At 41.4% G+C, this 138,832-nt stretch overlaps 7 protein-coding genes across 11 annotated transcripts; 6 read left to right on the forward strand and 1 right to left on the reverse strand.

Moving 5' to 3' along the window:
* The first annotated feature begins 386 nt into the window (after positions 1-386).
* Positions 387-7,902, forward strand: LOC307262385 (granulocyte colony-stimulating factor receptor-like). Of its 2 annotated transcripts, none has more exons than XM_080043250.1 (15): positions 387-507; positions 833-931; positions 2,677-2,824; positions 2,935-3,089; positions 3,180-3,319; positions 3,468-3,609; positions 3,873-3,949; positions 4,068-4,299; positions 4,451-4,660; positions 4,798-4,902; positions 5,016-5,150; positions 5,790-5,951; positions 6,116-6,182; positions 6,486-6,591; positions 6,995-7,902. In XM_080043250.1, exons 2-15 carry the CDS (start codon positions 859-861, stop codon positions 7,382-7,384), a joined length of 2,142 nt encoding a protein of 713 aa, XP_079899376.1. In that variant the 5' UTR covers positions 387-507; positions 833-858; the 3' UTR covers positions 7,385-7,902. The 2 variants fall into 2 exon arrangements, with proteins under 2 accessions (XP_079899376.1, XP_079899377.1); XM_080043251.1 differs by having other exon boundaries at positions 4,454-4,660.
* Positions 7,903-8,728: 826 nt separating this feature from the next.
* LOC307263054 (transportin-2-like) lies at positions 8,729-25,275 on the forward strand. Its single transcript, XM_080044075.1, has 25 exons — positions 8,729-8,800; positions 10,096-10,195; positions 11,036-11,111; positions 11,457-11,606; positions 11,832-11,938; positions 12,647-12,780; positions 13,087-13,168; positions 13,296-13,418; positions 13,667-13,785; positions 13,920-13,980; positions 14,146-14,320; positions 18,271-18,423; positions 18,647-18,872; positions 19,064-19,235; positions 19,430-19,516; positions 19,750-19,857; positions 19,953-20,111; positions 20,205-20,292; positions 20,447-20,545; positions 20,771-20,866; positions 20,963-21,038; positions 21,232-21,331; positions 21,418-21,492; positions 22,069-22,212; positions 22,447-25,275. Exons 2-24 carry the CDS (start codon positions 10,097-10,099, stop codon positions 22,174-22,176), a joined length of 2,673 nt encoding a protein of 890 aa, XP_079900201.1. The 5' UTR covers positions 8,729-8,800; position 10,096; the 3' UTR covers positions 22,177-22,212; positions 22,447-25,275.
* A 442-nt stretch (positions 25,276-25,717) lies between these two features.
* LOC307262612 (transportin-2-like) lies at positions 25,718-27,694 on the forward strand. Its single transcript, XM_080043559.1, has 5 exons — positions 25,718-25,723; positions 26,042-26,174; positions 26,794-27,019; positions 27,207-27,347; positions 27,607-27,694. The coding sequence occupies exons 2-4, from the start codon at positions 26,060-26,062 to the stop codon at positions 27,226-27,228; spliced, it is 363 nt and encodes a 120-aa protein (XP_079899685.1). The 5' UTR covers positions 25,718-25,723; positions 26,042-26,059; the 3' UTR covers positions 27,229-27,347; positions 27,607-27,694.
* Positions 27,695-27,963: 269 nt separating this feature from the next.
* Positions 27,964-39,416, forward strand: LOC307262611 (transportin-2-like). 3 transcript variants are annotated; one of them, XM_080043556.1, is made up of 10 exons: positions 31,615-31,712; positions 32,012-32,237; positions 32,444-32,596; positions 32,825-32,923; positions 33,181-33,260; positions 33,706-33,797; positions 34,046-34,142; positions 34,456-34,552; positions 36,855-37,009; positions 37,228-39,416. In XM_080043556.1, exons 3-8 carry the CDS (start codon positions 32,452-32,454, stop codon positions 34,486-34,488), a joined length of 546 nt encoding a protein of 181 aa, XP_079899682.1. In that variant the 5' UTR covers positions 31,615-31,712; positions 32,012-32,237; positions 32,444-32,451; the 3' UTR covers positions 34,489-34,552; positions 36,855-37,009; positions 37,228-39,416. The 3 variants fall into 3 exon arrangements, with proteins under 3 accessions (XP_079899684.1, XP_079899682.1, XP_079899683.1); XM_080043558.1 differs by lacking the exons at positions 32,444-32,596; positions 32,825-32,923; positions 33,181-33,260; ... (3 more) ...; positions 36,855-37,009; positions 37,228-39,416 and adding exons at positions 27,964-28,044; positions 28,798-28,929; positions 29,184-29,280; ... (2 more) ...; positions 30,413-30,492; positions 31,231-31,361 and having other exon boundaries at positions 31,616-31,712; positions 32,012-32,230; XM_080043557.1 differs by lacking the exons at positions 31,615-31,712; positions 32,012-32,237 and having other exon boundaries at positions 32,349-32,596.
* A 568-nt stretch (positions 39,417-39,984) lies between these two features.
* Positions 39,985-46,274, forward strand: fbxw9 (F-box and WD repeat domain containing 9). Of its 2 annotated transcripts, XM_080044377.1 has the most exons (7): positions 39,985-40,564; positions 40,952-41,099; positions 43,085-44,093; positions 44,654-44,802; positions 44,913-45,116; positions 45,211-45,276; positions 45,540-46,274. In XM_080044377.1, the coding sequence occupies exons 1-7, from the start codon at positions 40,428-40,430 to the stop codon at positions 45,612-45,614; spliced, it is 1,788 nt and encodes a 595-aa protein (XP_079900503.1). In that variant the 5' UTR covers positions 39,985-40,427; the 3' UTR covers positions 45,615-46,274. The 2 variants fall into 2 exon arrangements, with proteins under 2 accessions (XP_079900503.1, XP_079900504.1); XM_080044378.1 differs by lacking the exons at positions 45,211-45,276; positions 45,540-46,274 and having other exon boundaries at positions 44,654-44,824; positions 44,913-45,065.
* A 5,908-nt stretch (positions 46,275-52,182) lies between these two features.
* dhps (deoxyhypusine synthase) lies at positions 52,183-64,259 on the forward strand. The gene is made up of 10 exons (XM_080043601.1): positions 52,183-52,319; positions 53,126-53,325; positions 53,967-54,131; positions 55,571-55,692; positions 57,659-57,755; positions 59,162-59,248; positions 59,377-59,482; positions 59,593-59,696; positions 60,336-60,461; positions 63,540-64,259. The coding sequence occupies exons 2-10, from the start codon at positions 53,131-53,133 to the stop codon at positions 63,648-63,650; spliced, it is 1,113 nt and encodes a 370-aa protein (XP_079899727.1). The 5' UTR covers positions 52,183-52,319; positions 53,126-53,130; the 3' UTR covers positions 63,651-64,259.
* Positions 64,260-85,987: 21,728 nt separating this feature from the next.
* Positions 85,988-121,297, reverse strand: LOC307262703 (Na(+)/H(+) exchange regulatory cofactor NHE-RF2). The gene is made up of 6 exons (XM_080043659.1): positions 120,625-121,297; positions 118,891-119,184; positions 94,127-94,342; positions 88,966-89,119; positions 88,402-88,520; positions 85,988-87,849 (listed from the first exon to the last, which is right to left on the reverse strand). The coding sequence occupies exons 1-6, from the start codon at positions 120,829-120,831 to the stop codon at positions 87,691-87,693; spliced, it is 1,149 nt and encodes a 382-aa protein (XP_079899785.1). The 5' UTR covers positions 120,832-121,297; the 3' UTR covers positions 85,988-87,690.
* Positions 121,298-138,832: the final 17,535 nt, after the last annotated feature.

Genomic DNA, 138,832 nt, shown 5'->3' on the forward strand with positions numbered 1-138,832 from the left:
TGTGTAATGTAAGACCGCCTTTCAGGGGACCCATAAGGACTTTTTGTATAGGGGCCCAGAATTTGGTGCTACGCCCCTGCCTAGAGATAAACGCGATGTTTGCGCGTGGAACTTGCACGAGCACAACATTAAACTCGAGCTTTCCAGCTGGAGCCAGTGTGACCAGAAAAGATGGTAGGTTACATACATAGTATGGTAGAAAGTAGGCTAGCCTAGGAAGTCAACGGATAGGCTGTGTGTGGTTAGAGTTAAAGCAATGCGCACGTGAACACTATTTTGTTTTTGTGTCATCATCCATAGATGGTAAATAACCGTGTCATCATGTGTAGGCGGTGTGTGTTTCGGGTTGCGCGCGCATGTTTCTACGTCAATGGTATTTCCGAAAAATGGGCGGCGATGCAAGGTTAACTGGACACACATTAAACTTTTCAACAAACTTTCCATTGTCAACCGTGTGTTATGTCGCGGCGGGATGCTCATAGGAACCTCAGCGTTTCTCCCAATGAGGTAGGCTAAATAATTATTCTGTTAATATTAATATAGGCTATTATAAGGGTACAACCGCTTGTTATGAGACATAACAAAAGATAGCCTATACAGACTGTTGGCATGTAGCCTGTTTATGCTGCACAGTAGTCTATCCTAAAGGGCAGGCTATAGCCTACTTCTGACCCACATGTTGGTGACTCACAGTTGACTAAATGATCCTGTCTTAAAAAAACAAAGAAACAAAGTGCTTGGGTTTTGAGTAGGCTACTGTAGCATACCTGTAATAGGCTGTAGTTCCGTGGTTTGTAAATGCTGTGTATTTCTGTGTGCTTGTTTTCCACAGGCATTAAAGGCCTGGGTCCAAATGTAATGGCCACATTTACGACCAGCTGGCTTCTGTCCATCTTGCTGGTCAACCTGCCAAACCATGTTGCTCCTGCAGGTAGGCATATAGGCTTATGCACATGTTACTCAGTTACTGTATGTTACATTTTCCCCTATTATTCTGTGCTAGTCTAATTTTTTGCTTGCATTTTGTATTTTTATTTTTTTCTGTCACTTTCACATACTTTTACTCTCACCTGCCTTCAAAGGGAAATGCTGCCCTTTTCACTCAATTGATTCCACAGTGAATTGATTCATGATTCATTAAGGATCCCCCATTAGCAACACACCAGAGTGTCAGCTAATATTCCTGGGGTCCAGACATACAACATACAACGTACAACAATCAATCACCTCTTTGACATTCAGTCAAAGCAAATAGACAAACAATAAACAACAATACAATGAATATAAAAACATCTGAATAAATCTAGGTAAAAATAATAGTACATGCTCCACTGATATGTTACATACAAAACACATAATCTGTTTACGAGAAATGTTGTAAGCTATTATTAAAAAAAATAAACCTTCCCAGGGTAGTAGTAGTAGGCTATGTCAGATCAATTAGCTCAGTTTCAACCGAATAGATTCCTACAAGTTAATGTTAGTGATGTAACCGTTAAAAAGTTTGTCTAACTCTGTTATCAATATTGAATTAAAAGTTCAATACAACACTTCTCTCCAATATGATCCAAAACCTTTTTTAGTGATCATATGAAGGCAAGGCATACGCTTAAAATGATGTGATAAAATGTCTCTGTGCTGAAATATGCAGGTCTATAAGTTTGTCATATGTAGCCCCAGCCTCTATTGTTTGGCATTACTGTCTGTATTGAAGAGGAAGTGGTTACATGTGCAGGGTGTAGATTCAGACTGATACTTTCCTGTTACTGTTAGTGGGGTTCTTCCCACTAACAGTAAAAAAACATTTGCACAGGCACCGCCTTGATCGCCACTTTAAATGTTCAAGCGTATGAGAAATTGGTGAAGGTGACAGCCCTTGAAAGGAATAGAGAAAAAAAAGGTGTGAATCTTTGCAGCGATCGGCAGATGTGTTTATGAGTGTAAAGGACTCTGTCTTTGTCTTTTCTTGTGCCAAGCTGAGTCTTCTACTGCTTTCGGGCTCTTTCTTTTCACACACTAATGGAAATAAATTATACAATTCGATTTAATATGCAAAAATATTACTTGATGGAAGTAATAATATATAGAAGTTATTGGGGTATGTGCTTTGGAGTGATTTTAACTGCAGATACTAGTGTTTATTTTGACTTCTTCAGGCCACTGACATTAATCTGTTTTTATTTTAGTTCTATGTTTCGTTCCTTTTATTAGTTTTTTGTGACTCCTAAAAGCTTGAAAGTTTGCTACAGTGGATCACTGCCGTTGCTTGTTTAGACTCATGGTGGTGGATATAACATGTTGGTGCAGTATGTGTGACAGTAACTTCACTCCTTTCTCCGCACTAAGTGATCTGCATGTAGCCTAATTGTTTCGGACAGCAGGGCAAGACATTTGAAAAGCTGTTCAAGGTGTTCAGTGGTATTTTAAAAAATCCAAACTCCCTTAGTCTGCATGTCATGGGGAGAATGCTACGTTGTCAGTTTGTTCACACTATCTAAAACTAACATAGCCTAATTCAACAGCCCTGCAATAAAGTAAAGGATCCTATGTGAAGGATAAAATGTTCAGTTTTCAGGTGAAACTTTTTTTTTGTTATGAGATAATGTCTCATGTTTTAATGGGTTTTGAATGACTATGAACAAATGACGTCTGCATTTATTCCTTTTGTTTCTCCAGGTCTCCCTGCTGCCCCCTCTCCTCCTGAGTGCTATATCCCATGTGACGAGAATGACTGTTGGGTAGATATCCATTGTACTTGGGACCCGAGGCCGGACCCTCAGATCCATGCTAACTACAGTCTGCACTGGGAACAAGCAAATAGAGAGTAAACACAACCTCTTATATTTCTTGTTTTAGTCATCTGGCAACTTTTAAGAGTATATGCCAATAATCTGCGAACGCTGTCTTGTCCTCTTGTCTTGTCCTGTCTTCTAGGGAGGGGCATGTGCTCATCAGTACGTCCAGTTCCAGTGAAGTGATCCACCGTGAGAAGTTTTCTAACCACGGTGAACTTCGTGTTTGGGTCCAGGCCAAGAACCAGCACGGTTTTGTCAAATCTCCGGAGGCTGTGTTCAACACAACAGATATCAGTGAGTTGGCTCTTTTTGCTCTCGTTCATGAACAGACACCACAGATAACAACAACAACAACAACAATAACAATTAGAATCTGTTTTCTAGACAAGCCGCCACCTCCTAATGTCATATCTAACCATCATGACCCAGAGATTAACTGGAAATCCCCCTGTGATCAGCTGCATCTCACTTTTGGACATTGTTATGTCCGACACCGGACTGAGGCTGAAGATATCTGGACTGAGGTGCCTGCCTTTAGGTTTTGAATGCCACAGTTTTCTTTTTCTCAGTGCTATTGAATTACTAAATGCCCTGTATAAAAAAGTCAAAGATAAGCTCACTTTTTCAATTGGGTGCATGTTCCCCCTTGACTCTTTTTCCCCTACCACACAGGAGTTGGGCGGAGTCCATGAAGAGCATACGTTGGACAGTCTTGAGCCCTGCATAGTCTATGAATTTCAAGTTCGCTGTGCCTGTGACACGGGCTTAAAGAGTGACTGGAGTGAAATTCACAGGATACAAAACAAAGAGGTCGGTAAGTTGTGATGTGGTTCCCAAGATCGACATTGACTAAGAGAACTTGGAAAAGGTTAACAAATGTTTATGGTTTTGTTTCTGTTTTTTTTTTGTTTTTTTTACTGTTAAATTAAATAATGAGTTTTGGAAATTAAATTAAATCATATGGTTAAACTTCTCAGGCCAGCAGCTGATTAGCCTAGACTCCAGGAGGCTACCATTCCTGGCCTTACGCCCCCCGTAAAAGGGTGAATTGTCATTTTGTACAATTTTCTTGTTCAGCACCCGTTGGAGAGCTGGATTTATGGAGGGACTGTAGCATATCAATTGCAAGCTTTGACTGTCTTCTGACCTGGAAGGTAGGTTAACACATCATCACCCACAATCATGACTCTGTTGTTGAATTAATAGTTTAAAAAGACTTAATCCCAGACTCACCCCTCTCTGTCCTCTTCCTGTCTTCGTCCAATCCATAAGCTTTCGTCATCCCAGGCTTGCGTGATTCTGGGCTATGAAGTCAGACTGTCTTACAGTAATGGCACTGCAGTGTTGCTGAACGTGTCCACAGCTGAGTCACTGGGCCAGTTGGTGTGTGAAATGAAGCAATGTCGCTTCACTTTTCCTCTGAACGATGTGTCAACAGTCAATGTGTTAGCCTACAACGCCCATGGTGCCGCAGTGCTTTCCTACCTCTCCATGCCAATACCAGGTAACAATTGCGTAATATGTAAAGCTATGAGTTAAAAGTAAGCTAAAGTTTGGTCACTGTTTAAAAGGGACCTTTATCTCAGGAGAATGCTGCACAAATTATACATTTGTATGATCTATAATTGATGTTTTCCTCTTTCCCGGTGGCTCAGTAGAGCTAAGAAAGAACAAAGATAGGAATGAGTTTGCTCTCGACCTCAAGATGAATGAAGAGAACCTCACCGTGTCCTGGGACCGGCCCTTTTGGCTTTCTGACAACTTGAAGGAATATGTGGTGCAATACAAACAGGCAGCAAGTCCTCCAGGCCAAGAATTTGATTGGATCAAAGTGGACAAAAACCAAACAACAGGATTTTTTAAAGGTCTGTATGATTTGGATACTTTCATAGCAATACCAGAGGTTCACATATTACAATTGTAACTCTAACTTAACTTTTCCTTTATGTTTGGGCTGTTTTCAAAATGGCTTTCTTACGCTGATTTGTGTCTCCACCTACAGGCCCATTCAAGAAGTGCACACCTTACCGAGTGTCCCTGTTCACAGTATCACACAGCAATGAAGTCAATCACCTATCATCAGTTGTTGAATATTCTCTTCATGGAAGTATGTGTTCATGAATTGTAGTGTTAAACTGTTTTTAGCTAGTTCTTACATTTCATCTCTAGAAGATACACTTGTAACTGTCCATTTTCCCTTTTCTCAATCACTTTTTTCAGCCCCCTCTAAAGTGCTGTCATTTAAGGTGTTTTCCATTGCTGCCACTCGTGTGACCCTGCTATGGGACCCAGTTCCCCTCGCCAAGGAGACTGGGTTGATCCTGTACTACCAAATAGGAGTAGACAGACAAAAAGGTACATAGCAACAATATACATGACAGTTGTGCTGATTAATAATGGAAACCTAACAAAACCCAAGCAACTTATGCAGAGCCATAGCCGTGGAGCGAATAAATTTGTAATTAGAGCATTTTTAGGATATGGCTCTATGGCACTGTCAATCTATCCACCACTTAAGCCCAGACTGAACTTCAGTAAAATCATCATTATGTCAACTGTTTGATTTGTCTAATACTTCTAGCTAAACAAAAAGCAGCTGTGCTGTGCATTTAATGATGATCAGCATATGTTAGTAAGCTAACATGGCAAACTTCATGATAAACATTCTTAATATTATATATTTTAAACATCACAACATTATCATTTTCATTGTGTGCATGTAGTATTTTGATGATAGCATTTAGCTCGAAGCACCACCGTGTCTAATAATAGCCACAGACAGCTGCTAGCGTGGCTATATTTTGACTTAAAATCAAAATGCTTGTTTAAAATAATTACAAATATATAAAAGAAAGATGGAAAATAGTGATAATGCCAACAAATGCATTTGTATACTAAGTAAATATAATCAAAATAAAGTAATTTAGTTATGTGTGTCTTTTTCATGAAATTCTCAGATTACCAAACCTCACTGCAAACAATATGTCTCTATAGTGTACAATGTGAGCGCATCCCCGCAGCATGAAAAAAAGACCTTTGAGCTGCTGAATCTCAGTCCAGAACAGGAGTATGAGGTGTGGATGCGAGCTGTGACAGTAACCGGGCCCGGAGCAAATGCCACCGTCACGTTCAAAACAAAGCACAGTGAAAATTTTGGTATTGCATTCCATCTTTACTTTTTTTCTTTCCTAATGTGATAACTTTAGAATAAGCTTTATAATAAAAGTTTAGATAAAAGGTGTAATTTTAATGTTTTCTTACAACATCACTGGTGGGTGGATCCTATTATCGCTTAATTAGTTCATTTCTCTCTTTTTCAGGATACATACATATCCTGCTCGGATTGCTTCTTCTGTTGTCTTTATGCGTGGCTGGTGTTTTAGTCAGGTGAGAGAATCATCTCAAACAACTTGTCTTTGCCTTGCTTTCTTCCCTCAAATATCTTTCAAATATCTTTCTGTTTATCTTTTTGTTCGAAAATACTTTGACCAAAGGACAACCATTTTATACTATTTAATCTCATCTAATCTTGAATAATACTGGAAGTTATTTTACAAGCAAAAAAAAAGATTATTCAGTACTGTGCATTAACACAATGTTTTCTTCGTGATCTTCAAGATTTTGCGGGGAGTTTGTGTGACTGTAAGTGGTTTCTTATGTTTGTTTTTTTTACTTGTATGACTCTGTCAGTGCGTGTCGAGGAGAAAAAAGTGGGTGTCCGCTGGTGCCAAAGTGTTTCTATGACAAAGTGCCAGATCCCAGCAATAGCCACATTTTCAAACAGATGAAACACCAGGTGAGAGACTGATGGAAATGATATGCCTTGTGTTTTTCGAGGTTTGAAATGTGCTTGAAATCTGAACAAATTACTGGAAAATGCTGGATTTACGCCACATTTGACTAGTCTGAGTTAGATTTTTTCCATACCTTCATGCTGACTTGATCATATTAACAATTATATAATAAAAAATGTATCTAACGTGCGCTCATGTAGCGTACTCAATTTAATTCATTATGTGGAATTCATTCATTTTCAACAATTATTTTAATAAAAAAGAAGACTGGATTTTTTTTTTCAATATCTTCCACATTATGTGACCCAGTGACCTTGAATTTTACCCTTTGAAAAGCTGTATCAACCGAACCCTGGTATTACCTAATCCAAAAAAGAGTATTCTCTCTGTGTGATCTCCCTCTAGATGAATGACTCCTTGACCTGGATCTGCTTTCCCGTCTATGAGCCATATCCCAAGGTCTCCCTATTGGAGGTTGTGGAAAGCGACCCCTTGGATTTCAAGTCCTCCGTGCAGAAACCCTCAGACCCTGACGGTTTGACTAGGCCAGTGGTTGGAGATAGGTGCTCATGGACGGACTGCCAAGACGAACAGAGAGAGGACGCCATCACAGAGGAGTGTCATAGGACAGGCAGCAGACCTGTAAGAGAGGCGTACAGCAAAATGGTTGACTCTGAAGGGGAGGACAGGAAGGATTGTGGGAGCTCTTCCTCAGAAGAAGAAGAAGAACAGGACGCGTCAGGTTACGAAAAGCACTTCATGCCCACTGTTTTGGAAATTCAGAGGGTTTGTTAAAGCCGCTACGAGTAACATTTAAATATCTTTTAAACAGCCTCATGTTTCCTCTGATAATCATAAATGACCTTTAACAGTAAACGAGACCATCAGTGCAAAGAAAGACGTTTTTATTACTGCTTTTGGTCTGGTCGCACACCTAGTCCGATTTTCGGTTCGCTCGTGCAGGCTCTATGGTCACATATCATATCCATATTGGTCGCAGATTTCAGTGTGGTGCTGCAACGCGATTTGAGAAGCCTATCCCTCCAGGTGAGGGAAGGGGAGCGGGAGCCTTGTTTGAGACAGTTATTTGTCGTCATATTGACTGATAACGGGGCTGAACCATCAAAGAAAAAAAAGAGAATGCAATGAAGAAAAGCTAAAAGGGAGAGTGATGTTATGACCGTATATGTTTTAACATTGTACATTTGACATATGTTCAACTGTCGTGTGTCATTGAATAAACCATGTAAATAAGGGTCTAGCTGCAAAGTTTGTTCCATATTCAATAAAGTTATTTTAAGTGTCAAAACAGCCATTCGGGACAGCACAACAATATTTATCTGATTTCACCTTATCCAAAAGCAGGTCACATATACAGAAAAGTGTGTCATACAGTGAAGGTGCATATTATATTCTAAAGCATTTGAAGTAATTACAAGACCAATTGTATATCATTACCTAGTAATGATGTAGGACCAAGGGCATAACTTCGGGTTCAACATTGGGGTGGATGAGCTATTACCCATCTAGGTCCAGGGACATGTTTTCCCTAGTCTTGCAAAGCCAGACTAAACTACAGCTAGTAGTATGTTTGCCCCAAAACGGCTGTTTCATATTCTTTAAAAAAATATATATTACTGGGGGGGTTGCAACCCCTCCGTCCCCCCATAAATTACGCCCTTGTGTTGGCCTAATCATTTGAACCTTTTAAGCTGATAAATAGCCTACATTTAGGCTATAATATCATGATTATATAATGATAATTTCATTAAACCATAATAATACCATTATAATTATTATTACAATAATTTATTTCATTATCATTGTTACTGAAACAATACAATTTCCCATCAGGGATTAATAATACTTAAATCTCTAAAATGTCCAATTCTAACAAATTAAGATAAATAAAAAACGCATTGACATTTTTTTTCTTTTTTTTTAATCCTGAGAACTTTTAGGATGAATGTTTCATTGTATCTTTGATTAACTAAAAATAAAACATGAAAACAGCTGGGGAACCAAACGTGAAAAAAATATAGGAAAAAAAAAACGAAAAGCTGTGATCTCGCGTAGTTAGCGAAATGGGTATTCAACGGAAGCCGCCATAGGTCGATTTCAGTCGGCGTGCTCATTTGAACAAGAAGAACCGCTACGAAGCACGGGAGAGGAGCGGCCCAGTACTGATTGTTCAAATATCAATTCGATATTGTACGTACACCTCTTGTTACGCTCGTATTTTGACAAACAGTAGTAACATATTACAACGGTTAGACCGCCTAGCTGGGTAAGATTTTTTTTCCCGATAAAACGAATATCACAGCGTTTTGTAGCATTAGCGTTGTCATAGGGCTTAGCGGGCTAACGCTAGCATGTGAAACGTGTTCACCGAGTTTGCACCTATAATTGACTGCTAACGTTTTTGTTAAGTGCGTTGCCTTAGATGTCCAGTCAAAGTATTGCTTTTTCCATAAGGATGTGTCGGTAAATGGCTTCTTGTGGATAGCGGATGGCGGTAATGTCCTAATTATTTTTCATATGCCGGGCACATTGTGGCCACATAGCCAGGAGTTGCCCTGTCGACTAGGCCTGAACTGGAAGGGCAACTTCGGTAACGTTAGCATCGGGTCAACCGCGTTTAAACGAGTCTAATTACCGACCGTGAATCTAATTTATTAATTGACGTTATTAAGCGAGTGAAATAGCCAGTGGGGTCCCAATTTAAACAACTAAATCATACGGGCTGCTATGAGCCTGATAAGGCGGCCTTGCTACATGCTGTAGCTAACTAGTTCAACCTGACAACTTTTCTCACGCGCTTATCAAACAGTCAAATGCAACTCTACGGCTAAAACTGGGTCTGGGGGCCCACGTTGTGTAACACACGATGATCAATTTAACCGAAAAAAATTAAAACGAAATGTGTTTAATTTTTACTTTTTCCGACCGGGTGGGGGTTGGGTAGGATTAACTTCCGAGTGGATAAGCCGAGTCACAGAGATTTTTAGCCACACATGTTGTCTAACTGCTCGTTTTTGAGCCGCGGGGCCCATTCCCAACTACAATGATTTTGGAGGGGGGAATGATGGGACTTCGAGCTGAACCGCTCCTTCCCCTCACAATACCCAACTCAATTGGGCCTCCTGCTCCTAGTCCGGCCTGAGCCTTCACATGTGCATTTTTTTAAAACTACACTGGTTTAGTAGATATAGAAAATAACAGGGTAAATCTGCAGGGCAGTATGTAACTTTTCAGCTTGTCACTGTTTGTTGCTTTGCTAAAATATGCCCTTTCCTATTCGTGTGTATGCATGTGGACTTTGGAGATGATGCATTAAAAAAAACATCTGACTTCCAGTGATGGTGTTTGTATTCATACTGTCTGATCCAGAGACCACTTGATTTGCCTATTTACTTAAGAATATATTAATAAATAAAGGAAATACACTGGAAAGCATGTACAATATACCTTTTTATTAACTGGATTTGTTTTTGTTTGTTTTTCAGGATGGAGTGGCAGCCAGATGAGCAGGGACTTCAGCAGGTCCTCCAACTGCTCAAAGACTCGCAGTCGCCCAACACAGTCACACAGAGAGCTGTCCAACAAGTATCCTACTTTAAACCAAGGGCAGGATTTGTAAAGCTAGATAATGGTATATTACTGAAGTGCAAATGATTGTTTACCTGTAGCATGTTATTTAATTGTTACTACTGCCATATTATAAAGCCAAAAGTTGTGTTCCATATGTTGAGGGTTTCTCTATGGTCGCCCAAAATGGAGGAAGTCAGATCCGACCAATTTTATTGGAGTATGTGTGTTTTGAGGCAGAAAAGGGAAGATGGTTTGAAAATAAATGTGATGGGTAAATGGACAAAATCAAATTGAAATTCATAGATTTATTGTAAACGACTCTCCCATCCCCCTACCTCCAAATACACTTAATTTTTATCAGGTTTTTATAATTGTTATGATTATTTTGTATTTGTTTAAGATAGGATTAGCACCTCCTCCAGTCAATAATGTTAATAAATGACTTTATTGTCATTACTGCCATATTATCAAGCTGAAAAGTTGACTGCTCTCCACGTGTCCCTCAGAGTGGAGGGAGTGAGCAGCTGTTGATGGCAGCAGTTATCTGACACTTGAGTCTGCAGCAAAGCCGGGGGGGGGGGGTTGTCCCCACCCAAACACACATTTCACATAAATGCATTTCACTGTAGGGATTTAAATTTCTTTACACCTTTTTGTTATTGTATGTATGCACACAATTATTATAAAAAAGCAAACTTCAAAAGTATTTCTTAAAAATCTGTTTTGCTTTCTCAAAAATTTACATATGGAAAACACTGGGAATTCCACTAAACACATTATTTTGCATAGGGTTTATGCAAAGTTAGCTACCGAGTTTGGAAGTTCAAGTGAAATGGACCTTAACTGCATTGTCAGAAACTTGAACAACTCAACCAGTTTCCCGACTTCAACAACTATCTCATCTTTGTCCTGACACGACTGAAAACTGAAGGTTAGTAGCCAGATGGGTTTTTTTTAGCACCATCTTTAAAAAAATCCTTGTTTTAAAAATTAAAATGTTGAGTTGTGAGAATTATCCCGATCAGTTACACACAGAATTTAAATTGAAAAAGTGGAGTGCACTGACATTCATTCAGTTCTGTTGATATTGGTCTTTACTTTGAGTTTTGGTAGAACATGTAGCTTAACAGGGGAATGTTGGATTGCTCTTCTCTGCTTGTACTCAGGACACAATAGAATTGTGTAAATTGAAATATGTTTTTTTTTTATCCAATAAAACTGGCTTCAAATACACCCTGAACATTATGTACTGATGGTGATTCTCTCTTCATGTCAGACGAGCCGACTCGCTCTCTGAGCGGTCTGATACTGAAGAACAATGTTAAGGCCCACTACCAGAACTTCCCCCCAACTGTCGCAGAATTCATCAAACAGGAATGTCTCAACAACATCGGCGACCCTTCGCCGCTCATCCGTGCCACCATTGGTGAGTTTGTGGACGTTGAAGCTGTTCTGTCACCAGTTATTTCTAGAGGCAGACTTAATTACTTAGCTGTTCCCCTCTTGATATGATGCATAAATCCACCTTGAGTGTCTGTGAAAGTTTTATTCATACTGTCTGATCCAGAGCTGCTGCAGAAGCTCATGCAGCGGTTAATGATAGAACATTATCTCAAGTCTTTTATCATCTCTCCCCCTGTTGCTCATCTAGGCATCCTGATCACTACTATCGCCTCCAAAGGAGAGCTGCAAACATGGCCTGAGCTGCTGCCCCAGCTCTGCAACTTGCTCAACTCGGACGACTACAACACCTGCGAGGTCTGCACTTAGAACACTCTGCCCTTTTTAATGTTGGAAAAAAGCCCTACAAACGTGTGTTCTTGATGTTAAGCTATATATCTATATTTATTTGAGGCTGTAGAACACCATGTATAAATTGACATGATATAGTTCATGTCATATTTTTTTACTCTTGCTGAGAAAAATGCTAATCATGCAAAGTCAGTGAAAACACCTGTATGGGTGGGGCGGCTACTTAAAAAGAAATGTCAGACGCTCAATTTAGATTTTTTAAAATCATTCTATAACATGGAAGTTGCCCTGAATGAAAGTATTTTAATTGTTTTTCAAACACTGGAGTGCAGCAGTCCTCTTGACAGAGTATCTTCAGCATAAAGTTAATATTATGTTTGTCTAAAAAAGTAGGGAAGGCACAGGTGTACCTTTTTTATAATATTAATAAATGTTCTTGTTCTATCTAGCTGTCTACATGGATGAGCCCTAGAAATGGCACACCTGAATGGAGTATAGGCAGATTAGTGAAAGCGTCTGAAGAACCACTGCAATTGTTTTGCATTTGTGACTCGCTTAAATTGTATTATTGTTTGTTATGGGAAGGCTGCACAGTGTGTTCAGCAACTTTTGCCTCAGTTGTAGTGTCTGATGCAGTCTCATTCTCTCCCCTGTGTCCTTGTGCGTTTTTGCGTTTTTGATTTGACAGCTTCTCTATGTATGTCCGTGTCTCAGGGCTCGTTTGGAGCACTGCAGAAGATATGCGAGGACTCGTCGGAGCTGCTGGACAGCGACGCGCTGAATAGACCCCTCAACATCATGATACCAAAATTCCTTCAGTTCTTCAAGCACTGCAGTCCCAAGATTAGGTACAAGACGGAAGGGCATGCATACTTTACGGAGGTTGTCTGTCACTAGCAACTCGATGTGATGCAAAGATTAAAGAGAAACATGAATTGCAAACCAAATTTAAGTTAGACATATTTGTACACTCTTATGTGGCATTGAATTAGTTCTACCTGGCACAGAAAGAAGTTTGGGGGTGCCTCAGTGTTGCCAGTGTGAATTTTGGGAACTGATACTAGTTCAACCCAAAATAAGCATTGTGCAACATAAGTTTTAGCTTTTGAAATCCCATAGGTTTGTCAGTAGTAATACATCTGTCGTCCCTGCAGGTCCCATGCCATAGCTTGTGTAAACCAGTTCATCATTGGCCGAGCCCAGGCCCTAATGGACAACATTGACACATTCATAGAGGTGGGTTTTTAAATAGAAAACTGGAGTAAAGTTGTCTCAATCTTTCAAATTTGCTTGTTCATCTCAATCATGTTTTTTTAATTGGATATAAAACATCCATTCATTTCCCATGGAATTCCCCTTCCAGAGCCTGTTTGCGCTGGCAACAGATGAGGACTCTGAGGTTCGAAAGAACGTGTGCCGAGCCTTGGTCATGTTACTGGAGGTCCGCGTTGACCGCCTCATCCCCCACATGCACAGCATCATACAGGTAAGTGTTATACTACTGCCCAATCAGCTTAGCACCTCCTGAACGTTAGATCATGTCCACATTTAACTCCAGTCTAAATTAAGTCCATTTTGCATGAGCATGATGACACACCCAGCTCATTGATTTACAGTGATACCTAATGTTCCTATTCTTTATGATCCAGATTGTCAATGAACAGAGTTAGTGTTTCCCTTTATGTTGCATCAGCTCACTGTCTCACACACATGTACTTGTCTATTCTCCTACAGTACATGCTGCAGAGAACCCAAGACCCTGATGAGAACGTGTCTCTGGAGGCTTGTGAGTTTTGGCTTACTTTAGCAGAGCAACCCATCTGTAAGGAGAGTCTATCTGGCCACTTGGCGCAGTGAGTAACATTTTAACAGTTTGTGTAATGTATGTTCAATGTTGATGTTCCAATATGATACAAATCACGGTAAAAGTTTAACTTAATCATTTCCTACTTCACAAGTCTCATCATTATCTTCCCCTTTAAAATAGGCTGACACCTATCTTGGTTAATGGGATGAAGTATTCAGAGATAGACATCATATTATTAAAGGTGAGCCTTTTTTTGTACTGTCAAAAATGCCCTTCATATGCACATACCGTATATAAATCTTCATATGCACATACCGTATATAAATCTTCATATGCACATACCGTATATAAATCTTCATATGCATATACATTATATGTTAAATGGAAAATGTGTGCGTTTGTCTAGGGTGATGTGGAGGAAGACGAGGCAGTACCAGATAGCGATCAGGACATCAAGCCGCGGTTCCACAAGTCGCGCACTGTCACCTTGCAGCACGAAGGAGGAGAAGCAGAGGAGGGCCAAGACGATGATGACGATGATGAAGATGACGATGATGACACGCTGTCTGACTGGAACCTACGTAAGTGTTGGAAGGAAGCCGGATAAGGCTTTGGGTCTGATTCCATTTTGTGTCCCTTTGCAAGTAATTTCTACTCCTTTGCCTCTATGCAAACATAGTTTGGATTTAATTTGAAGTGTACAAAGCATAACAGATATTTAAAATTCCCAAATGTACAATAGGTTTAACCTGGAGTGGCAACTTATAGGTTCAGTGTGTAGAATTTATTGGCATTTTTCAGAACAGAATTGGTAGAAATGGAATATAATATACATAAGTATAGTATAAGTAGTTTTAATTAGTGTATAATCGCTTCAAATGAAAAGTCTTTCTTTTATTTCCTTGAAATGAGCATTTATAATAGATCCATGGGGTCACCCCTACACGGAGGCTGCCATTTTGCACGGGCATGATTCTACAGTAGCACATAATGGATAAACTTATTTTTATGGATGTGTGTGGATGTCCTGGGGAAATGCACCTGTTGGAAGACAAAGATGCTATCTTTACTAACTGGCTTCTTGTCTTCGAAGGCCACTGTAACTTCTGTTATTATTTGAATGGTAGGGGTTACCAAGGGACTGTTGCTTTCTAAAACCTTCACCACTAGACACTAGTGCTCGTGCCGGGCGTGCGAGATTCAAATGATCAGGAAGCAATATAGTGCATGTCCGTGTGTTGAAAGTGTGAGGGCACCGGACTCTTTTCGGCTCCGTGAGAGTGGTTAGTGACACAGCATCAACTAATGCCAGTCAGTGCTACACACACCTGATTGCAATGAGTTGATGCAGTGTCACCTCTCACGGAGCTGAAAGATTACGTGTCCTCACAGAAAGCAAATGAACGAGAGACGGCAGTTAGTATGGATCACAATGAGGTAATGTGTTTATGTTGTTGTAAATAATGACTATTTCAGATGAATAATGGTCATCTGATGATGCTGGTGAGGCAAAGTAAACTTTGTTTTAGTAGGCTACCGCTCATTCATTTAGGAGTAAACACTGCAGTCTTGGTTCGCTCCATGCTCCCGTGAAATTGTGTATACGGTGCTTGGTAACGCCCTCCCGCCCGTCTATCACGCTCCCTTTTAGCTTTTCTTCATTGCATTTTCTTTTTCTTTGATGGTTCAGCCCCGTTATCATTATGATGACAAATAACTGTCTCAAACAAGGCTCTCGTTCCCCTTCCCTCACCTGGAGGGATAGGCTTCTCAAATCGCGTTGCTGCAATACAATGAAATCTGCGACCAATACCAATATGTGACCATAGAGCCTGCACGAGCGAACCGAAAATCGGACTGGGTGTGCGACCAGACCAAACGCAGTAATAAAAACTATATAAAAACGTATTTCTTTGCATTGATGGTCTCGTTTGCTGTTAAAGGTAATTTATGATTATGAGAGGAAACATGAGGCTGTTTAAAAGATATTTAAATGTTACTCGGAGCTGCTTTAATGTCTGAGTTTAAAAATGCGTCATGTCACTTTAGACATATTTGTAACACTTTATTTTTTTTAGATAATTCATATTTCAATAAATAAAAAGTTCCTTTACCCCTATTGACAGAAACAAGTATTTATATATATTTAAGGGTTTAAAAAAGTAAATTTTTTCAATATATATTTATGGGATTAAATAAAATCGGACGATTTAATCGTTATCGTAATTTCTCAGAAAATAATCGGCATCGGCACCCAAAAATCCATATCGGTCGGGCCCTACTAGACGCCACTAAATATTCTCAAATGAAGTATTAGTGTATTTTGTATTAGAATGTATAGCGCAGGGGTTTTTAAAGAGTGAGTGAGCCCCCCCTCAGAACAAATTTCACCTGAGCCCCCCCCCCCCCAAAAAGTTCTTAATCCGTGTGTTTTGAAAGATCTTTTAATTATTTTACACATTTAAAATGTTTTTGAAACATTCTAAACATCTTTGTGCGTTTAAAAAAATAAATAAAAAATTTTAACATCTTTATCTAAGTATGTTTTTGTTTTTTAAAATACATTTGAACATCTTAATCCAGTGGTTTAATCCTGTTTCCTTTAACCCTTTAGGCGCCAAAGTCGCAAAATTGCGACATGACGCTGTACTGAATAAAACAGCAATTTTCTCTTAATAGAGTGTTATATGTCGTTCATACTCCCCTCCACTAGTTGGCAGACATCCCGAACTTAGACCTTAGTTCAGAAAAATGTCATACTTCAATGCAAAATGTTCGAGCAAAATCCCATCCAAAAAACATAAAAATTATTATTATTTTTTGTCATATCCTCCTAGCGACTTTTTCTGGTGTTATTTGAGACTTTTGTGGTGTTTAGAGACTGACGGGAAAGCACGTATCACTCTGTTTACTCTGCTGTTTCTGTGCTCAACGAGCAGCGGGTGCTCACGGAGCCCCTACCCCGTCCAAAAGCACTCGCGGGCGGTCAGTCTCGCAGAAGCTCAGCGCAGCGGTCCCAGCCAGCAGAGAGGACACACACCAGCTCCTCCTAGCGACCCTTTCTGGTGTTATTGGAGACTTTTGTGGTGTTTGGAGACTCTGATGTGAAAGCACGTATCACTCTGCTTTTACTGTGCTCAACGAGCAGCTCCCGGAGCCCCTGAGCCCCGCGCAGCAGTCAGGGCAGAGCGGGTGTGTTTCTCCTCTCTGCTCCGCTGACACCTCCGCGTCCAGGCTGCAAATGAATCGCGCATGCGTTGCCATTCCTGCCCAGCCTGTGTGCTGTGCCATGCAATGAGAGGTTCCACACTGTGACAAACTATAAACAGTGTCATCTGGATAGATAGGCACAGATTAGGCCTCTGCAGCAAAAAGACGCCTACTGTTATTATTATTATTATCATTATTATTATTATATTATAATGATATAATGATAATTACAATAATGAATAATAATAATAATAATGGAGAATAGAAGAAGAAAAGTACTGTAAAAGTTGTGGTGTGTAAAAAAAAAAAAAAGAAAAAAAAACGCCTGCTGTTTACATGCGTTTTGTGTTTTAGTTCTAGTTTACAAATGTTGGCTTACAACAAAGTGGGCATCATTACAAATAGATGGAGGGGGTGAATCTGATGAAATAAGTTCAACTCTTTCAAAATATCAGGTATTTCATGGAAATTACATAATCCAATATGGCCGCCGCCATATGACGTCATAATATGCAAATTAGATGAAACAATTTATTCCCTAGATAAACTTCAGGACATTCTCAATATTTGTCTCATTAACTTTTTGTCTCTATCTCAAACCACTTTCAATCCAGAGCCTTCTGAAATTTAGGTGTCAAAATAAAGTATTTTTCAAAATTAAACCCGGCGCCTAAAGGGTTAAGCATGGATAGTAGTGACTGAGTGTGCAGCGGAGTGAGAAAGATACGCAGACAGACTTTCCCAAATATATTTATTATTGTTAAATGTCCTTCACACACCCAGTGTTTTTCGCTAGTGCCTCCAATGTCCTGCTGGGTGAAAATAGTAGCCATCCGAGGTCCCGACCCTCCTAGGGGGATCCGGGGGTATGCCCCCCGGGAGATTTTTTTTTATACCTTTTTTTTTAAGTGAAATGCATGAATCTGGTGCATTTTGAGAGGAAAATTAAGAGGCTAAATATGAGGAATTTTGTGAGAACAAATAATTTGGAGACACTGGGTCGGATGAATTAGAAGCTATTGAAGAAAGACACATGAATTTTCCATAAAAATATTAATTTAAAATTAAATATTATGCAGGGTCCTCTGGGTTGGGCAGATGATCTAATTAAATTATTAGGCTATTAACTATCTAGACCAAAACATTGTATTCCCTTTTTTGTATGATAACTTACATTTGCTTAATATGATTTGTTAATATCAAACTAAAAAAAGAAGAAAAAAAAACATTCATCCGCGCGCTCCCTGCCATAACTCCGCCCCACAGTTTGAAAAACCACTGGTATAGCGTATTTATAACTGGACTTGTCTTTTGGTTGCAGGAAAGTGTTCAGCTGCTGCACTGGACGTCTTAGCCAATGTGTTCCGTGATGATCTTCTGCCCCACCTCCTGCCGCTCCTGAAAGGCCTGCTCTTCCACCCCGACTGGGTCGTCAAGGAGTCTGGCATCCTGGTGTTGGGGGCCATAGCTGAGGGTGAGCCTTGCAGGACTAGTGTTCTCATAGAAACTACACTTGTTATCCAAGTCCATCTGGCATCTGAAAATGATGACACAATGTCAATGATACATGATGATAGTTTTTGTTTTAATTTCTGATCCAGATTTGCCAAGACTGTGACATTAACTGCAGTCTCTAAGGTTTAAATCTTTATTATTGTTCATTTGTAACTTGTTTTTTAATTTGATCCATGCTTCAGGCTGCATGCAGGGCATGGTGCCCTATCTGCCCGAGCTGATGCCCCACCTCATCCAGTGTCTATGTGACAAAAAGGCCCTGGTTCGATCCATCGCCTGCTGGACCCTGAGTCGCTATGCCCATTGGGTGGTGTCCCAGCCCCCAGACTCCTACCTCAAACCCCTCATGACGGAGCTTCTCAAACGCATCCTGGACGGCAACAAGAGAGTGCAGGAGGCCGCCTGCAGGTGAGCACCGTTATGCTGTTCCTCTACTTCCTAGGTGGACATGATGAAACACCCAGCTCATTGATATACAATGATACTTTATGTTCCTATTATTTCTGATCCACTCCTTGCCACGTCATTCCCATACCAGAAAAAACGAAGAAAATATAAAAAAATAAATTCTCCTCCCATCTTTGTTAATTTTTTTTTAGTGCATTTGCTACATTGGAGGAAGAGGCATGCACAGAGCTGGTGCCCTACCTGAGCTTCATTCTGGACACACTGGTTTTTGCTTTTGGGAAGTACCAGCACAAGAATCTACTCATTCTCTACGACGCCATAGGAACTCTGGCAGACTCCGTGGGTCACCACCTCAATCAGCCTGTAAGTGCCTTAGAACTTTCCAGTCCATCTCGCATCTGGAAATGATGACACACCCAGCTCATTGATATACAATGATACTTTATGTTCCTATTATTTCTGACCCAGATTTGCCAAGACTCTGTGCTGAGCGGTTGCACAAGTGTTTTTTTTTTCTCCTATTGTGTTTTGACGGCTGAATTTATATTGTATTTCAGGAGTACATTCAGAAGTTGATGCCCCCTCTTATTGCGAAGTGGAACGAGCTGAAGGATGAAGATAAGGATCTCTTCCCACTACTAGAGGTGAGACAATTTTAAAGCAAACGTTGGAACATTTTCCTCACACTGGCCCATATTGGTTCAAATTATGTATTTCATACATAATAGCTCTTTCACACTGACACGACAAAGAGAAGTGGCTGTAAGGAGTCTCTCCTGCCAACTTAAATTTGAAAGTTTTTACAGCTTTTTAGTTTTTTTTATTGGGGGCAAACAACAAACTGTTTCTTTCTATAAGTCATATTTGTTTCTTCCAGTGTCTGTCATCAGTAGCCACTGCACTGCAGAGTGGGTTCCTGCCTTACTGTGAGCCCGTCTATCAGCGCTGTGTCACACTAGTCCAGAAGACATTAGCTCAGGCTATGGTGAGAACACACACAAATCAAATATGTTGTGTACTTAGTGATTTTACTTTTTCTCCATGATAACACATTGAAACATGTCCTTCATATCTTTACAGATGTACAACCAGCATCCAGACCAGTATGAGGCTCCTGACAAGGACTTCATGATTGTGGCCTTGGATCTACTGAGTGGCCTGGCGGAGGGTTTGGGTGGTAGCGTCGAACAGCTAGTGGCTCGGTCTAACATCATGACCCTGCTTTTCCAGTGCATGCAGGTAGGATATCCCATCAGTTTTATCCATATGAAGGAATTAAAATATACATGCAAGTGTTTACTTGAATACTAAAATGTCTGGTTTGTGTTAAAGGATACAATGCCTGAGGTGAGGCAAAGCTCCTTCGCTCTGCTGGGTGATCTGACCAAGGCGTGCTTCCTCCATGTTAAGCCCTGCATTGGTGAGTAACTCTGCCACGGGTAGATTGAATTACATGACTGTTATCCAAGTCCATCTGGAAATGATGACACAATGAACGCTTTCTTTGATGGAAGTAATTCGATGTCACTGTGTTTTTTATTGTAACAAGTTTGTGCCCCTGTCCTCCTCTCCAGCTGAGTTCATGCCCATCCTGGGGCTCAACCTGAACCCAGAGTTTATCTCTGTGTGTAACAATGCCACCTGGGCCATTGGAGAGATCGCCATGCAAATGGGTGAGAAAAAAAAGTCACACTTAATTTTTTATAAATGGTTTCGTTCACTGGAAACAAGTGCTTGCTTTCTGGAAATGATGACACACCCAGCTCATTGATATACAATGATACTTTATGTTCCTATTATTTCTGATCCAGATATCACATGCCTCAGCCGGCAAAGTTGAGTGTTCTTTTAGGTGGCCCTTTTTCCTCAGACACTCTCTCCTGTGTATGTGTCTGTAGGTGCAGAGATGCAGCCGTATGTTGGCGTGGTGCTGCCACACCTGACGGAAATCATCAATAGACCCAACACGCCCAAGACCCTGCTGGAAAACACAGGTACACAAATGGTCACACACACACAGAATAGGTTTCAACCATTGGAAAGCTTTAGTTGAATAATTTTTTTTAATTTTGTTGTCTTTTTGGGTGCAGCCATTACGATTGGCAGACTGGGTTACGTCTGTCCCCAGGAAGTGGCGCCACAGCTGCAGCAATTCATAAGACCATGGTAAGTCACATGTGAATGTTAACTACCTGGATATCATGAAAGACCAAGCTTATTTATTAAAAAAAAATATATATTTTCTGGTCCAAATCCCAGAGGTCCTACTTGCACTTTATTGGAATAATCATTCTAGAAAAGAGATAACCAACCGCAAGTCATTTAAAGACGACTATCGCTTTGGTCTCCTTTCCCTCAGGTGCACATCGTTGAGGAATATCCGAGATAACGAGGAGAAGGACTCGGCTTTCCGGGGAATCTGTGTGATGATTGGCGTCAACCCTGCAGGAGTGGTCCAGGTGAGGGGATTCAACTTTAAAGTGGTTATAGGGTCAGATGAGCTCCACCTCACTGTGCAATCAAGTAACATGTTCTCTCTGTCCAGGACTTCATTTTCTTCTGTGATGCTGTGGCTTCCTGGGTCAGCCCCAAGGATGACCTGAGAGACATGTTCTATAAAGTGAGTAAAGGGTATGCTATATCACTGATCCCATTAACAGGTTGATCTATTTGAAACGAGTACCTTGTTTTCGATGAGTGTTTTTATGTAACTGTTCCCTCCCCATGTTTGTTTCTGGCTCACCACACTGTGATGATCAACAATTAGACATTCGAAATCTGAATTCTTTTGAGGATGATTTGAGTCTGAGAAGTGTGTGTCGAGCTAGTAGTTTGGGGAAGGACACAGTTTCACTTTAAAGGTGGAGTCAGCTATTTTTTTTTTTTTTTTTGGTCAAAATCAGTGAATTTCTTCTCACGATCCGCTACCTGTCTCTACTGTACATGCACTGGAAAAAAATCTGGTGTTAATAGGCTCTGTAAACCGGCCACCTTTTTTTACTTTTTCAGCACACAGTACAGACGAGGAGCGGACCATGAGGAGATATTCACTCATTTAGACAAAGTGATTTTGCAGAAAAGCATTCTCCAGAATTGCTCACTCTACCTTTTTTAAACCAATACTGAGTTTGAAGGGCTGTCTTAGTTATTCTATATTAATCTAAATCCGCCTTCATGATTGTTTGCTTTTTCCAAGATCTTGCATGGCTTCAAGGACCAGGTTGGGGAAGAGAACTGGCAGCAGTTCTCGGAGCAGTTTCCTCCTCTGTTGAAAGAGCGCCTGTCGGCCTGCTATGGGGTTTAACCCAACTTCCCCCTGGTCCACACAGGACACCGATAGGTATGTCAAGCAAACAGCCCTTTGTCACACACTATCCTCACATCTGGACATGATGAAACACCCAGCTCATTGATACGAAATGATACTTTTTGTTCCCAAAACAACTTTCTGATCCAGAATCTCCCATCCATGGCATCATTTTACACCCAACCATTCATATCAACTCTTTTTGTAACTTTTTCCTATGATTTTTTTCTCCCCCCCCCCCCCCATTTCCGTCTGTCCTCTCCCCAGGCTAATATAGGGAAGATTACTGCGGAACTCTTTGCACTGCCCAGATTGTGGGGAGACGGGAGAGCTGGATGGACATGACTGGCCTTGATCCTCAACCCAGGGGAGGGCCCCCCTCTCCCTCCGCGCCCTGTGTGTCTCTGTAAAGGGGGGGATGGGAGGAGGGTGGTGGGTGTGGGAGGGTAAACTGGGGATATATACATATACCTCTTGGATTAAACGCCTCACTAAATCACGCTCAATTGACTTTCACCAACAGCACCGCAGGAAACCTAGGTAGGCCAGGACAAGACAGGGGCTGGCTTTGATATCGCCCTCCTTGATTTGATTATTCTGTTAAGATAGGGTGATGTCTGGGAAGGTGGGGGGTGGGGGGTAGTCGTCAGATGGGTACATAAAAAGGAATCATCTGAACCAGCATATGGTGCCACAGTCCCAAATACCACAACGCACGTAGTTAGTATAATGACTCGCACATGTAGATGTGTTTTAAAAAGGCTTGTGCCAGAGACTAACAAGGAAAGACACAAAATGCTTTAACTATGTAACAATGCAGGAAATGTGCACAAATTTGCACTTTTTACGGCGAATTTGCATACACCATTTGGTGTGCACATACATGGGTCTTTTTCTCTTTTCACATGTACATTTAGCTGAATTGAATTTCCTTCCTCTTCCCTTGGTTACGTAATTCCTCTTGAATCATTTCTCTGTTTTGATGGAAAAAAAGAGAGATGCAGTAGGTCTGTCCTCCTTTTTGACCACCGCAGTACCAGTAAGTTAATGCATGGCATATGAATCACCTCTTAAGTGACGCATGTTTGAGTGAATGTCTTGTTGCTCACGTGATTTATTACATGACATGTCGCCAGTATGGGGAGGCTGCCATAATTTGAAGCGGTCGGGCGCTTGGTTCTTCTGTCGTCCATTCATATTGTCTGATAACTGTCCATATTGTTTAATAGCGGCTGTGTGTGTGTATGTGAAGACCAACTGTAGGTAGGTGAATGCAGGAAATGGCTTGTGTCTGTCTGTTTTGGAGAAACACTCGCTGCAACAAGAGTTAAATACTGTAGGCAAGTTGAGAATTCTTTTTGCTGCTGCTTCGTTTTTAGATTATTTACCAAACAGAATTAATGAGCGTCAAGACATCACCAAGAATGAATTGGTTCTTACTGATATAAATGCACTTTTTCTTTTGTAAGACGTTTAGAATTTCACATGTAAGACAGACATACAGTAATATACTGATCTTGAAACTATTTTTTTGATAAGCGATTTTAGGACTGTTAATGGCTTGTTAAGTAAGCATAATGATAATGTTGAGCAATGATAAAATGACTCAAGGCCTCTTTAACATAGTTTTATAATGTAGCTCCTCCTGGTGGATTGAGTAGGAGGTAAACCTATTAATTACAGTATTTTGGATCCATGTCCCCAATGCACCTGTCAATTCATGCCTGTTTTTGAGCACGGCTTTTTCATTCAAGCTTTTTGTCAACCAACTCTGTCACAAGAATTGCATGCTTTTCAACGAGTGTTTGCTCCTTGTTTTCGTGGTCATTTTATAACGAGTCCGTTTGAAAGGATCTACCTTATAAGAGCTTTTTCAACAGCAGTGCAACTCTGGATTAATAAGGTACTTCTCCAGCTTAATATCAAACTAGTGATTGTTGCTACCATGTATTCACCCGTTGATACTGTGTAATGCCTGGGAAAATACACCGAGTCCTAATAGTTTTCCCCTTACACTGGTTAGGTTATTTAAGAGTGGTGGTCTTTATCCAGCTTAATCTTTTAGTCTGTCCATAGTGGACGGTTGTAATGGAAGTGTGTGTAGGCGTGGCTGTTAGTTTTTTTATTACTATAAAGGTGTGTACGCCAGTACTGCTTAGATGTAACTTTGCACCAGTCCTACAATAAAGATATGTCAAGCAAAGGCATAGTTTGACTCACACCTGAGTTGATGTGGCCACCGCGAGTATCAACATGTAGCCTGCCAGTTAACATCGGTTTGATCAAACTTCTGATAGAAGACTTTCACTTTTGGGAAACATAAAAACTATTAAAGCCTGAAAAGTACAATTATTTTATAGAATAAGGATTGATGAGTGTTTTTTCTCGACCAATGTGACGTGGGAAAATTCTAGATTCCCTTGACCAGTCTTGTAAGGCTCAACACCCCAGTATGGTGCATTAAGAGCTGAGGTGGCCTCTCACTGATCACAGCCTGGACAGATGTTCCTGGATATGCAGCTGGTGAAGCGTTAATTACACAAATTGTTTGAGAAGGATGTGGCTCCTGTGCCACAGGGAATTGGTAAATGAGTTGAGGCTGTACCACTCCTCAATATTTTGTGATACACTAAGCTATAAACAGAAGTCAAATTAAATGCAGGTTGTCCGATTTTTTAAAATTTTATTTTGATGCTCATGTAACAGTTGTTTTTATTTATTTAATTTTTTATTTGTTTATTTTGTTTTATTGTGCACCATTGCACAAATTTCTTTGGACTTTAAAAGTTTTTTTTCCTCCTTTTCTTTCTTTTTATTTAAAGAATAATTTGTTTTCGTTGTTTTATAGCGGACCATTTGATTATATCAAATTTGATGTGGATGGGCTGAAGGAGAGTCGGTGCATACCTTTGGGAAGAATGTGGAAAACTAATTCATAACTTTGTTTCAATCTGATATCAAGGCTGGCAATTCAATTTGTTGTATTTCTTTTCTTTTTTCTCAACTGTGGTGCAGGTGGGATGTTATCTTATGTATCCCTTTTTATTTAATTTTTTTGTGAATAGGGGAAAATAAAATTTTTCTATTAAGATTTGAGTCGGCTGAAAGTTTTTTTTTTTTTTTTTTTTTTTTTTTTTTTTTTTTCTCTCACTTGGTATTAGAAACATATCATGGTTTCTAAATGTTATATCCAGCATATTGTGTGAACATTAGAACATATTCAACCAACCGTGTGTTAAGGACCTCAAGTTATAAAAAAAATAGTTGCAATGTTAATATCACCAATTTGAGTGTTTCTAGCAGAGCAACCCATCTGTAAGGAGATGCTGTCTGGCCACCTGGCACAGTGAGTAACATGTTAACTATTCAAAGACTATGATATAATAAAAGTTTAACTAAAACAGGGTTGTGAATTAGTTCTTATCCTTAAAATTTGTTGCATATTTTGACCAAGAAGTGTTCTCAATTTCTTCCCCTTGAAATAGGCTGACATACACCCGTCTTGGTTAACGGGGTGAAGTATTTGGAGCTAGACATATTAAAGGTGAGCCTCTTGTTTTGTACAGTCTACAGTTCCTTCACATTCAGAAATCTGCCCTTCGTATGCACGTATACGTTAAAGGCTTTACTATGTAATTCTGGAGAATGTTGACAAATCGCTGTCAAAATCTGAGTATATCTCCTCACAATCTGCTGTCTGTAGTGTGTGTGTGTGCGCGCGCGCTGGAAAAAAAGGGGACACAGTACAAACAAGTAGTAGATTGTGAGAGCGATTCACTGATTTCTGACAGTGATTAGTCAAAATTCTCCAGAATTACCTAGTATGTCATTTATTAAATAGAAAATGTGTGCGTTTGTCCAGGGTGATGTCCTAGCCAATATGTTCCTTGATGATCTTCTGCCCCACCTCCTGCCGCTCCTGAAAGGCCTGCTCTTCCACCCCGACTGGGTTGTCAAGGAGTCTGGCCTCCTGGTGTTGGGGGCCATAGCTGAGGGTGAGCCTTGCAGGACTAGTGTTCTCATAGAAACTACACTTGTTATCCAAGTCCATCTGCCATCTGGAAATGATGACACAATGTCAATGATATATGATGATAGTTTTTGTTTTAATTTCTGATTTGCCAAGACTGTATTCAGCTATTGCACCACAGTGTTAGATTTTCTCTTCCATTTTGACGGCTAAAGGCTTTCTTTAATGGAAGTAATTCGGTGTCACCGTGTTTTGTACTGTATTGTAACAAGTTTGTGCCTCTGTCCTCCTTTCCAGCTGAGTTCATGCCACCTGGGCCATTGGAGAGATCGCCATGCAAATGGGTGAGAAAACGGCTCACACTGTGTCTGCACTTAAACTAATGCTTTTATTTTACTTTTAATAAATAGTTGTGTTCACTGTAAATAAGTGCTTGCTATCTGGAAATGATGACACACCCAGCTCATTGATATACAATGATACTTTATGTTCCTATTATTTCTGATCCAGATTTGCCAAGACTTTGTATTGATCCATTGCTTTAGGTGTTGTGGTGTTCTAACACATTAACTGCAGTCTCTAAGGTTTAAATCTTTGATTATTGCTCATTTGTAACTTGTTTTTTAATTTGATCCATGCTTCAGGCTGCATGCAGGGCATGGTGCCCTATCTGCCCGAGCTGATGCCCCACCTCATCCAGTGTCTATGTGACAAAAAGGCCCTGGTTCGATCCATCGCCTGCTGGACCCTGAGTCGCTATGCCCATTGGGTGGTGTCTCAGCCCCCTGACTCCTACCTCAAACCCCTCATGACGGAGCTTCTCAAACGCATCCTGGACGGCAACAAGAGAGTGCAGGAGGCTGCCTGCAGGTGAGCACCGTTATGCTGTTCCTCTACTTCCTAGGTGGACATGATGAAACACCCAGCTCATTGATATACAATGATACTTTATGTTCCTATTATTTCTGATCCACTCCTTGCCACATGTCATTCCCAGACCAGAACAACTAAGAAAAGATTGAAAAATAAATTCTCCATCTTTGTTCATTTCTTTTAGTGTCATTTGGTGCCCTACCTGAGCTTCATTCTGGACACACTGGTTTTTGCCTTTGGGAAGTACCAGCACAAGAATCTACTCATTCTCTACGACGCCATAGGAACTCTGGCAGACTCCGTGGGTCACCACCTCAATCAGCCTGTAAGTGCCTTTAGAACTTTCCAAGTCCATCTCGCATCTGGAAATGATGACACACCCAGCTCATTGATATACAATGATACTTTATGTTCCTATTATTTCTGACCCAGATTTGCCAAGACTCTGTGCTGAGCTGTTGCACAACAGGGTGTTAGTTTTTCTCTTTTGTGTTTTGACGGCTGAACGCTTTGTTTAATGGAAGTAATTCGATGTCACTGTGTTTTGTATCGTAACAAGTTTGTGCCCCTGTCCTCCTCTCCAGCTCAGTTCATGCCCATCCTGGGGCTCAACCTGAACCCAGAGTTTATCTCTGTGTGTAACAACGCCACCTGGGCCATTAGAGAGATCGCCATGCAAATTGGTGAGAAAGCGTCTCACACTTATTGGTTATGCTTTTATTGCTGCTTTTTTCAATTTTACTCTTTATAAATGGTTTCGTTCACTGTAAACAAGTGCTTGCTTTCTGGAAATGATGACACACCCAGCTCATTGATATACAATGATACTTTATGTTCCTATTATTTCTGATCCAGATATCACATGCCTCAGCCGGCAAAGTTTAGTTTTTTTTTAGTTGGCCCTTTTTCCTCAGACACTCTCTCCTGTGTATGTGTCTGTAGGTGTAGAGATGCAGCTGTATTTGGTCGTGGTGGCTTCCTGGGTCAGCCCCAAGGATGACCTGAGAGACATGTTCTATAAAGTGAGTAAAGGGAATGCTATATCACTGATCCCATTAACACGTTGATCTATTTGAAATACTTACCTTATTTTCAATGAGTGTTTTTATGTAACTGTTCCCTCCCCATGTTTGTTTCTGGCTCACCACACTGTGATGATCAACAATTAGACATTCGAAATCTGAATTCTTTTGAGGATGATTTATGAGTCTGAGAAGTGTGTGTCGAGCTAGTAGTTTGGGGAAGGACACAGTTTCACTTTAAAAGTGGAGTCAGCAATTCTGGAGAATGCTTCTTGTCAATTCTTTGTTGTTAATCAGTGAATATCTCATGGTCTGCTACTTACTGTTTATGCACTGAAAAAAATCTGGTGTTAATACACAGCCTAGGCTGTCTGTAAACTGGCATGTTACCTTGGACTCGAGCCAAGGGTCTAAGGGCAGGGTGTCATACTGTATGGAATGTGAAGCCCACTGAGGCAAATGTCTATTTGTGATATTGGGCTATACAAATAAAACTGATTTTGATCTTACATTTGGTCCTCTTCTTTTACTTACCATTTGGTTACATACCAGTTTACAGAGCCCAGGCTGTCTGTAATGACGACATTCTTTTTCAGCACACATATTACAGACAGGAAGAGGATCATGAGACAATCACTATTTTATACAAGTGATTTTGACGACAAGCATTCTCAAAGATTTGCTGACTCCACCTTTTTTTGAAGCAATACTGAGTTTTAAGAGTTTGTTTGTTTTCTGATTTGCTTTTTCCAGGAGCTTGCACGGCCTCAAGGACCAGGTTAGGGACCATTACTGGCAGCCCCACCTCCTGCCGCTCCTGAAAGGCCTGCTCTTCCACCCCGACTGGGTTGTCAAGGAGTCTGGTGTTGGGGGCCATAGCTGAGGGTGAGCCTTGCAGGACTAGTGTTCTCATAGAAACTACACAGTTGTTATCCAAGTCCATCTGGCATCTGGAAATGATGACACAATGTCAATGATACATGATGATAGTTTTTGTTTTAATTTCTGATCCAGATTTGCCAAGACTCTGTATTGAGCTGTTGCACCACGTGTTCACGGCTGAACGCTTTCTTTGATGGAAGTAATTCGATGTCACTGTTTGCATTGTAACAAGTTTGTGCCCCTGTCCTCCTCTCCAGCTGAGTTCATGCCCATCCTGGGGCTCAACCTGAACCCAGAGTTTATCTCTGTGTAACAATGCCACCTGGGCCATTGGAGAGATCGCCATGCAAATTGGTGAGAAAACGGCTCACACTGTCTGCACTTTAACTAATGCTTTATTTTACTTTTTATAAATAGTTGTTCACTGTAAACAAGTGCTTGCTATCTGGAAATGATGACACACCCAGCTCATTGATATACAATGATACTTTATGTTCCTATTATTTCTGATCCAGATTTGCCAAGACTTTGTATTGAGCTATTGCTTTAGGTGTTGTGGTGTTCTAACACATTAACTGCAGTCTCTAAGGTTTAAATCTTTATTATTGCTCATTTGTAACTTGTTTTTTAATTTGATCCATGCTTCAGGCTGCATGCAGGGCATGGTGCCCTATCTGCCCGAGCTGATGCCCCACCTTATCCAGTGTCTATGTGACAAAAAGGCCCTGGTTCGATCCATCGCCTGCTGGACCCTGAGTCGCTATGCCCATTGGGTGGTGTCCCAGCCCCCAGACTCGTACCTCAAACCCCTCATGACGGAGCTTCTCAAACGCATCCTGGATGGCAACAAGAGAGTGCAGGAGGCCGCCTGCAGGTGAGCACCGTTATGCTGTTCCTCTCCTTCCTAGGTGGACATGATGAAACACCCAGCTCATTGATATACAATGATACTTTATGTTCCTATTATTTCTGATCCAGATTTGCCAAGACTCTGTGCTGAGCGGTTGTATAACACGGTGTTAGTTTTTCTCTTTTGTGTTTTGACGGCTGAACGCTTTGTTTCATGGAAGTAATTCGATGTCACTGTTTGCATTGTAACAAGTTTGTGCCCCTGTCCTCCTCTCCAGCTGAGTTCATGCCCATCCTGGGGCTCAACCTGAACCCAGAGTTTATCTCTGTGTGTAACAATGCCACCTGGGCCATGGGAGAGATCGCCATGCAAATTGGTGAGAAAGCGTCTCACACTTATTGGTTATGCTTTTATTGCTGCTTTTTTCAATTTTACTTTTTATAAATGGTTGCGTAAAATTTTAAACAAGTGCTTGCTTTCTGGAAATGATGACACACCCAGCTCATTGATATACAATGATACTTTATGTTCCTATTATTTCTGATCCAGATATCACATGCCTCAGCCGGCAAAGTTTAGTTTTTTTTTAGGTGGCCCTTTTTCCTCAGACACTCTCTCCTGTGTATGTGTCTGTAGGTGTAGAGATGCAGCTGTATGTGGTCGTGGTGGCTTCCTGGGTCAGCCCCAAGGATGACCTGAGAGACATGTTCTATAAAGTGAGTAAAGGGAATGCTATGTCACTGATCCCATTAACACGTTGATCTTTTTGAAATACTTATCTTATTTTCAATAAGTGTTTTTATGTAACTGTTCCCTCCCCATGTTTGTTTCTGGCTCACCACACTGTGATGATCAACAATTAGACATTCGAAATCTGAATTCTTTTGAGGATGATTTATGAGTCTGAGAAGTGTGTGTCGAGCTAGTAGTTTGGGGAAGGACACAGTTTCACTTTAAAGGTGGAGTCAGCAATTCTGGAGAATGCTTGTTGTTAATCAGTGAATATCTCATGGTCTGCTACTTACTGTTTATGCACTGAAAAAAATCTGGTGTTAATACACAGCCTAGGCTCTGTAAACTGGCATGTTACCTTGGACTCGAGCCAAGGGTCTAAGGGCAGGGTGTCATACTGTATGGAATGTGAAGCCCACTGAGGCAAATGTCTATTTGTGATATTGGGCTATACAAATAAAACTGATTTTGATCTTACATTTGGTCCTCTTCTTTTACTTACCATTTGGTTACATACCAGTTTACAGAGCCCAGGCTGTCTGTAATGACGACATTCTTTTTCAGCACACATATTACAGACAGGAAGAGGATCATGAGACAATCACTATTTTATACAAGTGATTTTGACGACAAGCATTCTCAAAGATTTGCTGACTCCACCTTTTTTTGAAGCAATACTGAGTTTTAAGAGTTTGTTTGTTTTCTGATTTGCTTTTTCCAAGATCTTGCACGGCCTCAAGGACCAGGTTAGGGACCATTACTGGCAGCCCCACCTCCTGCCGCTCCTGAAAGGCCTGCTCTTCCACCCCGACTGGGTTGTCAAGGAGTCTGGTGTTGGGGGCCATAGCTGAGGGTGAGCCTTGCAGGACTAGTGTTCTCATAGAAACTACACAGTTGTTATCCAAGTCCATCTGGCATCTGGAAATGATGACACAATGTCAATGATACATGATGATAGTTTTTGTTTTAATTTCTGATCCAGATTTGCCAAGACTCTGTATTGAGCTATTGCACCACGTGTTCACGGCTGAAAGCTTTCTTTGATGGAAGTAATTCGATGTCACTGTTTGCATTGTAACAAGTTTGTGCCCCTGTCCTCCTCTCCAGCTGAGTTCATGCCCATCCTGGGGCTCAACCTGAACCCAGAGTTTATCTCTGTGTAACAATGCCACCTGGGCCATTGGAGAGATCGCCATGCAAATTGGTGAGAAAACGGCTCATACTGTGTCTGCACTTTAACTAATGCTTTATTTTACTTTTTATAAATAGTTGTGTTCACTGTAAACAAGTGCTTGCTATCTGGAAATGATGACACACCCAGCTCATTGATATACAATGATACTTTATGTTCCTATTATTTCTGATCCAGATTTGCCAAGACTTTGTATTGAGCTATTGCTTTAGGTGTTGTGGTGTTCTAACACATTAACTGCAGTCTCTAAGGTTTAAATCTTTGATTATTGCTCATTTGTAACTTGTTTTTTAATTTGATCCATGCTTCAGGCTGCATGCAGGGCATGGTGCCCTATCTGCCCGAGCTGATGCCCCACCTCATCCAGTGTCTATGTGACAAAAAGGCCCTGGTTCGATCCATTGCCTGCTGGACCCTGAGTCGCTATGCCCATTGGGTGGTGTCCCAGCCCCCAGACTCCTACCTCAAACCCCTCATGACGGAGCTTCTCAAACGCATCCTGGACGGCAACAAGAGAGTGCAGGAGGCCGCCTGCAGGTGAGCACCGTTATGCTGTTCCTCTACTTCCTAGGTGGACATGATGAAACACCCAGCTCATTGATATACAATGATACTTTATGTTCCTATTATTTCTGATCCACTCCTTGCCACATGTCATTCCCAGACCAGAAAAACTAAGAAAAGATTGAAAAATAAATTCTCCATATTTCTTAATTTCTTTTATTGCGTTTGCTACATTGGAGGAAGAGGCATGCACAGAGCTGGTGCCCTACCTGAGCTTCATTCTGGACACACTGGTTTTTGCCTTTGGGAAGTACCAGCACAAGAATCTACTCATTCTCTACGACGCCATAGGAACTCTGGCAGACTCCGTGGGTCACCACCTCAATCAGCCTGTAAGTGCCTTAGAACTTTCCAAGTCCATCTCGCATCTGGAAATGATGACACACCCAGCTCATTGATATACAATGATACTTTATGTTCCTATTATTTCTGATCCAGATTTACCAAGACTGTGCTGAGCGGTTGCACAACAGGGTGTTAGTTTTTCTCTTTTGTGTTTTGACGGCTGAACACTTTTTTTCATAGAAGTAACAAGTTTGTGCCCCTGTCCTCCTCTCCAGCTGAGTTCATGCCCATCCTGGGGCTCAACCTGAACCCAGAGTTTATCTCTGTGTGTAACAACGCCACCTGGGCCATTAGAGAGATCGCCATGCAAATGGGTGAGAAAGCGTCTCACACTTATTGGTTATGCTTTTATTGCTGCTTTTTTAAATTTTACTTTTTATAAATGGTTTCGTTCACTGTAAACAAGTGCTTGCTTTCTGGAAATGATGACACACCCAGCTCATTGATATACAATGATACTTTATGTTCCTATTATTTCTGATCCAGATATCACATGCCTCAGCCGGCAAAGTTAAAAAATGTTAGGTGGCCCTTTTTCCTCAGACACTCTCTCCTGTGTATGTGTCTGTAGGTGCAGAGATGCAGCTGTATGTGGTCGTGGTGGCTTCCTGGGTCAGCCCCAAGGATGACCTGAGAGACATGTTCTATAAAGTGAGTAAAGGGTATGCTATATCACTGATCCCATTAACACCTTGATCTATTTGAAACAAGTACCTTATTTTCGATTAGTCTTTTTATGTAACTGTTCCCTCCCCATGTTTGTTTCTGGCTCACCACACTGTGATGATCAACAATTAGACATTCGAAATCTGAATTCTTTTGAGGATGATTTATGAGTCTGAGAAGTGTGTGTAGAGCTAGTAGTTTGGGGAAGGACACAGTTTCACTTTAAAGGTGGAGTCAGCAATTCTGGAGAATGCTTGTTGTACATTTTTTGTTGTTAATCAGCACACATATTACAGACAGGAAGAGGATCATGAGACAATCACTATTTTATACAAGTGATTTTGACGACAAGCATTCTCTAGATTTGCCTTTTTTTGAAGCAATACCGAGTTTGAAGAGTTTGATTGTTTTCTGATTTGCCTTTTCCAAGATCTTGCACGGCCTCAAGGACCAGGTTAGGGACCATTACTGGCAGCCCCACCTCCTGCCGCTCCTGAAAGGCCTGCTCTTCCACCCCGACAGGTGAGCATTGCAGGAATAGTGTTCTCATAGAAACTACAGTTGTTATCTAAGTCCATCTGGAAATGATGACACAATGTCAATGATACATGATGATAGTTTTTGTTTTAATTTCTGATCCAGATTTGCCAAGACTCTGTATTGAGCTATTGCACCACGTGTTCACGGCTGAACGCTTTCTTTGATGGGAGTAATTCAATGTCACTGTGTTTTTTATTTTAACAAGTTTGTGCCCCTGTCCTCCTCTCCAGCTCAGTTTATCCCCATCCTGGGGCTCAACCTGAACCCAGAGTTTATCTCTGTGTAACAATGCCACCTGGGCCATTGGAGAAATCGCCATGCAAATGGGTGAGAAAACGGCTCACACTGTGTCTGCACTTTAACTAATGCTTTTATTTTACTTTTTATAAATATTTGCGTTCAATGTAAACGAGTGCTTGCTATCTGGAAATGATGACACACCCAGCTCATTGATATACAATGATACTTTATGTTCCTATTATTTCTGATCCAGATTTGCCAAGACTGTGCTGAGCGGTTGCACAACAGGGTGTTAGTTTTTCTCTTTTGTGTTTTGACGGCTGAACACTTTTTTTCATAGAAGTAATTCGATGTCACTGTTTGCATTGTAACAAGTTTGTGCCCCTGTCCTCCTCTCCAGCTGAGTTTATGCCCATCCTGGGGCTCAACTTGAACCCAGAGTTTATCTGTGTGTAACAACGCCACCTGGGCCATTGGAGAGATCGCCATGCAAATGGGTGAGAAAACAGATCACACTTACGGCGCGTTTTGGGTTGTTTTCCATTGCAAATAGTACCTCCTGAATGTGGGCGGGGCGTCATATAAAGGGGCAGAAAGCAGACTCTTCTCCATTGTTTTCTACGTGTCACGTAGCCTATATTCCTATGCACGTAAACACAGGCATCATAAAGTTTACTGTTGAGTGCTTGTTTCAGGATATGTGTTTTCAAATGTAAGCCGAGTCTCAGCCTGAATAATTTATTGAGGTAATAATCAGTGCTGTCTGAGGCTTGTAATGCAGCTACGTGTCTCCTCTCGTGTCATGTAAAGCATGTTTTAAGTAACATCAGCTGTCTTGTTTCCCCTTCTAAATATATGTGGCAGACCGTTAATTAGCCACGTCGTTAACATTTTTACTTTGAGTTTTTTCAAAGGCAAAGCCAACTTAGTCAAAGTCCCGGAGGGTTGGGGAATATACAACAGAATTAATTTGAGTCGGACGGCGCTCTCATGACTGTCACTCCAGTCACTATTCTGGCGAATCAGTGTCTGGCAGTCTGCAGACGTCGCCTTATAGCAGTGGTATTCACTATTTTTTTCAGGAGAGCCGCACTGACAGGACAAAGTCAGCAGGAGAGCCATTTTTGCCGCAAAGTATCAAAAGCTATAAATCCAGTCATACATAAGCATGCCTGCTTATTAATATGTCATTCTTGAACCAGTGTTTCCCACAGTATTTTGTGAAACTGAGGGAACCCAGTCCTTAGGGGGGCATGCTCCCGGAAGAAAATTTGGTACCTTTTAACCCAGAATGCATCAATCTGGTGCACTTTTGGAGGAAAATTAAGTGTTAAGAGTTGTGTGACTGTGTACTATTATCTGGAATAATTTGGAGACACTGGGTCACATAACATGGAAGCTATTGAATAATAAAGTATTATCCTACTTTTTATTCAAATATTTGTTAAAAAAAAATGTATGAATGACATATTATCAATCAAAGTGGGTGTGTTCATATAATACCCCCCTGGAATACATTTGTTTTACCTTTCAAAAGGTAAATGCATCAATCTGGTGCACTATGAGAGGAAAGTTAAGAGGCTAATTCAACTGTGTCCTATGTGAGCTGTTTAGCAGCCTATTATTTTTCTGGAATAATTCAGAGACATTGGGAACCCTGCCTGATCAAAGTGAACATACAATATGCAGTTTAGCCAAAACACTTCATTTTCCTCGTTTGTGGAGCTTTTCATCTGTCCACCTGGTGCCCAACTGGTTTTGAATAGACATCTATCAATGTACCAGCAGTAACCAGCATGAAATGTTGAAATCGCATCCAAGCTAGCATTGTTGCGGTACCGTGCGTGTGGTTGCCAGGTTGTTAAGTGTTCTCCAATTTAAATGTCCAATTTAGCGATATGAAACGAGATCTATTTTTTTGCAAATGATTTAATATATTCCATGTTCGTGAGCATGCCTGTGATAGACGGTATGCATAACATATTTTTATTGACCGTGAGTTAGTTTTTTCCCCCACAGCCCAATCTATCCAAGAGCACATTCTCCCTTGTAATGCATGAAAACCGCAAATCTGGCAACCCCGCTGTCAGTCAGCGTACGGCTGAGCAAGTTTAAATATATTATTTTCTAGTCTGTATTTCCACCTTGTAATGCCGTTGTTGACTTATTCTTTTATTCATTATTTGTAAGAGAGCAGCCACGCTAGTTTAACAGGTTTGATGTTATAGATCTGCTTGTTTTTAATGGTTTTATGAAATATCTGTATTAACTACATGATCATATCACAGTATTTTTTTATTGCCATGCGAGCCGCACATAGAAGCTTGGCGAGCCGCATGCGGCTCGCGAGCCGCGCTATGAGTAACGCTGCCTTATAGCATCGTCTCAGCTCACTTGGAACCTCAAGCGAGGTAGTACCAAAAAAGAAGCCGGTACCATTTGTGTTGGGAAAGCAAAAAAGGCGTTGAGCTGATATTATGCAGTGGAAAAGCACCTTTAGTGTCGATGCTTTTACTGATGCTTTTATTTGACTTTTTATAAATGGTTGCGTTCACTGTAAATGAGTGTTTGGTATCTGGAAATGATGACACACCCAGCTCATTGATTTACAATGATACTTTATGTTCCTATTATTTCTGATCCAGATTTGCCAACACTGTGCTGAGCTGTTGCATCAGTTAGTTTCTCGCCCCCTTTTTTTATTATTATTTTTTTCATACGGCTGAAAGCTTTCTTTGGAAGTAATTTGATGTCACTGCTTGTATTGTAACATGTTTGTGCCCCTGTCCTCCTCCCCAGCTGAGTTCATGTCCAACATTCTGTGCTGCTGTAGAAACATAGCAGTGCAAAATGGCGACATCCCTGTTGGGTGACCCACTCGAAAGGCCTGCTCTTCCACCCCAACTTGGTCGTCAAGGAGTCTGGCCTCCTGGTGTTGGGGGCCATAGCTGAGGGTGAGCCTTGCAGGACTAGTGTTCTGATAGAAAGTACAGTTGTTATCCAAGTCCATCTGGAAATGATGACACAATGTCAATGATATATGATGATAGTTTTTGTTTTAATTTCTGATCCAGATTTGCCAAGACTCTCTATTGAGCTATTGCACCACCGTGTTTTTCTCTCCCATCTAAATCCGCCTCCATGATATGCTTTCTGTTTTGCTTTTTCCAAGATCTTGCACGGCTTCAAGGACCAGGTTGGGGAAGAGAACTGGCAGCAGTTCTCGGAGCAGTTTCCTCCTCTGTTGAAAGAGCGCCTGTCGGCCTGCTACGGGGTTTAATCCAACTTCCCCCTGGTCCACACAGGACACCGATAGTTATGTCAGGCAAACAGCCCTTTGTCACACACTATCCTCACATCTGGACATGGTGAAACACCCAGCTCCGTGATACAAAATGATACTTTTGGTTCAACTTTCTGATCCAGAATCTCCCATCCATGACATCCTTTTACCCCCAAACCATTCATATCAACACTTTTTGTAACTTTTTTTTATGCGATTCTTATTTATATTGTTAGCCCTATCCCCTTCCCCTGTCTGTCTTCTCCCCAGGTTAATATAGTAAAGAGTTACTGGGGAACTCATTGCGCTGCCCAGATTGTGGGGGGGACGTGATTGGCTTTGATCCTCAACTCAGCGGATGGCCTCCCTCTCCCTCCACGCCCTGTGTGTCTATAAAGGGGGAGGATGGGTGGTGGGTGTGCCGACCATTAGATTATATCAAATTTGCTGTGGATTAGCTGAAGGAGTCGGTCCTTACATTTTTTGGGACAAATGTGGAAAACAAATTAATATCTTTGTTTCAATCTGATATCAAGGCTGGCCATTTATTTGTTATTTCTTCTTCAACTGTGGTGCAGGTGGGATGTTCTCTTATGTATCCCTATTTGTTTGTGAATAGGGGAAAATAATATTTCTATTAATCTTTGCGTTGGCTTAAAGGTGAAGTAAGCGGTTTGTTTATGATAAAATAAGTGTTAAATCGCTCTTTATTCATACAGTGATCACTTACATAATGTGCGCGTTTCATAAAGCAGATCTCTGTCAGCTGCTCTAAATGTAATCGGCAAATAAACTTATTGGAGGATCCCGAAATTGATCAAATCACGAGAGAACGCTACAAACCGATAGAGATGACGCTAGATAACTTGCTGCTTGAAAACCGCAGTGCATTAATGTGGTGACGTAGGGACGAGCGAGGGGACTGCTAACTGCAGTAACTGACAGGAAGTTAGCTAAAAGAACCATTCCGCTTACAGCACCTTTTTTAAAGTTTTACTTCATAGAAATAGAAGTGCATATGTGTATTTTGATATAGCAATGTAAACATCATCAATTTTAGTATTTCTAAAATGTACAATATACTGAAAATTTTTCCTCCAACTGCATTGAGTGTCTTAACAGAATAACTTTTCTTTTTTTAATAAAAAAGGTGCACGTTTCTGGAGCAACTTAATGCATTTTTGGGACGTGATTGATTGGGACAACCTAAATCTTTTTCTGGCATACTAGATAGTAGGGAAGTATGGGGATTGGAACGCAGGGCATGAGCCATTTTCAGGATTTTTTTTCCCGTCTTTACAAAGAAAAAAAACATCTTAAATTGGTGGCACAATTCTAGATCACAACAGTTCGTCTCTATGGCTCCCGTTCAGAGAAGCAACGGAAAGCCTTCAAGAACATTCCAACTGGTAGTTCTGATGGACACAGTGTGGCCAACTGTTCCATTCTGTGCTTCTGTAGAACTGATGACATTCCAACCATGACGCTTCCAACATGGTGGCGCACAGGCCATGCCTGGGCCCCATGTATGGAGATATGAGACCCTTTCTAAGGGGAAAAAAACATTCTAAAAAATTCTCAGCTATTATGCACTAAATTAAACGTACTCATGGATATTATAATTATTTTCTACCAAGTCTGCTATGAAAAAAATCCCAAAATTCTACACACTGAAGGTTTAAACTCAAGTAAATGTGTTAAACAGACTAATTAATACAATTTGTGAAAACTATAAAGGTGCCTGACAAACATTTAGTTAAAATCTACTGTGGTTGCTGATGAGGAGCTATCAAAACCGAAAAGATAACTGTAAATTGCTGTTGAATGTAGTGATACTATGAATAAAAGGGTTAAAACCATGTACACTGTAGCCTATATAAAATGGGTTAAAACCAAAATGGAAAATCTGACCTGATGGTGCTACAGTCAGATCACCATCAAAGTGATTATTATTTTTCCATTGTAAAGTAAAAAGTATACCAAAAAAACGAATAAAGGTACTTTTTTTTTTACTTTCACTTGTGTGTACTTATTTTTTTGTTAAGATAAACGAATAAAATTCACCATAACAATGATGACCTTAATTGAATGAGCTTGTAGCTGTACCCTTCGTGTTCATTTAAAATGAAATACAATCTTTAAAGGTGCAGTGTGTCTCTATTTAGTGGCATTTAATGGTGAAAGTTCTGGAATGCAACGGGTGTGTGTAGCCCACCACTTTCGAATAACAGAATCTACAGTGGCCTTCAAAGACATCTAGTTACTAAAGATGGCGTCATCAACCACCAAGTTTTTCCGCTATCAAGTGATACATTGAAGATGTATTTAGTTATTAAGTACTTCTTCGCCTTCCAACAGGTGCATTTCATGGCAGTAAAAAATGGCGGCCTCCGTATATAAAAGGCTCGTTCTAAGGAAATAAAAGAAAAATCCACTTCAAGCACATACTTATGAATATTCTATTCTATTTGTACCTATTGTCTGTCCTGAAAAATGCAAATAAATTCTACACACTGCACTTGGAGTAGTTTACGGGTTAAGTTTTATGGTTGTTATGGTACCCAGTCTGATGACATCTTTCTACACCGGAAGTTGTTTTTGGAGTAACTTCGACTTCGCCCTGTTGTTCTTTTATAATGGGTCCATGGTAGTCCGCCTCAGCAAATAGCAGTTAATATTCCGGCATTAGAAACAGTATTTTAGATTTGGTTATTATAGCGACAGTAGTAGCACAGTCTTGTTTGTTATCAATAACGTGTCCCAGTGTTTCAAGCTAATGTTAACTGTATTTTCGAGTAATTTATTTTCTGACATCGGTTTGTTTTTATTGGACATTTTCTACATACAGCTGAGTCAAGAGAAGAGGATTGTTATCGAGGGTAAAGTTAGCCTAAGCCTTATTCAAGCTTTGCATCTGAATTGTTACACACGTAGCTGAGCTAAGCCCCAAGGAGCTAACGTTTTCTGACCGTTTCATTATCACGATACACATTTATTTTTTAAGAGTTAAAAAAAACGTACAGCCAACTATAGAAAATTGTGGTAGTTTAGGGTAATGTTGGCTTACAGTGTATGAGGTAGTGTGTTTTATGCTGCGAGGAGAGAGGGTGATGTCTGAGGTAAACCTGTATGACCCGGAGGAAGCAGGGCCAGACCATGATGGACCATTACCTCCTGACCCTTTGAAACCTCCGGCAGATGGGGCTTCCAGGCCGGACATCCAGGGGTAATGTTGTTATACTCTATCAATTAACTCGACCTGAATATCACACTTAATAAAGTAGACACATTTGGTCTTCCAATCCCTTCACGTGCCATTTTATAGTCCAATAATAGTGCAAATCCACTGTCCCATGCTCACTACATGCGATGCGACACCACTGCACATTATCTTGTAAAACCCTACAGGGTTTGTCGGTTTTTCTACATTTTAGACTGTTAGTTCACCATATACCCTTCTTCTCACTTTAATTGTGTGTTATTATGTAATTAAACATTTGTTTACTTATTTTACTATGTCTTTCACTCTGCTGCACTATCCCTTTTGCTGATGTAACAATGTACAATTCCCAGGTGTGGGATAAATAAATATAAATGCTGTCTTATCTTCCAGTCTTCTGCCTCCTGGTCATCCATCCTCGGCAGATGTTAGCCCCTCACCATCTGCTGAGGCGAGCGGCCTGTTGTCCTTACCATGGGAGATGGTTACCCACATCGCCTCGCACCTCCCGGCTCAGTGTGTTATGACTGTGCTGCCAAAGGTTAGTTTTACAGGTGTCTGTGTCGTAAGTATTTACAGTCAAGTGCGAAAGTTTGTGAACCCCTTGAGCCTTTTGGAATTTTATTTATTGTAACCATCATTAATTCATTTTTATCAATACCAGTATTTTTTATATGAAATAACAGATGTTTGTTTATCAATTCAACATTTTTATTTTCCAGAAATCAATTGTTAAAACAGATAAAACAAATTATTTGACGAATGTTGTATGTGCAAAAGTTTGTGAACCCTGAGCTGCATTGCTTAAATCGAGCAGGTTGACACAATCAGGTTGGCCAAATTGGTTGATGAAATAGACCAATGTAATGAGAGATCTTTAGGAAAGAAATTGGGTGGCACTAGATAAAACAGAGATAAAACCAGGTCAGTTTAGGCTCACCAAAGTGAACCCATACAGGTCAGACATGCTAAAAGGGAAACAAATCTCAGAGGATCTCAGGAATAGAGTTTTGATGTTACACATTTGTCTGGGGACAGTTATAAATTCATAAAAAAAAATTTGAGCTCAATCGGTCCACCGTGAGGCAAATCATCTACAAATGGAGAGCTTTAAGAGTGACTTAACATCTGCCTAGAAGTGGACTTCCTTCAAAAATATCCTCAAGCGCCACAAGAAAAGTGATTTTTCAGGTAAAAGCCAACCCAAACATTACACCTGGAGATTTGCAGACAATTTGAAACCACCATTATTCACTTGGGAGAAGGTTCTCTAGGTGGTAGGCAGAATTGCGTTTTTGCCCAAACATGGTGGTTTTGGTTATGACCAAACAGTTAAATTTTTGACTAATCTGTCCACAGAATAAGACTTCAGGTATCTCCAGGTGCTCTCTGGCAAAGTTGTGACAAGCAGTTTTGTTCTTTTTTGAGAGCAGAGGCTTCTTCAGCAACCATCCCATGAAAGCCATGTTGACTGAGTTTTCTTCTTATTGTGGAACCATGCACATCTGTCCCAGATGCTGCAAGAGAGGTCTGCAAATCACCAGATGTAATGTTTGGGTTGGCTTTTAACTGAAAAATCACTTATCTTGTGGCGCTTGTGGATATTTTTGAAGGAAGTCCACTTCTAGGCAGATGTTCAGTCACTCTTAAAGCTCTTCATTTGTAGATGATTTGCCTCACGGTGGACCGATGGAGCTCAAACTTTTTTTAAAATAATTTATAGCTGTCCCCAGACAAATGTGCAGCATCACAACTCTATTCCTGAGATCCTCTGAGATTGTTTCCCCTTTTAGCATGTCTGACCTGTATGGGTTCACTTTGGTGAGCCTAAACTGACCTGGTTTTATCTCTGTTGTATCTAGTGCCGCCCAATTTCTTCCCTAAAGATCTCTCACTACATTGGTCCATTTCATGACTCAATTTGGCCCATCTGATTGTGTTTACCTGCTCCATTTAAGCAATGCAGCTCAGGGTTCACAAACTTTTGCACATACAACATTCGTCAAATAATTTGTTTTATCTGTTTTAACAATTGATTTCTGGAAAAGAAAAATGTTGAATTGATAAACAAACATCTGTTATTTCATATAAAAAATACTGGTATTGATAAAAATGAATTAATGATGGTTACAATAAATAAAATTCCAAAATGTTCAAGGGGTTCACAAACTTTCGCACTTGACTGTATATAAGTATTTTTTATTAGTAAACAGTGCTTCTTCCCTGCCTTTGTTGGCGCATTGCCGTCTTTCTACATATTATTAATAGTGGGAAAGAAATGGCAGGACTGTGTGTGCATGAGACAAACTACAAGAGTTCCAAGACTCCGTAGGGAACCTTATACAGTCATGCCCGAAAGCATCGTCTTATTATCTTCTGGGAGAACCCTGTGTCATTTCCAATCAAGAAAAAACTTGCTGGTTGAATAAAAGTAACTTTAAGTAAAAATTTGCCAGGGGTATGAATAATTTCAGGCATGACTGTAGATATTATCACTCTTGTAATCCTTGTTCCTCCTCCCTTCAGGTCTGTCATGCCCTGAGTAATGTGGGTAAAGACAACACCGCTTGGCAGCTCCGGGCATGCAGACTAATAGGATCCCGAGCTTGCTTTCCAGTGGGGCCGAGGGAGGACTTTGACTGGCCTTCTGCTTGCCTGGAGATGGAGCAGCTGATAACTTGCTGGACAGGCCAAGCTCACCTAGTGGCCAGACAGACCCAGGAAGATGAAAGGGAAGAAGTGATGCAGCCGCCTAGGGCAGGGCAGGATGGGGAAGAGGTTGCAGAAGGGCATGAAGAAGGTAGAGAGGATGAGGTAGAAGGGGTGGGAGTGGTGGCGCAGGAGGTTGCATATGCTGCTGATGAAGGCATGGAGGTGGCAATAGAAGGCGAGGATGGTGAAATGCAGCCGGCGGTTGGCACGGACCAGCTGGCAAGATTAAGAGTGGAGCTGGAAAACAGACTGGAGGATGATGCAGCAGCACAAATGGTGGAAGAAAGGGACCAGGGGATGGGGTTTGATGTCAATGAGGTGCAAGAGGGTGCTGCTCTTCATCGCCAAGACGACCCCAGGAATCTGGGTAATGGAAGACAGGAAGAGATGGAGCAAGAGAAACCCACCAGGAGTCCCAGCCCACCCCCAGCGCTGGAATGCATCACCCTACCTTCAGGCCACATTGCCCAGGTCAACTCAGTCCTTCTCTTAGGGGGAGAAGGGGCAGTGTGTGCCACAGGTTCCAGAGACTGGAACGTTAAACTGTGGGATCTACAGGGGGGCTGTGGCAGGCTGCTGCACACGTTGGGAGGGCAGGGTGACTTCAGCACTCATCGGGGCTGGGTGTGGTGCATGGCGTCGCGGGGACCTCTGCTGGCCTCAGGAGGCTTCGACAGCACAGTGAGGCTGTGGGACCTTCAGGGGGGCGGTGCAGAGAGGGGCCTGATCAGGACCGGGGCCGCTGTCCTCTGCTTGTCCTGTCAGACGGACGTATTGCTGGCCGGTACATTTGACAAGAAGGTCAGCATATATGACACCAGAGGTGAGGGTGTGCAACATATAACTTGCATTTCAGTTTAGTGCTCATGAAGTGAAAATAAAGAGCTTATTTTATGTGCTTAAATAGCACACAATGACACGACAAAACTCTTAAAGCCTCTTTAAACCTAATCTAAAATAGTAAAAATCAATATATGATATCAAAATTGGTTGTCTCAGTAAGCTTTTTAAAAAATCTTGTTTTTATAAAACGTTTTGGCAGAGAAACAGCCATTATTGGTTCAAAAAAACTCATTGTGTCATAAGAACCAGAGCATAGCAAGCCTCATTTTGAATGAATTTCTGCAAAGTTCATCAAACTTCGATCACAATATCTTTCATTTCGATGGATTTATATGCCTACCTGTTTTCAGATGCTTACTATCATGCAACTAACTCCCCAAATGACATTGTAAAAAGTATTGTGTGGGTTTTGGGTTTACAGGGGCTTAAAATCTTGCACACTATTATATTATTATATTTTTTGGTCTAGCTGTCGGCTATGAATTTAAATCATCAGTTGGTTTCTGAGGTTGATTATATCTTAACTTTGTCTGTCCACAGCTGCTCAACCCCTGATGAAAAGCATCCGTCTCCATGGTAACGCTGTCATGTGCCTGGCTGCAGATGACAAGTACATCATTTCTGGGAGTAAAGACTGCACTGTGGCTGTCTATGACCGCAGGGCAGGCAAAGGCTTGAAGAGACTTCGGGTACATGTAGACACACACATAGGTTATTTGCTTTCTGAAAAATAGATATACATATGGCAAGATGCACTTTTGTACCAAAGACTAACTCCAACCAACAACTTAATTTCCAGCTTGGCTCCTACCTTCTGTCTATGAGCTACAGTGGCTGTGAAGTATGGGCGGGAGACAACAGCGGCATGCTCCACTCCTTTTCCATGAAGGAGGGCTCCTTAAAACCCCTGTCCCAGTTTGATGTGGGACACACAGCTCTGGTCACTGGCATCCACAAGTCCACTGGAAGCCTCTACACCTGTTCAACTGACCGCACTGTCAAGGTAGTAGGAGGAGGCAAAGTCCTCGTTGCTTTGTTTCTCTAGCTAGCTCTGCTACTGATCTGGCTTGAATTTTTATTTCTTATCTGTATCACAGGTACATATACCTTGCGCGCCTCCAAGGACACTGTGCACGCTACATCACCAAGCTGGAGTTAATGGGGTAAGTGGTGTGCTTTATACCACATAGATTTTTTAATAGGGCATATTTTTACCTTCTGAATATGATGATATAAATGTAATTATATAAAGATAAATTTTTACTTTACTGTTTATCAAAATAAAGACCAATAAAGCTTTAACATCTTTTGTTGTTTGTTTTGAACACGTTTTTGTATTTGTAAAAAATTGGGCTCATTCTCATTTGTGAGAAGTTTTCTCTCACTCTCTCCAATTACTCTACCTGTCTCTGTCTTCAACCGTCAGCTGAGTGTGGAGGCTGGAGTCTTGGCTGTAGCCTCAGGGGATGTTTGTGTGGAAGTCTGGAGGCCCAGAAAATGAAGGCGCAACCCCTGCTGACAACTACGTGACAGGACGAGACCTTAATGCTATCGACACTATAAGCAACAGAAAACACATTTAGTTTTCAATTATATTTCTTGTTTTTTTGAGCCTGTTGAGAGATTTTTTTTCTACCCACAAAAAAATCAACCACATGTGAAGACATAATGATATGTTGTGTTCGCATGCACTTATTTGCCATTTTGTGCCAGCCTTGAAATAAGTTTGTCTCTCTGCTTTTTAATTGTTTATACTGTTTATCCTATTAACAAGCTCCCAAGTTGACTGAATCCACTACAGTAGCTGACTTTTTTACCAAAAGCATTCATTTCTCACATTTACAATGAATTATTGGTACCCAAGCACTCTGTAATTGTAAAGCCATTTATTTATTACACACTCAGCAGTGCTAATAGGTAAAAATAATGTATGTGTGTATGTGTTTGCGAGTGAGAGAGAGAGACTTTTACCAACTTGTTTTATTTGCACAAATCGTTTGCACAATACCTGACTGATGCAACCATTATTACAAAGTGAAAGACAATAAATGGTCGGGTGGGAAAAGATTTAATGTCTTGACGTATTGGCTGGACTTGTTCAATTATCTGTATTTTTCTCCTCCACTTATTCTGAGTGCTGTTTGTAATTTAAGCTTCAGAAGAATTGCCTCAAAGGAAAATAGTTGATATATAATTTATATATACTGTATATAGAAAACTTGCTTTGTGCTGTAGCATGGTGACCAACAGATTGATTGCCATATTAAAATGTTTATCTTTTACACAGTTTACAGTAGAATTTTTTTTTTAGCGTACAGAGGTTGTCCATATGTCAGTCTGTTACTTGTCGGTTGTCTGAGTCTGTGACTAGGGGTGTCAGAGCAGCACACAGGTCTTCTTATCTTTGAAAGGGTTGGATGAGGCAGCGATGCCGGTGAGCAGAGGGTCACTGCGCCTGTGATCCTGACAGTACCGGACCAGGTCTGCTGCTGTCAGGGAGATCTGCAGGGATAAACATGGACAGGATGGCATTTTTCAACTGGATTTCAGACATTGTAATTTTGCAATAATCATGTTAAAATTCTATTGGAATTGGATGTCAATGAGAGAGAGTAGATGAATATCCAGGTTTATGATGATGCGAACACACAAAATTCAGATCCCTTACATACCTTGATTCTCTCCATGCCGGCCTCCACCTGGAGTTGATCCACCAGTTTTTGTGCCTGAACAACACTGTTACTGCTGCACATCATTCCTGACATTGCCTTCAGTATAAACGTGTAAAAAAGAATTAACTGGACTGGGATATCCTCCTCCGGATCCAAAGAGCTCAGCTCAGGTCATGAAGGAGATTTGCGGTATGAGAAGCTCCTGACTTTCCCCTTCTCACCTGTAGCCCCCTTTTTATTCACCATTGGGGGAAGTTCAAAAGCTGTGTGATACAAAGGTCATAGAACACAGGGTTGGAAATGTCACCAACATCACACATAACTTCACAGCCACAATTGATGAAACGATTATTGGCTAAGGCATTATGCTGAGCTTCATGTAGTAGGCCATGCTTTCTGCCTTCAAACTCAAATATTTTATACATTTATATTCAACTGACTAAGCCAGAAAAGGTGATTGTCTTTATGAAATAATAGGTTGGACATGTAACGTACTAATTTATAGGCTAGGCCTATATACTGTAGGGGAGAACGGGGTAATGTGAGGCACTTTTTACATTTGCTCCCCTCTAAGGGAGCTAAAATGATTTATCAGTCAAATTTACAAATTTCCCATTAATTCAGGATAAGGGCATTGGCAGAATTTATTCATGACAAAGGGCAGTGAAAATATGATTGTTTAAAAAAAAGTTGTCTTGTGTCTCAGTTTACCCCAGCTGTGGGGTAAACTGAGACAGACCAGAGAAATCAAGGGGGTAAACTGATCCACTTACTTTTTCCACTCCGAAACTACCATAACAACACATGTTGTAACAGCTAGAATCCTGACAGCTTGATTGAAAACCAAATATTCCAAAACTAATGTCGGACTAGTAACAGAATCATGGGGTTTGGTCAATTAAAGCAGCTCCGAGTAACATTTAAATATCTTTTAAACAGCCTCATGGATTCAAGGATTTTATTGTCATTGTAGCACAACGAAATTCAGTTTGGCACTCTCCAGCAACAATATCTAAAAATGACAAAACAAGACAATTGACAAATAAAACGATGACACAACAACAATGTTTCCTCTCATAATCACAAATTACCTTTAACAGCAAACGAGACCATCAGTGCAAAGAAAGACATTTTATATAGTTTTTATTACTGCGTTTGGTCTGGTCGCACACCCAGTCCGATTTTCGGTTCAGGCGTGCATGCTCTGCTACACCATATAATTCATATTCAATAATTAACATTTAAATGACAGATAGAACCAGTTAGATTAAAACACAGTCTGGGGGTCAGAACACAGGACCCTTAGAGCCAGCTAGTGTCTGGGGGTCAGAGCAAAGAACGATCAGAACCAGCTAGAACAGCCTGGGACTCAAAACACAGGACTAGACCCAGCTGTCATTTTCCATCTTTTGAGTCTTTGATTAATATTTTTCTGCATTGGTTTTATTGGGATCATTCATTAAATAAAGACATATTACTTAGAGTCTATTGATGTTAAAGGTCACTCTCCTGTCCCCCACATACATACTTGCCAAACCATGCCCTTGCTGACACCCATATAACCATTCAACCCCCACCACCAGCCCACATTGTCTTTTGTCTTATTCAAACTAGTCACCTTGCGACCTCAAATATAATGGATTCATTAAAAGAGGGCACAAACACTGTCTCACTTTACCCCACAGCATTTGTCTAACTTTACGCCACTGCCACAATTTGAGAAAAAACTAACTCTCTCAGCAAATCAGGCTAATCTTCAGTTATCATCATCATATGTTGGCAGTTCATCAACATGTATGATAGAAGTTTTTCTACCTGAATCAATTTGCTTTGGCACAACAATCGAATAAGTTGACAGCAAGGAAATTTACTTTTACATGCAAAAAAGAAATTTTTGTGAAAAAAAACATGCTTAAAACGTCACCATGAGGTCCTCTCTTTCATGGCCAAGGGGAAATGAGAGGGGCTTGAAAACGTATATCTCACATGACCAAAAATGTGTTCCATTGACTAGATACAAGGGGTGTCTCACATTACCCGATGGCTCACATTCCCCCGTTCTCCCATATATATATTTTTTTATCAGTACAGACAAGGTACTGAAAAGGGCTGTGACTCACAATGGTGAGGATGAAGCAGGAATGGATTCATTTGAAAGTGTTACAAAGCCTACACATTTGGCTTAAATATCCAATTTCAACTTTGTGCCGACACATTTTACATGCAAAAAGATATGCATCTTTGGTATTGACACTTTAATACGAGGGATTTCAGCAATTCTGACTAAACTACAAATACTGGTCTAGCTGGGAGACCTAGATGTACCTGCCTCAAGAGTGGCCACATATGTTTGCTCTGCTGTTCTTGAGCTTGGCTGAACAGGCTGGAGATCAGGTTGAGCAGGTTGGAGGCTGGTGGTTGAAATGGCTGACACGTTACCACTGCTGTATGGCAATGTTTGAGAGCCTTAAGATTAGATAAGAAAGACACAACAAAAACGAAAAATAATATGCAATGGTCCAAAGATGATGTAAATGAATAGGCCTATAGCAAATCACTGTCTTGAAACCTTTACCAATTTAATTTGGAAACTTACTCTGTATAGGTGAGTCAATCTATGAAAAAAAAGTGCTTAACCCCCAAAAATTGATACAAAAGGTTTATCAATGGATTCTAGTAGTATTTGGTGCGCTGAATAACATCACCTAGTATGAGTTATACCGGCAGGCGCTTCAGTATGTTTTGGATTTTCTCCAAGTCGACCCAGAGGAGGCTTGAAAGTCCTCTAGCCACTTTAAAACACCTTCTTTCTCCGACTCATCTGCTTATGTTGCCCTGAATTGACTCAGTGCAGTTTCTTCTAATGAACACACCAGGTGTCTGAACCCTAGGTCCTTGAATAGTTTCTGAAAAGAAAGTAGCATTTTCATGAAAACCTTTGCTATAGGCTACCTGGGACCTGACCAAAACATTAGCCTAACTTATGTAAATGTATAATAAGGTCGTTCTTAGTAATCTGACAGCCAGACAGTTATCAATCTGACAGACAGTTAAAACTATCACACTTCTGTCTAGTAGGCCTATATGTCTATGCTGTACTTATTTTCTAAAACAATTGCCTAACATTAGCCTAATGTTTGTAGCCTATGTTAAGGTCGCTCGAGACCATAGTAACAGCCCGACCGTTGGTAATGTTTGTTTGTTTATTTATTAAGGACAGTGCATGTAAAAATGCCAGATTTTAGCAAAAATGCTAGATTTCATCTGTTGTCCCTGGCATGCACAGAAATAGAGGTTAAAAAAAAGAATACATATACAAAGGCACAAATAACACAAGAAAATAAGAGTTTAAAGGTGGTCACAGACTTGGTTTTCTTTTATCCACTGTTTGAGGTGTGTTTTGAAGGTTGAATAATTTTGTGAGTCTCTTATTGTGAGTGGAAGAGTATTCCAACATTTAGTTCCTTTGACTGACAGAACAGTTTGTCCGAATGTAGTGCGTCTGTATGGGACATCACAGTCTCCTCGGGCTGTGGCCCTGGTGCCAGTCCCACTCGCAGACTTCAGCTTAATAAAATCTTTCAAAGGTGGAGGAGCAAGTCTGTGCAAAATTTTATATATAAAACATGCATTTTTAAAATAAACAAAGTTATGAAAATTTTATAAATTATGTTTATCTAAAACAATGCAGTGGTGAAACGAAAATGGCTTTTTGTCAAAGATTTGTATGGCCTTTTTAAAAAGGGATTGTATTGGTTTTACTGTTGTGACAGCAGCAAGTGACCGTGTGGTTATACAGTATTCAATATGTGAAAAAATCATCGAGTGTAAAAACATTCGAGCAGCATTAGTAGTCATGAAGGATCTTACTTGTCTGAAATTGTGTATATTAAAATGTACAGTCTTTGTTAATTGTTTGATATGTTTTTTAAATGTTAATGTTGGGTCCAATGTTAGGCCCAAATATCTAAACTCATTAACTAAACTAAGTTCCACACCGTCCAGGTAAACGCCAGCCTGCTGAAGACTGGTTGGCTGTTTAGTGAACATCATGCTTTGCGTTTAGTTGGAGACATGAATCTTTGACCCAGCTTTGCACTTGGGTCATGGCTGTTGACACATGTTAATCGGTAACAGTTAAAACTATCACATATTACTAGTAGCCTAGTAGTATCTGTCTAACTAACACATCATTATATCCTTATCCTGAATTCCAAAAGCTGCTTTTCTGAGTCTGCGTCTCTCTCTCCCTTTCCTGGCTCAAAACATTTCAGCAATTCTGACTAAACTACAAATACTGGTCTAGCTGGGAGACCTAGATGTACCTGCCTCAAGAGTGGCCACATATGTTTGCTCTGCTGTTCTTGAGCTTGGCTGAACAGGCTGGAGATCAGGTTGAGCAGGTTGGAGGCTGGTGGTTGAAATGGCTGACACGTTACCACTGCTGTATGGCAATGTTTGAGAGCCTTAAGATTAGATAAGAAAGACACAACAAAAACGAAAAATAATATGCAATGGTCCAAAGATGATGTAAATGAATAGGCCTATAGCAAATCACTGTCTTGAAACCTTTACCAATTTAATTTGGAAACTTACTCTGTATAGGTGAGTCAATCTATGAAAAAAAAGTGCTTCACCCCCAAAAAATTGATACAAAAGGTTTTTCAATGGATTCTAGTAGTATTTGGTGTGCTGAATAACATCACCTATTATGAGTTATACCGGCAGGCGCTTCAGTATGTTTTGGATTTTCTCCAAGTCGACCCAGAGGAGGCTTGAAAGTCCTCTAGCCACTTTAAAACACCACCTTCTGCTGAAGACTGGTTGGCTGTTTAGTGAACATCATGCAGACTGTTTTCTTTGCGTTTAGTTGGAGACATGAATCTTTGACCCAGCTTTGCACTTGGGTCATGGCTGTTGACACATGTTAATCGGTAACAGTTAAAACTATCACATATTAGGCTACTAGTAGCCTAGTAGTATCTGTCTAACTAACACATCATTATATCCTTATCCTGAATTCCAAAAGCTGCTTTTCTGAGTCTGCGTCTCTCTCTCCCTTTCCTGGCTCAAAACAATGGTGACAGATTGCCATTCTCGATACAAATCTGAAATTATTACATTCATTATTACAGTTGAAAGACTGAATGAATCCTAGCTGTCAAATGTACCGGTCCTTGTAGCTGTCACATTTACAACTAGTCATAACAACGCTCTAAATCAATGAAATGGAGCGTTCAGGGTTTTTGACCAATGAAATGAGTTCGGGGAGGGACAACGCTTTCGACCAATGAACTCAGTTCGGGGCGTACAATTCTGACAAATGAAATGAGTTCGGGGCGTGATCAAGACAGAACCTTTATCCCTCACCCGTACTAGGAAAAGAGAAGATGCTCCCCCTATCGGTCTGCAAATAGAACCCTCTCTATAAAGCCGGCGACCCATGCGTAGTTCACAGCAATGCAAGTCTCCACTTATCGGTCCAGTGACTACTACTTAAACATCTTGAACACCCAACGTTTCATCGAAAATAGGTAGGTTTTTCGTCTATAACTGAAATGTTTTAAAGCTGGTCAATAGGACAAACCCGAGTCGGTTAGCCGTTAGCTTGTCTCCTAGCTAACTTCAGACCACATTGAGTCTGCGTCGCTTTGCACCAACCAAAAACAACAACAAACCACTCAAAACAAATAATATATAGATATTTTTATATAGAAAACAGGGTAACATTTTTTGCTTTGGTTTTATTTAGTTATATTTTTTAATTGTTGTGTCGCTGTTGTTGCTGTCAAAACATAATACCATACAATTGTGGTACGGTTTTTTTCTGTTTCTGGAGCCCCTGGAGTCGGTTGTGGAGAGAAGGATGTTGCGCAAGCTCTCGATTACTAACTATTAACTACTAAATAATAAAGTGCTCCATCCATCCGTCCATCATTACTGAAATGTGGTACTTTAATAATTTTCCACCACTGTAGGCCACAATAGTAAAGAAGTTTGGAACCTACAAAATGGTAAGTGACAACACACCTATTGAGTGACAACAGTCTCAGGTAACTTGAGGCTGTAGGCCTACTTGCTGTCATTGCTTCTACGGAATGAAGAATGTGTTTCAACTTGTTTTAATTAGTTATTGTAAAGCACTCAGTGTGAAAAGTGAAGGCTTGTGAAAACCTTCACTTGAGCTAGAGAGCACATTAAAGCTCCGCTCAAAGTGTTAGATCAAATGTACTTTTTTCAGCTCATCATACATTGTGTCATTCTTACCTGATCAGAGCATAACTTAATCTTCTTTAATATGAAAGCCACTCATGTAAAGTGCCATCTTTTGTATTTGCAGAAAATATGGCAGACCACGCGCCCTCTGTTGCCATGGAGTCTGTCCTTAAGCCCAGCTGTGATCTCCCAGAGGGCACGCTAAAGATCCGAGGCTACGACTTTAACCAGGGGGTGGATCTCCACGCCTTGCTGAACTCCTACCTCACCACGGGCTTCCAGGCCAGCAGTCTGGGGCTAGCCATCAATGAGATCAACACCATGGTGAGAGGAACAGCTATATAGCAACGTTTAAATTGTTTTTTACATTTAAAAAATTAAAAAACAAGCTTTCATTTACCTGTGCGAGCCATGCAGATGAGATATTTTGGAAATATTTGTCTGAGAGATTTATTCCTCCATCCCAGTACAGAGCAGGTAAATAGGGTTTTATTGGTGCCTCCAAAAGCTGGTTGTCAATACTGAAAAGCATAAAACAAAAACTCTCTGTATTTTTTTTTACTGATTGGGAGGAGTCACCAATTCTGGAAATTGCTTGTTGACAAAATCACTTTTTGTCAAAATCTGAATTTCTCCCCACAATCCGCTACCTGTCCCTACTGTGTATGCCCTGAAAAAAATCAGGTGTTAAAACACAGCCTAGGCTCTGTAAACAAAGGGGGCCCACCATAGCTAGCAACATGAATGTTTACAGAGCCTAGGCTGTGTATTTACACTGGATTTCCTTTGTACAGGTGGATTGTGAGGAGATATTCACTGATTTTGACAAAGTGATTTTGTCAATAAACGTTCTCCAGAATAGCTGACTCCACCTTTAAATGATCCAGATCCAGTAGCTTACGATCAATCTGCCAGTGGTGATTTGAAAAGTCGATACATTTTGTCTGATTGCTCCTGGCCCACAGATAGAGAAGCGCCTTGAGCCAGTGGAGGCGGGGGGAGACGGTGATTTTATAGAGGCTGGCGAATCACCCACCAAGTTGGGCTGCACCATCTTCCTTGGTTACACCTCCAACCTCATCAGCTCCGGAGTCAGAGAGAGCATTCGCTACCTGGTGGAGCACAAAATGGTAAATAAACATACACTTAGCAAGTTGTCCAGGGGCCTGTTTCAGGTAGCTGGTTTTGAGGCAACCCGGAGTTTGTTCGCTCCGAGTTGGTGGAAACTCTGGGTTTTCCGTTTCAGGTAGCAGGTTCAATGCAACCGAGAGTCAGTTACTGCGGCAACATACGCCGTGGGTCTAACCTGCTGGATAGGTGGTTAGACCTACCCTGAGTTTGTTTTCACTTTACGCTGCAGCTCCGACTGAAGAAGGAGTGTCACTGTCACACGCGTCCCTGTACAGTTTGAAGCAAAATCACTCCACAGAAATCTCCATCGGGATGTTTTTATCATTTCCTGATGATTTTACGTTTGACCGATCATTTATCTGATCAGTAGCCTTGTTCTCAGCCCTCGGTCCGTTCATATAGGCGGCCACCTTACACATCGTGACATGCTCTACATTCAGATTAATAAACATATTTGTATTGTATGCTTTTTAACGTCTGTGCCACTGAACAGATTTATGTCAGGTGGATTCATGTAACGCTGCGGCTGCACGCGATTGTTACTGTTCACTTGTGCGATCCTAAAGTCACAGACGAGCCCTTTTATATTCATATTATAGCCTAATATGAATATAAAAATTATATAAATAATTATATAATAATTTAAACTGTGATCACTTGAGGAAAATGGATCTGATAATAAATCAATCAGGCTCTTCAATGGAAACTGTCACCTTATGTGTCAGACGTTAATGTCTTTCACTCCCCATTTAAAAGAAGCGACAGTCTGTTTACTGCACAGTGGGCTATTAGGCTACAGCTTCCCAAATACAGCGAATATAAAACACTGTCAGAAATGCTGTGCCGCGCCAGCTTTATTACTTTACTGCTGATATGCGTAACTTTTTAAAATAGACTATGGCTTCTCATACGGAAGCGAAATGATTGCTCTGTTTTTTTCTGAATTGCCGAGGAGATTAGATCAGAGTTATGTGACAATATACCCGTTAATTCTTCTCCATAGGCTACCATAAACTCATTCGTTAATATTTCTAACTCCAGTGGGAGGAGCGGAGAAGTTTTTTTTTTCTTTTTTTGAGAAGTGGAGAAGTGGGAGGATCACGCATTTGTTTCTTCTGTTTCCATGGTGAATCATGTTATCAGCGATCCATTGACGATGGCTTTTATGCACACGCTCCACCCAGAGTGAACACGCTCAGAGTTGATTAACCCAACGCTGATCCACTGTTCTGTAACCGAAAACCCAGAGTTGCTTATCAACCCTGCGCTCTGAGTTAACCAACTCAGAGCGTATGATTAAACCCAGAGTATGTAAAACCAGCTACCTGAAACAGGCCCCAGGTACATAGGCACAGTTAAAAGCTAGACATAAACAAATAAATGGCCTGACAGGGAACTAGTTTTATCACAATAGGTCATGTTATTGTGTGTTTGTTAGGTGGATGTGATAGTGACCACAGCTGGAGGCATCGAGGAGGATCTCATCAAGTGTCTGGGCCACACGTACCTGGGAGACTTCAGTATGCGGGGCAAGGACCTCCGCCAGAGAGGCATCAACAGGTACTACTACCGATATGATGCGCCTCTTCCATAAAGGTGGCTTTTTACATGGGTGGCATTTTGCATGTGGCATATACAGTATCTCACAAAAGTGAGTACACCCCTAACATTTCTTCAAATATTTCATTATATCTTTCCATGCGACAACACTGAATAAATGACACTTTGATACAATGTCAAGTAGTCAGTGTACAGCTTGTATAACAGTGTAAATTTACTGTCCCCTCAAAATAACTCGACACACAGCCATTAATGTCTAAACTGTTGGCAACAAAAGTGAGTACACCCCTAAGAAAAAATTTCCAAATTGGGCCCAAAGTGTCAATATTTTGTTTTGCCAACATTATTTTCTAGCACTGCCTTAACCCTCTTGGGCATGTAGTTCACTAGAGCTTCACAGGTTGCAACTGGAACCCTCTTCTACCCATTCATGACGACATCAAGGAGCTGGTGGATATTAGAGTCCTTGCGCTCCTCCACCTTCTGTTTGAGGATGCCCCAAAGATGCTCAATAGGGTTTAAGACTGGAGACATGCTTGGCCAGTCCATAACCTTTACCCTCAGTTTCTTTAGCAAGCCAGTGGTCGTTCGGAGGGGTGTTTGGGGTCGTTATCATGTTGCAGTACTGCCCTGCGGCCCAGTTTATGAAGGGAGGGGATCATGCTCTGCTTCAGTATGTCACAGTACATGTTAGAATTCAATGAACTGTAGATCCCCAGTGCTGGCAGCACTCATGCAGCCCCAGACCATGACACTCCAACCACCATGCTTGACTCTAGGCAAGACACACTTGTCTTTGTACTCCTCACCTGGTTGCCGCTCCACACTCTTAACACCATCTGAACCAAATAAATGTATTTTGGTCTCATCAGACCACAGGACATGGTTGCAGTAATCCATGTCCTTAGTCTGTTTGTCTTCAGCAAACTTTTTGTGGGGTTTCTTTTGCATCATCTTTAGAATAGGCTTCTTTCTGGGATGACAGCCATGCAGACCAGTATGATGTTCTAATGATGCAGAGTGCGGCGTATGGTCTGAGCACTGACATGTTGACCCCCCACCCCTTCAAGCCCTTCAGCAATGCTGGCAGCACTCATACGTCTATTTTCCAAAGCCAACCTCTGTGTACGACGCTGACCACGTGCACTCAACCTTCGTAAACTGGGCCGCAGGGTGGTATTGCAACATGATAACGACCCCAAACACACCTCCAAGACGACCAGTGGCTTGCTAAAAAAGCTGAGGGTAAAGGTTATGGCCTGGCCAAGCATGTCTCCAGACCAAAACCCTATTGAGCATCTTTGGGGCATCCTCAAACAGAAGGTGGAGGAGCGCAAGGTCTTTAATATCCACCAGCTCTGTGATGCTGTCATAAATGGGTGGAAGAGGGTTCCAGTTGCAACCTGTGAAGCTCTAGTGAACTACATGCCCAAGAGGGTTAAGGCAGTGCTGGAAAATAATGGTGGCCACACAAAATATTTACACTTTGGGCCCAATTTGTACATTTTTTCTAAGGGGTGTACTCACTTTTGTTGCCAGCAGTTTAGACATTAATGGCTGTGTGTCGAGTTATTTTGAGGGGACAGTAAATTTACACTGTTATACAAGCTGTACACTGACTACTTTACATTGTATCAAAGTGTCATTTCTTCAGTGTTGTCCCATGGAAAGATATAAAGAAAAATGTGAAGAAATGTGAGGGGTGTACTCACTTTTGTGAGATACTGTATATATATATATATATATATATATATATATATATACATATACAGTATATATATTTTTTTTGGGTTGTGTATTAAAAATATCACAAATGTTTGCATACATTTTCGATCATCATTAGTAGCAGATGTGCTGTTTTCTCAAAATGACAAGACCGGGGTAAGCTTGCATGCACTCACACGTCCTATCTTATGGATCAGGTTTCCCTAACTTGTTCCTGTTCCTTTGTCCTTGTGGGATGTAGGATAGGGAATCTTTTGGTGCCTAATCTCAACTACTGTAAGTTTGAAGACTGGGTGATGCCCATCCTGGACCAGATGTTGTTGGAGCAAACAACAGAGGTGGGTCTCTACCTTTAGTAGGTATTAATCTAATGTCCTCAGAAAAGCATGTGGCTCTCCTGTTTAAAACATCAGCTGGAGAGGACGCTGGCACTGTCTGTTCGCCGCTTCTCCAAGCAATTTTTGGGCCAAAATCATAAACCACTCCCTCCTGGCCGGCCATATCCCATCTGCGTTAAAAACTGCTGTCATCAGACCAACATTGAAAAAACCTACCCTTGATCCAGAAGTCCTCTCCAACTACAGGCCCATCTCAAATCTCCCATTTCTGTCAAAAGTTCAGGAGAAAACTGTTGCAGCACAACTCCAGGATCACCTCATACACCTGTTTGAAAAATTCCAGTCTGGTTTCCGCCATGGCCACAGTACAGAAACAGCCTTGGTCAGGGTCACAAACGTCCTCCTGAATGGCAGCAGACACCGGCTCCCCATCTCTCCTCATCCTCCTGGACTTAACAGCTGCTTTTGATACGGTTGACTACAATATTCTCCTTCACCGCCTGCAATACACCATTGGACTATCAGGAAACGTGCAAAACTGGTTCACCTTGTACCTCACTGACAGAACTGAGCACGTCGCCCTGGGCAAAGCAAAATCTCACACCAACAACATCACCTGCGGTGTCCCCCAGGGCTCGGTGTTGGGCCCCACCCTTTACTCACTTTACATGCTCCCCCTGGGCAGTGTCATTAGCAGGCATGGGTTATTATACCACTGCTATGCCGATGACACACAGCTCTACATCAGGACAACGCCCACTTCTTCTGCCCCTCTGCCAACATCCACACTGACCACCTGCCTGGAGGAGATAGAGGCGTGGATGAAGCTCAACTTCCTACAACTAAACGGCTCAAACAGAAGCCATCCTTGTTGGCTCCCTGTCTCACTCAGAATTGAGTACAAGGTCTCCCTCCTCACCCACCAGTGCCTTTACGGACATGCCCCCCTTTACCTTCAGGAACTCCTCACCCCCCCGACAACCTCACGTACACTCCGTTCAGGATCCTCCAAACCCGACATACGAAGCTGTGCACCATGGGTGATCGGGCCTTTTCTGCTGCTGCCCCTAGACTATGGAACGCCCTCCCTGACCACCTGAGGGCCCCACAGACTACAGGTCTTTTTAAACGGAGCCTCAAAACGCATCTCTTTAAAAGAGCATTTAGCTAAACCTTTTAATATTTTTTTTTCTCTGAAGCACTTTGAGATTCTTGAATATAAAGTGCATTATAAATAACATTTATTATTATTATTATTATTATTATTATTATTATTATTATTATTATTATTATTATTATTATTATTATTATTATTATTATTATTTATCCACTGAGTTGTGCAGTCAGAAGAACTTTCTCAACTTGACATTTCATAATATTGTCTACATAATGGATTCCTTTTTCAGGGAACCCTTTGGACTCCATCTAAAATGATCCACCGCCTTGGCAAGGAGATCAATAATCCAGATTCTGTCTACTACTGGGCGTATAAGGTGAGCACTGGTGTATATTGGTAATGTATTCCACACACGCACTGGTGTATATTGGTAATGTTTGTTTGCACAGTGTATTTTTGTGTCCATAAATCAGTCAGTGAATGTGCTCATATGTCCTGCTTTAGAATGACATCCCAGTGTTCAGTCCTGCGCTGACTGATGGCTCCCTGGGTGACATGCTCTACTTCCACTCTTTCAAGAAGCCTGGTTTGGTTTTGGACATAGTTGAAGGTAAACCAAATGTAACTGCTCTAGAACAGTATCACAGCAGTTTGTCTCAGCATTACTGTATGTGTCGCTCAAATCATAAACATTACATAAACATAAACATTTTGTTTCAGATATACGTAGGATGAACGGGGCGGCGGTGTTTGCAAAACGGACAGGAATGATCATCCTTGGAGGAGGGGTGGTCAAACACCATATAGCCAATGCCAATCTGATGGTAACTAACCTTATGTGATCTTTTTTACTTCATTTCTTGTACATGACGACACATCCGGTTTTGTAAACAATTCTGAAAAGTTTTGAGAAATTACGTTGGCCACCTGGGCATTTACTCGAAACTGAGCAATTTTGAAGTGCTTTGATTATTATATTATATATTTATGTCATATGACTTCATAATCATATCCAATTCAGTGGGAAATACTGCAGTTTTGACTAGATTTAAGGTTACTCTGCAGATTCAAGATTGAAAATGCAAATAACCTTAGTTTATAAAATAAGATGCATTGTTATAGATTCAACTGAAGTAGCTGCTTTAAATGCTCAAAATGTTTCACTCCTCTACTTTAGCAGTAAAATGCTACTTTATAACACATTATACCACATGTGTACTTTTACTTTTGAAAATGTAAATACATTTTGCACTTAATTTACATTTATAAAGCAGGACTTTTACTTTTAGTGGTGTATATACTATATAGTATACTCTCTGATTATAAAAGGACGTTACATAGTTGAGAATTGTCCTAACTACATAACATAGGGCTTTCCTTTTTTCGATGAAGTCAGCAAAGTAAATGTCCCTAAAACCTAGTACAATAGCAACATGCTAAAATCACTTTACTTTTCTTTGCAGAGGAACGGCGCTGACTACGCTGTGTTTGTGAACACGGGTCAGGAATTTGACGGCTCTGACTCTGGGGCCAGACCTGACGAGGCCGTGTCCTGGGGCAAGATAAGGATAGAGGCCACACCTGTTAAGGTACCCATATTTATCCCTTAGGTATTACCCAACAACCAGACCATTTGTTACAATTATATCCTCTGATACCCTTTCATGGAAACTCATATTGAGATATCTCTTTCTGCTTCAGTCAGTTATTTCATATCTTTTTTTGGCTGCGCCCAGATAATGCCCCTGAACTGTTTTTTTTTCTTCAGGGGCCGTATTCACAAAACATTTTATCTTAGTGCTAAAGGTACGAACACACTACACGCGTTACCCGCGTAAGATTTACGTGCGTAACGCAGCTAAAATGTTGCTTGATCATTTTGTGTCAAAAATGGTTCTACGCGCGTAACGTGCGTAGTCTCCCTCACGTATTGTATTTCCTCTAATTAACCATGGCTGCGATCAGACCCGACACAACAGCGTGCATGTCCGCACAAAAACAACAACAATACGGCCAACAACTGTGCCAAAAGACAAACTGAACAGCACAAATAGCCTAGCATTAAAACAGCATTGCATATTCACGGCAGCTACATAACACAAACAGTTACAGCAGCATTGGTGCACGGCGGCACAATATAAAGCCAAGTAGCCAACATTACCCTACCTGGCTGTGACAGGGGACCGTGGCTGGCATAGATCAACACCGGTGCTTCGCTGTAGGCCTACTTGTTGTGAAAGTCCCCCGGACATAGCCGTCATGTTTGGGTTCATAATATGAGGCGCTAGCCGCCCGCACACAACCGGGTGAGTTAACTAATGCTATACGGCGCTAACTTGTTTTATCGGCTAAAGCACAGCCGCACATATTCACTGAATTAACCAGGAAGTCCATTCTCCTGGTTTACTCTCCCCACGTCTTCTATTCCCGAGCTGCTGTCATACAGCACCGGCTCGGCTGCCTGCAATACATTTTCCTCCTCGGTGTCTCACATCAGCCTCTGTGTACACTGTTCTCCGACCGTGCCAATGTATGTGACGTCGGGTCAAGCCCAACGCTGATTGGCCAACGCAGCTAATCGTCATGCGTAGGAGCGTAAAAAGTTAAATTTTTTGAACTCAGCGCGTAGCTGCGTAGGCGCGTATATACGCAGCTCATACGCGGCTAAAATGTTGCTTTAGCGCGAGTGACGCATCTACGCGCCATGTACGCGCGTAAACCAATGGTTCCTATGGGAAAAATAGCCGATTTTATACGCGTCTGTACGCGTGTAATGCGTGTAGTGTGTTTGCACCTTAAGAGTACCCCTAAGGAGCACTAAAAGTTCTTAGTAAGGAGTAATTTCTTAAAACCTATTCACAAAGCTGATAAGACCAACTTTTACTAAGGAATGGGAGGGACTCCTAAACTAAGACTAGAGGGCGTGGTTGACCCTGTTGCTATGGATGATGTCATGTTCATACCTTCTTTGCGCACAGTGATTGGCTGAGAGGGAATGAGTCCCTAAGAGGGAACTTATGATAGAAACACTGTGGGAGATATCCATATCGTGTCGCTGTATTAAAGTATAGTTTTTATATACAATTAATGACAAGTGACACTGATTTAACATGAAACCAAGATACTGCAGGGTTTGCCACACCTTCGTTCACAATTAGCCTACAATAGCTCCACATAGGCCTATTCATTTTAAATTTGACAATGATTTGAATCGGAGAAAATATCCTCATTGAACAGCTGCACACCATGCACTCTCACTGTATTTCTCTCAACGGCGACTATGCAGCAATAGTCAGACGGGACAAACCAGGAAATTCACAATTTAGAAACAACAGCCGGCGAAATCATAAAGTGCATGTGGAAGGAAAAAGGCGAGACGCGCAACTATACAGTAGCGGACCTGTGGAACGGAGGAGATGCTGTGAAGCACCACATATAGGCCTACTCTACTAACAAATTAAACCCAAACGTGACACCAACAGTAACTTTCAGTGCATCGTAAACCCAAAGCAACTGCAGGAAAAGGAACTTAATAAATATTTTTTTATAAAAATATAATCTAAATGTGTCTATACTTTCTAAATATAGCTTTACTAAGATCATTAAACCCTTACAGCTATTAAAGGTACCTTTTTATAAAGCTCACTAGCATTAAATCCCTCCAAAACACCATCAAATGGTTGTCTGTGATTTATTCTTAGTGACTTAGGAGTCCTCTCGAGGACTCTTAGCTTTTCATAGATTAGTTTTAGCTAGTTTTAGCGCTAAAATGCTTTGTGAATTACACTTATCTTAAAAAGTTAGGAGTCCTAAAATTAGGAGTGAAACGCACCTTATTTTTGAGAGTTACTCCTAAATCAGCACATTAGGACCTACTCTTAGCCTTAAAATGTTTTGTGAATACGGCCCCTGATGTGTAAATCAAACTCTGATGATATTTTAATTGCCACATTTCTTATCCGATCTCATCAAACATTCAGTGACTCTGACACAGTTTTAGGTATATGTTTAAAAAATATGCCTGCCATAACAAGCAGTCATGAAAAAAGTAATACATGTAGGCGTATGATTTAAATTTAAGCACATATGAGTGGAACAAATGTCATTGTGAGAAGCTTAGTTACCAACTTTGTCCTGAAGGTGGCAGTGTCTACACAGTGTTTGACCCAAGAGTGCAGTGTGGCTTCACATTCAGACTGGGGTTGCGTTCCGAATCGCATACTTTCTACTATATAGTATGTAGAAAAAAGATTAAGGATGTCCCGATTCTTGTGGCCAGATTTAGGATGGTTAGAAGTACCCGGATGTCCTACTTCATGCGGCCAAGATTGTTAGTGTTGAAAAGTGCATCCTATTTGGGCGATTCTGACCCACAATCCAGTGCGCACGTGAAGTGACGTAACATCGACGAAGCCTCCATATGAAAACAAACAGGGATGCGACGGATATAAAGGCAAGATCAAGGCGCAATGTTATGATGAAATAAGAGAGAAAAGTATGTCCCAATAGTATGCCTACTGCATCCTAACTAGATTCTTTTTATCGTCGGATGTAGTATGTAGAATAGAAAAAAGAAAGAGTATGCGATTCGAAACGCAACCTGGGACTCATTTTGGTGGAGTGTGACATGTATGACAGTGATGTGCCGCCTTGTTCTCTATTTTCAGGTGTACGCTGATGCCACTTTAGTCTTCCCTCTGATTGTGGCAGAGACCTTTGCTCGCCATTTGGAAAAACAGACTGCAGAGACGAAAAAGGATCAGGAGGTTTCCTCTTAAATAGTTAGAAACATCCTCCCAGCTGTAACTTATTGCAAGTGATTAAGGGTGCAACTCAAACACTTTACTATATGGGAGTCTGTGGTGAGGATTGCATGTCTTAATGCTTTCCAAAACAATATATATTTGTTAAAACAAGTATTTTTTTTCCGGTGTCATAGATCGGTAGCATGCTCATTGCATGTACCAAAGAGACTGTTGAATGCATCAGGTTTGAGCTGGGTGAGTGCGTGAGAAAGAAAATAAATGCATACTCACAAGGCATTGTTATCTATATCAATTCAGTTAGTCGCTTGAATTTTTACCTTATAACTTCTCAGTTATATATTTTTTTTAAACCTTACCTTACTTTTATAGTATTAAGGATGTGCCTGTATATTCAAATCATAACTAAATCATTTCCTGTTTTAAATGGGTGTTTTAGGGGACTATAAAAATAGTGTAATTTGTGTAGCCGGTCTGTAAGTAAGAGCCCACAAGGCGTACATCATGTGACACTTCATCTCACATGACTCCATTTGAGATGTTTGTGGTTTAAAAGAATGTAAAAATGTTTTTCATTACATAAAACACAAGATATTATGAAATAAAGCTTGAATCTCCTCGGTTGCATTTGAAATATATCTATGAAACAACAAAGTAGCTGACGACACTGTTAGCTGCCTTATTAAAAGTGCTCCGCAAAAACAGTGGACTCAAACAAACTATTGCCAGTGTTTTGGAGTATTTCTCATTCAAGTTCATGTTTTATGATATTAGAAAAACTTGTCAATATGATGTTGTCCAGCATAACACCACCACGAAGCACCACCACCAAAACACAATTTTTACTAACACTTTTATGACAGTGTCAACAAAAGCTGAACATTATGGGCATCATAAAAGCAAACTTTATGGCAGAACATTTGTATTGAATTGCATCAGACTGTACAGAGGCCCCTTGAGTGTAATTATTTCATAAACCTTACAGTTTACAATCTGTTTTCTTTTGTAATTAGGAGACTCAAACATCCTTCTGTAAACTCTGATATGGCTCTTCTTAATAATAGAAAAGCAGAATTCAAAAGTTGTCATGGATAAGCTTTACATTGGCGACTTGCTAGTGAGATCCCCTACTACTCTCTGAAGGGCTCATGACAGCATCATAACCTAACCTACGCATGCGTGCTCAGCTCCTTCCAGCTCTGCTGTGTACACAATCAACAACATAATGTAGTTACAAAGAGAAAGACATTTCCTTTGGCTAATCACTGAACCCATATCCATATACACATGGTCACTGTTACATGCACAATAGATTTGCAGACTTTGCAGTGGAAATGTTATTTTTCTTTTGTATATAGTATATTCACTGAAGCTTTATTTTTTCCCCTACATTTAAGTTTACAGTGTCAGAGTCTCCCTTCTTTTAAAAAGTAGGAATTGTGACCTTTTCTTTTTTGGAAACAAATGGAGAAATGGAACTGGGATAAGGTCAACTTTCCCGAAACCTCAGCTCCATGTGTGACACACACACACGCGAGTTGGGCGTTCCTGTCTTTGTACAAACTGCTTTTCCATTCAGCCCTTCGATCATTTCCTATTGGCGGTGGCACTCTGTGAGCATGTTTACCCAGGGCTCAACAGTTTTTTTTTTAAGGCAGTGGTCTATACATTTTCAGCCCTATAGAAACGTATGTTTGTTCTGTGCTCCATTGAAAGTTTACAGGGATAGTGAGAGGGATGAAAGGAGGGAGATTGTGTGTGTGTGTGTGTGTGTGTGTGTGTGTGTGTGTGTGTGTGTGTGTGTGTGTGTGTGTGTGTGTGTGTGTGTGTGTGTGTGTGTGTGTGTGTGTGTGTGTGTGTGTGTGTGTGTGTGTGTGTGTGTGTGTGTGTGTGTGTGTGTGTGTGTGTTGAGCTGTAGTCACACTATGATAATATTGTGTGTGGCGTCTGCACAGAGCAGACAGTGTTTTCCCCCTCCTCTCATGAGGAACAATCAGTACACTGTGTGATGTGCTGGGCCGCAGCAGTCATAATGGCAATTATGTCTTCTGTGGGACAGATTTTTTTGTATATGGTGAGAACCAGGGAGCCAGACGGGGAGGGAGAAGGAGGAAAAAGCGAGTGAGCGGGAGAGCTGACCTGCTGCACAGCTGCAGGGTGGGGTGGATCTGTGAGGAGGAGAGGAAACAGAAAAAAAGGAATACGCACACAAGATAAATTTATGTAGCCTACATTTGCATATTTATATGAAAACCCTTCTTTATTCTGCTCACTTTTATTGTTTCCGGTTCACTTTTTTTCCTCATAATGTCCAGCAGCCACCATAGCCCAGACAAACAGAATAGAAGCACTGATAAAACTGTTGATAGGCTATATTTGTCTTGAGTTATTATTAACTCATGCCCACAGCTTTGCCCTGGCTTTTACCTCTCAGGCTGCACACAATCTGCTCTACCTTGTTGTAGAAGGGCTGTGTCCGAAAAAACTCCCTGTTTACTATGGTGCATGGTGTGCTACATTTACTGTAATGCATAAGTGTGTAGACCTAAATGTTACCACTCATTATTGATGTCCACAATGGAACAATAAAAAATTGTGTCCATGTCCTGCTAATTTCTTTCTACTGATAATCCCTCAATTAATAGATGTGATAAAATAATTAGGCTAGATGTCAGTGATGATGAAGTCAGTGGTTTACCTGCTCACTATCGATTAATATATTGTGTGTGGATTGTGGAGTGTAGCCTATTTTGAATGCCAAAACGAGGGGTTTAATGTATAGGCTATATAGGCCTAAATTAATTAACAATAATAAAAGCCTTCCTAGGCTAATAGGACCTAGCCAAGTTTGATTTGTATTTAATGGCACTTAGAACTTTAAAATATAGAAATCAAATCACATTAACATAGGCTACTGTAGGCCTAGGCCTAAATAGGCTAATTAAAACAGGGAAGAATGACAAGGGAATGAAATGGAAATAAAAAAACTTTAAAAAGGAAGCTATTTGGCAGAAAACTAGCCTATAGCTTTTATTAATATTATTTTTTACTAGAAGTGGTGTAAAAGAAAACCTATGCCTTTTGTGTACCGAGTAGCCTGCTCTGTCCTGTGTTGCATCGTCCTGCCATCTTATCTCCACCTCTGTTTACCTGTTACGTTGCCATAGGAACCCGCACCTCGCGAGCTTATTGGCCAACCCCGAAGACTTGTGGCGGCAGGTGAGGGAGTGCTGCAGGTGCGTGGGCGTGGAGCAGAGTGTAGACAGGGAGATTAAAAAGAAAAGGTGAGATAAAAAAAGAGATAACAATAGAGCCATAAATGTAGCTATTGAAGGCGGGTAAATACGTTGAAAAATGGCGAGGGGAAGTAAAGGACGAGCGGACATGCGAGCGGACAGGGAAGGTGTGCTTTGACTTTTACCATGGACCTACTAAACGCTTTTACCTCACGCTTTATTTCTCAGAAGCGGAAGTCGTCAGCAAATAAACCGCCCTTCGTGGGTTTCTGGCTCTGGTTTCTGACCGTTTCTGACGCAGTCGGGTGACGGCCATGTGTCACTGTTCCTATAGTAACCTCAGCAAACATCCACATGGCTGTCCATGGGCTGTACGCTGTCGTGTCACTATTTAGTAGCCTATTTCACCTTCATGTTTTTGTTTATTTAGGCTACATTTTTTACAAAATGTTAAAAGTGGACATAATCGAAATCGATGGACAACCAAGAGAGAGAGAGATTTCACCTTAATGTTAAACCCCCATTATCCTTTTCTTAAGTTTTAGTTTTGTTTTTATCTTAGTCAACACTTTCCAATTATAGGCTAGATTCATGTCTCAGACAATGTCTGTAGCCCTTATAACCTATAGCCTATAAAAACAAAAACAGAACATGTTCACATCATCTGTGAATAAGTTGAACATGTTTATTTATTATTTAGGCTACTTTTATTTATAAATTGATTGATATAGCATATATTTCATACAGTGACTTATCACTTATGTAGGCTATGTCTATTTTTAATAGTGAAACAATATTATTTACAACCCATGATTAAGGCTTTAGGCTAGTAATCATTTCATTGTTAGGCTAAAGATGTTCAGGACTGTAATTTTCTGATGTAGCTTTATGTTAAATAGGCTAGACAAAATGAGAAGTCAGGCTTAGCCTATAGCTAAATTGATGTAGCCTACAGAATGCATGTGTGGTAAAGTCAGTTTAAAAGGTGCTAAAAAACAAACCAAAAAGTACCATAATTTACACTTAAATGTATTTGCATTGCAGTTAAAAGATAAAATAGGCCCTACATATTTCTTATAGGTTCTCTTTAATGGAAACAAGTGTTCAGTGCTGTGTTATCCTTTTCAGTATGTGTAGTTTCCTGAAAATCAAACATTAGATGAGTTGCCAACGACAAACACTTCTGCACACTCATAGCTCTGATGCATTCATTTCAACTTGAAATTATTGTGTGAAAAAAGAAATGTACAATATCAAAAAATTAAGCAGGACATAAAAAGCAAAATTTTAAATTGATTTCTATAAAATATTTTATTGAGCTGAAGCATAGTTTCTGTAGAGATATTAGATACTGCAGAAATGTTTCGGTATCCCTGGATATACGTAACTGCTAGTCAAGTGAAATCGTTCATCAACCTCTTAAAAAGACTTTAAGCTAAAGGGCCAAAAACTAATGTTGCATGACTGCACTGTGACCTAAACCAACACATAATGAAAATGGATTTTCACCATCTAAGATTAGTCGGGAATAGACCAGAGAGTATGAGGGTATGCAGATTTTGATTCAAGCCAAAGACAAAACACAGCGTAATACATTGATAAGCACAAGCTGACAGGAGGAACTGTCCGTCGGTCAAATCTCTGTACTGACCTTAACCGAAAAGTAAAAGTTTGAAATAATTTTTCATTCGGATATATCGTTCATGATGTGAGATGTATGCTCAAATCCAATACATTGTTGAAGAAAAAGGAGGAAAGAAAACACACAGGACACCAATGACTTATCGTTGACATTTTGTAAGGTGGTAAAACAACACACAGCATCAATTACTATAATTTTTATTTATTATACATTTTGGCCTGAAAAGCAAAGACACACTTGAAGAAACTGTTGATCTTTAATTTGTTTTATTTTCAAACATGGTACCAGCAAAAGACAATTCAAATATTTTTTGTATACATAACATACAAGCTCATTTTGATGCATTTGAAAATATAATCATCTATTTTTTTTTTACATTAAAACAGCTGATAGAGTGTGGATGAAATCTGTTGTTTTAAATTATATGTACATGTTTTAAATGATATGTAAATGCAAGACACCAGACGTAAAAACCCAAAGTGAAGCCTTTCGTTACAGAATATGTACAGCAATAAAGGCTGCAGCTAGGAATTCACTGTTCAACTCAAATTACAAAAGTCAAAATATATTTTTTTAAACATACACACATCCAGACTTCAAGACGACATTACAGGCTAAAGTCATTATAATGCTATAAACCTGAGCTGTGTGTGTGTGTGTGTGTGTGTGTGTGTGTGTGCGCGCGCGCGCGCGCGCGCGTGTGTGTGTGTGTGTGTGTGTGTGTGTGTGTGTGTGTGTGTGTGTGTGTGTGTGTGTGTGTGTGTGTGTGGAGATGAGGCCAGACCCCTGTTCCTGCTGAACTGAGCCAGCCAACGTCACACACTGATTATCAGCACAGCAGGCACAGGAGACCGACCCAACGGGATGAGGAGCCAGACAGAGGTGATCACACACACACACACACACACACACACACACACACATATATACACACACACACACACACACACACACACACACACACAGGTATAGGGAAAGTCAGACAACACACACACGGGACATACAAAACAGACACTGATGCTCATACAGAAATCAGGTGGAAAAGCTATAAAAGGGACTATATGAATGCAAACACAAAGCCTACCCCTTATACAAATGACACAGGGTGACACATGGCTGCTCGCCCTGCAGGAAACAGGAGCAGCCTTTCGACATTAATGAGGCGGCTGACATTTAGCAGACACTGGTGCACTGCAGCCCGCACAGATTCACCTCAACGCAACAGATTACCAGTTATTAGCAGAAGCTCACAGCAACAAAACCAACCTCCCATTCGGACACTTGTTGGCCACAGCGCAACACCAAAAACAATTTCACAACACCTAAACTGAGTCATCCGTGGAAAACATCACACACACACACACACACACACACCCCCTTCAAGACATGTTGTTGAGGTTACAAGGTGTGACTAGAGGGACGAACTCGCAGGCCATCTGTAACGCTAAATCTACCAGGCCCACAAAAAAGATTCTAAAAATCAATCTGGTTAATTGATACATTCACATCTTTATTGGCAACATCAGACAAAATGCTTTTTCGACACACAAATGCCACATGTCAATGGGCAGGGAGCTACACTATAGGCATGTTTCAGTCCACATTTTGATGGAATGTGAACCAAATTCACAGAAAGTCTTCATAAGAAAATGCAAATTCTTGCTTGTTTTTCAAGATTTAAAAGAAAAGGTTGAATTCTCCTCACGGACATTGAAGATGATCTATAAAAACAGGTGCATGGCAAAAACTGTATTTTGGGAGGATATAGAATTGCTCTATAGTTCAGACATAGTGAGCGGTTATTGTTTGCAGTCAATGCCGTGGTGTTGGCCTGCAGTCCGGTTGTGGATGTGAGGAGCGTGGGTTGTGATGCAGTGCAGCGGCCCCTCCCTGACCTTTACTCCCCCCCCTGCAGGCTGCAGCCCTGTGGCGGCAGAACTTAACCACTGTGAACATGGCAGAACACTCACTGTTCACATGTGGGTTAAGTCCTGCTGCCGCACAGCCCGGTTGCACAGGCACCTATCTACACAGAGCAAGATGGGTGTGTTCGTTTGCCGACTAATATGCAAACGAGAAACACAGGGTATGAGCATGTGCGAGTTCGCAAATTAGTCTGTGTGTGTGTGTGTGTGTGTGTGTGTGTGTGAGACTTTGCGAGAGGCCGCTTTTCTTCGTGTCAGCCATTGGAAATCCCTGGCAATGTGATTCAGTCCTGTAGTCTCAAAAATCACTCTACCAGGAATTCCCCTGGCCAACAGACACGACTAGACAGTTTGTGGTGAGAGGGAGACTTCAAAGCACGCAAAAAGAAACAAATAATAAATACAGCAGTTTCCACCTCTTCCCTCTTTGACAACCTGGATTACTTAGTGTTGACATCTTGTTGATGGGCGGAATTACCACTATGATCCTACTGTGTCTGTGCCTGTGTGTGGATTAGCACAGTGGTCCCATGTGCTACGTGTCTATGTGCTTCGCAAGTCCTAGTCACTGAGGGCTTTCTCAGCCCTGTGCGTGCATGGTCCTCGTCAACTCCCAGACTTCCCGTGGCCTCTTATAAAAATAGCTTTTCAATGACAGAATGGAGAAATAAGGTTAGAAGGAAGTGGCTGGTCGAGTGGCACTCCCTTCAAAAGACGTTTGCCCCGCTCTGTTCTACTCCTGCCCCCCCCCCCCCTTTTTATCTGTGCACTGGACCTTGTTTCCTCTGCCGCTAAGCCACTCAAGCTAAATCTCTCCCAGACATTGTCAGGAATTTTCATGTTGTGTGAAGAAACTGTAATTGTATGTTTTTTTCCCCCTCCTTATAACTGCCTGTCAAATGATATCTAATAACATCCTACACTTGCTGAAAGGTACAGGCACACACACTCATTGCCCCCGGAGCAAACAACAACCTATTGCAGCGAATACCTTTTTTGTTGAACTTTACTTGTCTGGACAGGACACATTTCAATAATGAATGCCAATCTAAGCTCCAGATCCACATTGAATGCCATTTTGTCGTCCTCTTCAAGTCAAGTGTACAGTATGTACAAAGCATGAGTCAGTGGGGTGCTGCTTTTGGGGAACTCCAGGCTCTAAATAAGTTTTCGACGGCTGTCTGTTGGAGAGCGGTGCCAGGGACACAGTGAACTCACTGGGGCAGTATCATTGTTGTCACAAATCTTCATGCTGCCCGGTCTGAGAGCGTGGAAAGAGCTTCCCGAAATAGCCCAAAAACCTACTTCGTAATATTTAAGAAAGTGAAGCATTTGCAGTAATTTGCACTTAATGAAGCGACTGAACTGAGTTGAAACCTAGCTCAGAATTAAAAAAAGAAAGAAGAAAATCGCCTCATTTGAGTAGCTCTCTGATTTCCTTTAGTCCAATGTTCTTTCTCTCAGCCTGTGGTCCAATCAACCAATAACACCACATTATAACCACTCAGAACACACTGTGATTGTGGTGCTACTGTGGAGCAATCAGGAAAATGCTCTTTCTCTGCCTTGATTCTCTCTCTTTATAATTTGCAAAAGTCTCTATGTATTATTATTATCGTTTGTAAGTTTTTTCCCCCCACAAATGTAGTACATTGATATCATGTAATGTCTACATGAAATTGAATGTTTTTTTGCTTGATTTTAGATGTAGTGTAAGCGTCTTCTCTGTCTAGAAAGAAGGCTGTGAAAGGTCCCAGCATCCATCAAGGACGGGCGCACTAACTCCTCTTTTAACTCCTCTTCCATCAACCCTAAAACCCTCTATCCCGCCCTCCTTTCATCTGGCAGTGGCTCGTCTCCTGCGCTCTTTTCTTCTGCCCTTTCAATCTTTTCCATCAGGTTTCTCTCTCTCTTCCCCTCCACATTCCCCCTCTCCGTCGAACCCGCAGCCGTTAATGTGTATGAGCTCATTCCTTCCCTCCCCCTGTAATGACGGCATTCTGGTTGACGCACGCTGTCCAACACCTAACCTCAAATGCTCGCAGTGTGGATCTCAATATGTCTGACTTTTGCATTTGGACCTCTTGTTATTTTGTGTCCTTTTTTGAGCCAGGCTATCCCGTTGCTGTGTGCTCTAAACAAATTGGATTTTTATTGTGGTCAGGAATAATCATAAGTTTTATGCCATGTGGGCAGCTCATAAATGTGCCAATGTGTTGTGTCTCCTGATGGGAGGTGTAGAATAGGAAAATTAGTATCACTGAGTGACGATCTCCCGCAGATGTAACCTAGTACAGTCAAAGTCTTTGTTTTTTTTAGAAAGTGTCTTCGGGGCCAAGGGCCTGGTGTGTGGGTGCTTTGATGGTTTTAGGTTGGACATTTTACGCTCTGAGTGTGTGTTCCACTCAGTTTATATTAGTGCACACGACGTACGGAGGCGCAAGTGTGGACGTGGACACTGTCTGTTTTCTCAAACCGTCTCCCCTTCGTCAGCCAGAGTTCAGAATTGACATTGCCGTTTACACAAGGGCACACAGTTAAGTGGAAAAGCCTCTGTTGAGACAGCTGGATCTCAAGCCCTTGTTGTTCTAACACATATCTCCTCTCTCCATATGCCTCCATTAAACTCACACATGCTAAGGGGCCCGAGACGCATTCTTCCTCTGTGCACATTATATGCTCGCTATCAATAAACAAACACAGTTATGTCAGCAGGCTGCCGGGAAAACATGGCATGTATGTTAGCTGGGTTCTCACCCTGTCTCTTAAACCAGAAATAGTACAAATACATATGAACCTGACATCATTCACACCTCCAGGCTGTGAACCGCATCACAGAGCAAACACTGAGCTGGGCAACTCAGGACCTGCTGTACGCTGGTGCCCTTAGTAATTATCAAACTGGAGCGCATTTTATTACATTTAATATATATATTTTTTTTGTATCTTTCCATTGCATCAGAGAATTTTACAGAAAGCAGTTTGCTTCCAATCCCATGTTCATGTGAAACCGATACATCTTAAAGTCTAATGGTTCGAGACATTGTGTCAACACTGGAGCCCAAGGGTTACAATAACATCTGAATTCCCTTCTTAAAGTGCAAATATGCCACGTTTGCTTTTCATAATTGCAGCTGTATCCATGACACCTCTGGAACACACTCGCCCTGATAAGTGCAGAGTGCGGCTGAAAGCGTGGAAAAGTAACCGTATTAACTAGATGACCTCAGTCCAGAAGAGGTGAGGAGACGTCTGACACAGCAGCAACCGTGGCAGCGTTCCCTCTGCAACGTCTGCAAGACAATGTTTTTTTCCGTCTCCAATCTGAGCAATTCTTAACCCCACAGTGGAGGAGCAGAACGACCACACTTTTAAAAGGCCTAGCCCTAAAAAATCTGCTGGATGGATTCCAAATCCAGTTTTCTAACCCAGACCATATGATCTGCAAAATGTGTCTACAAACTGTGAGAATGCTGAACACTTTGAACCCACACACCTTACGCAGCACCACACCTCGGCTCTCCCGCTACCAGACTTGTGGTGTGCATGTTGGGTATGCGCGCGCATGCGAGTACGATTGTATTTGTTTCATGTTTCGTGTGAGGGTGTAATTATTGCTGAGCCCGTGACATTCACTGACATTCAAACAAGGACTCTCACTCTACTATGGGCCTCCTCCTCCTATTTTCTTTTCTCCTTCGTGAAATCAAAGGGGAACGTTCATTGGCTGGCCTGGAATCAATGGAACGCACCACATGTGGGACATTAGTCGGAGAATAAAAAAAGTATTTCCAGCTCCAGATTCAGAAAAAAAGAAGCTCAAAGTCTCTTTGGGCTGTAAAGCTTTACCCTCAGCAGTGAAGAGCCCAGCCCAAGCCCCGTGGTCCGCTCCTTGTAGCCCAATGCGTGTAACCCTATCCGCAGCCCGAGTCTTTGCCAAACACCCTCACCACCACAACCAGCCCTGTACTTAGTGTACAGCCGCCCTGCTGCCTCCCAACCACATAAGCACAAATGGATGCAGAAACACACACACACACACACACACACACACACACACACACACACACACACACACACACACACACACACACACACACACACACACACACACACACACACACACACACACACACACACACACACACACACACACACACTTTTTTATTCCACTACGCCATGGTTTCCTGAGCCCTGGCCCATTCCTACAGATTGCTGCCGGGCACACCCACCCACTCAAAGCCACCCCAACAAAGCCAAGGCCTGACTTCTGGATCCCCCACCTGCTCTCCTCCCTCTTTATTCCCTCCTTTCGTTCATCTATTCCTCCATCCGTTCGGCATTCCCCGGTTTGGTTTCCCGATCTAATGACTCCTCTCTGTGAAAGGCAGAATAAAACTCTCTCTTCTCTCTCTCTCTTCTCTTTCCAATGTCTTTTTGACATAGGAGGTTATCTCAAGTCAAAGTCATTCTCATAGAAACCCAAGCAACAGATCCCCCCCTCCCTTTGTTGGGCTAAATTAACTCAATTCTTTTCTTGTCTTGTATCTGTGCTTCGAAGCGTCACGTTAACCCTCGGTCAGCTCCAGTATCGCTCCTTTCCGACTGCCCAATTTGGCCTATACCAACACTCCCAGAGGGGGGGGGGGACCAGACAGGATGGCGGACAGGAAGAGGGAGACAGCCGGCCGTGAACTATACTGCAGCCTAAGAAACTGGGCTAGCTACAGTAGCTGCTGGATTCCCTTTCCTTTCATGGAGGTTTTGGGAGCTCGCAGTCTTTACAGGGCCTCTGAACAATGAGAGGAATGTTTGAGCGTCTCTGGCCTTCGCTTCACCACCAAGCATTACGTAGTCTCTCTCTCCTCGGCTACTTTTCACAACTTTTTTTTATGACCTCTGTTCACCGCTTTGTACTACCAGCAACACACAAGACGGATGGACGTGTAGACGGACGGATGAAACACATGGGCGGCTGCATGATGACATACATACTGTGAGCAGACGCTTGCAAAGCATTGGCAGACTAGCAGGTAGAGGCCAACCATATATGCTCTATATCAGTTGGTATCACAGACAGACAGACAGACAGACAGACAGACAGACAGACAGACAGTAATCAAGCCTTTCTCATTCAAAGGAACTATTTACGTCTGACCTTTGTAATGGAGCCTGTCCACCTGTGGCAGACCTCATTTCAGAGCAATATTTCGGAGTCAATATTAAAGTATTACAGGCAACACTTTATATGCCGCTCCGTGTGATTCTCTGTCCTGATCAACAGGTTGCAGGAATGGGGCTGTGAAGTGCCTCTCTGTGGGTTCAAGACAAAAAAAAAAGAAAAAAAGTAAAGTCAAATAAGAAGAGTACAGATTCGCCGGGGTCATAAAGTCATAAAACAGTAAAAGTAAGACGCAGACGCGATGCTGCACTTACCTCAGACAACAAGTTTTACTCCTTATCCCTTGGTCTCAGTGTTTCCCTTTTACTCATGCTCTCCAGTGTCACACACTCTGACTTGAGTTGAACTTCACGGTTGTTGTCCCCCCTTCTCTCTCCCCCTCTCCCTTTCCACTCTCTGTCTCTCTGTCTCTCTCGTTCTTTCTCTCCCGTGGGTGTGTTTCTCCTCGGTTGTTGCAGACGACAGTGAGTGTGTGTCTGGAAGCCAGACAGGGTGAGAGTACAGGAGTGGGCGTGTGCAGGGGATTCCTTAATGACGATGTCAGGGGAGAGGGGCCCTCCCCCTTCCACGCCTCTCTCCCTCCTCCCCTCCTCCCCTCTTCCTCTTCCTCTCCTCCTCTCCTCCCTGTGCACTGCCCAGCCTCTCTGCTAGAACACAGGAAAGGGGGCAGGGAGATAATTGGCCGCACAGCTGCTAATAAATGAGCAGGGCCCGCTGGAGTCAATGGCGGCCAGGAAGAGTATACTGAGCTAAATGTGCAGCGACACGATGAGATAGTTTGTCACACTTTGCTTCTGTGTGTTGAAGTAGATGATTTTTTATTTTTTTTTACTGAAATCCTCTCTCCCAGCAGATGTTGATAATTTATCTCTTTGTTGAATCACATTGATCCTTAACATGCAGTTAACCAGTAAACCCCTTGTAAAGGCAGTTGTTTCGATGGCAGAACCATCGACAAAACATGTTTTACATTCAATTCAATTCGATTGGCATGAATGTAATAAGAACCATACTGACAAAGCATCATTTAATAATAATACATACAAATTCAATAACAATAGTAATAATCAAAATTAAAGTAATACATATATACAAATGGTAATCAAATAAATATGAGACAAAGTCATTCAAATAATATCATACAAAAAAACGTGTAAGTATGTTCAAGGCCTAATGTGCGTGTGTGTGTGTGTGTTTAGCTTTTATTTTTAGCTTTCATAGTTGCAAACTTGCTTTTAATGAAGCCTTGAATGCCAGGTCAGAAACATGAATAGAAAGTGGCTACAATAAGCAGCTTGTGATTTAATGCCTCAAACATCAGTGCTTTAGTACCGGTTATACCAAAGTTGGCGGGAAGTCTTGTCTCTTGTTTTTCTTGTGAAACATCAAGCTGCTTTTTTTTTAAATGCTGAGAGAGCCACTTTAACTGGGGCAGGAGTGCAGGGTTACAGTAATCTTAGTGAAAACGAGACAATAGCATGGCTGATTCCTCTAGACCACTTAAACCGCTGGTCAACATGGAAATCATTGTCACAGTGAAAGAGATCTGAGAACAGATGTGCTCATAAAAGTGTACATTTGAGTGTACTGCACAAACATTAATGTCCCTGTCCTCCCTGTATTATCTGCTGATAAATAATAATATCAGTGATGAATAATGATTCCCAGTAGGAAAGGGGGTTTGACGACTTGTCATGGGAAAATACAGCAGAAATGTATTTGCACGGTCTCTGCCACTTCAGATCTGGATTGGGCAGTTTTATTTGTGTCTAGGTTTGGTTTGATCTGCACCTGCCAAGCATAGGATCCCCCCTCCCCCCTTACACACACACACACACACACACACACACACGTGCACACACACACACACACACACACACACACACACACACACACACACACACACACACACACACACACACACACACACACACACACACACACACACAACACAAAGACTGTAACACAAGCTATTACAGGCTATTACAATCTTTATGACTTCCCCTTCTTCCCCTGAAGCCTTTGGGTGTGTGTTTGTGTGTCTGTTTTCAGCGTTGTGTCCCGCACAGACAACCTCGCCCTGTGAGAGAGCGGACGTCACACATTCCACACACGCACACACACACACAGGCATACACACTTGCGCGTCTCTTAGCAACACATACACTCAAACTTAGTGAAATGACTGTGCCAGTAAGACACGTGACGGTGACATGCCGCTTATCTTCAGACGGCATACTGTTTTGTTTATGCACATCAGTTTCTATGTTGTTTTGGCAGGGGAATTTGCACAACAACGCTTCAGTCCAATGAAGTGTAAAGAAGACCTTAACTTTTTGATTGTTATTTATAAACAATAACTTATAATGTCTGTCAACTTATGACAAATTGCACTTCATAAGTTGACCCTTACATTTCTCATGGCTTCTCTCTTTTATATTAAATTAGTATTCCTTAAAAAAAATCTTATGTGTTATACTGCATGAATGTCTGGCTGAATAGTCTCAAGAGTTAACTGGATTGTCTATGTGTTACTCGTCTGTGGTAAAACGAACAAAAAAAACTTTGCATACCGTGCCCACTCCCCTCTCATTTTGCCTCACAAAGATGAAAAAGAGCATAGCAGCACGCAACACGAGTAGAAATAACTGAGATGCTCTCGGAATGCCACTCATCACACGAAAGCAACTTTCGGTTTCGACCAATAGCAGTTCTCTCTGCAACTTGGTATGAAAATGAAAAAAAGGAGGCTAAATCTCGCAACTTTAACCACCCAAGTCACTGGGAGAAAACTCTGGTGCGCAATGTTCTGCAATCTTTCCTGCTGGCAGCGAAGGCCTCGGTATTTGGAGGGGAAAAAAGGTGCAGAAAGACAGTTGTGTGCTTCTTCTTGCCCTGAGGCCATACTCTGCTCTTTATGGTTCTGTAAAACATTATCAGTTCTATGGAAAGTGTAGCGATATGTTAGCACGGTTGTAAAAGATACTGGTTTCAAACGGATGAGTCTGCCGACAGGTGTACCCATAGTATAGTGTGTATGTGTTTGCATTTTGTGTGAATATAAAGTTTTGTGTACAGTAGGCGTGTGCATGTCTGTATTTAGGACGCCATTTATTGCAGCATTGACCTCTAAGCTCACTGTAAACTTATGGAGAGAATATATGGAGTTGTCGACTCTCCAGTTAATAGTTCATTGAGATACAGTATAAGCTCCATAGTATGCTCTGCTCTCTTGTTTTACCACAGAGGTCAGAGTGCAGACCTATATATATTTATATGTGCGTTTAGATCTGTACACGTGCAAACAGATTTCAACACGTTTTTCCGTGTGATGTTGTACATGTTTTTTTTGTGTGCATGTATTTTAGTGCATATGGTTGTCTGTAATATGTGTGTGCTGTAAGTATGCATGTGTGTGTGTGTGTAAATGAGTAGATTTTCTTTGGTGCGTCAACAGGTCACACGGGACTTTTGGCTGAGTGACCACCTGAGACAGTGAGTCAGACGACAGTAGAGACTCTAATCAAAGGATCAGAATCTAAAAAAAATAAAAAATTAATTTCCATTCGGTTGTCATGGTGACTCAGTTACAGTTATCCAACAAGCAGTGGAAAAATGGTTTAGGGGAAAAAGAGAGAAAGAAACGCAGTGGAACAAGAGAGAGAGAGACATAGAGGGAGAGAGAGAGAGAGAAGCTACTCTTGGTGCCAGCTGATCTGTGAGGTGTCAGCATTCCCCTGATTTAACCGTACACGTTGGCTGAGATGTTTCACAGCAGCGTTTTCTGTAGGACTTGCATTTTCACAGCCAGCCCTCAAAACACAATCCAGTGCACCTCCACCACATGCAGATATTCACTCCACATCCAAATATTAACCTGTCTTCTGAAACTACCTATCAAAAGAATACTGAGCAAAGTCTACAGGCTTTCGGCTCTTTTGAGAAAAAAAAGAGCTTTCTTTCTTTTAATTTATTTTCCGCACAAATTCTTTGGAACTTAACATTTTATTTTTAATATTATTTTATTTTTCTATTGCAGGATGCCTTAGACAGGTGTACATATAAATAAAGTGCTGACGTCACCTCCGGGCTATCGTCTGTGCCACTCGGTTCCACTAGCTTTGCAAGCTCTCATTCAACGTGTATTTCATTGGCCTTTCTGAAAATAATAAAGCAGCCTTATTTTCCGTATTGTAAGACACAGCTGCATCCACGACCACACTTGCTATTAGAAGTTTGAACTACTGTAAGTTTAACACAGTTGAGCGAAGATTTATTCGTAAGCATACAAAACAACTAAGCTGCAATGCCGCAGTGTTTAATACAGGCAGCTAAAAACAAATAGGCCTAAATAACAGTAGGATCAGACTTAAAAAAAAATGTAATTAAGAATTATCATCTCTACACTTTTCAACACTTCAAAATACTCAATAGGTGATTTTCCACATACAATATAATAGTTATTTTATATATGTAGGCCGATAGTTTACTGTAAGGGTTGGGGATTTGGTCAGTTCCTATTTAACTCCTGCACTGTGTATATATAGTTGCTAAGTATCCTCATTAGTGGTATATTGGCCCTGGTAGCAGTACTTTGTAGGTTGAGGCTGTGTGAAGGTAGGACCGATTTAGCAGCCGCACCATGTCTGCTAGAATCAGCCTGTCGACTCGTCATCCCTCTCCTCCTCAACTCCACCCTACTTTAGGAAGACCTGCCCCCCCCCCCCCCCCCCTTATTCGTGGCCTCCTTTCCCCATCCGCCCACTGACCCAGTCCCTACATTTGAGGTCATAACGGTTGGACACCTCATCCAATGCTGGACCATGCCAGTGGAAAGCAGTCCAGAACTCGCTCATAAAGTCCACCAAGCTGAAACCGGCCAGCAAGGAGGCTCCGAGTGGATCCACTTGACTTTGTGTGTCCTTATTTTCTCTTTCCTACGCTCTCTCTCTCTTTCCCTCCCTCTCTCCTACTTCACTGGTATTTATATGTTGGCAGTTGCCGTGGAGACAAGACACACAAACACTGTGGCGGTAGACAGGAAGTGCTGCGGAACCACAATGGCGTCACTGCGGCTCTGCACTCGCTCCCTCCCTCCCTCTCTCTCCCTCCTTCTCCCTCTCTCTCTCTCTCTCTCTCTCTCTCTATCTTTCGCTCTGTCTACGAGCCAGCATACATGCTATTATCCTTAGCAAGCTATATGGAGACCACACTGCTCTCTCTTTCTCTCATTAATACCAACATTGCTTTTTCAGCTGTGCCCGTGTCTCTCTCTCTTTCTCTCTTTAACTTTTTTACAACATTAGCTGCTTTTTGGAAAATCGCTGTCTGATTTGCGGTGTCTAAAAATGCCTGGTGTTAGTTGATGTGCTGAGAAGCTGCTGGGCATTGGTGGTTTCAAATGTTTCGACCTGTACCAAAGTCCTATAAAAGCCTGTCGAGAAGCTACTCCCTGTTTCAAAACAGAGTGAGGAATGTGTGTGTGTGTGTGTGTGTGTGTGTGCGTGCGTGCGTGCGTGCAGGCCTACTGTATATTTAGCAATTTTGTGAGAGGCCTGTGAAATTGAGTTGAAGCCAGGTGAAAAACCTTCAGAAATGAATAGGAGTAAAGGCCTACTTGTGCGTGTAGGCTACTTTATGTGTGTGTGCGATCATGTGGCGGAGTGAGAGGCAGATATGGCGGGGGCAGCACCACAGACAGGATGAAAGGAATGTGTGTGGTCCCGTTGCAGAGTCTTACATCAGACTGACATTGGTGCACAGTGCACATCCCTCCTGTTTTCTCTCCCTCTGTCTTTTTACACACCCCGGCTCTAAATATACACCCCTGGAAAAACCCCTTGAGAAGATACCGCCCTCTCCCACTCCACATGCTAAAAATATCCAGCCCAGACCACCTTTACAGCCCCCCTCCCTCCTTTCTTCGCCTTTCTTTCTGTCCTCACTCCCCTCATCCACTCCACTAGTGACCCTCACGCTTTACGTCTTGCACTCAACGTCAGCCCATTATCGCATTCAACTTTACTATTTTATGACTCCTATCTTTCTTTTAAAAATTCCTTTTCTACACACCAACTGCTACTATTATTGCTCTCATTTTTGATAGGGGCGCCTATTCTATCCATCTATCTATCTATCTATCTATCTATCTATCTATCTATCTATCTATCTATCTATCTATCTGTCTATCTGTCTATCTGTCTATCTGTCTATCTGTCTATCTGTCTATCTGTCTATCTGTCTATCTGTCTATCTGTCTATCTGTCTATCTGTCTATCTGTCTATCTGTCTATCTGTCTGTCTGTCTGTCTGTCTGTCTGTCTGTCTGTCTGTCTGTCTGTCTGTCTGTCTGTCTGTCTGTCTGTCTGTCTGTCATAGCCAAATAGTCTGTTGAACAAACAGCTGACCACCCACCCAGGCCAGCAGGCCAGGTGAAGAGCAGTCCAGCTATTGGGGCCTGGTTGCTGTTGAAACAGCATGCACTTAAAAGAAAAAAACAAACCGGGTTAAAGTATCATCATCTCGGCTTTGAATCAATGACAGCGACATCAGTAAGGATGTATTATGATTATGAATGAAACGCTGGCAGCAAAGTTGTAAATGGCACTGGCACTGTACAAAGAGGAAGTCGAAACAGAAGTGAACCTTTCAGGACAAATAAGTCTATCATGTACAGTGGACTATGGTCGCTATAAAAAAAAATAGTTGTGTAACCGGCAACTGCGGATATGTTTGTCTTCCCCCTGTTTGAGGAACTGATGAAAAGTAGCATACTGTAAATACGATACAGTCATTCTGCGTGTGTGTTCAAAACGAGAGGAGGAAGCCTATCTGTGTCCATATGGCGTTTTCTGTTCCTCCGTTTCAACCGCTGACATCATCTGGAGTGACACACGGCCGGGTGACTTCCTCCGTCCCATTAATCACTTGTGTGTTAACAGGCACATACACACACACACATACTCCCCGCCGTCCCCCCCAATTCCTCTACCCTTTACAGCTCGCCACCACATTCCTCCCTCCCTCGTTAGCTTCCCGGCTTTAACATCAGCCCTTAGCGCTCTCTCTCACAGCTGGCAGGCCCAGTTAGCCTTGACCTTTGACCCCCCCCCCAACCTCCCATAATGCCCTGCTTTCTCCACCTGCTGCTCACCTGCTGTATGGAGTGGGGGGTAGTAAAGATGGAACAACACCAGGGAGTGACCTGTCTTTAAAAATGTCTTTACATGTACTGTAGATTTTTCGAATTTGATTTACTTTGTTCAAAGTTGAAGGGTGAGCTTTGGTTTGCACTTGTGTAGCAAAAAAGAAGAAAAAAATACACGTGAAAACTACCAGAGACGTTAGAAGACAGGCGATACTTCAAGTGCGTTATCTCTGTGGAGATAAAACTGACAAGAGGGATCATCGATGCTGGGATCTGATTGGTTGTTTTGAGATGAACTTCAGCCACATGGAGAGGGTGAAAGTATAGGGGAAAAGTTGCACAAGTGAGGGTCAAAATCATTTTGACCTTTTGTTTTAAATATAAGTAAATGCACAGGGCTGTGTATTGCATTGTGAATATCACTAACGTGTAATCGACTTCTGTAATGGTAAATGGACTCCACTTACTGTATAATGCGCATTTTCCTGATTTTTCACAGACCCAAAGCGCTTACTTGAATACATCATGTTAATAAAGCTTGTTGAGTTATAGTGAATGAGGATGGCAAGAGAAAAATATGGTGGAGAAGGAGAGAGGGGGAGTCGTAAAGCTACTGAGTGGAAGATTAGAGCAGAACTTGCAGTACATCAAAGTTAATGATACTGTAAAAAGACACGGATACATCTTTGCAGGGAGGACGAGGTGGTGGTCTATCTTCGGCTGCCGACCTAGATATGTGGGGAACACAGACACACACACACACACACACACACACACACACACACACACACACACACACACACACACACACACACACACAAAGAGCCACTATGCCAGGGTCAACGGTAGCCAAAACACACAGTGTGGGATGAGCCATGGTCTGTTGCTGTATATGTACATGTAAATCACAGCCTACTCACACATAAACCTGCAAACTACTTGGTGTAAACAACCGTAGGCCATCTCCTCTTCCACCTAAAGGACTGCTCTGCTGAAACAGCAGAACCGTGGGAACATGAAGCCATCCGTCAGAAGAGGGACAGAGGTGACCAACATAAGGGTAATCAAGCTACTCATTTCTCGTAATGCACTGAATCCCACACATCTCAGCTCTGCTTACATAAACTGGTTACTTTTCCAGGTTTTCTCACTCAAAATCAAACAAACGCAAAACTTTTTTTGTGCACAGCCGGGTGGCTTTCCTAAATGTGTAGGCGTCAGACAATAAATGGGTGGTTTGACAAGTTAAGCCAAGGTGTGCAAAAACTGGGTGTGTGTGTGTGTGTGTGTTTCCGCTACCCCCACCCATGTGAAGGGTGCTCTCGGGAGAGGGTATGTGCTCCCACTCATCCCTTTTGGCTGTCTCTGGCTCCCTCTCCATTCGAACACATCACTGTCCTCTCCCAGCCTTTTTAGTTTTCCCACATGCAACTTTTCCCTTTTGTTTAGTTGTGTTTTGATTTTTTCTGGTGTGAGCACAAATGAACAAACTCGTTCCCCCCTTCGCTATTCATTTTTTCTGCCCTCTCTCTCCCTCTCTGTGTGCGTGTTGGAGTAGCTGTCCTTATTTGGCTTCCCTTCGAGTGAGTGTGAGTATGAATGTGACTGTGTGTGTGTGTGTTTCCTCCTGACTGTGAGTCACTGCTTGTCTGACTCACGAGCGCTAACAAAAACACACAGTTGCCATGGGGACGCCCTCCCCCCCTCCCCTCCATCTCTGGTTTCTCTCTCTCTCTCTCCTTGCGGGCAGCGCTGCATCCCGGGCAGCCCTGGCACCGTGCCATGGGTGGCACCCTTTAACTTTGAGTGGGATGGTGCTGGCGTGTTGGGAGAAAACAGCATCAGTGGACAGGGGGAAAGATTGAGGAGCCACACAAAAAAACTGAGAATAAAAGTAGGCTATAAGGCAAAAGAAAAAATAACAAAGCAGAGGGTGAAAACCAGTGATAGAAATTGTTTGTTGGGAAAAAAATTGAAATAAATTAAAGTCCAGGAGCCTTGGGAGAATAGGCCTAGAAACCTTAAGGTGCGAGACAAGCAATCATCTATCATCAATAGTAAGTATAAAACGGGCCTGCAATGGCCGAAACGGGCTTAACAGAAAGTGCCCACCTGTGGCTCTATTCTCTGCTTCTGTTCTCTTGCTTTTTACTGCTGTGAAATTGCAGACTGCTTTGAACTGGGGCCTGTCCTTTGAAGTGCTGGCGTCACTACTCGGCCTTGCCACAACCTCCAGGGAGCTTGATAATGTGTCCACGTGCGGCATTAGCCTACATTTTGAGAAAGATCAGGTAGGGCACTGGATGTAGGCCTATTCCCACTATGCTTAGTCTTACTTCCTGGATGCTAAATGCTGGTGGAGCGCCACCTAGTGGGCATATCGTAGGCTACATTACTTGTTTTGTAGGCCCTATTAAAAAAAAAAAATAACATACAGAAAATTGTAGCGTACCTTTTTTGGGGGTGGTGTAGTACTGGACCTTAAATGAAACACAAACACACGCACACGCACACGCACACACACACACAGTAATTGAATTAAGACATAATAAGTCAGTAAAGGGGACATTTTCAATAACGTCTGAACTAGTAACATAAGTTGGATTTTAATTGAGTTGACTTGGACATTGTCAGTAAGCTACTTGAAGGTGCAGAATCAGAGCACTTTTTTCAGCACCATCTTTTCAAGATACTGTACACCTTAAATCAGACTATGGATACACATACGCACATAAATCTTACCTCCGTCACCTCCACCGCAAACTCACAAAACTAAACTTTTGACCTCAGTTTTACCTTTTGTGGGGCCAGAGAGCTGACGGCAGCTGGCTGGTGGAGAATCCTGAGAACAGGCCGAAACTGAAACTGTACTCCAGCATTACAGTAATCCTCAGTGAGGGGAGAGAGAGAGAGAGAGAGAGAGAGAGAGAGAGAGAGAGAGAGAGAGAGAGAGAGAGAGAGAGAGAAGTTAAGAAATCACAGAGGGACCCTCTGATTCATCTTGAGGGGGACATTAATGTGTGCCCTGGAGAGAGAGAGAGAGAGGAAGGGTTGAGATGGGAAGAAAAGAAGGGAAGAGGCAGCAAATGAGAGTCTTTGGAGAGGCCGATAAAAAAGGAGGACGAGAGCGATCGAATACTAAAACAATTTAGTGTATTCAAAGAACTGCCATTGTCACACTTTATTGAAAAAAAACAACAACAGATGCAACCTGCCATACTGTATTCTTTTGGTATACATAAACTTGTTTATGTCAGAACATAAGAGAGTGAGCCCCACTGCACACACACAGTTGTCTGATGTTCAAAGATAAATCAATACAGAGGGTGTTATTGGGTACAAAATACACAAATGCAAGACGTATTACAATGCATCATATTATAACATGGCTTAGATTGCAGCACGGTTAACTTCTATGCACACACACACACACAGACATTGTGCTCCAATTGTGTGTGTGTGTGTGTGCGTGCTTGCATGTGTACAACAGCTGTCCCAATGTGTGTACTAATCCCCAGTAAGCTCCATGGCTCCCACAGTCTCTTTCAGCAGATCCTCCGGAGCATCTCTGACCTCACCGTGTGCTGCTTCTCCTGCACAGCCTCCTTTAAAGCCCTGCTGTGTTGTGTAGCTCAGCACACACCATAACTCCTGCACTAATATGACCAAATATCTTCTCTGCACTTTTGACCCTTAATCTCCCTTCTTTCCTGGTCCCCTTATTAAAGTCAAGAAATAGTTGGTAGTGTAGGGACATGCTCTTAATCGCTTTTCCGCTGAACAGTTAGGTGCGAGATCTGTCTGTGCTGTTAATATGCAGACTCCAGGGAGAGACGGCTCCTGAGTGATATACCGACATGATGACAGCCATAAAACGGTCCAGATAAACAACTAGCCTACTGTGTTTAGTTTAAGTGGAAAAAAGGGCTCCACTTATTTGTGGTGGAAGTCTGCCCTCTGCTGTACACATCAAGCAGGCCATTCCCTTTCTTCTTCTAGCCTACCTTCCAGTTTCCATTGGTTATCAGTAAATACATTTCAGTGGTGCTTCCCTTGTCATTACGCTTATCACGAGCGAGCGCTAATTGACAGGTATAACAGGAATTCTTTTGAAGTATAGCAGGGCTGGTCTGACGATGGATTAACTCTAATGTTGAAGTACACATACATGTAGGATAACAACCAGTACAAACAGACTTCCTTTTATATTTGTCTTTATGGTTATTATTAAGTGTCTCATTGAGCTGGAGGCTGGAGGGTCTCAACTCTTTCACAGTGATCTTCTGCCGTCTTTGGGTTTTCTTTGGACTTGTGGGCTTAAAACTTCCCACTATATCCACAATCATCAGTGTCAACGTGTGAATAATACTCTTTTACAATCGGTTCATGATGATGGGGATACTGTGTTTTTAGTATTTTTTATTCCTTTTTTATAGTGGTTTATATATATATTTTAATATAAAATAACTGTCTCTCCCGCATTTGTTTGAAACCAGTTTCTAGGAGCAGGGGAGAACGCTATACAATTAACGTTGAGAAATATCGAGGGAGGGATTTAGGCAAAAGCGTGAATACTTGTTTGAAAAACTCCCCTCGGATAGCAGTCGAAGTAAAGTTTACTCTTCCTTCTCGGAGCCGAGCACACGCAGTGTTTTGCAGTCACTTATCACAAGTAAAAGTAGGCTATAGCTTTTACAGAGTCTCTGAAGTGGCTAAAAAAAAAGTCTATAAACTTTTTTCTTCCTTTCGTCACATTCAATTCCAGGAAGAAAGTATCTTCTGTTGCACGGATGGGGTTGGTTGTGATTTTGGGGTCTTGTTCCTCTTTGACCGGTTGATTAGTAAGAAGCAATCTCGTCCAGTAAGGAGGGCTTGCAAAGAGCTCACGTCTCTGTCCTTGTGTTTGTTATGAAGCCACGTGTGTCAGAAGTTGCTGAACAGCTCGTATTTCTTCATCCAGTCCATTTGTGGCGCCTTCTTCTTTTCTTTGGCGTGGACCTTCATCTTCTCCTCCGCTGCCGTGGCGCTCAGACCGATCTCTGCAAACGGGTCTGACAGCAGGCTGCCCTCCTCGTCTGCCAGCTGCACGCGACATATGGACAGAGACAGAGAGAGAGGCTTGAGGTGACTGACTTTTCATGGAAATAATAATGAAAATATATTTTTTTATAGCCTATAGCACTTTTCTTAAAGCGAAAGTTCTGTGTTTTTGAAGTGGGGTTGTATGGGGTACTTATGCATAGTTAGTCTGTTCTAGGTCAGCATTTATATAGCCTACAGTATGTGGCAAAAAAAAACCTTTTCCTACTGGCCCCCTCTTCAACAGAATAAAACTGACTTCTGCTACAGCTACCTCTCCCTTAAACTTCTAAAAAATTATTGCGTTGATCGCCATCTCTATAAGTGCAGGGGCTCTAACAACAAATGCTCGATCACCCTTTGTCAAAAACTGTGACCCGAGGATGACCAGTAGACCTCCTTCCACCGATCTTATTGGACGAGGGTATGTTTACCGGGACAATATGTCTCAGGGATGTATTTTGGAGCAAGTCCAATTAAGGCTGTAAAAGTTACTAATAGGATATTACAATCCCCATAACAACCCAGCACCATACATGAACGCCCTACACCCACCTGTGTGCTGTTGCCCTGGCTACTGAGATCAGAGTGTGTGGACCTGAAGGACTGTGTGGTGGAGCTGCCGTTGAGCTGAGGGTTAGGGGAGCCGTTGGATATGGACGGACCATCGTAGTCTGCGAAACAACAAACAAACAACAACACCTACAGAGTGAGGAACATATTATCCAAGCTCACAGGTTGCTATAAGAGACATTACATGTGAATTAGCTGACGCTTTTATCCAGAGCGACTTCCAATAAGTGCATTCAATCATGAAGGTACAAACTGAGAACAGCAAGATTTGCGTATAGCTTCAAATAAGCCAAACTACAAAGTGCACTTACACGTGTAAAATGTATTTTTTTTTAACCATCAACTTATTATCTAGGTGCAGTCGAACGACCTCTAAAACAAAGTGTTTGTTGACAGCCTCAATCTTTGCATTCATATAGGCTACCAGCTGCCTCTTTCTAGCATGATGACACAAACACAACCTACTTGAAAGCTCAAGTTTACAGTATCACCCCCCCAGTATATGCAACACATATTTGCCTTGTGTCACACACATTAAGGCCCCACCTCTGAGATGGCTGACTGTAGGGACGACCCCCCTCCTTTTGAAGTGTTGGTCTGTGTCGGGGTCCACCACCAGCAGCCAGGTCTCGTCTCCTCCTTTCTTTATGAAAGCCACCACCTCCGCGTGCCGCATGCCCTCCACGTTCACTCCATTCACCTGGACAACACAGAGGCCAAAAAGAAAAGGTTTTATTTTACTGGGTAGGAAAGATGGAAGGATAATTATTTTAAGTTTGGAAACCCATAGGTTGAGTTTATTATAGGCTAAATTGATTCAGGCACCGTTGTCTCAATTCAAAAATAAAAAAGTGAAATAAACATAAATAGGTTAAAACAATGTTATAAAGATCCTCAGGATGTAAATATCACTTGTTGCCACTAAACCTTACAGGCACAAAATGTAGAAAATTAAACAAAACATCAAAACTAAATTCAGGGTACTTCACATTCAATTTCAAACTTTCACAAAAACATGTGGCTATAATCAACCTGTGCTGATCCAAATTCCCTCCATAGGGGAACTGGGTCCCTGTCTATTAAGATTTCAGCTTGGGAGTAATACACAACCAGATTCTTTGAAACAGCAAATCTCTCCAGCTCAGTGGATTGGTGGAGTTACATTCACCTTTATTTTGGATACAGCACCTGAATGAACATACAGTACTTTCCATCGCTCATTGTTGTACATAGCCTGTGCTGCCTTATTTGTCCAGTAGGTGAGGCTGTGATTCAGCACAATGTTCATACATTGCATTACGCTGCAACATGTTACCCGAAAAGTAATGTTTTCAATCATGAATTTTTTCCACAGTTATTCAGGGAAAGGGCAGCAACCATTTACCACATTAAAAGATTAGGACCAGAAGCAGCTGAACAGAGGTTTGTTGATGAATATGTGTACATTCACGTGACAATATTGCCCCTTGCCTCTACATACAGTACAGCTCACAAAACACTATAGCCTGTTATTGTTTATGTTGTTTTCAGTGTCCATTGAGGGGGAGGGGGGGCTGTGTGTCATCAACTTTGTCTAGCTTCTCTGAGGCAGGTAGCTTCGCACCAAGCCAAGTTAGTGTTGGTACACAATCAATTATTTATGGCTCTCCTGGGCCACGGTTATAGTGCCGGTTTCGGGTGTCAGGAGTCCTTATGACAAATTCTGCAAACTCTAATTTTTTTTTTGCTTTTGTGGTTGAAATAAAGGTAGAAATTAAGATTGTGTAGGATTTTAGGCATATACATGCAATGAGAAATACTTTTGGGATCTTTCAGGTAAGCAGGGAAGGTGCAATAATATCAACAGAGAGAGAGATAGATAAATAGAGAGAGAGAGAGAGAGAGAGAGAGAGAGAGAGAGAGAGAGAGAGAGAGAGAGAGGGTGAGAACACTGGCAATGAGTTAGAAAGAAATATGAAGGAAGAGAGGAATCAACAGATGAAAATTGGGACAAGCTCCTCTGCTCTCTGTCATATGAAAAATGTGTCTTATCTTCAGGACTTAAGACAGGAACAATAAGACAGACAAGCGAAACATCCACCATCAGTCAGCCGGTGGACACAGACAGACAGTTTGATACAGAGAGGAACAAGCAGCTTTGTGTTCGGCCAAACAGCAGGTGTTGTGTCACGTTTCACTGCCCTTCATTAACAGTCCATCCCACACAAGACAATACACCGGGGCTAATAAAGACATGCTGTCGGAAGGAACCGTGCCCAAGCTAATTTCTCATGGTATCATAACTTAGGGAACCTCTTCAAACTGGTTGTGTGTGTGTGTGTGTGTGTGTGTGTGTGTGTGTGTGTGTGTGTCTGTGTTAAAGTGCATAATGTATATCAAAGTCAGGGGTCTAGCAAACTGAATGGGGTTTTTGTGTGCAGCAGCTGCAGACTATGGATCAAAACAAACAACTTCAAATGCACCCGCACATGTGTGAATATGGCGCGTGTTTGAATGTCGACTCCTCTGTCTGTAGTTCAGCTTTGTTTTTATTGTGATGTTGGACATTGAGATGAAGACTGTTGGAACTCCAGGTCATTGTTAGAAAAGATGACATGGAAAATGCAAGGCTTATTTGTTGCCTCAAATGAATTCAGAAACTAAAAGGTAAACTAGAGGTGGGAAGAATGAGAGGCACATTCGTCAGATCAAAATGTAGATAAAATGGATCGTGGATAAAATGGATAATGGATGATGGATAAAAACTCTTGCACTAACATTGTCAGTAGTATTAATGTCATTAGTTTTGCAGGTGTTTGTTCGTAAATCAGAATTGGACAAACTGAATATCTGACAGCTAAAGAAGAAAAGTAAAAAAAAAAGAGAGAGAGAGAGAGAGAGAGAGAGAGAGAGAGAGAGAGAGAGAAAGTTAAGACATCACAGAGGGACCATCTGATTCATCTTGAGGGGGACATTAATGTGTGCCCTGGATTTTAAGGTTATTCCTTCAAAAGTTGAGACATTTCACTAAAAACCACAAATGTGAAACTCTTGGTGGTGCTGAGGGAAAAAAGTCAGGGGATCACTGAATCCATTAAGATATGTCCTCTCTTATACCAATCCATCTAGAAGATATTACACTGGACAACTGAAAAGTGTGACCTGCAGGAGACCCATGTTAAAAGTCAGGCAATTTTCATAGACATTAGGAATAATCCTCATGTCAATATGAATGTCTCTCAAAAAGCCATCAAGCATAATCATTGTTGAAATGTTTCAGTTCACAGACTCTCTAAAGGTGCAGGGAAGACAAATAAAGAGGGCACACATGCTCAATACTGATATGACATAGAAGTTACATTTTTTGCCCTAGGCCCAGGGTTACACCAGAGGCGCATCAGAGCTGTTTAAGTGCCCCTTGTGTGACCTTAGGGCAAGTGTGGAAGTCCCATAAGCCGACACTAGTTAAGTACACTGGTTTGAAAAAATTACACTTAGGCACTTTGAACAAACAAGGGCAGGGGTGGATGCATGAAATGATGCTGCGCAGGCAGAGCAGGCAGACTGATGAGGCGTTCACTTTTGTCATTGCGTCTGCCAAACATCGGCAGAAAGCTGAGCTCCCGCCGCGGCCTTAACAGAGCTAAGGCTGCTGATACACCTCGGGCGTAATGGGGCATGGTGAGAGGAACAGACAGTGTGAGAGGGAGAGAGATCTGTCATGGTCGTTCACCTCTCTAATAAGCTGATGACAGATAACACAAGGGCTGTCTTGACATATGCTCGGGGACGTGTGCAATTATCACACATACACACACACACACACACACACACACACAGACACACACACACACACACACACACACACACACACACACACACACACACACACACACACACACACACACACACACACACACACAAAAAAAAAAACTAAAAACACAGATTAAGTTATTAAACTGGCATGAAATCACATACAACTGTGATACAGAAAAGCTCTATGCAAACAGTAAACATTTCCTCTTTCACACATAAAAAACAAAAAGGAAAATGTGTGAGTGGATTCTGAGTGTACAGTATACCTTAGTATTGAAGTGCAGTGCTCATCGTTTAAATATTTTTAAATATATTTCTCCTGCATTTTTAGGAACAACTAAACTAAGGTTTATATAATCTGCCCATTGTTTTCTCTATTTATAATGCCATGAAAAAACTCAATACACAGTCTTTAAATGACTTGTTTTCGTCTGAACAAATAACTGAATTTGGCCTATCACTGTCTTGATTACCTTCCTACTTCATTCATTTGTATGTATGTCAAAATGATCCTCCCTTTATGTCTCAATGGAGAGATCCATGTAAGTTCCCATGTAACGATCAAATGCAACATCTGTAAATCAGCAACTTTGAAATGCCAAGACAGTCAACAACATTTTGCCTCTCACAGACTTTTACTTTGTCGAAAAACAGCGGCCGCTCTGCTTGGTGTTCCAAGTCATAGATATGGGACATCAATGATGATTTTCCATGTCTTGGTGCATTTACTGCATACTGTCAACAGTTTATATTTCTGTCAACCATGGATGGATTTCCTATACATTACATTGGATTCAGTGAATATACAATGATAAATCAAATAGAAATGACTGAAAAATTGTGAGTGAAACTTAAAGACGGTGGTCCTTGAAAGCACAAATCAGGAAGCAGTTTCAAAACAAGCCCTGCTCTCAAGTCTTTCCAAGTGGATTTTAAACATGTTGACTGGAAAGTAAGAAATTAATAAAAAAACTCAATTGGAAAAAACTGTCAGAATTATTAGAAAACCAGATATGTTTCTTGACATATTGGGGGGTCCCTAATGAACTCTGTTTAACCCTCCTAATCAGTGGAATCCTGTTTGGCCTGGTCTGGACCATGATGTAGAGCCAGTGAGGGCAAAGGTCATGGGAAGGGTGAATGTTGTGTACACTGACTCGGATGAAAAATTGCTTACAATGAAAATGATGATGATGTTACTGCCTGGATGTATTTTTGCATTTTTTTTTAAACCCGGAGGAGAGTTGACTGCAAACCCACGCTGTTTGTGGCCCATTTCCTCGTCTACTTTTTGGGGATTTAAAAAAAAAAAGCGTTTTAACTTTGAGCTTAAATTGCCACTTAAATGCATGTGGTTCTGTTTACGACAGACACGTCGGACTCAGTAATACTGTCTGAAGTTTAAAGATTGCCTTTGTTATGTTTTCTTCAAGGACCCTCTTCCTTTTTATTCTTGAATCTTTGCTCGCTCGCACGCATGCACACACGCACGCGCACACACACACACACACACACACACACACACACACACCCACACTGCCTTCATTTCTGTCTATATTTTATTGGAGGAGACCCCCTTTTCCCCCCCATGTCTCTCCTTGCTGTCAGCCCCCGCAAATGGACTGATTTAAAACATGCCTCCCCTGTGACCGGCCTCTTCCCTCTCCTCAGTCTGACACTTTATTGAGTCCAGGTTTTCAGGTCCTGTTATCATTAGACTGGTAAGTGCGACTCCTGCCATTTTAATCGCAGCTGTGACGGTGTGTATGCAGATGGGGTCACATCTGTATTCCATCAGAATTGGAGGAGTGCATGGAACATCGCTTTAGCTATAATATAATGAATGAAGTCTTGCTACTTTTTTTTCTTCATATTTTTTGGTCACCCTATATCCACGCTGCGCCTGCCTCACCTCAATCAGCCTGTCTTGTGGCCGGAGCCCTGCGTGGTCTGCAGGCGAGCCCTGGTCTAGTGAGCGGATGTACTGTCCCGGCCGGGAGCGGTCGCTGTGGAGGTTGAAGCCGTAGCCCATCTCAGAACGCACCAGGTGGCACAGGCGGGGGAGCAGCTCGGACGGCTCGAATGAGGGCCGCGACTGGGACTGAGCTTCAGCCTGGGAAAGAGCCTCCTGGAAGAGAAGAGGGAGAAGAAAATGAGTACTTTTGTCATGTCAATCTTAATACTTTTACCGTTTAAAAAAAACTGCAGTGGGAATATAGGTAAACACATAAAAATGTCAAGATTATCGTATTAGTTGATAGTTGTACCAACAAGCAAAGAGGAAACCACAGGAGCTCCATGGAGAGATGAGGTCACTCTAAGCATAAAAAGAATACACCACAAATGTAGTATTTACATTGCTTATTAAGTGTAGAGGTTCAAATTGGCCCAGTAGATGTAATATGATTGAGTGAGTCATAGTGACAGCAGGTGACTGAAACACATAGCTGAGTCACTTTGGACACTTTTAGATCCTTCACCTTTCAAAGCTGTAGGTTTCAAAACACTGTGGGTGGTTGGAGGGTCACTTACAGACAATAATGATTACTGTAGTGTGAAGGAATATAACCTTACCATCATAATGTTTTATGTATAACACTGTGAATGAAAATATGATAATGTGAAAGAATCTTACTTTTGAAACGGTGTAATCCGCTGTATATCACTCGTTGGTAATGAATTAATCTTCCCTCAAACATTTAAAGGTGTAGTCAGCAATTTTGAAGGAACACTCTGTTTGTCAAAATGGCTTGTAGTCAAAATCAGTGAATATTTCCTCACAATCCGCTACCTGCCTGTATTATGTGTGCTGAAAAAAAAATCTGGTGTTAATACACAGGCTAGGCTCTGGAAACAGGCATAATGCTAGCTATGGTGATTCCCCTTTGTTTACATATCGGTGTACAGAGCCTAGGCTGTGTATAAACACCAGATTCTTTTCAGCACGCACACACAGTACGGACAGGTAACGGATCCTGAAGAGATATTCACTGATTTTGATAACAAGCGTTCTCCACAATCACTGTCATATAAATGATGATGGAGTGTATTTACTTCTTTCTGTCCGTTTCAAGCATATGACTTACTGCTCTTACAGCCTGGATAAAGACATGTTATAGAACCTGTATAAACGTACCTCGTGAGCTACAGTGTGATCACACTGATTTCCCACCTACACATCGGCACGTGCAAAAGAAGGGGGGATAATATCTAGCGGCCACGTCTGTAACCTCAGCTGATATGAGATATAAGGCTTCCAGACAGGTAGAGTGGGTGTCGAGTGACCAATCAGTAGTCTATGTACGGTACAACATGTATCGAGCACACATGCCAGACCTGCAATTATATTACAAAACATGATGAGTCTATCGTTTCCGCCGCATATGTGAAGCTACCATCATGGTCCAGTCATGTGCCTGCTAAAAATACATACAGAGTATGTCGGCAGGGTGAAAGTGAGAGAAAGAGAAGACGCTGTTTGTAGTGAGCAAGTTTGTAGAGAGGAGAGAATGGTTTATGATTTTATTCTGGCAGAAGGAAAGAGGACATTTTTCCCCGAAACTGTTTTTCAACTTCTCATGAATCTCCACTTTAACTGCCTGTGCTACTACGGCAAATCCATCTTAGCCACAACAGTCAACACTCAAATTCTACCGCTCGACTGTAAAAAGAAATAAAATAAAAACACAGATGGCAATGTACAATTTCATTTTTAGGCATTGCATTATTTAGGGTAGCAGTGATCATGGCAGCTTGCCCTCAGAATGAGGAGGAGGAGAGAGAGAGGGAGAGGGAGAGAGAAAGAGAGAGGGAAAGGGAGAGAGAGAGCGAGAGAGAGTGAGGGAGAGAGAGCAGCTCTCATGAACCCCTCTAGAGCCTCCCTTTTTTTCTATGGCTGGAGAGGAAGTGCCTGGGTTGGGCAGCAGAAGTAGATCCTTGGAGGGAGAGAGAAATGTATCTTAAATCAAATGTATTAGCGTCTTGTGATCTGCAAGAGCGTGCGTGGGAGAGAGAGAGAGAGAGAAGTGATGCAGCAAGAGGATGGAGGAAGAGAGAGAGAGTTCAAGAAAATAGAACAGTGGAGTTAAGAGCATGCAGAGAGAAGAGAGTTGGAGCAGTGCAGAAAAAATCAAGATGACACAAGTTTCTAGTTAGCGACAATGAGTGCAGGAAAAAGAGTTTGCAGTGGAGCTCCCCTAATGTAAACAGTGAGAGTTGTACACAGCTGGGAGTCATTATGTGGGGGAGACGCAAACGTCTGCCAATCTAACCTCTGACTGCCTCTCAATGTCCGTGCCCCACTAATCACCCCCTGGGGCCTGTGCCATCTCCATCTCAGTCTGGCTCTACCAGGTTAGGTTGCATTCTGGACACTCTAGACTTTGCCTTTTGGTGCTGCAGGGGTTTTGATCAGTTAGAGCTATAAGGTGCACAAAGTTTTGGTTTGGCCCGAGAAGTGAAAGATTTCTGAGTTATATTGTCACAACTGAATAAACAAACTTGACTCACAGAAAAAGTTGGATCCCTGGAACACTGTTTGAAGTTAGAAAGCTACCTTTTAAAGTTACTGTTTCACTGTTGTTGTTTACAGCAGCAGGGCCGACAATTTAGTTTACAAACATATTCTAGTCTTGGTTACTTTGGTTCCAGATTCCTCAAAATGATATTGCTTTGATTTATGATAATAGAATTATTCAATACTAAGAATTACATGTAAAAATGTTTTGTAAACTAAATGCAGTCTCTGCGAATGTAAACAAATCCCCTTAACCTGAAACTGCTTACTGCATCTTTAATTGTGTGTTTGCACATGACTCTGTGGGTGTGTTTTGCTCTTTGCAGATAGTTGATGGATGGACAGCAACATTTCAAATTGTGTGTAAAAGCCCAAAAGGACAGAGACTGATTAGAAAGATTTCAATAATGAAGAGTGTCAGCCATAGAGGTCTGGAGTTAACACACAACCTCTCTGACACCGAGAGGCCACCAAATGACATGCAGTGTTTGTTTGAAGAGAGAGAGAGAGAGAGAGAGAGAGAGAGAGAGAGAGAGAGAGAGAGAGAGAGAGAGAGAGAGAGAGAGAGAGAGAGAGAGAGAGAACAAATGTAACATTTTTCCACTTTGTCAGCAAACTAGCTTGTCATCAGGAAGGCCGTCAGTTATCTCTTTCCAACATTTTTTTTCCCAGACAGATGCCAATGGAAGGAGAAGTAGTAGGCAAAAAAAACACCACTGAATCCATGTTTTGTTCCAGGCGTATGAATGCAACGCTGTTCAAAACAAGTTTGCATGGAAAATCCTGCAATAAATCAGGGTGCGTTTCTATAAGGGAAACAATATGGAACATTTCACGCCCACAGCAAAGCAGACACAGGGGAGATGGAGGCTCAAACACAACACATGCAGTAGAACGCAAGCAGACACACACACACACACACACACACACACACACACACACACACACACACACACACACACACACACACACATAAACAAACACTGTGCGTGTTTTACCATTACAGTACAAATTCTGTTTTTTTTATAAATGTATATTACTTCATCGTTAATGTCTAATGTGTATTTTTTGCAGTAATTGTTCATGGCTATTTTGCAGTACTTGTCACTGTTGGGTAGTTTCCTTTAAAACAATGCGTCATATTCTGCAAGACCATCATATGTTATAGCATCGCTGTCCATTTTCCAACCACGCATCTTTTAAAAGGCAACTTCTTACAAGCTTAGAAACACAGCCTTGCATTTTGCAGCTATTCCAAGGGGTAACTTAAGCTGTTAATGTAAAAAGTACACCATTTCCATCAGAAAGGTGCTGGAGTAGAAGTACAAAGGTTGCATACAATGGAAATAGTCAAGCAAAGTTCTAGTACCCTACATGTGTACTTAAGTACTGACAGTACATGTCCTTAGTTACATTTCACAGCTGACATGTAGGGACCTCCTAAACGTGGCACACTGAGAGGTTGTGCTGTCCCATGAATTCCTTTAGCTTCCTGTCACAATCAGCCTTTGTTTCTGTCAAGTCTCTGTGTGAAATATGTGGGCGAGAGAACCGTGCACACACAACACACGTGTTTGACTCTGTGGTTGGGTAATGCAATTTAGTTACATGAGAAATTAGTCTCTTTAATTTTATTATTTTTTAAATAAACTTGAGCTCAAGTCATGCACATTATTTACTGTTCACTTAACACCAGCCCCCTTAGTTACTGTTGCTATGCTACTGATGATTTTAGGTTTCACATGGCATATAAAGAAATAATAATGTAGGCAGACTTTTTAGTCAATGGGTCCTTGACTTCAGACAGAGGAACACAAAGGAAGGTTCTCATTTCTAATTGGTGAATGTACATTTTTCAGACTAGAAATTACACTATCGCTACCATAGCTAGCTAGCCTCTTTAAGTTAATTGTATTCCCCTTCATTTGGACCACAACCTGTGGGCTACCTTTGGTATCCGGACATGCTTGAATGTTTCGTATGCTTTTGTTAATATTATTTTTTGATGTTTTTCGCTTTTATTAGACAGATTTGGAGAGAAGAGAAATGGGGCAAAGATGGAAGGACATGCAGAGAACCACCCACGGGTTGGATTCAAACCGGGTCTGCTGCGATGAGGTCTGAGCCTCATTGGGGACGCTCTTACCGCTAAACCAAGAGCACCTCTGAATGTTCGATTGTTTGGATGTTTAGAAACCAATTCATCATGAAGCAACCTTTAATGTATGAATAGAATGACTCAATTTGACTTTTTTTTCAACTTTCCCTTTTTAATCAGAATATAGTAACAGTCGTGTGTCAACATGTGTTTGTGACTGTAACTGTGAATCTTAATAGGACCAGTCAGTGTTTGTAGGCTGCGTATAAACGAGAATGAAGACGTACCAGTTCACAGGTTAAACCTGTCTGTCTGTCTGTTTGTCTGTGCACATGGACACATGTGTATATTTCCCTCTGCATGCGACCTCTGGCAATGGCACTGTCCATTGATGAAACTGGATAGCAGCTTGTTGAATAATTGAGCGGTGGCCTATTGCCATGGGTGGATTATGACTGCCGTTAACCCTTTCACAGCCAAGGATCACTGGCTCACTGCTGGCCCACTACACAATGAAGTGTGTTTGGGCATCCGTGCATTTGTGTGTGTGTGTGTGTTTGTATTTGATGTGTGTCTTTTAAATTGCAACAAAGAAAGTTTTAAATCCAGTGTGTGTGTGTGTATGCGTGCTTTCACTTTCCATCAGGGATTATCGTTCACTTAATATCCCTGTTCTAATAAATCAGGAGGTCAAGTTTCCTCTGAGCCCTAGGCAGTTTTTCCTGCTGAGTTTGCAGGTATTGCCGGTCTGAATCATGATTTAAGAGTGCCACGAAAGAACTATGAGGAACTATATTAATTTTTAACATCTGTATGGTGCAAATTCATCCACAGTTGTGGATAAATGGCCAATTTAGTGACCAAAAACACTGCAATATTTTGTGCATCTACTGAACAAGCATATAGCTACTGGAAAACTGACAATGAATAGATGGCGAATTATAGACACAATAAAAGCATGTTATCAATGCAAATTAAGGAGGAAAATCCATTCATCAGTGGCCCTTATGTCATTTTATTTTTCTATTACTTTCCATAATACGACCATGGGTTCTTCCATGACCTGAAAAAAACTGTATCCCGCTTTGTTTATGTTATTTCTCAGTTTGGAAAAATTCTACTGGAGTCGGCAGACCGTTTTCTAGCTGGAACTGCATTGTAGAAATGAGCATACAGTAAGCCTATTGTGTTCAAAACAGCTGAAAACATTTACTTCTACTGCATTAAAATGCCAATCAAGTGGGAGGATACAATTGAATGTATTCCTGTAACAACTGACAACTGTCCAAACAATTCAAGCATTGTACTAATGCTGCGCTTTAATAGCTCTTCCCTGTGCATCTTCCCTGCAAGTATTCTTTGGAGAGCAGCTTAAGCCTAAATCTATGAGCAAAATGTATGTATCTAGCCGTCAAGTTCATATTTGGAACCTTAATTTTACAACAAATCATCTAGCAAAACCCTATAAAGTCAATGGTTAGTACAGGTATGTTCTCATGTATGTTTGTATGTATTACTGTGCATGTTTGTACATGTATTTTCTTTTGCTGTTGTTTTTTTAGTTCTGAAATTAACACATTTTCAATTTAATGTAATTCAATTAAAAAAGTTCCCAACAAAGTTGCAGTGTTTCTGTGTTGGCATTTGCTTATGCTTACATCTGATAAAAAAGCAAAATCCATGAGCAATTGCAATGGGAGGCCTTTTGTTTGTATCGCGAAGTTGAAGATCTTAGTTTTGAAGCTCCGTCCTTAGTTAGTTACTGCTCACAGCCATGGCGAAAGTAACTAAGGGAAGGTGGGGCTTAGTGAAGAGTCAGTTTCCTGGTATGAACGATTGCATCAAAACACGCTTTATTGCACGTTATCTGCCTCTTGATGTGATATGTGATGCCGATTTTGAACTCTTTATCTTTAATTATTTTTGAAGGGCACATCAAAACAAATCATTGTCTCAACTTGCACGCAAATTAACGATTGCATCTCTTCATTTAGATGGACAAGATGACTGAAACAACCACAAAAGGAAATTTCCTGGAAATGCTAGAAAATGCTGGTGGCAGTTGGCCCCGAGCCAGAGTTGATCTACGATACCTGATACCTCTGGTGGAAAGGTTGCAGATGTTGCATGATGCCGGTGAAGAACAAACAACAGTAGCACGTGGGACTTCATGCTGACGTCATGGTTGAAAAGCCGTTGCCATGAAGACTGCAGTGGATCCAGTCAAGCCACCTCCATCTTTTCCATAGACTTTACAGAGATTTCAATCTATGCAGGCCACTGCTCCGTGTCTGTGTGACTGAGAAGTGCTAAAAACCCATAAGAGGATAATTTAAAAATGGCTTTACTAAATCAAAAGAAAATTGATGTGGGTTAGTTAGACATTCTGGACCGTGACATCCCTCACCCTCAAACTTATGTTATGTGTGTATGTGTGTGTTTCTGCCACACATGCAAAAACTTAAAGTGTTGCTCAATCAGGAGGCGAAGAGCCGATCTGGCCAGTTCACCATGGGTGAGGAGGAGGAAGAGAGAGAGAGAGAGAGAGAGCGAGAGAGAGAGAGAGAGAGAGAGAAGGAAATGACAGGCAGCTGGAGGAAAGCAGAGAGGGATTTGGAGCTTTGTGAAAAATAAAAAAAATCAAGGAGATGGGATAGGGGGAAAAAACTGCGTCAGGGGAGAAGGTCTGAGCAAGATGAAGATAAATATATAAGGCAGGCAGAGGAGCAGATGATGCTCCACATGTGGAGGAGGACAGGAAGAAAAGGCAGCGCTAGAAGACGGAACCAGCCGGAGATCTATATAACCAGTTTACCCCCCCCCCCCACTGTTGTCGTGGTGTATTGCGTAACATCACCTTGCTGTCCTGTGTGTGTATGTGTGTGTGTGTGTGTGTGTGTGTGTGTGTGTGTGTGTGTGTGTGTGCAGCACTGCTCTGCCAGGACAGGACCTGCTGAGATGTGTTTACAAAGTCCCCCTTCGGCTGCAGCATGTGCACGCTACGTGCCGTACCTGCTGTTTAAGTGTTTCCTGAGATAATAAGTCAGGAGGAGGAAGAGAGAGAGAGAGAGAGAGAGAGAGAGAGAGAGAGAGAGAGAGAGAAGCGTCAATATGGAATGTGTAACGACAAGAGTGAACGGAAAAATAAAAGATGGAAGGATAAAAGTAGTAATGCGCTGGAGCCATAAGGAGAAACACAAGCAGTGAGGGTTCTGCATTGATAAATACCACAGGTTCAAAGCGCAAGGTTTGAGAATAGTTTTACATTTTGTATTCTCATTCTTATAGATATAATTTCCTTTCGAGTTAGCTTAGTTTAGGATGACGATTGAAAATATGGGGAAACAGCTAGCCTGGCTCTGTCCCAAAGTAATACAGCACCTACAAACACCTTTCAAGCTCTCTAGTTAACATGTTATATTTTGTTTATTTAATCAATCAGTGCAAAATCAAAGCCTTAAAAAAATACAATTTTAGCCACATGCACTAAAATATTGCGCCGTTAAGCTGGTGCAAGTGAAGAAACAAAACGTGGCATATTGCCGGCGCTATTTCGCTGCAATTCATGGAGCTATTAGCGTGCACAATACATTCTTAGTGGATGTGGCCCATAGTCTCTTTGTTACATCATTTATTTGCTGGGAGCAGTAACTTGATCCTTGTTTCTCCAGACATTTTTACACAGCATCTACGCTCAGTGAGAATCGTTTTTTGTGCTTTTTGTGGTATTTATATTCTAAGAAGCAGCAGTCCTTGACAATTCTCAATTATTACAAGTCATCAATAATAGAAGCAAATAATTGTGTTGGCTTCATTTCCTATATTTTGCAAACTGTGAATAGAGCTGACAAGAGAGCAAAACAGCAAAACTTGCATTGTCACATTCTTTAGATTTGGTTGGGTGATGTTTGGTTGTCATTCAACACCTATAGTAAGCCTGCAGCTCAACTGTAATGGCTGCAGGGCCGGAGACGCAACACTCCTGTCAGTCCAAAAACATACTGTCCATGATGCTGTAGCTCCAGGCTGGGCTGTCACAGAGCACAGATTGGATCACGGTGGGCATGAAGGCACACAGCTTGATTTATTGTATGAATAATTAGCAAAGAGCAAGAGATGTGATGCTGACACGATTAAACAAGAGTCTATTGCTTTAAAGAAGATTATATTTTAAAGCTTACAATTCATTTTCTACCAATTGTTCAGTTTGTTTTCTCCTCACGTTAAAATGTCATGGTTTATCTGTGATCTGTCCCTTAAAGGTGGAGTAAGCGAAACTGGAGACACTTGTTGTCAAAATCACTTTTTGTCAAAATCGGTGAATATTTCAACATAATCCGCTAACTTTCCGTACTGTGTGCGCTGAAAAAAATCCAGTTTTAATACACAGCATAGGCACTTTTATTTAAGGGTTTTGTAAAAAGAAATTATATGCAATAAAAGGGGGCTTACTATAGCTTGCAACATGCCCTTTTACAGAGCCAAGGCTGGGTATTAACAATTCTATTCTTCAGCACACGCAGTACAGACAGGTTGTGGACAGCTAGAGATATTCACTGATATTTACAAAAAAAAAATTTGGACAACAAGCGTTCTCCAGAATCGCTGACTTCACCATTAATATTAATTGGAATTAGTCTAGTTTTCGATTATAAGGCCTTTTGTCACTCTTGTGCCACAGGAAGGCGACACAGGTCCTCCTACATGTCAGTCTGAAACAGCCTCTGTGTGAGTGAGAGCACGGCTTCGGTTTCCATGAGAACCTTCTGCGTGCGAGTTGATTGAATTTCCATGGAAGCTGTTGCAGGCTACAGTCACTGGCGGACACGGAAGGAAAAGGATCAAAAGCAGCAATGGAGAAAGATAAACCCTCTAAAAGGAATCTCATTGTCCATGTGTCCAGAGCATTAGCCTTACATCACACCTGGTTATTTTCCTTCATCGCTTCATGACTGTGTTTATCAGATGTTGTATTCCACACGTCCGTTGGTCCCTGTCTCACTCTCACGGTCAGAGCGTATCAGGAAGAGGTCAGTGAAAGTATGCCAGGACAGACACAATGACAGAGCGAGAAGGCAAACCAACAGGTGGTTATCTCCATCTGTCTCTCACTAGCTTTCTACACTCCATTCTTTACTTAGTCTTCTCTTCATTTAGCGCAACTCACTTCCCCCCCTGCATGTTGTGGTATTTCATGTCTTCTTTCTGGCCAAATAATTTTACCCTTTCGCTTTCTCTTACTCAGTGTCCATCTCTTATCTTTGAGAACCTCATGTTACAACACAACCACATGCAGCGAAGCGGTTGAAGGGTTGCACTTTACTTTGTGTGGGCTGTTTGCGAGGCTGAGGTATTCAGCAGGTATGTGATGCAGTGGGATATCAGACACAAACAACTGTGTGTATGGGATTTCTTCCCAGATGAGCTACGGCAGCAATACTCTTGTTTCTCTTTTCTCATTATTTCAATCTCATTATATTTGAATGATGTCTAAATTATATTAAAAATATTATATAAATTACATATAAAACATGTTTTCCCCACCTAATTCTTATCAGTTTTCCCCTCTATCTCTGCTTTTCAAATGTGTGACAGGGCAGCGGTTGATATTAGTGATGTAATGTGTTCCTGCATGTGTGTGTCCACACCCCTCTTATCAGTGTGTGGCAGATATCCCTCGACCCTCAGAGAGAGAGAGGGAGAGAGATAGAATCCCAATGATGGAGTTTTGTGTTTCTCAGTGTTTTTGAGTCTGTGTAAGAAATGTGTGTGTGTGTGTGTGTGTGATCTGTGTAAAGCCGAAGTAGCTAAACATCTGGGCCCCAAAGTGGTGAAGAGTTTCTGTATATGGGACGTCATATAGACACAAACATGCTCTGTGCGGGAGGCCTCTTATACTGTAGATGACCCCGGGCCAAAGATTAAGCAAGTTTGTGTGTGTGTGTGTGAGTGTGTTTGTGTGTGTGCAACAGACAGCTTTGTAAAACTATCTCCCACACTTTCTTTGGCATAATGAATCAAGAGGTGTTGTCTGTCTGATGCTATATGCCACTCACATCCTCTCTCATACTTTAATGCACAATCGCCTAACCCTAACACACATGAAAACTAAACCTAGCCCTCTTCTTTGTCAAGTGTTACATGGAGCATCTGTTGAATTCCCAGGTTTACCATAAGGATGAGTATAAAAACCCCTACGATTTCCTGTCACATCAACTCCCACAAACAGAGCAAAGGACGGCTGCACTTAAACTGATCCAAGGTGCTGATGTGAGAGCCGGTCAAAAAAACACTTCAGGGGCAGTGGGATATCAGACACAAACGACTGACTGTGTATTTGTCATAGGTTTGTGTGAACACTGCGTGGATCAATGTGTGGGAATTTACCCGTGGCTCACAGCTGTGAGTGCAGCAGTGAGCAGATGAGTGAACATGGTCGAGTAGTCAGAAGTGAGAATACATTTTTTTTTTGGCAATGCTATTGTGTGGGGGCGACACAGCTATCGATCCTTTTCCTGAATACAGACGAGCTACAGACGACCATACACTCCACTGATATTCCCACATCCACAAACTGACATGAGATTAAGATAATGGAAATAGAGAAGCAGAGCAAGTGTATGTTTCCATAACATTCATTGTTTGCTGGGATAGATCCCAAAATCCAAAAGTTCTACAACCACATGCCTCTGTTAATGATTTCAAAATAGAGATTTTACAGATCAGTCCCAGATGTTTCATGTTTTTCCGACTTATATTTCCAGCATGTTTTTCCATATTCTGACCCACTAAGGGATATGCAAAAGTAGACTAATCTATAAATAAAGCTGAAGATTTAGGTCAAACGTCTCAAATGCTGCTGTCGAAACTTGAGTATAGGAGGAATTCAGTAAAGATATGTAACTGTCTCACTATTGTTTGGGTTATGATCATATTAATTAACTTTTCAAAACAAAGTTACGATGTGCTGCACAAAAAGACCAAGTCCTTTATAGTTTTGGAAACATTTTTAGAATAGATGTAGATGAGTATTTAGTAACACCTTACAATCCGCTCTACTTAACTAAAAGTCAAGTCAGGCTAAACAGTTATTCAATTTCTGTTTCAGCCTGGATGCAGCATTCGAAATAACTTGCGGCGTGAGTGGGATTTGCCATTCATCAAGTTGCAATGCTTTTACAACACTTTTGCAACAGATTAAAGCATGAAAAACAATCTAATCTCAATTTAGAGAGCGATACAACAAAATCTTATTAGCGAAACAGCTTGGAAGTTGATAAAAACAGCACTGAACGACTTCATTGACTTGATGATAAGAAGTTGGATTAGAATGAAAGATTACTAAAGACATTCCTGATACTAGGCTAAACAGAGAGAACCAGGTTAAGGACATCAGACTGCTGGTTGTTCCCTATTTTTACAGTTACAAAAAGTTCTGTGTGTCATCCGCATAGCATTGTATGTTAAATTGACTGCATTTTTAATCGTACAATGTTTGCCTCTCATTTACACACACAGTGACGGCCATGCAATGTAGCTCCAAAGCAGAAGGGGACCTAGGACAGAAACTTGAGGAACTCCACAAAGCAAACTTGGATGTCACAGATAAAACTTCCTGAGGTCAGTTTCTACAGCATCTAATGTCTCTTACTTATACTTATTAAGAAATCACCATATCATGTGTCACATGCAGAGCTTAGATCAAGTACAATGATTACTCAATAGCATCCCTGTCGTGGAGGAAATAATTGGTCACCATTTGCCAAGCCTTCTAAGAGCTATGCTTTGCTTGAAACTCGAGAAGGAGTTCCTTATAGTGCTACATACAAGGATGTGAGCACTGTAACCTCATCTATGACGCAGTGACAAAGACATTTCCTGTAGAAGTCAAGGAATTATTTTTGTTGAGTCAAATTACGACTGCAGACTCAGAGAGACAGGCCAGTGCTGTCAGGGTTAACATTTGAATATGTGACCAGCTTTGCATGGGGAGATAATAAATGGAGACACACAGCTGTTTCCACTCTCTCTCTCTCTCTACTGTATTACTGTATTTCTCTCTCTCTTTCTCTCTCTCTCTCTCTCTCTCTCACACACACACACACACACACACACACACACACACACACACACACACACACACACTCACACACACACACACACACACACACACACACACACACACACACACACACACACACACACTTTTTTTAAATACAGTCACTGTTCATGTCTGTAATTCATTACCAACCTTACTAATTCTACACATAAACACACACACACACACACACCCTTCCCCAGCCATGACCCCACATCCATGCAGGCCATGTTTTTACTCCGAAAATGTTATGCTCTCTGACAGAAACACACACACACACACACACACACACACACACACACACACACACACACACACACCACCGGACCCCTGCGTCTTGATGTAACACGGTTGGTATTCAAAGGAGGGGGTGGGGGTAAGAAGCAAGAAGTCTTGAACACCAGCTCCAGATGTTAGTAAAAAGATTCACACACACACACACACACACACACACACTCACTCACTTATCTCACCAAAAAGTACTGTCGATTAAAAATAAAATCAGTTAAGTGATTTCATCTGATATTTTACATAGATAGTTAAATAAAAGGTTAACGTTGAAACAAGCGAAGAAATGAAACAAGCAAAATGCCTTCTCTTAGGAGCTAAGAAAGACTTGAAGAGGTTCTTCTGACAATCTCATTGTTTCCATGCTTCCACATCAACGTCTACTGACCGGCCCTCACAGAATTATTGTTTTGTCAAAGCAACAAGGAACAAACTCAAACAACCTTTGTCAGTACGTCTGGGTAGCAGGCAGAGGTCCTGCACAGATGATCGCACATGCGGATGCTCTGACTACCTCCAGACAACTCCTGTGCTGTGTGCAGTGCATTAGACCCACAGCCAACATCTTTTCCCTATTACCCTGAGGGAAAAAAACTGAGAAGACACTGAACAGGACAAGGCAGAGATGTCGGGGGAGCCTGACCTGAACCATCGTCTCATCATTTTGTAGCATTCTAAAACAATAGCCAGAGAAGGTCATGTTTTTGTAGCGCAAATGAAGACCTAATGGACATTTAAGGAGTTCTGTCCAAAACAAGGACTAGGAAGGGTATGCTTTGTCATGACACAGTTATTATCTTTAGAACATCTGCAAATAATGGAAAAGTACAGATGTTTTTCTGCAGCTTGTTGTCAGCAGAGACATATATTGCTCTCTCACAGACCCACAAGTGTTACTATTTGTGTTTATTCAATCCTGACCCCATGACCTCAAGCCCTGACCTTTAGAAAACTGGGCTCTCTGTCCAGGGGGGTTTCTCACGCAGATCTCCTTTGATTTTTGTTTGTCAAAACTGTTGGGACTCTCTTGTGTACTCCCTGGCTTGTTTAGTCTCGGCTGGTGTTTAGATGGAAATCAGAGTTTGTTAAGGTTTCACCACCTGTGACACACGTGTAGCCATGTACAAATATGCACTTGTAACCCTTCTGTGATTGCACATGCACTTTATGAAACACACAACATGTTATGAATCTTCATTCGCCACAAAAACGCTGTGCTACATCCTTAACTGCACACATGCACACGTACGGACAACCTCCACACACACATACCGTTTCTTTCTCTCTAACACTTTAAACAGATGTGTGTGTGCTCCATAGCAGCTGATCTCTATCAGGCCTCTGCAAATCCATCTCCTGATGTAGCAAAGTTTAAGTCCTGAAGTTTATTACAACACTAGGCGCTGTTCACATGTTAGTCTATGTGCTTGCAGCTCACTTAATCATCTGGACATCCTTGTGTCTGAGTGAGCCGAACATTTTTTATGATTCTAAGCACCAAAGCGCTCAAATAATAACCTTACTAAAGCGCACACTGACAATGGACATCAAAAAAGAAAAAGAGACCCTGCGTTTTGCGCCATATCTATCTTTCCAAACTCTACATTTGCTGTAAATGAGGCAACAACATGTCTCTCTCGGTCTTCCCGTCTGTCTGCACGGCATCATATTTGTGTAACACGTTCATTTCTTAAAATCAGCCTTCTCACATGTTGAGATGATGTCAAATTCACATGCTTTTGGGGGCACGCAGCCTGTGCTGCTTGTGAATGATGCACAAAGTACAGGTTGTGTGGGCCCCAAAACCACCTGCACAGATGTGAATGAATACAACCACACACACCATAAAGATGGAGCAATGCCCATTCTGCTGGAAACAATAATCATGTTGTTTATTTGTTTATTTTGGGCCGCAATTAACGTTTTATTTTATTTAACAATTACAAAGTCCAAAACCCAAAGATAATCAATTTACTAAAATGTAGGTCCAAGAAAAACTGAAAATCCCACATTAAAGAAACATTAAAAAGTAAATTGATTATTTAAATTGTTGCATAATAATGTGTGTGCTTTTGTGTCCATGAGTTAAAAAAAGGTTCTGGTGAGAAAGTGACACCTGACTCTTGAGCTTTAGTGTTAATGACATACCCACGTGACAGGCCAACGTGTGTGTGTGTGTGTGTGTGTGTGTGTGTGTGTGTGTGTGTGTGTGTGTGTGTGTGTGTGTGTGTCCAGAGCATTGTGTGCCTCAGGTGTGCCTTAAGGTAAGACGATAGATCTCAAACCCGAGTCTTCACCCTGAAACAGGCAGAGGACTGAACTCATGACTAAATTTAACACGATTTCTCTGATCTTGTCACAGACAGATGGACTGAGAAGGAAATGACTTGTTTTTTTTACATTCTGAAGTTAAGTCCAGAGGTAACTTCCAGTTCACTTGGGTTTCAATTTCCTATCATAAAAAAAGTATTCCGTATGATAAAAACGCATAATGCATATTATTTATGCTAACAGTTATTTATAAGGTTTCACAAACATATCATACAAAAAAAAGAAGGAAAGTCAAATGATGGATAATAACTTTGGTTGAATGAAAACGAACTAGGGCAATATTTGATGTAACTTTGAACTCAGGGGTTTGGCGAAATGACTGAAGTGCAGTTGAGTTTCGATCATAAACACAGCAACAACAAAAAAATTACGATGCACGCAGTGACAGTGGCCTTTCTTTGCAACATTGGCCATTGAATCTTCAGGCACAACAATAACAACAACAACAACAACAACACTGCTTTTGTCTATACACAAGCTCTTAACAGCTTAACAGGCTGACACAAGGTTGTTTAGTTCACTGGCGGTCATGGTTAACAGTAATTGCCAATTGAGGCCTGAACATTGGATTTCTAACAGCCCAAGATGACTCAGCTGCAATCCTGTTGTGTTGGCAGGCTTTGATTTAGAAATGAGAAAAATGAAGTGAGTGTTTTTTGTTCATGGTTTATTGTTTGTGGCATTGATTTAGAAATGCAGGAAGTGAAAGGAAAAAATGAACGTTTTAAAACACAACCTATGGATTTATACTTACACTTCATATATATATATATTTTTTTTTTTTTTTATTAATTAATATTAAAAATGGCAGCCTGAGCCCACTGCTTGTTAGATGATTTTCGCGATCTTTTTCGCGATCTTTTCAACTTCCGGTCGTAACAACATGGACATATACATCTCATAGAGCATAAGATTCTGAACATTTCAAAAAAAAAGTAAGTCTCTACCCCATTCCTGTGATGAGTTATGGTCGTTTAAAGAAACCACCGAAATTAGCTTTTACGGCTAAAGCTAGCTAATACTCCGCTAGCTAGCGTTAGCTCTATAGTGTTCTGTCTTTTTTTTTCACCGCATCATGTCATCGGCACTCACCCAGACAGATCCGGAGCTTCTCCTCCTGAGATCTGAGCTCAAGTCAGTGGAGAGTCTCATTCACGATCTCCTCCAGCGGCAGTCCTTCCTGGTCTCCAAATTAGCTGTGCTTGAAAAAGCTCCTCTTTCAAGTTCTCAGGCACCGGTTAGCGGCGTTTCTACTGCTTCTGCTGCCCAGCCTCCCGACGCTGCATGGACGTCTGTTGTGAAGAAGGGCAGACGATCTTCTACACGATCTTCTCATCCTCTTCCTCCTCCTCTGCTCTCCTCTCCATCTCCTCCTCCTGTGTTGACGCGCAATCCATTTGCTCCGCTGGAGGTGCTATGTGGAGCTGCTGAACCTGCGGCTCGTGTTGCCGGCTCTCCATCTGCTTCGCCGGTCCAGACCTGCTCCAGGGTGGCACGTGGACGTCGGGGTTCCACTTCCCAGTTTGGATGTCAAGATCGCCGCCGTTTACCAGCTCCATCTGGAAGTGTGTTTCCCTGTGTGCACCCCTCCGTGCCTCCTCGAAGTGGTGCCCCCGATGTTGACATCCGCTGTACAGGTGAGGCTCTCTCTCGCGGCTGTGCCCTGCCCTCACCTCCTCCCCTCTCATCGAAGCTGTCTCTCTACTGTGGGAGCTGCTTAAATCGCCAACCTGAGATCCTCATCATCGGTGACTCTATTGTCAGATTTCTTTGTCTCCCTGGTGCTTTCACCTATTGCCTCTCTGGAGGAAAATCATCTGACATTATGGAGCTAACACCTGCCCTCGTTGCCCTCCACCCTACTGCCCACACAGTCATCCTGCATGTTGGAACTAATGACGTTATGAATAAACGGTCATACCAACTATTTGACAATCTTCAGAGTCTGGCCCTCACCCTGGAGAGCCTGGGGAAATTCTGTATATTTTCCGGCCCCATTCCCACGTCATCCAAAAGCCCTGAGCGCTACAGCCGTCTTTTGGATTTCCATGAACGGCTGGAGTCCTGGTGCTCGGGCAACTCTCTGGGCTATATTAACAACTTTGACTCTTTCTCTAGACACACACTACTCAAATCTGACGGCCTCCATCCCAATGCCAAAGGTATTAAAGAACTTACTAATCACTACATTCATCACATCGCATCTTGGCATAATTCGGACTGATATTTACCACAGCACGACCCTACCAAATCATCCCCCATTAAAAAAGATCTCCCCAGGGATCCTGCTGAAATATCCCCCAATTTAACTCATAACAACACCTCAAATTGTCCTTCATTCATCCCAGACATCACTGACCCCCTTTGCTCTAAACTAAATTCCCCACAAATTCTTAAATCAAGAAAGGGCTTGGGTTTTCTTCATCTAAATATTAGAAGTTTATTGCAGCATGATAAATTAGACCATGTAAAGATTTTAGTGTCCCAGGCAGATCCAGATGTCTTGATTCTGACTGAATCCTGGTTAAAGAAGAGTACAGATGACTCTATTGTGGCAATTAATGAATACAATTTATTCAGAATAGACAGAAACGCAAGGGGTGGGGGAGTGGCTGTCTATGTTAAATCCTGTTATTCTGTAACACTTTTACATGCTGTCTCTGTTCCAAATTGTTTTGAATTTATCGCGCTAGAATTATCTTTATCATCAAATGATTGTTTTGTTGTAATTGGTGTGTATAGGCCCCCTTCTGCTGTTACTAGCTCCTTAAACGATCTAGCACATATGCTCTCCAGTTATGTAAATAGAGAGGTAATTGTGATGGGTGATTTTAACGTTGATTGGCTTTCTGGTGCCTCTGAACCTTTCAAAGAAATCTGTAGCAACGTTAATCTTACACAATTAATAACTGAGTCCACAAGACCCAATCTAAAAAACCCAGCAAAATCAACTTTAATCGATTTAATCCTATCAAATAAAATAAATAAAATAGTCTCAGCTGGTGTTTTTGAGCTCGGGATTAGTGATCACTGCCCAGTGGCCTGTATCAGAAGTATTCATTTAAAAAGATCTCAACCTAAAATCATAATTAAGCGTAATTTTAAAGGGTTTAATGAGCAAGCCTTTTTAAGTGATCTCCGTCATAGTGACATTCAACTCACTACGGAAATTTCGGATGTTGAGTTAGCCTTAGACTATTTCATCAATAGTTTCACCTCAATTATAAACAAACATGCGCCCCTTAAAAAGCATAGAGTAAAAAATAGATCAAACCCCTGGTTTACAAGTGAACTGTCTGATTTATTTTCTGAAAGAAATAAAGCATGGTCTCTAGCTAGACGCTCTGGAGATAATACCAATTGGACTATTTTTAGACAATTTAGGAATAAGTGCACAGCCATGGTCAGGAAAGCCAAATCCGAATATTACCTTGAATTAATCTCCGACTGCTACTCTAACCCTGCACTATTTTGGAAAGCTGTGAACTATAATAAAAACAATTCTAGCACAGTTCCCACTCAGATCAAATTAAATGGTCACACTCTCAATGATCAAAAAGAGATTGGCTTAGCTTTTAATAAACATTTTGTAGCTGCTGGTCAACTCTTTCAAAATGGAGGTTGTACACCTTCTACAACCAGTAGTAACGTACCGCCTGTCTCTCAAACTCCTATTTTCAGCCTTGATCTTCTTCCCACAAGTGTTGTTGTAGATGCGCTCCTCGCCATCAACCCCAAGAAGTACATGGGAGAGGACAATTTGGACCCGTTTTCAATCAAGCTTTCGACACATATAATATCAAAACAAATAACCCATATTTTTAATCTTTCCATCTCCTCTGGAATAGTTCCTAAAATTTGGAAAAAAGCTCACGTAATTCCTTTACATAAAGGTGGTGACAAAAATAATCTTAATAACTACAGGCCAATTTCCAAACTCCCATGCCTGGCAAAAATTCTAGAATCACTTATTAATAATCAGTTAAAAACATTTCTAACTAGTGCTTCCATTTTGAGCCCATTCCAATCTGGTTTTAGGGCAGGCCACAGTACTGTCTCTGCTGTGACTTTGGTTGTAGACAACATTGTTACAGCATTAGACAAGAAAAAGCACTGTGCAGCACTTTTTATTGATCTTTCAAAGGCCTTTGATACTGTTGACCACCATTTGCTTTTACAGAGGCTGCATGACATTGGCTTTGATCATTCTGCATGTAGCTGGTTTAGGGATTATCTCTCTGATAGACAGCAGTCAGTTAAACTCGGAAGATACCAATCTGAGTTTTTAACTGTTACAAATGGTGTCCCACAAGGCTCAATTTTAGGTCCAGTTCTTTTCACAATTTATATAAATAACATTGTTTCATCGCTAAAAAACTGTCATGCCCATCTATACGCTGACGACACAGTACTGTATTGCATTTCCGATTCGGTGCACCAATCTATTCAGAACCTACAAAGCTCTTTTAACACCCTGCAGGACTGTCTAGTGGACCTCAGGCTTGTTCTTAATACAGACAAAACCAAATATATGTGTTTCTCCAGAGCAAGAACTACAAATTTGAATGATTTTAATATTTTTACAAATAATGGATTTTTAATTGAAAGAGTCACAGAGTACAAATATCTTGGCATCTGGTTAGATGATAAACTCACTTTTAATTTTCATATAAAAAATCTTGTTCGTCGACTACGACAAAAAATTGGCTATTTTTATAGGAACAAAACCACCTTCCCTTTATTTAGTAGGAAAAGGATTATTGAAGCAGTTTTCATGTCTGTCCTTGATTACGGTGATGTGGTTTACCGGCATGCATCACATTCATGTCTTAAACTCCTGGACTCTGTTTTTCACTCTGCTTTAAGGTTCATCACAGGAGATGCTTATGACACACACCATTGTCTTTTATATGAAAAGGTTGGGTGGTCCTCCCTTAAAGAGAGACGTGACGCACATTGGCATATTTTAATTTACAAAGCCTTGACCGGGAAGCTTCCTCGTTATTTAACTGAATTGCTGCAAATCTCAGATGGGCTTTATCAGACCCGCTCCACTGACATGCTTATGCTTTATGTCCCACAAGCCCGGTCTGAGCTAGGAAAGACAGCTTTTAGCTTCAGTGCCCCTGACTCCTGGAACAACTTACAGCAACAAATTAAACTAAATAACTTCATATCCTTTAACCAATTTAAACAAACTATTTTAAATCTGCCAAACTCTACCTGTAACTGTTTTAATTAGGCTATATTGTACTTTCACCAATTTAATTTTAATTGCTACCACTTAATTTCACCACTGTGTAAATGTTTCAATTGTTTTTCTCTTCACCTGTTGTTGTGTATTTGATGTATTTGCGTTGAATATTGTTAATGTATTGTTGTTTTTCCTTTGAATTTGTTTGAACTCGACGTCATTGAAAATGAGGGTCACCCCTCAATTGGTCTCTCGAGGATAAATAAAAGTTAAATGAAAATGAAATGAAAAATATAGCCAAAGTTGCACAAGGGAAAAAAAAAAGAAAGTAAGATGGGCAATGAGTGGCCATTAACAGAGGTAAAATACAGACAGAGTCATGTTACCTTGTGAATACACACAGACACGCACACACACACACACACACACACACACACACACACAAACAGCCATTATAAGGCTTGAAATATTCATACACACAAAACCCAATGTGGGGAAATTTATTAGGAAAGTGTGCGAGCGATTACAGCTGCAGAAAAGCTTAGTGTCTCTACCCATGTTTCTTTTGTGACAATGTGCATGTCTGTAAATGTGTGTGTGTAGAACCCATGTGGTGTGTCCTGTAGGGCTTTGGACTTTAATGTGTAGCTGCAGAAAAGCATGTGGCTTTAAAAGAAAAGAGGATAAAGAAAAAAATCTTTCTCAAGTTTTCCTCACGATTATTTTGGCATTGGTGTCCACTACCATTTTTGTAATATTGACACACAGTTCTCATGTTCCATGTACAGTGTATCAGTGTAGAGCCAGAGTCTGAGTTCCCCTTATTTGCAGGATAATCATGCTCTCAAGTTTTGGAACTACATTTCCCATAATTTGGGGGTTTTACTGCCAACATGAACCCTGTATTTTTGCCTGAAATTGCTCACCTTTTGGGAAATTGGTACCATATATGACGTGTATGCCCAAGTTATAAGCTGTTAGCAGAACCTGTTGCAATGTACCCAATGATGTACAGACAACAATCACTGGATGACTGTGATACTGAAGAGAAGTCCACAGGGGATCTCTCCCCTTTATCTCCTCAGCAGAAGACAATGTGTTGTTCCATGTGCACATACGCAGCCACCAGCTCATTGACATACTGGCACATGCACAGGCCGTTACTATTTACTATCAGCCTCTTCAAAAATGCTACTCCTCAAAGTGTCACTCTACTCCATTGCAAACGTTTGCCTGCCCCACTGAACTTGCCTTTTCAAGACAGATAAAAATGTGGGAACATGTGAGTCAACTTTTACAGCTGTGATGGAGCTATTATTCTTAGTTACAACAGCTCAATCTGTGATTAATGATTTTTTCTCTGATCACTCTTGTTTTGCCCTCTGCTTTTGTGGTGGTTTCTACGCTGGATTGATTTGCAAAAGCTCCTTGCCAGCCACATGAGCGAGTGACTGCTACACAGGAGAAGGCATAACATTCTGTATCGGCTTGCAGTGTCAATACTGAGTCTGCATATCTGTGGTGGATCCCCTTCCTTTTGCGATTGGGATGGGAAACAGGGACATCCGACAATGTTACATGTGCAAATTAAGCTGTTTTAAAAATCAATGTTCCAAACAGCAGCTCATACATTGTCCTTGAATTTGCCTGCTTTTTTTCCTTTATCAACCGCTAATGCCTTTTGGAGCATAAACCTTCTTTTCCAGTCTTTCATTAAGAGACATTAAAGTGGAGAGAGAAGGAAAGAAACAAGAGAAAGAGACCTCCAAGCATTTCCTGAGCCTGAGCCGCGCCAATCCGACCCCACAGAGCACTAGGATTTCTCCCTAAAGGTCACAGAACACACACACACACACACACACACACACACACACACACACACACACACACACACACACACACACACACACACACACACACACACACAAACCCCATCCGCATTTGAGATTTCTGATTGGCCCCGACACTGCGCTTGCAGAAAGAGAGTGCCGGAGTGCCGCTCGTATATTGGCAGGGCAAGCCCTAAATGAAAACACATGTTGTGTAAATGCAGATAGCAGAAGCCGAGCGGCCGTTGCCTGGCTCATGGGGGACTCTGTGAAACAGAAGGCCATCAGACGGTTGTGTTCCAGGATGGACAGAGTGGACGGAAACGCATCCTGTTTTTCCACGTCTACACTGAGTAATCAAATAGTGTATTAAAAAAAACATTATTTATTTATTTAGTATTCTTTCGGACAATTCCACACAATACACAATTTTCTCTTGCAAATATTCATACATCATACTTTGTGTTGTCCGAAGGGAGACGGAAGAAGCCAAAGGCTTATCAGGTCCCGCCCCCATTATACCAATAAAAAAATGTATCAAATGTCTACTGAGCGTTACGCAAGCAAATGTGACAGTGACCACGTGTAAATAAACACAGGAAGACAAGATGTGAATTCCCTCTTGAGAACGGTTTCACAACAGAAAGGCATTCAGAGAATCTCACAGCTGGCCCGCCTTTATTCATATATATTTTTTTGTGGATTTCCAGTTCCGCAGAGTAACTGCCTTGATCCAGGCCAGATTCCTCACTTCCGTCAGTTCCTGCCCTCTGACCTCTCTTGCCCTAGTGTGACCTCCAATGCAAAATCTGGAACACTTTCAGCTACCCACAATCTGGACATCTGTGCATATGGAATGGATGGAAACTTGCATGGCATCCACTAATCTGATCTGAAACTGGCAAAAAAATGGCTGTGGCGTGAAAGCATGTCTGAGCTGGGGACAGTCTGTTGAGTCCACTGCCTTCAATCTGTTTGCTAACACGTTCAGTATATTCAACACTTGTGTTTGGGAGGTGACAAATCTCATTTTTTTGATTGTCTGAGAGAACTTGTGCCTTAAGGCCAAATGTTGGTTATTTGTTGATGTAAGGAGGCAGAGCGTTGGTGAGGCCTGTTTGCTGTTTACGCTGATAAAAAGAGAAATTCACTGACTTCATATTCACATAATGTTAAACAGACCATCTTGATAGCTGCCGATTTGACAAAACAAGAGTTTTCAATATGTCAAATTCACGTTTTATTAATGAAAAAGAACTTATCCTCAAAAGTAGGCATCCATAAAATGAATTGTTAGCTGCAGCCCTAAATCCCAGTTCATTCTAAATGCTAGTTTGACATTATATTGAGATTGGCTTCCATGTTTACCCAGTGTACAGAATAATGAGATACACCCAAACAGGAGAAGTTTGAGTCTCGATAGAGCAATACTCCTTATAGGCCTACCTTAAAAATCACATAACAGTAAGTCCAAATCTTTAAACACTCAAAGAATGAATCAGTGATTGAGCGAGTGGAGTCAGCAATGCTGGAGAATGTTTGTTGTCAAAATCACTTTTTGTTATAATCAGTGAATGCCTCCTCACAATCCGCTACTTGTTCCTTTGTTTACATACCTTTAGTTTACATACCTGTTGACAGAGCCTAGGCTGTTTTTCTCAGTGCAATTTGTGAGGATATATTCACTGATTAAAGGTGCTGTAAGCGGAATGGTTCTTTTAGCTAACTTCCTGTCAGTTACTGCAGTTAGCGGTCCCCTCGCTCGTCCCTACGTCACCACATTAATGCACTGCGGTCTTCAAGCAGCAAGTTATCTAGCTTCATCTCAGATCCATAAGTGTGATAAAACATGAAAAAAACCATCAAAACAGACATTGAGAAGGATTTTTACCTGCTCCGCCATTGTAGGCGCATACACATTCACCCATCTGTTGCTCTGGCGTGCACCGGCAGTGAGACCATGGAGTGTATATACAATATATGAGTGAGACGAGTGTCGGTTTGCGTTGTCTCTTCTGATTGGATAAAAATTTCGGGATACTCCAATAAGTTTATTTGCCGATTACATGCAAAGCAGCTGACAGAGAGATCGGCTTTATGAAACGCGCACATTATGTAAGTAATCACTGTATGAATAAAGAGCGATTTTACACTTATATTAACATAAATAAACCGCTTACTTCACCTTTAAGTCAAATAGTGATTTTAACAACATGCGTTCTCCAGAATCGCTAACTCCAACAAAGATAACTGATCATGATGTTGAGTCGTCAATGTAAAAGTTGATCCACACGTTGATTACTCTTCTTTACTGCTCCTTACCTTCTTGGCAGCCTTTGACGGGGACCTCCTGGTGGGCTTCTGCACCTGGCCGCTCAGTGTGACGGGCTGCCTGGACACAGAGCCGTTCTCCCTCTTCTTTACTGGGGAGGCTGGGGGGGAGGAGGGCTGTGGAGGGCAGGGGGAGGCCGGGGGGGAGGAGGGGGGAGGCAGGGCCCCGAGCACAGCCATCTCCTCTGTGGCCGTGAGGCGGAGGATGCGCAGGCTCTCGTTGGTCTCATTGTCCACCACCAGCAACCTGGTCTCATTGGCCACGGCCTTGATCCGCTGCACCACCTGAGGGATGGATAAAGTCATTTTGTTGTTTGAAAAAGGCAGTAGAAGGACACACATGCTAATGCACAATGTATGAACTTACTCCGTAAATTACATTACATCTATGCAATTATATAGTCACGTCAAAGACAGCATAATTTGGTTAAAGGAATAGTTAAACTTTTTTATTTTCTTTAGCTTGTCGCTGCCTCACTCTCGGATTTAAGAGAAGGCGACAGAAACCATTCCTATAGCCAATGTGCGTGCACTTTTGTGAAGGAGACATGGGTGAAGGGCGCTCATTGCTAATTAGCTTATCACAAACACTGGTCAATGGAGAGTATTAGTATTAGCCGGCCTCGTCTGACGCCGACAGTCAGACGAAAAACTTTACAACATCACTAAACGGTCCTGTGGGCTTGCTGTCACTTGGTTGGGAGGATCATACTCACACTTCACTTTGACATAAGCATGTACAGTGCCTGTCAAAAGTAGTGATATATGTACCAATATATCAATATATCTAGGCCCTACTTTAAGTTGGCAATACAGTTTTAAAGTCACTGCTCAAGCAAAAATGCTTAATGTTGTATTGTTCCAGCCTCTCCAATGTGGAAAGGAGTTGCTTTTTATTTCTTAACCTTATAGAAAAATAAAGAGCTTTGGTTCTGACTGTCGAGTAAAACAAGACATTTGATGAAATGACGGGCTGCAGCAAACTGTTTCTAACCGAATATAAGAATCACTTGTCCAAAACCTGCTCATAGGCCCAATAATTCTATGGGTAAATCTGTAGGCATGAAGGTAGGTAGTCTATATTGTTTCTCCAAAAATTAAGATGCAGACAAACACAACTATGACAACACAGGCAACATAAACCTGATGCTCTGGCATCCCTCATGTTAACCAAAATAAATAGCACCTGGGCAGCACAATTGTTATAATTTATTTATTTTTTCAGGTGCTGATGTTCCTCGAGTCTGCGAGCTTGGGAAAATAATTATCAGAGCCTGCAGTCACTATCTGACCCCCAGCCACCACACAAGGCCCAATGCAAACAGAGGGGGAAACACTTTGTCAGTGATGTCATTTACAGGGAATGATTTAGACACTTGCAGGACAGACGTAAACATTCATCAGTGACTTTTCACATGGACACAAGTGAATTTCTGCAACGATATATAGGACTACAGCAGTCTTACTTGTTCTTTATCAGCGCATACCCTTTTTGCAAATAAAAGTGACTGTGCAGGATAGTCCTGGTTTTATGAGGACAAACTGTCAGGGCTTGGAGGAAACAAGGAGACCACACAGTTTCCAATGTTTCACTTTAATAACTTGCATATCAGGAAGCCTGACTGCCTGACCTGATTGTTACTGTAACCGTCCCTCGCCACACTCCACCAGCCAGGGTGACCTGTTGATATCACAACTAGGTATATAGAAAGCCCATCTACTTACCTGATGGTGCGTCTCTTTCTCCACGTTAACTCCATTGACCGCAACCACACGGTCCCCGGCGCGCAGCCCCGACGCTTCTGCAGGAGAGCCCGACTCCACTTTGCGGATGAATTGTCCGCTCTTCCCTTTCTCGCCATGTAAATGAAATCCATAGCCATTGTCCGCCTTCACCATGGGACAAAGTCGGGGTTTCCGTTCGCTTGTCATTTCCTATTGTCGTTTCAAAACCTCCCAAGTGTTCAGATTAAGTGCAATGATTAAAATGCAAAGATGAGAGTTCAGGAGAGTGGGCGCAGGGCCGAACTCACACGAAGCGAAAACATATCTGCTCGATACGCACGCTTTCCCCCGTACAAGGAAAAAAAAACAAAATAGGCAAAAAAACAAAAAAAACACACACACACAATGTGTGCCTCAAGAAAAAATCCCACTGTGCGTGCAAAAGAAAGAAAAAAGAAGAAAAGAAAGAAAGAAAGAGAGGAGCAAAGTTAAACTTTACGTTGCGTTGCGACCAGTCCTCCAGATCGTGTGTCTTGTGTCCAGCAGCAGTGCACTGCTGGCGACTCCAAAGAACGTATCCGTCGCCGCGCGCGCAGACTTCACAGCCTGCAGTAGAGCATCATCGCAGACACTGCTGAAGACGCGTTAAAAGTCCAACAGATCACGTTCCTCATGCTCGACAGTTATCCATTACAGCTGGTAGGAGAATATGCACTGATAGTCTACTGTAATTTGCGCGCACGGTTAGCGCCTTGTGCCCAATAGCACCACCTCCCTTCAGGCCGGCCACTAGTTTGTTTCTATGGGGAAGCTGAAATATGCATGGCATAGACAGAGGATTCAAGTGACACAATGATGCCCCCGGGTGGCAGAAAAAAGTTTGCGAAGAAACTGACGGGTGCGATGCTATTTCAAAGAAGCGCATATAGGCTACAGTAGGCTACAATGCTGTATTGAGTTTATAATAATGTTAGATGAAATTTATATAGGCCTATAGCTTTTCAAGAACTCAACGTCGTTTGAGATTATGCCTATTGTCCAGGCAAAATAGCGTTTTACGACAGACAAATTGTAAAATAATTTTTTTCAGCTCAGATAATTTCTATGAGGTGTCCAGAACAACATACTAAAAGTCCTAAAAAATCCTAGTTGAGGAAATATGTTTAATTCTCATCAATCCGAGATGTGTGCCAATAAGGCGAGACACCAATAAATCCCAATAGGGCTATTTTTTTCCTTTAGTCCTGTTATGTGCCAGATCTGTGCCTTGTTTTGCAGAGTTCCTGAAGCCCCTCCCTCACCTCGTTGACTGCCACCTGAGCTGCCTATTTAAGCTGGAAGCTTAATTGACTCACTCTCTCGGTAAACGCCCAGGAAAGAGTGGCGGTGCTTTCAAATTTGTTTGTTGGGTTAAGTGGTTGAATTCAGAGCAGTGGGTAAAGGAGAGTTGCTGAACTGGTGGACTGTTGATTGGGGTTGTTCAGCTCGGGTGTTGCGGGGAGTTGTTGTGGGGATATTGCCCGACGGCCTGTATAGGTCCGGGAACGGTATCCCTGCACAATTCTGCGCATCCTCAGCTGCTCGATCAGAGGATCGGATACGTGGAGAGGCGGGTTGCAACCAAACTGTACTGTGAGTAAGCGCAATAAACTGCAGGTATGTCAGATTATGAGGGGTGGACGGATAGTGATATGGAGACAACACAAACAAAAATGGCAAGAAAAAAATCGTGGTCTGAAGGAGGCAGTGAAGGAGAGAGCAACCTAAGACAATCTGTGAAAAAGAAAAAAACTGTAATCAATTGGAGCAGTGATGAGGAGGCAAAGGAGAAATGGCAAGTGATTATCACGCTAAGTAATGATAAGGGACATTTCCACCCAGTGCAGGTTACAAAAGCAATTGAAAAAGAAATTGGGAAAATTCAATTTGCTAAAATATTAAATAACAGAAGAATTCTTATTTCAGCAGAAAATAAAAAACAACAGGAAAAGATCCTTAACATGTCTCACCTTGATGGTGGAAGCATTAAGGCCCATGTGCCAGGAATGGCAGCAAGATTGCGTGGGGTAATTACGAATGTGCCATTAGAGATGACAATGGATGAAATTAAGAAAGAGATAAAGGGTGGGAGAGTAACCGAAGCCAAAAGGTTGCAAACAAATAAAAGTGGTATAAAGCAAGACAGCTTCTCAGTGATGCTTACTTTTGACAACTCAATGCCATCGGAGATTCAAATTGGTTGGCTGCAGTATAAAGTAAGGGAGTTTATACCCCAACCGTTGAGATGTTTTAAATGCCAGAGAATGGGGCACACAGTACAAAATTGCAAATGGAGGCAGAGATGTGCTAAATGTGGAGGGGAGCACGAATACGGGAAGTGTGATAAAGATGCCAAGATAAAGTGCTGTAACTGTGGAGGGGAACATAGTGCAGCTTTTGGTGGATGTTTGGTTCAGAGGCAAGCCAAAGAAGTTCAGAGAATAAAGATCACAAGTAAAGTATCATATGCTGAGGCCCTTAAAACTGTTAATGGAAGTGACAGTATGCAAAAACGAACAAAGGAGTCAGTTCATAACATCAGTGAGAACCCTAATCAGATTGAAAGGATGCCATTGCCCCAAAGGATAAGAATAAGGAAACCCCAACCAGAAAAGTCAGACCCCCCTGAGAAGACGTGCACCCATAAATGTATAGTACAGGAAGATACCATGTTGGTCAATAAAAAGAGCTTTGTAGCCTTCATTTGCAAAGTCGTTAATGTGGCAGTGCGACAGGAAAAGAAAAGCGACAGAATTAAGATAGTGGTTGAAGCTGCAGAGGAGTTTTTGGGCATCAAAGATCTTAAAGCTGAGGATATACATGTTATGTTAAGGGGAAATAATGATGGAGGGGTAGGATCTCAGCATGATTCTTGATATAATGATGGTATTTCTTCTCTTGCAGTGGAATGCGAGAAGTTTGATTGCAAACGGACAAGAATTTAAGAGGTTTATAGAAGAAGCAGAAGTTAAACCTGATGTTGTTTGTATTCAAGAAACCTGGCTTCGACCTCAACTTGATTTCATTTTACCTGGGTATGAGGCAGTAAGGTATGACAGGATTGAAAGTCAGGGTGGCGGGTGTGCAACATTTGTAAGGGAAGGGATAGCATTTAGAAGAATACCAACTGTGATAGAAGTGGAATGTGTAGTGATTGAAGTATGTAAAACAGATGGCAGCATGGTAGTAGTTAACTTGTACAATCCTTGCAGAGCACTTTGTCCAGAAATATTAGATAGTATAATAAAGAAAGAAGGGAATAGAAGAGAAATTTGGTGTGGGGATTTTAATGCTCACAATAACCTTTGGGGAAGTAAACAGACTGATAGGAATGGAGAAGCAGTAGAAGAATTAATGGATGTAAGACAGCTAGTTTGCCTAAACAATGGGAATGGTACAAGGATTGATATTCAGACTAACACAATGTCCTGTTTAGACCTTACGCTGGTATCTAATAATATTGCAACATCTGCTGAATGGAGTATTAATAGTAGCACAAGTATTGGAAGTGATCATTTCCCAATTATATGTACATTAGATATGGAGCTAGATCTACAAAAAAGACCAAGTCACAAAAAATGGTGGTTTGAAAAAGCTGATTGGAAAAAGTTTAAAGAAATATGTTGCAAAGAGGCAGAGTCAGTATCAATGGAGGGAAATATTGAGGAAAATACAACTGCTATCAAAAGTGTAATAATTAATGCAGCAGAAAGTAGCATACCAGTTAAGTTGATGGGGGGAAAGCGAAAAAGGGTTCCATGGTGGAATGACGAATGCACAGAAGCAATTAAAGAACGAAATAGTGCACTGAGAACATTACGTAATAATCTAAATCAAGTGAATATAATAAATTATCAGAGGAAAAAGGCTATAGCACGTAAAGTGATCAAAAACAGTAAAAGGAGCGCTTGGAGGGGATACTGTTCTACTATAGGGAGGGAAGTTAAAATAGGAGATGTTTGGAAAATGTTGAAAAAAATGAGTGGTAAAAAAATATTTACTAAAATATCTGTGTTGGAGGAAGGTGAAATACTGGCAATTACAGATAAAGAAAAAGCAGATTTGTTAGGAAAGGCATTTGCTAGTGTGCATAGTGGTGATCACTTAGATGATAAACACAAACAAAGGAAAAATGAAATCTTAAAGGAAAATAAAGATGTGTATTTAAAGAAAGATAGGGAGGAAAGTGCAATGGATGCTGAGATTACCATGAATGAATTGGTTATAGTATTAGATGGAGCTGGGAATGCTGCTACTGGAGAGGACCAACTAAGCTATATGATGTTCAAAAAATTGCCAGAAAAAGTACTTAAATTAATTTTGCATTTATTTAATAAGATATGGGAAGTAGGGACGATGCCAAGAAGTTGGAAAAGTGCATTAATATTGCCATTCAATAAACCTGGAAAGGATGCAAGCAGTGCTGGTAATTATAGACCTATTGCCCTAACTTCCCACCTCTGTAAATGGATGGAGAAGATTTTAGTTAGGAGACTCAGTTATTTTATCGAACATAGAGGACTTTTTGCTTCGTATCAAAATGGATTTAGAAAGGGGCGATCAACTATGGATGCTGTAGTTAAAGTCAGTAATGAGATGGAGAAAACGTTTAAAATGAAGGAGTTAATGACCATAGTATTTTTTGATATTGAAAAAGCTTACGATTCTATGTGGAGGGAGGGTCTATTAATTAAAATGAACAAAATGGGGATGAGAGGAAGATTGTATAACTGGGTCCTAGATTTTCTATCTGAGCGAAGATTTAAAGTTAAAGTGGGATCGGAAGTATCTGATGAACTGATAATTGAAAATGGAATTCCACAAGGGAGCGCTATTAGTCCAGTTTTATTTAACATCATGATCAATGATATATTTATGAATGTGGGCAGAAGAGTTGGGTCGGCTTTGTACGCAGATGATGGGGCAATTTGGACAAGGGGAAGGGACACTACAACAGTGATGAATACAATTAAGCAAGCAGTTAGAAAGGTAGAAGATTGGTCATACAACTGGGGTTTTAAGCTTTCCTTAAGCAAATCATGTTTTATGATAATAACTAATAAAAAAGGATAGATGCGCATAATATCAAATTATATGGGGAATGCATGGAAAAAGTTGAAAAATTCAAATATCTTGGGATTTGGCTGGACCAAAAGGGCACATGGAGAGCGCAGGTGGAAAATATAGAACTAAAGTGCAAGAAAGTTATTAATCTAATGAGGGCAATAGCTGGAAAAGAATGGGGAGCGGACAAACAGTCATTAATGTATATATATAGGGCTTTAATGAGATCAACAATAGACTATGGATGCATGGTGTATGGAGCAGCAGCAAAAATGCACTTAAATAAAATAGATAGAGTAATAAACAAAGCATTGAGGATTTGTGCTGGGGTAATGAGGTCATCACCTGTTAAAGCTATACAGGTAGAACTAGGAGAAATCCCGATAGAACTCAGAAGGGAGAAAATGTTGCTTGAATATTGGAGTCGGCTGCAGGGATGTGGAAGTGAAAACCCTGCCAAAACTGTAATTCAGGAATGCTGGGAATATGGAAAATTTCAAAGTAATGGATTTGGATGGATAGCTAAAGATAAAGCAGAAGAATATAGGGTAAGTAATATAAGAGTGACTACTAATCCGATAAGTAATGTTCCAATTTGGTTCTTCCCTGTAACAGAGATTGATTTAAATTTAGTAGAAATGAAAAAAGAATGGGAAGAGGGTGAGAAAGCGTATAAGGCAACTAAGTATATAAGAAACAACCACTACAGTTACCTAGATATTTATACAGATGGCTCCAGAGATGAAAATGACAAAGTAGGTATAGGTGTATATATTCCATCAATGCACATCAATATTGGTAAAAGATTGCCAGATCAAATGTCAGTTTATTCAGCAGAAATGATGGCAATCATTATTGGCTTACAGTGGGTGGAGGAAGTTCGACCAGATAGAGTAGTTTTATGCGTAGACTCATTGGCAGCCCTGCAAAGTATTCAGAGTTGGAACTCTAGCAGACAAGATCTTCTTTTAGAAATTCAACAAACCTTATATAGATTACACAGAACAGGAATATATGTTAAATTTTGCTGGGTTCCGGCCCATGTAGGAATCAAAGGGAATGAGGGAGCAGATAAAAATGCCAAAACAGCAACAAAACTGGATAATATTATAGATATGCCTTTTGGGAAAGCAGAAGTTAAAGCAATATTAAAAAAAGAAGTAACTAAAAAGTGGCAAGACATGTGGGATAGTGAAATCACTGGAAGAAGTTATTATAATGTACAAAAAAATGTGAATGCGCATGGTGTTATAAGGAAAAATAGAAGAGAGGAAACAATACTCACGAGAATGAGAATAGGGCATACAGGTCTTAATAAAACTCTATCTTTAATTGGGAAAAGTGGTACGGATCGATGTGAATGTGGTAAAATAGAAAATGTGAAGCATGTGTTGATGGAGTGTGAGAGGTACTTGGGGGAGAGAATGAGGTTGGCTGGTAGGGTGCAGAAAGCAGGAAGAGTGTGGAGTCTGCGTGGCATACTGGGAACAGCAGGGGAGGGTGTAACACTTGCACAGAAAGCAGTGATCGAATATTTAAAGGACACAGGACTATTTAAAAGAATTTAGTGTGTGTATAGCCACCCCCCCCCCCCCCTTTTTTATTTAATTTTATTTTTTTATGGGTTCCTACTATTCAAGTATCTAGATATCTGATTATTTACTTTATATGACATGAATGCAGTTGTTACACTCCGGTACAGTTGGTGGCGGTATGCACCAAAAAAGTTATGGTTGCAACCCGCCAATAACCGAAAAGAAGAAGAAGAAGAAGAAGACTCACTCTCTCCAGCCAGGGCCAGCAGCATGGCTCCCGTTCACCTTTTTGTTAAACCTATGTTACAATAAACGGCATTTTCTTACACCTTTACCTTTGTTTTGACTACTTTATGTTGCTTCCTTGAGCCGGGTCGTAACATATTGGGGCCTCGCCGGGATCAATCTGGAGTTTTTTTTTTTTGAGTTAATTTGTTTCTCTTTGTCCCCTAGACAAACTTTGTATACTTTGGTGGTGTTTGGCAGTGTGGCTGTGAGTAGCATTTCTCATGGTGAGTATGGTGGGTATTGCATCTGTGTGCTTTTGATCTAAAAGTGTGAGCGATCTCCCTGGTTAGGTAGGGAGTGTGCCAGCTGGACAGAGCAATCTGTCCTTCCATCAGTGCACTATTTGTTATTTTGCCTTTTTTATTTTCGAGGATATCCTGGGTGGGGGCCTAGAGCTTCAGAGCTGGTTCGTTTGCTGGCTGATAAGTCTAGAGCTTCGAGCCCGGTACGCCTCAAGAAGACAGTTAGGTTTAGTTTAAAGATAGGCAGGTACCAGGGGGGTTTGCTTTGATGATCCTTTGCACTCGGAGGCTTGCTCACTGTGCCCATCAGTGAATTGATTTGTAAGGTTAGCTGAGTTAGTGATTGTTTTATGGGGACAGTTGTGGTAATGTGTCCTGGATCCTAACTTTGTTTCTTTTTCTGCAGCTTGTGGATGTGTCAAGTGGTGGTGTGTAACTTGACTTTGTAGGCTAGTTCTCCTGAGGTTGTGTTGCCTTAGTTTTGATTACCAGCAGGTTCTGTTTTTGTAATAGTTTTGCATGGGTAATATTTTGTGCTACTTAGTAGTTGATGGGAGTTCTAGGCCTATTTTTGTGATCGTGGTTTAAAAAAAAAAAAAAAAACATTTAGTAGAAATGATTTGTGACTAGCTGTAGTATTGGATAAGGTGTACACACTGTGCATACTGGTTAAGTTGAAACCTTGTGTAAAAACATTGGGGTATTTTGTTTGTTGGTTTGTTTTTTTTGTGGCTAGTAAAGTTATCTACTATGGCAGCACCCACAGCTCCAGGTGACTTTATTAGCACACCCTCAGAGGAGTTACTATGTCAGCTTTCTAAAGAACAGCTCCTTAGCCTGGCCAGTCATTATGACATTGAGATTACCAGCAGTGATAAACGCCTTAAAGATAGTTTAAGAGAAGCCCTTAAGGCTATTCTAGTAGAAAGAGGCGTTCTAGAGCCACCGTCTTCGCCAACATATCAACAACTTGTTCTTCCTCAAATGTCAGAGGCTGTGCTTGAGTTTAGGATGAAGGAGTTGGCTTTTCGAGAACGGCAACTAGAAAAAGAACTAGAGGATAAAGAAAAAGAGCGTATCCTCAAAGAAACGCAGATGCACTTAGAGCACGAGCGTTTCCTTAAAGACCTTGAGTTTAAGCATGCTACCCTGAGCTCATCTAGTGCTGCCTCGTCTCAGTTTAATGTAGCAAGACACATTAGACTAGTACCTCCATTTGCTGAGAAAAATGTTGAGAAGTACTTCGCTCATTTTGAACGGGTGGCCACCGTTTCAGAGTGGCCAATGCATGCCTGGACATCACTTTTGCAAAGCGTTTTGGTGGGAAAAGCACAAGATGCTTACACTGCTTTAAGTATCGAGGATACCAAGGACTATGAAAAAGTTAAAAGCGCTATTCTAAGAACTTATGAGCTTGTTCCGGAGGCGTACCGCCAGCGGTTTAGAGGACTCAGTAAACAGGGTGACCAAACTTATGTGGAGTTTGCGAGGGAAAAGGAGATCAGTTTTAGTTCTTGGTGCAGATCACAGAAAGCGGAAACTAAGGAGGATCTTAGACAATTAGTGCTGCTGGAGGACTTTAAAAATTGTCTGCCTAGTGCCGTGTGTAATTATCTCAATCAGCAAAAAGTAACCTCTCTTGATAAAGCTGCTGTTTTAGCAGACGAGTTTGTATTGACAAACAAGGTAAACTTTGATGACGGCCAAGGTGAGAGAAAAGGAAGGGCTGATTTTAATAGACCTCGGTTTTCAAAATCTCCTCCCCCGGTTTCTACAGCTTTCACTAGAAGGTCGGCTACTGTGAGTATTCCCTGGGAGAAGACTTGTTTTTATTGCAAGAAAAGTGGTCACTTTGTTGCCGATTGTCCTGTATTGAGTAAGAAACAAGAGTTTAATCCTAAGCCTGTTGCCCTACTAAAAGCGGTGGAAAAGTGTGCCCTCACCCAAAACCTGGACCAACCCGCTCAAAAGAATGAGCTGGCTGGCTCTTCGGCTTTCCTCATGGATGGTTTTGTTTCTCTTGTCACTGACCCTTTAAACAAGCAACCAATTAAGATTTGGAGAGATTCTGGTGCTTTTCAGTCATTGATTCTACAGGACTTTTTACAGTTTACTGACCAGTCTGAGTTGGGCTCTAATGTCCTCGTCCAAGGGTTTGGGGGTGGGTATTTGTCCCTGCCTTTGCATAACCTTAAACTTGAAACAGGTCTGGTGTCTGGGGAGGTAGCTGTAGCTGTGTGTCCAAGCATTCCAATTAAAGGGGTGTCCTTCATCTTGGGAAACGACCTAGCCGGTGGTAGGGTACTTGCGGCTCCTGAGGTTGTTCCGGTTCCTGTAGTGTCCAAAAGCCCAGATGAGCTTGAGAAGCAGTACCCAGAAGCATTTCCTGTTTGTGTTACTACCCGTGCTATGTCAAAGAAGAAGACACAAGACAAAGAAGCTGATTCCGATATTGCCCTGTTTGACACATTTCTAGCTAAAGGTGACATGTTGGGGTTTGGTAAAGTGTTTCCCTCCTGTGACGAGCTCAAGTGTGAGCAGGGAAAAGATACAACCTTAGCTTCTCTATTTGATGAAGTTGTTTCTGATAATGAGATGACAGCTGTGTCTGGTTGCTATTTTGTAAACAATGGTGTGTTAATGAGAAAGTGGACTTCTCCTAAACTGTCCTGTCATGATGACTGGGGTAGTGTGTTTCAAGTGGTGGTGCCAAGTGTCTATCGTCAGGATGTCTTGCAGTTGGCTCATGATCATTGTCTTGCTGGTCATATGGGGATTAGGAAAACTTTAGACAGAGTGCTAAGACATTTCTTTTGGCCTGGTGTGAAATCTGATGTTGCTGAGCATTGTAGGACATGTCATGTGTGCCAAACTATTGGTAAACCCAACCAGAAGATTCCCCCAGCTCCTTTACATCCCATCCCTGCCATAGGAGAGCCTTTTGAGCGTATCTTGATTGATTGTGTTGGTCCCCTTCCTCGCACCAAATCAGGTAACCAGTACTTATTGACAATTATGTGTACAGCTACCCGGTTTCCTGAAGCTATCCCTCTACGTAGCATCACCGCGTCAGCCATTTCGAAGGCCCTTATTAAGTTCTTTACAGTGTTTGGCCTGCCCAGGGTTATCCAGACCGACCAGGGGTCTAACTTCATGTCCCGTTTGTTTTCTCAAGTTCTTCAGCAGTTGTCCATTGAGCACCACACTTCGTCTGCTTACCATCCCGAGTCTCAAGGAGCCCTAGAGCGGTTTCATCAGACCCTAAAGTCCATGTTGCGAGCCTACTGTAAGGAGTTTGAGAAAGATTGGGATGAGGGAACCCCTTTGCTCCTTTTTGCAGCTAGAGAGGTCACTCAGGAGTCCCTCGGCTTTAGTCCAGCTGAACTGGTGTTCGGCCATACGGTACGGGGCCCTTTGAAACTGTTGAAAGAGAGATGGTTGGAAAACCAGCCCGTGTCCACAAATTTGCTTGACTTTGTTTGTCATTTTAGGTCAAAGCTTAACAAGGCATGTGAGCTGGCGAAGCAGAACTTGGGGGAAGCCCAAGAACAGATGAAGGGGTGGTATGACAGAAAGGCCAAGCATCGAACGTTCTCTCCTGGGGACAAGGTGTTGGTGCTGCTGCCAATTATGGGGTCAGCTTTGCAAGCTCGGTTTAGCGGGCCATATGTGGTTGAGCGTCAAGTAGGGGAGTTGGATTATTTGATAAAGACTCCAGAGCGAAAGCGTAAAACACGTCTCTGTCATGTTAATCTGTTGAAACAGTACTGTGAGAGGAGCCAGGCGGGGCCTTCAGGGGTGAAGACTGTTGCTGTGCTGAGCACTTCGGTTCCTGTGGGCGAAAAAGACATTGATGGTGTTGTGGAACGTGGGGTTTCTCATGGTAGGCTTCCAAACTCAGAAATCATAGCCAGCTTGAAGGTCCATCTGTCTTATTTAGAGTCATCACATCAGTCTGATGTTATTGAGGTTATCTGTAAACATCCTGCCCTGTTTTCTGACGTGCCTACTTGTACAAATGTTCTCCAGCATGACATTGATGTAGGGGATGCTGCACCTATTAGGCAACACCCTTACCGAGTAAATCCTGAGAAACGCCAGCTGATGAGTAAAGAAGTGGATTACATGTTGCAACATGGCATTGCAGAGCCTAGTGCTAGCCCATGGAGCTCCCCGTGTTTGCTGGTTGATAAGTCAGATCGCACACCTCGTTTTTGTACTGATCTTCGCAAGGTAAATTCTGTCACAAGGCCTGATTGCTATCCTCTTCCCCGTCTAGATGATTGCATTGACAGAGTAGGGTCTGCTGCTTTCGTCACCAAGCTAGACCTCCTCAAAGGATACTGGCAGGTCCCTCTCACCCAGAGAGCTCGGGAAATCTCTGCTTTTGTGACTCCAGATGACTTCTGTCAGTATACAGTTATGGCTTTTGGAATGCGAAATGCACCTGCCACATTCCAGCGTCTTGTTAATCTGGTGTTGAAAGGGGTTGCAGATTGTGAAGCGTACCTTGACGACATTGTTATTTATAGCTCCACCTGGGCTCGGCACATAGCGCAGGTGGAGGAAGTGTTTGGTAGGTTGGCTGCTGCCAATTTGACTGTGAACCTTGCCAAGTGTGAGTTTGGACAGGCCACTGTGACCTACCTGGGGAAGGTTGTTGGGCGGGGGGAAGTCTGTCCTATCGGCGCTAAGGTAGAGGCCATTCGCTGTTTCAGTGTTCCTACTTCTCGGCGTGAGCTGAAACGTTTTCTTGGTATGGCAGGTTATTATCGGAGTTTTTGTAAGAACTTTGCTACTGTGGCTGCCCCCTTGACTAGCTTACTTAGCCCAAAGGTCCATTTTGTTTGGACAGAGATGTGTCAGTTAGCATTTGAGAATCTGAAGGCCCTTTTGGCTAGTGCCCCAGTACTTGCTGCCCCTGACTTTGGCCGGCCATTTAAACTAGCTGTCGATGCTAGCGATGCTGGGGTTGGTGCTGCCCTGCTTCAAGATGACCTGTCAGGGGTTGAGCATCCAGTTTGCTACTTCTCAAAGAAGTTTGACATTCATCAGAAGCATTATTCAACCATCGAGAAAGAGGCCTTGGCCCTTATCTCTGCTCTCGACCATTTTCATGTGTATGTCTCTTCCAGTCAGGTCCTGGTGGTCTACACCGACCACAACCCGCTCGTCTTCATCAGCAGAATGAGGAACTCCAACCACCGGCTGATGCGATGGAGTTTGTTCCTGCAGGGCTTTAACCTGGACATTAAGCACATCCGTGGAAGAGACAACGTGCTTGCCGATGCTCTCTCAAGGTCATGAATGGCATCCTGTGTATTCGGTCTCCAGTGGGAGACATCCCTGCCTCTTTTGCCGTCCACCTCTGGATTGGTGTCGCTGCGCCTGCAGACTCCATTTTCAAGGTTGTAAACGTTACACGTAGTAGCACCATTTCATTCATAGTCTAGTTTGGTGATTGTTAGGTTGCATAGCAACCATTTTAAGGGGGGAGGTGTTATGTGCCAGATCTGTGCCTTGTTTTGCAGAGTTCCTGAAGCCCCTCCCTCACCTCGTTGACTGCCACCTGAGCTGCCTATTTAAGCTGGAAGCTCAATTGACTCACTCTCTCCAGCCAGGGCCAGCAGCATGGCTCCCGTTCACCTTTTTGTTAAACCTATGTTACAATAAACGGCATTTTCTTACACCTTTACCTTTGTTTTGACTACTTTATGTTGCTTCCTTGAGCCGGGTCGTAACAGTCCTATCAAAATGAAACTTTACACAATGAAAGTATCCATGATAATTAAAAATGTTTGTATTACAAGTTTCTTTGAAAATGAATTTGAATATGCAAATGAGCTATACACTAATCGTACACGCCCAAAATAAACCCAAATAGGCTTAATTTTTTCCTTTATTCCTACCACAATAAAACTTTAAATAGTAAAAGTATACTAAAAAAGTAACTTTTTTTGTATTACAAGTTTCTTTTTAAATGCATTTGAATACGCACATGAGGTCCACACTTATTGAATATCCAATCATCCTACTGCCAATGGGTGATGGCAATGCTGCTTTTAGACTGGCCTCTAACCTGAAAAACTACCTGGCTTACCTGCCAGGGGTATAACAGGTGCCTCTCATGAATTAGATTAACCCCTCCCCTAGCTAGTGTAATTTTTTACTTTTTTCAGTGCCATTCCCTTTCCTATGCCAAATAGACGAGACTGAAATGGCATGGATAAAGAGGAGATTGTCACACACATCGGGACCAAGTAACTCCTTTGTCTACTTTATGCACCATACAGTGCTGCTTGAAAGTATGTGAACCCCTTGAGCCTTTATGAATTTTATTTATCAATACCAGTATTTTTTATATGAAATAACAGATTTGTGTTTATCAATTCAACATTTTTCTTTTCCAGAAATCAATTGTTAAAACGGATTAAAAATAAATGATTTGCCAACTTTTGTATGTGCAAAAGTTTGTGAACCCTGAGCTGCATTGGTTAACAATTTACCAATGTAGCTCAGGGTCATGTTTACCTGCTCAATAGCAGGTAAACATAATCAGGTGGGCCAAATTGAGTGATGAAATGGACCAATGTAATGAGAGATCTTTAGGGAAGAAATATCCGCTTAGGCTTAATTTGAACCTTTACTCCTACCACATTAAAACTTTACACAATGTGTTTCTGCAACTACGGGCATTTTTATGTCCCAGCAGTGAAATTTGGGATTTATGTTAAAATTTGTCATATGATGCTTGATCAATGTAAACACAGTGTTATTATACACGATGGCTTAAATAATTATCACAAAAAAAATGTGATTTAATGCAATTTATGAAGCATTTAATAATTGTACGGGTCCAAAAACACCACTTTTGTTCATGTCCCACACCTGTGTTCTCAATGTTGAGATACGTAAAATGAGTTAATTAAATTAAAATATGACATTATTTCAAATGCAATTGTTTAATAAACATATTACTTTACACCATATTAAAATAATTATTTTAGTTTACTGCTTATTTATATGATTGTTTCATCTTAATGTGCCTGACCAACACATTTGAGTCCTTACCGCAACACTGAACAAATACCATAGTGAATTTTTTTTTCAAAGCCAAACAAATCTAGTTTCTATAGAAAAAGAAGTAAGTAAGTGAGCACATGGTTGACAGGCTGGGCCACCCACACTAGGTGACCCTCAAAATCCAGAATAACAAAGTAAAGATCATCTTTTCTTTGGAAGTATTAATTGTGTGTCCTTATCATACAGCTTAGAAATAGTGTATTTTGGACTATATTTAAAAAATAAGTTAATATTACTGTAGTATTCATGTATATTAGTTGCCAAGAGTCAAAGCTAACATAGCAGACCTTGATAGCTGCCATGAATCTGCAATATTAGCAAAAATGTCATTTCCGCAACATGTCTTTACCGCAACAGCTTTAGGTGTTGAGGTTGAGGTAGAGACAAATACATTTTTTATTATTTTATTTCATCAGTGATTACAACTATGCACAAAGCTTTTTGAAAACTAATTCAAATGTCTTAATGTTATAAAAATTAAAAAAGGAAAAATATATGAAATTAACATTATTGTAATGTAAGGACATTGAGGAACAAACACATAGCCTAAGAACAAGTGATGAAAACGAAAACATGTTTCCAGATTAAATTCTTTACGACTATGCAATGCTGTGTACCTGTTCATATATATTACTGACCCTGATGGTTAAAATTCAAATTCATAGAAGTTGATTTTTTAAATTTGGGAGAGTCAAAAGTGACCATAGTTGCAGAAACAACTTCAAAAGTATAAATTAAAAGTAAAACATTTGTATAAAAGCAAGAGGCAAGATCAAGGCGCAATGTTATGATGAAATAAGAGAGTAAAGTAGGCCTATGTCCCAATAGTATGCCTACTGCATCCTAGATTATTTTTATCGTCGATGTAGTATGTAGAATAGAAAAAAGAAAGAGTATGCGATTCGGAACGCAACCAAGAGGTCTAAAACACAGATGATGAACACAGGACTGTAAAAATCTAGTTCAATATCTAACCTGTAGAGGGCGGTTATACGCTAAACAGCGTCTTAAGCGCCTGAATCTTATAAGAAGAAGAAATTCTTTATTGCTTGAGTATACTTCAACTGAAAACGTTTCGACGCACCTCGCATACACAATCGATCTTTGAGTAGACAGTATGCAGTATGTAGATGGTGAATATGTAGGATGTAGGACGCAAGTATGGCTTTCCGAACACAGCCATAATTATTCTACTTCTTTTAGCAAACAGATACAAAGGGGGTATTTCTTAAAAAATGTTCATCCGTTTTTTGGGCGGTTCGGTTCAGTTTATAGTGCAACAACTGCTCGTAATTTCTGCTTTGCTACTTTGCTGCGAAGTTGGCTTTCAGCCCCTTTGTATGACGACCCCGCCCACGTTCAGGAGGTACTATTTGCAGTGGAAAACGACCCGTGCTGCGTCCAAACCAAGTTGAACTGAGTAGAGTTGAGTCGAGTCGAGCTACATGTGCGGTGGAAAAGCGCATAATAGTCTAATAGTCTATGAGCCACATATGTTATGCATTGTCGTAGTTCCTCACCGTGGCCACTGGAGGGCAGTAAACACCCTTTTCTCTTTCGTCAACTCCTCTGACGTCAGTACAGACCATGGTACAGACCCAATGCCATAGCAACCTTTTTGGTCAAGCCTTCCAAAGTAAAACTAGATCTAATGATGCGTTAACTGCAAGTAAATGGGGTTAGACAATACCTTTCACACCGTTCACAAAGTATATTCTTGGAATGCCTATTGTGGTGTGCTATTGGTTGGTAAAAAGGTGTATCAAAATGTTCATCAGTACAACATCCCCACAAAGAATAGCATAATAATAATCTGTATCAAATTGTATATTTATTAAACCTCTGTTGTATTCCCAAGAGTTAAAGCGTCATGTGACATGTTCATTTCTGTTTGCTTCTGTGTGTGTCAGTTTGACTCCTGTGAATATATATAGTTTATATACAGTATTGTTTTAAGTGTGTTCACATGAACTGCTTGTTTTCTAATATTTCTACTTTGATGCCTTGCATGAACAGCTCTAACAGTTTAGGCTGGTCTCCTGAGCAGAAAACAAATCATTGTTAACAGAATGATTGTAGCCATATTTGATCATTGTTACTTACTTAATTTGGTGTTTATGAATTGAAGTTGGTCAGATTTGTCAAGTAACACGTACGTTAGGTTTGTTTAACAGCTAACGGTTTGGTTCATTTGCCTCGTGTTTATATTGAAGGAGACAGTGGCTGCCATCAAGGGAGAAACCCTGGGGGAAAGTCCAAGTTTAGTCTTTGTCACAGCTTCACCTAAAAGGGCTGCCTGAGTCCACAAACACAAACAACATCTACAACAGACAATGTAATGTGAAAGCTCAAGGCATATGATACAAAACATTTCTGTTTTCCTCCAATACAGTCTTATGTTAGAGTTGATTAATTCACATAAAATATAAATAAAATACTTTTTATTGTTAGTATTATATCCATATTAACTATTATTATTCTGTAATATATCCATATATTTCTAATGGATGTCAAATAACTTATGAAATATTATCTACGACGAAAAGTCAGAGTTGCACATCTCAATTCATCCAACAGCACCTTACAGTTGTTTAGGATGCGATTAGTCTGGGTCACAGCTCATCCTGACGGCTGTTACACACCAGACCAACACAAATAGTTCCTGTGCTTCTGAACTGCTGCTTTCTATGTGCATCATTTGGTTAAAAGTCCACAGACATGCACTCTGCCTTGTGCTTTTGACCAGGTTTAATTGCCTCTGACACACTGATTCATTCCCTGCTGCGCCTACCCTCCCACTGTGGTGCACTCAGTTTAACAAGGGAGTCACCAAAATATCAAGCAAAGCATTTGAACATGTAGAGCACGACAGTTTGTAATTCTAAAAGCATCTCAATCACCATTAAAGTCTACATCCAAAGTCTCTTGTGACGCTATATAGTCCTGCAATTATATCAAGTTTGCAGTGCTGCATGCAATGTTCTTGAGACGGTATCTTTAGAATAACTTTGACGTCTTCTAAATCCACCAAAAACAGGTTGTGAAAACAGAGAGAAGGGTCCAGAGAAGAAAGCATTCACATATTGCTTTGTGATACTGAGTGGAAGCACACATATATCTTGAGTTTGGTCTACTGGAGCAAGTTTCTCTAATGCATTATTGAAATAGACAAAGGCAGCCTACCTGTCCCCCACAGCAAAGGGAGGAAAATACACCGTGGGGCGGAGAAGGGCACAGCTCTCAGCTTTAATTAGCCGCACAGGGCAATACTCTCTCTCACCCGTCTCTGCCTTCATGTGAGGGAATGTGTTTTTGACTTTAATCTAAATAAAAAAAACAAAAAACTGCACACAGTTTTAGTTTCAGGTTGTTCTGTGATTGGCTGACAGATGAAATATATCTCACCTAACATTCTGTTGAGCCCATAAAGTCATTATGGTATAACTAATTTGGGTAAGAAAGTGATATAAAGTAGGAGGTAAGAAAGGGGTACACACCTTGGAATAATTAAGGAAATTGTCAATCATTAATGTAATACAGTAGCACACTTAAAATGGATTTAAGTTAAATGCATAGCCAATTTACCAGGCTTGGATTGATACAGAGTTGGTGCTGATCCTGATAGTAAAAGAGGAAGTACAATATAGGCATTAAGGCCTACTGTATGTCTAGGCTTTTGCCCTTTGCGAATGGCAAAGGAGAGAAAACAGAAAATCTGGTTTCCATTTGACGAAAACTGCTAGAGCGTGATGAACCCTGACCAGATTTTACAACTGGCAACAATAGTGCTAAGACAAACAATAAAGTGAAACTGTCACTCCTTATTATTTTAGTTTTCCTCATTAAAATTAATAGTTTTTTGTGTCAGATCAGAAAACGTCTTATTTTCGATGCTCTTTTGAATAATGAAATATAACTTTTTCAAATTGCCTGATGCTTTTCAGACGTCAGCGACCT

Source organism: Ammodytes marinus (genome assembly GCF_949987685.1).
Source record: "Ammodytes marinus genome assembly, chromosome: 16".
Classification (NCBI taxonomy): Eukaryota; Metazoa; Chordata; class Actinopteri; order Uranoscopiformes; family Ammodytidae; genus Ammodytes; species Ammodytes marinus.

Coding starts and splice junctions, on each gene's coding strand:
- LOC307262385 (XM_080043250.1), top strand. CDS start 859: ATGGCCACATTTACGACCAGCTGGCTTCTGTCCATCTTGCTGGTCAAC. Junction 3,090..3,179: donor GTTCAACACAACAGATATCA/GTGAGTTGGCTC, acceptor TCTGTTTTCTAG/ACAAGCCGCCACCTCCTAAT. Junction 4,300..4,450: donor CCTCTCCATGCCAATACCAG/GTAACAATTGCG, acceptor CCGGTGGCTCAG/TAGAGCTAAGAAAGAACAAA.
- LOC307263054 (XM_080044075.1), top strand. CDS start 10,097: ATGGAGTGGCAGCCAGATGAGCAGGGACTTCAGCAGGTCCTCCAACTG. Junction 18,873..19,063: donor GTGCAGGAGGCCGCCTGCAG/GTGAGCACCGTT, acceptor ATTTTTTTTTAG/TGCATTTGCTACATTGGAGG. Junction 20,293..20,446: donor CCATGTTAAGCCCTGCATTG/GTGAGTAACTCT, acceptor CCTCCTCTCCAG/CTGAGTTCATGCCCATCCTG.
- LOC307262612 (XM_080043559.1), top strand. CDS start 26,060: ATGTTCCTTGATGATCTTCTGCCCCACCTCCTGCCGCTCCTGAAAGGC. Junction 26,175..26,793: donor GTTGGGGGCCATAGCTGAGG/GTGAGCCTTGCA, acceptor TCCATGCTTCAG/GCTGCATGCAGGGCATGGTG. Junction 27,020..27,206: donor GTGCAGGAGGCTGCCTGCAG/GTGAGCACCGTT, acceptor CATTTCTTTTAG/TGTCATTTGGTGCCCTACCT.
- LOC307262611 (XM_080043556.1), top strand. CDS start 32,452: ATGCACAGAGCTGGTGCCCTACCTGAGCTTCATTCTGGACACACTGGT. Junction 32,924..33,180: donor AGAGATCGCCATGCAAATGG/GTGAGAAAGCGT, acceptor ATGTGTCTGTAG/GTGCAGAGATGCAGCTGTAT. Junction 34,143..34,455: donor AGAAATCGCCATGCAAATGG/GTGAGAAAACGG, acceptor CCTCCTCTCCAG/CTGAGTTTATGCCCATCCTG.
- fbxw9 (XM_080044377.1), top strand. CDS start 40,428: ATGCTGCGAGGAGAGAGGGTGATGTCTGAGGTAAACCTGTATGACCCG. Junction 40,565..40,951: donor TCCAGGCCGGACATCCAGGG/GTAATGTTGTTA, acceptor CTTATCTTCCAG/TCTTCTGCCTCCTGGTCATC. Junction 45,277..45,539: donor ACCAAGCTGGAGTTAATGGG/GTAAGTGGTGTG, acceptor TTCAACCGTCAG/CTGAGTGTGGAGGCTGGAGT.
- dhps (XM_080043601.1), top strand. CDS start 53,131: ATGGCAGACCACGCGCCCTCTGTTGCCATGGAGTCTGTCCTTAAGCCC. Junction 59,483..59,592: donor GGTTTTGGACATAGTTGAAG/GTAAACCAAATG, acceptor ATTTTGTTTCAG/ATATACGTAGGATGAACGGG. Junction 60,462..63,539: donor TAGAGGCCACACCTGTTAAG/GTACCCATATTT, acceptor CTCTATTTTCAG/GTGTACGCTGATGCCACTTT.
- LOC307262703 (XM_080043659.1), bottom strand. CDS start 120,831: ATGACAAGCGAACGGAAACCCCGACTTTGTCCCATGGTGAAGGCGGAC. Junction 119,185..120,624: donor AGAAAGAGACGCACCATCAG/GTAAGTAGATGG, acceptor TCCATCCCTCAG/GTGGTGCAGCGGATCAAGGC. Junction 89,120..94,126: donor CACAAGACAGGCTGATTGAG/GTGAGGCAGGCG, acceptor TGTGTTGTCCAG/GTGAATGGAGTGAACGTGGA.